General features: G+C 39.7%; 3 protein-coding genes across 3 annotated transcripts in view; 2 read left to right on the top strand and 1 right to left on the bottom strand.

Moving 5' to 3' along the window:
• The window catches only part of plxna3 (plexin A3), a 120,679-nt gene extending 87,601 nt beyond the window's left edge, over positions 1 to 33,078 (top strand). The window contains exons 14-38 of the mRNA XM_056384183.1: positions 6,568 to 6,664; positions 7,651 to 7,841; positions 8,006 to 8,154; positions 8,234 to 8,354; positions 9,382 to 9,518; positions 9,622 to 9,792; positions 9,928 to 10,021; positions 10,149 to 10,268; positions 10,425 to 10,544; positions 10,706 to 10,849; positions 12,787 to 13,021; positions 13,934 to 14,076; positions 16,003 to 16,158; positions 16,699 to 16,799; positions 17,177 to 17,243; positions 17,575 to 17,721; positions 18,208 to 18,367; positions 19,507 to 19,610; positions 20,504 to 20,600; positions 20,721 to 20,798; positions 21,953 to 22,065; positions 22,204 to 22,373; positions 22,508 to 22,720; positions 23,207 to 23,357; positions 24,220 to 33,078. Coding sequence (XP_056240158.1) covers positions 6,568 to 6,664; positions 7,651 to 7,841; positions 8,006 to 8,154; positions 8,234 to 8,354; positions 9,382 to 9,518; positions 9,622 to 9,792; positions 9,928 to 10,021; positions 10,149 to 10,268; positions 10,425 to 10,544; positions 10,706 to 10,849; positions 12,787 to 13,021; positions 13,934 to 14,076; positions 16,003 to 16,158; positions 16,699 to 16,799; positions 17,177 to 17,243; positions 17,575 to 17,721; positions 18,208 to 18,367; positions 19,507 to 19,610; positions 20,504 to 20,600; positions 20,721 to 20,798; positions 21,953 to 22,065; positions 22,204 to 22,373; positions 22,508 to 22,720; positions 23,207 to 23,357; positions 24,220 to 24,315 — 3,375 coding nt within the window. The 3' untranslated portion in view covers positions 24,316 to 33,078. The remainder of the gene's footprint in view (positions 1 to 6,567; positions 6,665 to 7,650; positions 7,842 to 8,005; positions 8,155 to 8,233; positions 8,355 to 9,381; positions 9,519 to 9,621; positions 9,793 to 9,927; positions 10,022 to 10,148; positions 10,269 to 10,424; positions 10,545 to 10,705; positions 10,850 to 12,786; positions 13,022 to 13,933; positions 14,077 to 16,002; positions 16,159 to 16,698; positions 16,800 to 17,176; positions 17,244 to 17,574; positions 17,722 to 18,207; positions 18,368 to 19,506; positions 19,611 to 20,503; positions 20,601 to 20,720; positions 20,799 to 21,952; positions 22,066 to 22,203; positions 22,374 to 22,507; positions 22,721 to 23,206; positions 23,358 to 24,219) is intronic.
• Positions 33,079 to 50,443: 17,365 nt separating this feature from the next.
• On the top strand, positions 50,444 to 72,408 carry bcap31 (B cell receptor associated protein 31). The gene is made up of 8 exons (XM_056384327.1): positions 50,444 to 50,581; positions 52,985 to 53,084; positions 55,081 to 55,181; positions 56,768 to 56,912; positions 60,725 to 60,860; positions 67,220 to 67,346; positions 67,554 to 67,654; positions 68,909 to 72,408. Exons 2-8 carry the CDS (start codon positions 52,993 to 52,995, stop codon positions 68,933 to 68,935), a joined length of 729 nt encoding a protein of 242 aa, XP_056240302.1. The 5' UTR covers positions 50,444 to 50,581; positions 52,985 to 52,992; the 3' UTR covers positions 68,936 to 72,408.
• Positions 72,409 to 75,058: 2,650 nt separating this feature from the next.
• On the bottom strand, positions 75,059 to 139,854 carry slc6a8 (solute carrier family 6 member 8). The gene is made up of 13 exons (XM_056384326.1): positions 138,172 to 139,854; positions 125,221 to 125,352; positions 122,286 to 122,553; positions 118,731 to 118,863; positions 110,243 to 110,377; positions 109,470 to 109,573; positions 109,107 to 109,231; positions 105,921 to 106,033; positions 105,180 to 105,317; positions 104,885 to 104,987; positions 85,357 to 85,457; positions 84,779 to 84,949; positions 75,059 to 83,648 (listed from the first exon to the last, which is right to left on the bottom strand). The coding sequence occupies exons 1-13, from the start codon at positions 138,518 to 138,520 to the stop codon at positions 83,514 to 83,516; spliced, it is 2,007 nt and encodes a 668-aa protein (XP_056240301.1). The 5' UTR covers positions 138,521 to 139,854; the 3' UTR covers positions 75,059 to 83,513.
• Between the last annotated feature and the right edge of the window lie 4,325 nt (positions 139,855 to 144,179).

Below are 144,179 nucleotides of genomic sequence, written 5' to 3'. Positions count from 1 at the left end.
GTTAGGAGGAGTTGGTTAGCTTAGCTTAGCTTAGCTTAGTTAAGCATAACGACCGGAAGCAGGGGCACACAGTATGTAGTTTTCAGTTGTGTTACAGTTGTCTTACGCTGGTGTGGATGTCACACGTTGTTCCTCTGCGTGGTAGCCTCAGCCTGATGGATGATGGTGTGATGAAGTGATGATGTGTGGAAGCAAAGAGCTGAAAGATGAAAGCTGGATGTGAACAGACAGAGGGTGGTAAATGACCACGTTTTCTCTCTCGTCCTCCTCTTTTCATTTACCTCCTCATCTATCTCTCCATCTTTCCTTCCACTCATTCTAAAGGTGTTTTTTACTCTTTTCTTTCTCCTTTCCTTTCTCATCCTTCCTTCATCAATTTTCTCTCCTCTTCTTCTTCCTCCTGTCTCTCTTCCTCTTCCTCTCCCTTCATATCTTTCTCGTCTGCCTTCTTTCCTGTTTTCTGTACTCATTTAAAATGTGCAGAATTGAAGCTTATCTTTCATTTTACAGATGTAGATTCATCTTCCTCCATATTTCCAATGAGTTTGTGTATAAATGACAGTGGTGTCATGTGATGTGTTCATGATCCAAACGCTAAAACAGAGGTGAAAGGAAAACGGGTTCAGCCTCAGTAACAGTGAGTTACCATGAATCTACATCAGATGTTTTCTTGGTTTAAAGAGGGAGTGTTGATGTTGTTACTATGATGAGTCTAGTATCTCCTTCAGTATCAGTGTTAAACCTCCCACCCTGAAACTTCCTCTCTCAGACTCTGTCTCACTCTGACCAAACACATGTGACTTTATTAAATGTGTGTGGTGTTCACTGAGTCTCCACACTGAGGGAGGGGCTGTGGTCACACAGCAGCAGCGTCATTACTGCAGGCGTCATTTAAGGAAATAAGGCATAAGATTGTTGGACTAATAATGAAAACGCTGTTTATTGTATGTAGTTACTGTAGATACTGAGGCTGCTTCAATGCAGTGATATGTCTGATTTTACACATGAACAGGAAGTTCTGTTTCATGAACCATAAATTAGTTTGGATGGAGACCTCCATGTTTGTATTTACAGTCACAGAGGTGAACTTGTTTCCTACAAGTTAATTTAAAGGGTCGTTTCACACAAATCAATTAATAAAATTAAAATGTTTCTCATTATTGTTTCTGGTTGCTTAAATAGTTTGATTCAGTCCGAGACACACATCTCTGAAATGTCACTAACACAATGGAGGGTCTTTAGTTTGTGACACAAAATTTTAAAAGATTGTTACTCTGTACAATCCGCTGAACTACTTCTTTTGGAACTACTTTCTGCCAAAGAAATAGTCCCTCTGTCTATTGTCCACTGTGTGGTCTGAGGAAACCACCCCACCCATAACCAACCCCTCATCCTCATTAGACCAGGGCTCCGCCTCCTCACGATCCAGATTTAACCTCAGACTACAACAGGCTGCAGATTGCAACAAAGAGGTGGGGGCGTGTGTGGAGCCGAGAACTCGGTGCATACCACTTTGCCGCAAGCATACGCTCACCCACCTGTCACTCGAAGCGGCCACGCCCACAATTCTCCATAACTTTAAGCCTTAATTAAATCTAAACAGGTCAGTTATATAAAAATTCACCTCCTGCACAGTTGTCATCAAGGAGGAAATTAGCTAAAGTGACAAAACTGTTTTTTTTTGTACCAGGCTGTAAACATGTTTATTTCTGCTGTAAAGTTGGACATTTTAACATGGGAGTCTATGGGGATTGACTCACATTTGAAGCCAGACTCCAGTGGTCATTAGAGGCACTGCAGTTTTTGGTGCTTCATTGTTGGCTTCATTTCTCAGCCTGAGAGGTTGATGCTTGAGAATGAGCCTCATTGACTGAGAGGATCAACATGAGAAGTTTTAATTAATGAGTGGATGTTGGTTATCTAGAGGAAGGACCTGTCTGTTGTCTGAATCAGCTCTGGATTTCATGAAGCTGTGGAAGTTTGTTTTTTTTTAATTACACTGTCACTGTGTGTTCATGGTTTGACTGAGTTTAGTTTCAGTTTGACTGACAGCTGATGGAGGAGCAGACTGATGCTGATACTGGAAAATGTGTCTCGTTGTTCTGCTCATAATTTTACAGAGGAATCAAATAAACAGACACAGAGTCTCTTTTCGTGTTGCTTGTGCCTGATCAATAACACTGATTAAATCCTGCATTGACACAGTTTGCTGTGAAAGGAGCTCTGCCTGTTCACATTACAGTCTCAGTTTTATATTAATGTAGTTTATGTGTCACACACTGTGTCTGGTTCATGCTGAGGGAAGAGCAGTGAGTCTGAACCTGAGCAGCAGCAAACACCGGTGACTGTGTGATGAGGCCTCTATGTGTTTTACCTGCTGCCGTCAGTTAATGTTGTTGGACACACACACTCATTTCTCACCACCTGTGCAGCTACTTTGTGTGTAACCTTGTTTAGCATTATCACTGCTGCTAGCTGCTGCTCCTCACTGGAGAATGTGTGGTGTTAATAAACCAGGTGCGCAATGCAAGGATGTGTGTTGCGTAGAAGTTCTCCTCTGAATGAGTTGCTAAATTTCAGAGTGGAGCTGTTGAAATGTGCTGCTGCACACAAATCTCCTTTGCTTGTACACAGGAAACACCTATCTGCAGATGTGACCAGTGTTGTGACTTGGGTGGTTTATATGTTGACTTCAGTTTCATCACACCAGAACCCGGTGGACATGACAGGAACTGCAGCTGATCACACTTCAGCTCTGACTGAAACTCACAGAAAAGAAGAAAATACACACACACACACCACACACACACAAACGCGTGCACGCACACACACACACACACACACACACACACACACAGACACACACACACACTCTCTCCTGCTGCTGTTGCCAGGCACCTCTGACTCCATAGCGACAGGCCTAGCGACCGGGCAGGGGTTACCATGGGGATGACAGATCCACACACACTCTCCTACAGTGTCCACCAGCACTGTGACATTAAGACCCAGCAGGAGAGAGAGAGAGAGAGACTTTAAAGATAAACAGACAGAGAGGAGAAGAAATATGGACGAGTAAAAACAACTGGGAAACGGGGATTAAGATCGACGTGAGTTTATTGTCCCGGTGGGAAAAATATTTCCCAGTGAATTACACAGAATAACAAACCAAGTAACACACAACATAGATCACACAGTTACCTCACAGCTACACACACGCACACACACGTACACACACACACACACACACACACACGCACGCACGCATGCGCACACACACACACACACAATCGCACACACACACACAAACACAAAGGAGGGAAACTTGATGAAGACAGAGTGAGGCAGATTTTCTGCTGCTCACAGCTACAGACACATGAAACTCCGTGTAGAGTCACAACTGAACTGTGTGTGCGCACAATGACACAGTGTTTAAATCAGAGTGTGCTCCTGCTTCTGTTTTATAAATCCAGTCACTATGAAGCTGGACACATTGTCTCATCTCCATCGTCTCACCTCCCACAGTGAGACAGGAGAAACACTCTTAAACAACTGTTTATGTATCAGTACTCATGCCCACTCCAACTCTCATTGGACTGACTGGTTTTGTATCTGTAAACCATCAATGTAGGAGCTGTGTATTTGATTTGTGTGGTATTCCTCCGAGTACGAGGGGGTGATGTAAGGTCGAAGCAGTAATCACGGGTGTTGCTCATTGTAAAGAAGCAAAAGGTTTTTGACTGTTCCCGGACAACTTCGTGTTTAATTATGCATACAAGTCCTATGACGTAATGGGCATGCACCGTGATACGAAGCAGTGGTACGGACCGGATATCATTATTCCAGGGACACGTCTACACAATCAGAGTTGCAGTGAGCAGCCAGAAAACAGTCCTGTCACTGTCAGAAATTCACCACATCTCTGCTGACATGAACAGTTTTTAACACTTAGCTGCTCAAAGTTGCAACTCAAACAGTTTGACTCAACCGAACTCAACCATTATCCCTGTGATGCGTAACCATAACCTAACCGTAACCTAACCCAGGACCAAACCTGAACCACAGGGAGCAGCTGAGGACACATCCATTCTGCTGTGACTCAGCTTAGAAACAGCCTGTGGAGACTCTGGTACTAAACCCTGTAACTCTGGAGGACGAGGATCAGACTTTGGTGGTTCGGTTGTGTGGTGTGAGTGTGTGATCAGTCACAGCGTCGGACGTCAGGTTTGAACTGCACTGAGCTGCGTTCAAGAGACTTCTGCCACTGTAAGAGCTACAGATAAGAGCTGCGTTCACCAGCATCACCTCTGATCCTCATCTGTGCTGTCGGGTTGTTCAACAGTGTGTGTGTGTGTGTGTGTGTGTGTGTGTGTGTGTGTGTGTGTGTGCGCGTGTGCGCGTGTGTGTTCGCGCGCGCTGTGTTCAGTAGCCTAAGTTATGATGCTGCTCTCTTGGGCTCAGCTGGCTGCTTTTAATGGAAATTCAGGGCATTAGACACACACACATCTCTCTCCTTGGTTGTCCACATATTTCAGCTGTGTGGTCATCACTCTGACACACACATACAGAGAGAGAGAGAGAGTTATGAATAATGTGGTCGTTCTTGCGGCTCTGCAGAAAAGATCATTTTAATATCAACGCTTTATTAATTGCAGCTGTGTGTGTGTGTGTGTGTGTGTGTGTGTGTGTGTGTGTGTGTGTGTGTGTGTGTGTGTGTGTGTGTTTGAGAGGTAAAATGCAGTAAAACTCTGGTCAGATGGTGAAGTAGTTTTTGCTGAGGAGGGAATATTGAACTGAAATTGCAGTGACTTAATGAAATTTTTTAATTTTGTGTGTGTGTGTGTGTGTGTGTGTGTGTGTGTGTGTGTATACAGCAGTGTCAGTCCTGTAGTGTGGTACAGTATTTTTTTTCTACAGTAGCTATTTTTGCTGAAGTAAGGTTATACAGCTGCCACTTCTTAATTAATCTATCTGTGTGTGTGTGTGTGTGTGTGTGTGTGTGTGTGTGTGTGTGTGTGTGTGTGTGTGTGTATGTGTGTATGTGTGTTAATGAAATGAGCAGGAGACCAGAGTCGGTGAGACTCATTGATTTTCAATCTTTCAGAAAACACAACTCCTCTCTACTTTCACTGATTCAATGTGCACGCACACACATGGATGTGTGTGTGTGTGTGTGTGTGTGTGTCAGATTATCTGGTGCCATTCGAGTTGAGCTGACATATTCAGGACACAGCCTCTCTGCCTTTTCGTCAGTAGTGGGGAGGATGAGTTGTGTTGTTCATTTTGCAAAGACTACACACACACACACACACTAACACACTCACACAGTTATATTTTTTGTTCCATTAACACCCCACTGTTTATCTAAGATGAGACACACAGAGACCTGCTGGTAGATCAGGTTCCTATCAGCTCTAAATCCATTATGTTGTTTCTCTGACTGCTTTTTGTTGGTTACCATGGAGACCTGCAGCCGCCATGACAACACTGCTATTCCCTGTGTGTGTGAGGTTTTTCCATCCCTTCTGTCCTCAGAGCAGAGTCTGTGGTAATAGCACTGTTACATCTGTTTGCTGCACGAGGATTTGGTTTTTCCATTGTTTTTGCTTAAAGGTCCCATTTAGTATCAAGGTAGATGTCATGTGTTCTTTAATTATAAAGCAAGTCTAGGTTCTATATTAATACTGTGAAAGTACCAAAGTGCTTAATCCTTAAAACAAGCCGTCAGGACTTCTGTAACTTTGTGATGTCACAACAAAGCAGTCACTGCCCCCAGCCACACCCTAAGCCCGCCCACCTGCCCCCACCATCCAAACTTGCAGGATTTGGTGTTTACCTGAAATCTCAGAAAACAGCCAGCCAATCAGAAGAGAGGCTCAGAGCCTCTCAGAAATTATTTTTACATACAATTAAACTGCAACTAATAATTTCTGTCGGAAACAAAATTGCAGCCAGATTCTGCAGTATGAACTCTATTAGCATGTAGCCTGTTAGCTTCACTACCTTAGATCACCATTGTAACAGTGGCTCCTCTTCCTGGGGTCCGCATACATTTCTAGATAATACTTCAGTGACAGCAGGTACATCACATTCATATCATTCATACTCACAATAAATACACAACACAACCCTCACAATGCACAACAGCCAACACCAGCTCAAAACTTCTAACACATACACATTTCTTTAATAACTGAGAAAAGAAAACGCTTCACAATTCAATCTGCTGAGTCACAAATAAAATAAAATAAAATCAAAGTGGGATGGATTAGCTCCCTGTCTTCAGAAAAAACATAAACATAAAATTCTGATGCATTGTCAACACAGTTGTACCATGTGTTGCTGCTGTTATTAAACATATTGACAGTGGATCTTGATGTTAATTTATTCTTGCAGTGTTTTTAAAATAAGTTGCCTTCATCTGCCAGTTTACTTTGTCTCCTCTGTTTCTTCCTCTTTAATTAAATTTCTTCCTTCTGCCTGATGATAATTAACACAGAATTGAATTTTCTGTTTCCCAATTAAAAAGTGTCAGACTCTTTAACATACTCCGTCTCTGTGTCTCTGTAGTACTGGTATGAGGGCGACGAGACCGGAGACCTCCCCGTGGATTTCTCCATTGTCTGGGATGGAGATTTCTTCATCGACAAGCCTGCGTCTATGAAAGGTAAAAATTTGCTCTTCCTCCTCCTCAACATCATCATCATCCTCATCAGCCAACACAAACTTCACGTCTCTGAAAACGTTCAAACCTCCTGAGTCTGTGAGGAAGACGAGGGTTCAGGCTCATTCAGCTGCACAGGAAAATAATCATCATCACTGATTTAATGAGGATGTCAACAGAAACATAAACTGACTCTTAATGCATGAAGCACGTTTTCTTTGATTTAATCATGATGTGAATATGTTTGGGATTGTTATTTAATTTAAGATTAAACAGATGAAATTATGGAAATAATTGTTAAAAAAAACACACCTTTGGATACTTTACTTTGAAAATGTGAATATTTTTGTGTATTTAGTGATAATATTTTTGTTTATATCACTTATGAAACTACCCATATGCAAATGTCTATACATATTAGTTTTCAATAAATGAAATAAAGTATATGTACACATAAAATAAAAACATATATGTAAAAATTATAATAAAAAACCTATTAGAAATTTGAACAACTTGATATATTGACATGTATGTCTAGTGGGTTCCAAGAGTCTAAGACCACTTTCCAATAATGTGAAGATAGACATGTTTAGAATTAATAAGAAAAACATATGTAAACGTATAGAATTTTTATACATATATTGTTGCATATAGAAATGAAATACTTTATATATTGTTAACATATATGGGCACAACATGTTATACCATATAGAAATTTATCATAGTTATTTATGATATGTGTACATATACAAATTTTACTATGAGTATTTCATATATGTTATAAACTTATACTCTTACTCTTCATATATCCATGTATATGTATATACGTATGTGATAATAATATATCCCATAACAGGTGACATGTATGGCAACATCACTCTTACATATATGTCATACATTGCCTTTTTGTATGGGTACAAGGGCAGCTTCCAGCAGAATCTATAATCAATAGATCAATAAAGCTGATTGTGTGTCATTGTGTTTGTCAGCGTTGCTGTATAAGTGCGAGGCTCAGCGCTCCAGCTGCGGTCAGTGTCTCAAAGCTCCCGCCACCTTCGAGTGTGGGTGGTGCACAGAAACCAGGAAGTGTCTCCTGCATCAGCACTGCCCCTCCCCTGAGCAGAACTGGATGCACCACGGTCGACACAATCTGCGCTGCAGCCACCCGCGCATCTCCAAGGTAGGGAGTCACACCTGGGACCTGCAGGGGTCAAAGTAGAGAGTGGGTGAAGGTTTCTGTGTGTCTGATCCTACTTCTCTCTGCAGGAAGATAAAACCAGTCTGCCCTGTCCTGTGTGTTATCAAAGATCAATAACTGACAGCTGATTTGCCCCTACCACACAGATTGACCCTCTGACAGGGCCTCGGGAGGGGGGTACGCGGGTCACGATCGAGGGGGAGAACCTGGGTCTGCAGGTGAAAGAGATCGCTCATGTCCAGGTGGCTGGGGTCCGCTGTAACCCCGTCCCCTTGCAGTACATCAGCGCTGAGAGGTCAGTGTGTGTCAGCATGTGTGTGTGTACATGTTAATGAGTGTGTCAGAGGTTTCTGACTCCTCCTGTGTGTGTGCAGGATCGTGTGCGACATGGCCGAGGCTCTGCTCCCTCACTCTCCAGGCGGTCCTGTAGAGCTCTGCATCGGCGTCTGCAGCGCAGAGTATCGGACCCTCTCCACCCAGACCTACTCCTTCGTGGTGAGTGTCAGAGAAACAGAATCAGCTGCTTTGTTTAGTTGGACTCAGTAACCAGGTTACTGTCAGCGTTCCTGTGAACTGATTCCTTAAATATCATGTCTCTGTAATCGGGGGGGTGAGACCTGATCTCCCAGCGGCTGTAACGTCGTGTCCCTGTATCCACCCAGCTGCGTTTGTAATTGTTTTTTTTTTACATGTGAGCAGGACAAAGACAGAGAGAGTATCAGTGTGACAGCAGAGTGGAGAGATGAGAGGACAGATTATTACAGACTGATTAGACTCTGGGTCGTAGGAGGAAGTAAACAAAATGTTATTACTGCAGCCGCTTCATTTTGATGTCTACTGTCTGTGTTGCACAGGATTTCACTTCTTTACCTCTTTTACTTCCTGTAGAATCTGTCAGTGTAGAAATCATGATGAAATTTACATTAGAATATAAAAAACTTTTGATCCAAACACAAGCTGGTTTTAATGATGATGATGCTAGTCCACAGTTAGATTACACACCTCACTTTCACATTCAAACCATAGACTGTAAATAAAGATGGAGGTTGCCTCTGTAATGTCACCGACAGATTTCTGAAGAGCAGTTTTGAAAATCAGAGTGAAGCTGCTCACCGTTGCCATCTTGGCAGTGCCTGACTCCGCCCCTAACTCCCAGGTCATCCAAAAATAGGCGAAGAGGTGGGGTGTGTGTGGAACTGAGACTTTGGTGCATTTCGGTTTGTGGCAAGCATATGCTCACCCACCTGTCACTCAAAGCCTTAATAAAATGTAAACAGGTCATGAAAAAAGTAATGAAAGAGGAAATTAGCTGTAGTGACCAAAACTGCTTTTTTTTTACCAGGCTGTAGACGGGGATTGACTCACATTTCGAGCCAGTCTAGTGGCCATTAGAGGAACTGCAGTTTTTTCCTTCAAATTTCCTTTTTGCCTCCACTGTCACTATAAATGTGTGAAGTCAGTCAGAGACATGACAGATTTCCTTTTGTTCTTCCTCCTCCTTTTCCTTCTCTTCCTCCTCCAGAGCCCCAGTTTCAGTCGTGTCCGTCCAGAGAAGGGTCCCGTCTCCGGGGGAACCAGACTGACAGTGACTGGTCGACATCTGGACGCCGGCAGCACCGTCACCGTTTATATTGACAAGGAGGAGTGCCTGTTCGTCAAGTCAGTTTGGATCCACTCACTCTGATCAATCAATTTAATGTAATGTAATGTTAAAGAATGAAGATGTGTAATGTATCCTTCCCCACCTCCTTCCTTCTCCCAGACGTACCAATCGGGAAATAATCTGCATAACTCCCGCCTCCCTCTCGGGCTCTGGCCCCGCCCCCATCCGTCTGATGATTGACAAGGCCGAGGTGACGAGCTCAGAGACCAAATACATCTACACCGAGGACCCGACTATCACCAGCATCGAGCCAAACTGGACCATCCTCAAGTAAATACTCTCACATCCAGACCCTCCCCAGGTCTAATTAATCACAGTATTGATCTGTAACCTGTGTGTGTGTGTGTGTGTGTGTGTGTGTGTGTGTGTGTGTGTGTGTGTGTGTGTGTGTGTGTGTGTGTACAGTGGCAGTACAGTGATAACAGTGACAGGAACTAACCTGCTGACCATCCAGGAGCCAAAAGTCAGAGCCAAGTACGGAGGAGTGGAAACTAATAATGTAAGAACCTGAACACCTGAACCTGATCACACCTGAACCCCAAAACAGCTGCTTTAGATATTTTCTGCGTTGCATGAACTAAATATGTTTTATGACAAGTTTAAGAAGCGTTGTCTCTTCCCTCCAGTTCTGCACCGTGGTCAACGACAGCACCATGACGTGTCTGGCTCCTGGTCTGGTTTACAGTAAACCCAACCCACCAGAGGGGGCACTGCGGCCCGATGAGTTCGGCTTCATCTTTGACCAGGTAACACACACACACACACACACACACACACACACACACACACACACACACACACAGTTTAACTATCAGCAGCTACAGTTTGGAGGATTTACATGAAGTCACATGACCGACAGCTTACTGTGACACAGGTTATGTGAATATTCTGGTCCCATCCAGGTGTCCTCTCTGCTGGTCCTGAACTCAACCCCCTTCACACACTACCCCAACCCAACCTTTGACCCCCTGGGGAACTCTGGGATCCTGGAGGTCAAACCGGGGTCGCCCATCATCCTGAAGGTGAGAGAAAAGGAAGTTCTAAAGGAAGTTTAGAAGAAGAAGAAGAAGAAGAGACTCAGTCTGACTGAGACACAGCATTTATACATTGTGTGTGTGTGTGTGTGTGTGTGTGTGTGTGTGTGTGTGTGTGTGTGTGTGTGTGTGTCTCTGTGTGTGTTCAGGGTAAGAATCTGATCCCTCCTGCCCCCGGTAACAACCGTCTGAACTACACGGTGCTGATTGGAGAGTCTCCCTGCCTGTTGACCGTGTCAGAGAACCAGCTGCTCTGCGATTCGCCAGATCTCACCGGAGAACAGCGAGTCATGGTGAGTGACAGGAGCCTTAGCCCGCCTCTTCTTTTTTACCTGAACGTGATTGGTTCACACAAAGCAACATGCAACACTGAAAGAAACACACTCAGAAGAGGAGGGATTTTCTTCATCAATGATTAATCTGTCGATCATTTTACAGCTGATTAATTAATGTTTGGATGAGAAAAGGGGGAGGAGGACAAAAAGGAGAGCAGGAGAAAAAAGAGGAAGAAGAAAGGGAGGAGAGGAAGGAGAGTAAAAGAAGAGGAAGAAAGAAGGAAATTAAGGAGAAAAGAACAGGAAAGGAGAACAGAGGAGAAAGGACTAGACAGGAAGAGGAGCGCAAGAAATGAAAGGAGGAAGAAAAAGGAGAAAAAAGAGGAGAAATGAGTGAAAAAGTAAGAAAGAAAAAAAGAATAAAAGGACAAAAGGACAAAGTGGAGAGAAGGAGGAGGACAAAGGAAAGGAGAGGAGGAAAGAGAAGCAAAAAAAGCAAGGAGGTGAAAGGAGTTCCGACAGGAGAGGAATAAAATGAAGGAAAGAAGAAGAAATGAGAAAGGAGGAGAGGAAAGGAAGAGGAGGAAGAAGGTGAGAGACAGAATTGGGGGGGCAAGAGGCTAATAGGACGAGGAAGGAATGAGGAGGAGTAGAAGAAAAGAGAGCGAGGGCAAGAAGAGAGGAGAGGAGGAAATGAAGGAAAAAACTGAGAGAAGGAGGAGGAGAGGAAAGAAAAATGAGGAGGGGAAAAAGAGGGAGGAGGAGGAGGAGGTCTTTATAAAGGTGAAAGTCATTAAGTGCAGCCGCAGGGAGTCATGGGTAATTGGTCTGATATCACACATCAGAGAGAGACACACACACACACACACACACACACACACACACACACACACACATTGGTGTTCAAAGTAAAGTCGGTATCAATGAACAGATTTTCCTACAAGACAAACTATTGATACATTATTAACACTAATGATTATTAATCGATACAGAATGATGTAAGAGCTTCCTCTGTTTCATCAACTTGTCTTTTATTCATATGAACTGTTTTATAATCGATACTCAGAACCTGCAGACAGGAAACGCTTTAATAAAACATTCATACAACAAAGTCAATTAATAATATAATATGAATGTAGGTGTGTGTGTCTCTGTTAGTGTGTAGATTCATGTGTGTGTGTGTATCCTCATTGTGTGTATGTGTCTAGATTTGGAAATTTCTTGAAAATATTTTCAAAATAAAACTAATTTTGAGGGAAAATATCAGTACTATTATGTGGAAAATACACATTTTCTATATGGCCAAAAGTATATCGACACGTCTCTTTAAATACTTTGGTGTATCAATGTTATATATATTATTTTAGACCAATATTTCTGGTGTTTTTGACTCGTGGACCCTGTAAAATGTTGAAATGTCCACTCGTTATTCCTCACAAGTGATAAGTGCTTTTTTATTCTGATAATTTATTCTTAGTCCAGTCCTTGCTCCTCCGTGACCACTTATTTGACCCCCACTTTCATCGAGGCTGCTCCAGTCTCTTAAATGTGTCTCAGAGGATTTTGTCAACCTTACGATTTTGAGTGGGTTGCACTGAGTTTTTCTTCAATCTGAGCCTCGTTGGACCCTGTTTATGTTTCAAGATTCACTTTGATGTGGAAGAAAAATTTCAGTTGTTGTTCAAATGGATAAAACACTGTCTTTGTCAGCATTATCTTATGCAACACTGATTAAAAAAACTTGAGTTACAGTATTATATTATAGAATAAGCTGATGCTAATGAACAATTAGTATTATTTCTCAGCTCAGTGTTTCTCAGATCTGATTATATGCCCTTTTCTTACTTCTTTCAGGGTGATGACAGTTAAGAATGTTCAGTGTGCTGTTGCTACTGTAAAAAAAAAAAAAAAAAGTAAAAAAAAAAAAGTGTGACACTGTTGTCTCTCTCCTCTAGATCCTGGTTGGTGGTCTGGAGTACTCCCCGGGTATGCTCCATATCTACTCTGACAGCGCCCTGACGCTTCCTGCCATCATCGGTATCGGAGCAGGTGGAGGTGTCCTGCTCATAGCGATCATCGCGGTGCTGATCGCCTACAAGAGGAAGACTCGTGATGCAGACCGGACTCTGAAACGGCTCCAGTTGCAGATGGACAACTTGGAAAGCCGGGTGGCACTAGAGTGCAAGGAGGGTATGTTCTGTAGTAGGAGGATGTTGTGGTTGTACAGTATGCATCTTGGAGCGCTACAGCATCAGACCAACTAGGAAGCAGTAGTGAGCTGCAACTGAAAATAAGCAGAAAAACATCTAAAGGTTTTGGTTCAGTTTTGATCCTCTGGTTTGTTCAGTTTGCCTGATTTTTAAGTGCCAATATCTAAGCCAAGCTAAGCTAAACTCAGTTTAGCATCCATGAATATGGCTGTGTAAGTAGGAAAATTATTAATATTCAAAAAACATAAACGTTTGAAAACGCTCTACAGTTCTAGGCACTACAGGTTAAAATACAATTGAAATGTCACTGATAAAGCAAAGATAAGAGATAGAGGTAGCAGACCAGCTCTTAATTAATCTCATCACCTGGCTTCAAACATGTTCAAACTGTCATCTCCACATTGGTGGACATTAAAAAAAAAAAGGATTTCTGAGTTGTTTTGCTTTTTTCCATGAGGTGTTCCTGTTGGATGGCCGAGTTGTTCAAATGTTGGGTTTTTGTGGAGATAAATCAGTGAATCATCAGCGTAACAAGATAAATACAAGACATGGTGCTAATAGATGATTTGGCAGAAACAACATGGGCCTAAAACTGAACCTTGAGGAACTCCTGAAACAATTTGTTGGTTTAAAAGTAACTTGACAAAAGAAATTGTAATTTTTCATTTTCATTTAAATTGTTTAAGTAATTTAATTAGAAGAAACTCTGAATCTTTTGCTTGGTATAGTTTAAATATTTGTACAACCAAATCAAAGAAGTGCTGATATTCAGTACATCATTACTCCCTCTTGTGTGGTATTGCTTAAGTATATTCACCTCACAAAAAAGTACTGCTGGTGTTTAACACAACAAACTCCTCCTAACTGTGTTTTTGATTCCCCCTCCCTGCAGCCTTTGCAGAGCTGCAGACAGACATCCAGGAACTGACCAACGACATGGATGGAGTGAAGATCCCCTTCCTAGAGTATCGGACTTACACCATGAGAGTCATGTTCCCAGGAATAGAGGAACACCCAGTCCTCAAGGAGCTTGACGTAAGTACAACACAACACAAACATCTCCTCATTACATCCATCTGCTGAACAAATACCAGGAACGTTACAGACGCTCATCAGAAATATTCAGAAATGCTTTAAAAATCAGTAACTTTCAGTGTGAAACAGAACAACTCTCCACAGTGTCTGCTGCGTCCCTGCCTCCATGCAGCTTTAATTAAGTGAACCCAGCAGGAAGCTCTGAGCCACTGAACCTCTGTTCTCAGCATCCACAGCCATGAATTAGATTTTCTCAGATCCTAATGACTAGGTGTGGAAGTAGATTAGTCCCTGGGTGGAGGGATTTCCATGAATTTGATGAGAAATGGCAGAAAAAGTTTCTTTGTGTGAAGCTCAGTTCTCAGTGGACTGATGGGAGCTCCAGAGGTTTCTCTTGTTAATCCACTGAATCTTTTTTTATTATTATTTCCAAAAAATGTTTGATCCTTGTCCTCGTTTAGGTTTATTGAAGTCTGAATGAAAGTGAGAGCTGGGCAACATGACAATATCTGCAGTGAGATGGTTTAAATGTGATTGGGACATTTATAAATATAATATTTCTAATGCAACATGAAAAAATGTTTGTTATTATTTCAGTCTCCAATGGCATTTCTTTGGCAGAGTGATCGATTATCTCCTCTAACATTTGAATTTAGCGACTTTTGGGGGTGTAGCTATGGATACAACTCCCCATTCTTTTTAGCCAATATTTGTTCACATTTGAGCAAAATGACACAATTAAATTATGCAGAATTCTTCATATATCATCAGAGATAATAATCTCCCCTGAAAGTGTAAATTAAATCTAAAAATATGTGTATCACCTCTGAGTGTTCAGATTTGATTCAGTTAAGATTTTACTGGTTTAACCTCAAACAGACATTTCTGACAGGTTATTTCATTTCTGAACAATTTTTCTGATAATTTTCCATTAGATGGAATATATCTGTAATATTGAGTAATAATGAGGATTTTATGAGCAACTGAAGTCATTATTGTAAAATGTAACTACTGAACGTTGAAATTAAACTAAACTTCCTTCAGTTTTCTGTTTTAATTTGAGAGGCCTAAACATACTTAGTTTTTCCAGACTTTCAATCTTCATTTAGATGTTTTTAAAAGAAAATATTTAATAAAAAATATCTAGATTTTTCTAATTATTTATGTACTTTAACCCCCACATCTATTTAGCTTTTATAAGCACCATAATAACATGTAATAACTGGTTTATAACAGACTGTAATGTAGTTGTAAACAGTGTTTATTAATTTTCATTATTTGTTTTACATATTTTGTATAATTCCAGCTGTTTTACTATATTTTCTTTGTTCATTATCTGTTTCTACAGCAGCCTCCACAGGAGGAGTTAGAGCCGTTAACAAACACAAACAACAAAATTTATAACTGCATTATAACTACATCATCGTCTGTTATAACTGCTGATAAATATGAAACTGGCAGCAGTGAAGTGTCACGTTTTATTCATTTATTTAAACATTATGTTTTCAGTAGTGCTTAAATTTTATTATTAGATGTTCAGGAACATAAACTATGTGTATATACAGTATATCAAAATATAGATTTGTGGAATCTACATATATTAGAATGATTTAAGAAATATACCATGAAAAATAATTCTAAGTGGAAATTTCTCATGATTGTGTTTTCATCTGTTAGTTTCCAGTGTTAATTGAATGAATCTGAGTCAAAGGCAAACTGATGTTGCACTAACCGGCTTCGTTAAAAATATGTGAGTTTCTCAGTTAAAATTCGTCCATAGGAGAAAGTTCCTGATGCTGCTGGTTTATTATTGTTCACAGGACCAGAACCTGAATCTCCTTCAATCTGGTTCCCTTGTACACAGTCAGGTTCCATCAGGTCTTCGGTACTATAAGTAAAATATATGTGTGTGTGTGTGTGTTTCAGTCTCCAGCTAACGTGGAGAAAGCTCTGCGTCTCTTCAGTCAGCTGCTGAACAACAAGATGTTCCTTCTGACCTTCATCCACACTCTGGAGGCTCAGAGGTCGTTCTCCATGAGGGACAGAGGGAACGTTGCCTCGCTGCTGATGGCCGCTCTGCAGGTACCTGAGGCTGCTAGCCATGGCTGCAAGGCCCATTAATACTTGGATAATCATTCATCTAATTACAAACAGATGTTATTCGATGATCTGTGGCTGTTGACAGTCGGTATTAGCTGGATTAGTAGATGATGTATCTGTTAATATTATACATTTCTCTGAGGCATCGAATTGTTAATTTGTGCTAATATCTGTCAATAATGATGTTTTTATAACTGTTAAAAATTGTCAATAACTCTTTATTAGATGTTAGTAAATGTGTTATATTCATAAATCTCTTAACTTTTAATGGACATTTTGTAAGAGTTATTATACATTTATAACTAGTTAATAGAAGTTTAGTAGCCACTGATATATCAATATATGTACTTATAACCTTTTTAACAGATGTTGTTTTTCTGTTAAAACTTGTCAATAATTGGTTAGTAGATATTTTGTAGCTGTTAATAACAGAATAATAGTTTGATTTATGTTTTCTAGCTGTTGATACCTGTTGATAACTGGTTACCAGCAGATAAACAGGTCCTGACTGTGTCTCTTCAGGGTCGTATGGAATATGCTACAGTGGTGTTGAAACAGCTGCTCGCCGACCTGATCGAGAAGAACCTGGAGAACAGGAACCATCCCAAACTGCTGCTGAGGAGGTCAGTGCTCCAGCTCCAGTCTGTAAACATCAACTCAAACCAGCAGCTCAGTTAATAACAGACAAACTGCTGCAGCAACTGATGCTTTATGGCATTATAATCCAATAATATAATCTACATTTTTCTAATGTGGGCCCTTCTGCATAATGAGAACTTTATCTGTTGGTACTTTCAGTGTATCTTGTTGCCAATACATTTACTTCACTAAGATTCTGAATGCAGCACTTGAACTTGTAGTGACGGTACTTTTACTTGAGATCTCTGTACTTCTCCCTCTGCTGCTGTTGTATCAATGGAAACATATTGACCTTTGTGAATAAAATATCTTGGATTGTGGTTCAAACAGCTGAGCTGACCTTTGACCTCTGTGTGTTCAGGACGGAGTCTGTGGCTGAGAAGATGCTGACGAACTGGTTCACCTTCCTGCTGCATCGATTCCTCAAGGTGACCTATCACATCCGTCCTCATTCCTTCAACTCTTCCCTCCCCTCCTTTCCTTCTCCTCTTGCTCTTACTCACTCCTTGTTCTCTTCCCTCCTCTTTTCCTTGCTCCCTTCCCTTCTTCCTTCTTCCTGTCCCTAATGGACCTCGTTAAGCTCTGCCTCTCCAGTCTGACCGTGACCAATCAGATCAGAGCTGCAGTTGATTTATTCATAGAAATGATGGGGATTGATGAAATCCTGCTGCTGATGAGTTTTCAGGATTAAAGTGTGTTAATGAAGGTCTGTCTGTCTGTCTGTCTGTCTGTCTGTCTGTCTGTCTGTCTGTCTGTCAGGAGTGTGCCGGTGAGCCCCTCTTTATGCTCTACTGCGCCATCAAGCAGCAGATGGAGAAAGGACCCATCGACGCCATCACAGGAGAAGCTCGCTACTCTCTGAGCGAAGACAAGCTCATCAGACAGCAGATCGACTACAAGCAGCTGGTAACACACACACACACACACACACTGTGACACTAATAGTACACTGATAGTTTCAGCTCTTAATGATGGCAGAAAACAGATCTCAGATTTTAGTGTGTGGCTCCACAGTTAAAAGGTTATTTCTGATGGCGAAGCACAATCAAGATCCAGGGGCCCTTCAGGGGCCCCCAGACAGACAACGTGTAGGAACACGATGATATTAAATCATGATATTATTAAGTCATTATATCATAATATATTTTCTGCCTTACATAAGATGCTACAGCAGAGTAAAAAACAGAAAGTAGGATGTGCTCTGTGTGTGTGTGCGTGTGTGCGTGCGCGTGGTGGTTAAAAATATCCAATTTAACAGCCGGTTGATAACGATATCTTCCTCTCTGTGGCGACAATGTGGCAAAAACACACACACACAAACACACATATAATAAAGTTTGGCTCAAACAGATGACTCTATCCTCCCACTCTCTCCCCCTCCCTCTCTCTCAGACTCTGATGTGTATTCCTCCGGAGGGCGAGGCGGGAACAGAGGTGCCGGTGAAGGTGTTGAACTGTGACACGGTGACTCAGGTCAAAGACAAATTGCTGGACGCCGTCTACAAAGGAATCCCGTTCTCACAGAGACCGCAGGCCGACGACATGGACCTCGGTAACTGGTCACATCACAGACACATCACTTAATCTTAAACACTATTATGTAATATATAATTATATTACTGATGCTAATCATTGGCATATCCCACACTCTGATAATCAAAAAGAAATTCCACTTGTCATTCACTAAATGGAAGATGATTCATAAAAACTAACAGTGACATTATGTAAATAACTTTAAAGGGGATTTAAAGGGTTAAAATCCTGAAAATGAAAATCGTTCTGATCAGGACTGATGTTGGTTAAAAAAAATTAACTCTGTGAAAGTGGAAAATAATTTTTGTCCTCTAAGGACCTCAGAGTCATTTTGCATTAACTGCAACTTGAATTTAGATTAATGTAAATTTAATTTAACCTCAACAATAAGAAAGGAGAAGAAGCGTAGTTTACCTGGACAAACCATTTCACAGCTCATTCATGCTTCTTTCTGGCAGGTTATTGTAAACTGCCTGGTGCTCTGACCGAGTTTATACATGGACCTTAAAATATTTATTTTTTAATAAGTTAATCCATCCATTTATTCATCCGTCCATTTCTGGATGCTTATCGAGGTCATGTTTAATGATTACTTAGATTACAAGGGATTATGGGTATATACAGTTTGGACATAATAACAAAATGTGATACAAATATATATGTAAACAAATTAGTGAACTTGGTAAATAATTTTAGTCCCAACCAACACAAATGGTTTTTACTGGGATCTTTCTGTGATCATCACACTGGTGCATTTCACTCTATGTGAGAGGATAAGTGTTATAATGAAGTGATAGTGTCTTAACCTGGTCAGTACTGCAGAAACCCTCTATAGACTGTTGAATCTCAGCAGACCTGTGCTTCCATGATCATTAACTGTAAAATATCCACTCATCAGCAAATGAATCTGTTCAGTCCACACTGACCTTTGACCTCCAGTGTGGTGTCTTTGTTCTCAGCAACTGTCTCATGTCAGAAAAATCTGAAACACTGTCAAACACCCAGAGTTTCTCTTCTGTGATGGTGTAAAACTGAGGAGTGACAACAAATCACTGTGTGTTTGCGTATTTATGTGTAACTGTGTGTGTGTGTGTGTGTGTGTGTGTGTGTGTGTGTGTGTGTGTGTGTGTGTGTGTGTGTGTGTGTGTGTGTTGTCAGAGTGGCGTCAGGGTCGACTGACCAGGATCATCCTGCAGGACGAAGATGTGACAACAAAGATAGAGAGTGACTGGAAGAGACTGAACACACTGGCACACTACCAGGTACACACACACACACACACACACACACACACACACACACACACACACACACACACACACCCTGTATTTGTTACTTTCACCATGGCAAGTCTGATTTTGGTTTCGCTGTGAGCTAAGAAAGAGAATAAAGTGAACACGTCCACAAAAAGGTTGAAAGTTTAGAAAATATAAATGATGGTTTTAGGATTTTGAACATTAGAGAATAAATGTCTGAAATAATCGCTTCACATTTATAAATAAATGTTTTTAATTTTTCCTGTTATTTAACTTCATGGGATAAAAAAATAACAGAACATGAATGTTTGAAGAAAGACTCATTTCAATGTGTTTGCTGCAGAGACTGGATTCAATTCTTTTATCAGAGGCGTCCAGATGTTCACACACACAGCTGTATACACCACTTGACTTTGCTACTTCCTGAACCTCCTGAACTGAAAAGAGCAGAATCTGAATCTTTCACTCCAGGACTCATTGGTCCAGTTTTTATCATACATAAACATCAGGACAGTTTTTGTTTCTGAAATACTATTGATTTTTATTTTGTGTAAAAGTTTAAATCTTAGAAGGGAAAATCAACTTTATCCCAAATTACATCAAAAGTCAACCAAGTGCTGTGTCAGTGTGTCTTAACTCCTGTGAGTCAGTGTGTTTTACTGCAGCTCCAGACACAGACTGAAGAGCGTGGTCGCTCTCTGAATGCAGACCAGAGGAGGACTGCCCAGCCTCAGTCCCAAAGTTCTGCTCTTTTATCAGTTCCCACAGTGACACAGTGGAGTGCATCCAGATCGTGGCCAGGATAAGAATCGACCGAGTTTGCTGACTGAATGGATAATTAGTCAGCTGATTGATGGAGCGATTGGCTGATTGATTGATGTGTTTCTCTGTGTTGCTAGGTAACAGATGGCTCTCTGGTGGCGCTGGTCCAGAAGCAGGTTTCTGCCTACAACATCGCCAACTCCTTCACCTTCACCAGATCACTGAGCAGATACGGTACAACGCACACACATTCACTCACTCAACCACACACACACACACACACACACACACACACACACACATTACCTTATCACTAACCAGAGCAGGTAACTCATTTTTCTCTTGTGTCTTCAGAGTCGTTACTCCGAACATCCAGCAGTCCTGACAGTCTGAGATCCAGAGCTCCGATGATCACCCCGGACCAGGAGACAGGTACTGCAGCAGCAGCAGCAGCAGTAGCAGTAGTTGTAGTAGAGGTGTAGTGGTGTGTACACACAGACATTCAGTTTATATCTACCTCTGTGGACAGAGGGATTTTGTGTACACTGAACCCACCAAAAATGAACCACATATCTATGTCTATGTCTATGAAACTGTGGCCCTTCGTAGCCTCCGTAGCCAAAATGAGACAGTCTGGTCTATGGAGGATTTTTGCTGTGCATCACTAGCTGTGCCCACTCTTTCCATTGAATTGGGTCACAGCTATACAGTCCTTTGTAAAAGTGTTGGGCTTTAAAAGTAAAGCGAGGATATTTTAAAAATAAAACCCTGAATAGTTTTTATTTCTCAGTGAACTTCATCCAAAGAGCAGTAAAGAGTAAAAACCTGAATCAGATGAGTATTTGCTGTGACCCCCCCCCCCCCCCCCCCCTTGTGCCTGCACCAGTTCTCCTCTGTACCCGGGCTCACTGTTGGTGGGATTGTGCAGAAGCGGTGGACATTAACTACTTTTACTCGAGTAGTGCCACTTTCTACTTCTGTTCCATTTCATTTATCTCACAGCTTTTGTTACTAAGTTACTGAACATATGATTATTAAAACATATGAAGAGCTTATAAAATATGATGCTTTGTTATGAACTAAATGACCCAACAGTAAATACAACTGGAGCTGAAACCATGGATCGATTGGTTCACTGACAGTAAAACTAACTAGCAACTACTGTGATCATTTTTTTTTTATTTTTGTCATTTTAATGTAAAACATGAAAAACATTTCATCAAATGATTAGGAAAATATCAGCAGATTAATCCGAAATGAAAATTTTCATTAGCTGCAGCCTTTCATAAAAGAGTTAAAACTAACTCCACCTCAACCAACTCCAGCAGTAAAACGCTGCTCACATATTAATGCATCATGCATCCTTTTACTTTTTATACTTTAAGTTCATTATGTTGATTATATTTACACACTTTCACTTAAGTAACATTTTCAAAGCAGGACTTTAACTTTTTTTTTTTTTTTTAATGGCGTATTAATTCTATTACATTGGTAAAGGGTCTGGATACTTCCTCCACCTCTGTTCCTAGTCTGTGCTGGACTGTGTGGACTCAAGTGTTCATGTATGTGTGTTTTTGTGTTTTCAGGAACTAAACTGTGGCACCTGGTGAAGAATCATGAGCACAGCGACCAGAGAGAAGGAGACAGAGGCAGCAAGATGGTTTCTGAAATCTACCTGACCAGACTGCTGGCGACCAAGGTAACACACACAGACACACAAACTAACGCTGCAAAAATCTTTCACAAGCACAAATTTGACATTTATTTTGTAATTAGTGTATTTATTAAAATTTCCATTTAAATATTTAACACCATGTCTTGCTTCTCTCACCACCAGGGGACACTGCAGAAGTTTGTGGACGACCTGTTCGAGACGGTGTTTAGCACCGCCCACCGCGGCTCTGCGCTCCCATTGGCTATCAAGTACATGTTCGACTTCTTAGACGAGCAGGCCGACAAACGACAGATCAGCGACCCGGACGTCCGACACACCTGGAAGAGCAACTGGTGAGAGAAAAACCAAACGACAGCAATGACTTTAGTCAAAAGAGTGGCTCAGAGAGACGCTTTAATGTAATCTAATCTGATGTTTACTGTGTGTGTGTGTGTGTGTGTGTGTGTGTGTGTGTGTGTGTGTGCAGCCTTCCTCTTAGGTTCTGGGTCAACGTCATTAAAAATCCTCAGTTTGTGTTCGACATCCATAAGAGCAGCATCACTGACGCCTGTCTGTCGGTCGTCGCTCAGACCTTCATGGACTCTTGCTCGACGTCCGAACACCGACTCGGCAAAGACTCGCCATCCAACAAGCTGCTCTACGCTAAAGACATCCCAAACTACAAGAGCTGGGTGGAAAGGTAGCTAACATGCTAACCAGCTAATCCAACGCTAAATTGAGGAATCTGTCTGTATTAAGATTTTCTTGACAACCACTCGTCCAGATAAATGATCTAAAATCTGTTAAGATAAAAGTAAATCAAGTTATCAGAGAGGCTCTTTGGTGTTACAAATAACCCCCTAACAAAATCAGAGGAGGCAAGACAATTACTTTATTCAATGTTTGTATACCGCTATGTAATATGACATTTATCTTATTAATTAGTGTTGACGACTTATAAGGCAATTGCCTGTTAAAAAAATTACACAATTAGTATCAGAGACTTAGGTAATTATCTGGATAAATTAACCGTAAAACAACACATTAACTTGTTGATACAGTTATTAAAGTGTGAAGTTATACACAACTGTGTCTGTGTGTGTGTGTGTGTGTGTGTGTGTGTGTGTGTGTGTGTGTGTGTGTGTGTGTGTGTGTGTGTGTGTGTGTGTGTGTGTGTCTCCCGCAGGTATTACAGGGATATTGCGAAGATGCCCAGCATCAGCGATCAGGACATGGACGCTTATCTGGTCGAGCAGTCCCGTCTCCATGGCAATGAGTTCAACACACTGAGTGCGCTCAGTGAGCTCTACTTCTACATCAACAAGTACAAGGAAGAGGTGAGCAGGGCTGGGTGTCATCTTTGATTTTAGACAGTCGCTGTGTCTCAGGTATCCAGGTGTGTTTCACCTGTCGCACATAACTAAATGACCACAGCAAAATGCCTGCAGTCAGCACAGAGGGAAACCACAACATAGACGTTATTCAAATAAATGTGTATTGATAGCGATTACATCAGTTCATCTGAGATGATTAAAATAGATTTACTGCCAACAGTAGGTTGGAGCGAGATATTTCTTCCCCCTCATGTTCCTGAGGGGAACAGGAATGTTTGCACCAAACATCCTGGCAGTCCATCCGAAAGCCACGAAGATGTTCATTCAGCCATGCAGTTGTTGTTGCTTATCTGGGTCCAGATCATAGTGGCAGCAGGCTAAGCAAAATAGCCCATATGTTCCAGCTACGTCCTTCAGTTTTTCCTGGGGGATCCTAACGCATTCGTAGGCCAGATGAGATATAATCCTTCCAGTGTTTTCTGAGTCTGCCCCTGGGGCTCCTATCAGTTGGACAGGCAAGTCCAACTGATAGGAGACCCAGGGGCAGACTCAGACCTCTACAGGGAGACGTCCAGGAGTCATCCTGATCATCGGTTGTACTTCGAGTTCCTACTGGATGTCTGAGTTCCTTACCCTATTTTTAAGAGTCAGCCCAGACACCCTGGAAAAGGAAACTCATTTCAGATGCCTGTATAAGCAATCTCATTGTCACTACAGAGAGCTCATCACCATGGGTGAGGGTTGGAATATCCCAGTAAATTGAGAGTGTTGCCTTCAATCTGATGTTGAACTTACACCAAGGGTTCATCAACCTTGTTATTTTCTTTGTAGGTTCTGGTATAATTTCTTATGTCTTTCTCTGCAGATCCTGACAGCATTGGACCGGGATGGTTATTGTCGCAAACACAAACTGAGGCACAAACTGGAGCAAGCCATCAACCTGATGTCTGGGAGCAGCTGAGAGGAGGGGAAGGACGTATGGACTGATGGAACGATGGACTGATGGATCGTTGGGGGGATGGGGAGTAAGAATTGGGGAGGGGGAAGTGAGGGCATTTTGTTTTTCTGAACTGTTTGAACAGTCAGCTGATCTGCTCCGTGTTGGACCGAACTGACCGCCACAGCTCCGGCCCTTAAGCAATCAATCCATCAGTAATTTATTTGTCATTTGATCGATTGATTGATTTGAAGACTGACTAACTGGCTGGCTGGGACCCCAACTACCTCCGTTCGGTGGGTTTTGGGGCAGAAAATCAGTTTCCAAACCGATTTGGATACATTTACAACATGACTTCAATGTGGAATGAAGTCATTTTGGGTCAAAAAACAAACCTAGATGCATCTGACGGTTTGGATTTGGATTTAAATTTACTGCAGGTGTAAGCAGGGATCAAAGTGAGGGGGCGCTGCTGTGGAAAAAACCTGGACACTAGGCTGAAGACTGAGTCAGGTTTCACCAAACAAGGGATACGATGTTAGGACTAATAGACCTGACTTCAGGATACCCGGCCTGGTTTTGGAGCTGTCTGGATGCAAGGTTGAACAGCAAAAGGTCAAGTCAAGTTTTCATCAAAACTACGAACTTCAACCTTAAAATACTTGGTCTGGTCTGCAAAAGTAAGAAACTAAGCTAATGATCAGAAAGTCACAACAGACTTGACCTTACTTTAAAGACCTCATCGTAGGCCTGACGAATGTAAAGGCTTACTGCAGAAGTTTGAGGCCTCTTACTGATGTCGTTACCTTGGACTCTTTGTCCTCACCTTGAAATCTGTAGCCTTGTCTGGAACAATCCGGATTCACTGTAAGGGGATCAAGTCAAGCTTTAAGGAAGAAACCGTCAAAGTCAAGTTGTCATTTGGAAAATCTGACCCAACCTTGAACTTGTTTGCGAAGGATTCGTAAGGTTGTCTCAAGCTTTAATGAAGGAGAAGGAAGCAAATAGACTGATGTTCCAAAAACTGATGACCTTTAAATCACTGCTTAGTCTCAAAAAAATGTGGAATCCCGGTGGAAAACAACAGGAATTCATCTTTGGAGATAAGGAAATAAGGACTCTATGAGCCGAGACAATTTGACTTGACCTTGGACTGTTCTGCCAAGTCCGTCAGGATCTAAAAGTTTCTAAGTTGCTGTTTTAAATAACCACTCAATGTTTTTTCTCTGGACAATCACTCTGTACCACAGCACACTGAGCCCAATGCCTACCGACCGACCAGTACCTGTGTCCATTAACCCGTCCTTTCCTCCCACCATCTTGTTTTCTTTTCCTTCCATCCTCAAAACTCGAGAATTTCACCTTCTACTCTTCCTTGACCTGTTTCTTCATTTCCTCTCCTTCTCTATTCTCCCTTTTTTTCCTCGTTTACTTTTCACCCCACTTTTTATTTCTCCCCCCCTCAACCCTGCCCCTTCATTGGTCAGTCATGCTGGCCTCTGGTCATTCTATTGGCCAGGAAGACTCTTTAGTAATGTACTGCCCGACCAATCAAGACTGTGGATTTCACCAGAATTATGAAGAATTAAGTAGAATTGAATAGAAACAAATACAGAGTTACGTTTTGAATACATTCCAGCACAGACACACAGGCAAGGTCTGTAAATAAGCAGGTTGATTTCGAAAGCAAAGAACCGATCTGCATTTTTCAGGACCAGAACAACCTGGAAAACGGGGTTCTGGATTCAGCACCAGTCGGTGAACTTTGACACGGGTTGGTTGCAGATCGCATTATCGTCGGACCTTGCACATACACCCACATACAGCCATGCTTTACAGCGCCATGCTAACCGTGCCCAGGGGGAAATACTGTGCAGAGCTACAAGCCCAGTGCCATGTAAAGACCGGACCGGATCATGTCAGAACTGGACCGGACTTGGACCAAACCGGATAAAAAACAACCCAAGATGGAGTTTTAACCGGACCGGACTTAAGAACTCTTAAGACTTGTGGCCATAATTGTAAACAACAAAAAAAGAAAGATAATAATAATAATGATGATAAAGTATAAAAGCTAAAAAAGAATACAAAAAGAAAGGAAAAAAAGAAATATTGAAATGTTAACATGTAATAAGAACTTTGTGGATGTGACAGTATGGATTTTACGGAGCGGAACTTGTATAAAGCTGAACGTTATGCTACATCAGAGTCTGGAGAAAGAGAGAGAGCCAGGAGACGGAGCGATGGATCAGGCCGAGACCAAATCAAACCCATCCTCACACCGTCACACCAGACTGGACTAAACCAGATCCAACTGGATTTATCCGGACTGAACAAGTGTGTTCTGTTTGAAAACTGAAGGAACTGAACCTAAATCTCGGCTCTGTATGTCGAAGGAAGAAAAACTAACTGGACGTTTTTGGTACTTTTTTTCGCCAAAGTGAGTGTTTGAACAGAACAGTTTTCTTGTGCGACGGAGGGTCGGCCTGGAGGTTTGGGCGGTGCTTAGAGGGGTTAAATTGTTGCATGTTTGCTTCGGATGGCATCTTTGTTTTGATGAGCTCTTGATGCGCTCTTGTACATCCTAAAGATGAATGAGGGCGCTTTCACACTGCCGGCTCTGTCTCAGTTATACAACTTCAAAATGTGAGAATATGATCAGGTGCAGACAGTGGACTCATACCTCCACCTGCACTTGCACAGTCCAACACACCTGACAGCACCAACCTTCTCGATTCTGGTAAACAAATGCACAGACTGACTTACGACCAACTGTAACTCAAAAAAAAAAAAAGAACGCAGCGTGTAACGCTCTAAATTCTCTGTATGAATGATGGTTAAATGTCAGGTTGAGGACGTTTCTGAAATGGCAATGCTGCACCCCTCATCCCCCCGTACACCTCTTCTTTCTGTGGCAGAACATTTACACTTTGCACAACTGGATCATATCCTGTATATTGTTCATAGGTCCATTCTTGTTCTAACATTTGACAAACTATCTGACCTTTTGAAAAAACACACTAAAACTGCTTTATGCTCATTAAGGCAGTTTTGAGTCCTCATAGGCTTTTTGAATTCCACTGACAGCTTTTAGTGGGATTTAAAAGAGCTGTCGACACTCATTCCTCCGTTTTTCTGTTTCCCTGCCAAGAACAAACTACAGAAGCTTTGTCCTCTGTTTGGCTTTTCACCGACAGCTCCTACATTTAGAGCTTTGTGGCAGCTCAAAACTGATTGCCATAAGTGAGACTGACCTCACTGGGATTTTGATATAAAAAGGGAAACAGATTCATAGATATCTTTCAAACCTGTACACATGGTTTCTTAAACAGTTGTAAACCGCACACCTGGGTGGGCTTCAAGATTTCCATTTGTTCAGGTTAATGGCAATAACTGAAAACAAAAACATCCCCAAACTGAAGACTGAGTCTCATGTACATTATATTAAAAAAAAATAATACACAACTGGTTGAAATCGGAATTTCACACACTCTAAAACATTGACTAGTTTACCAGCTTGTATGCACGGTTTGCATTTCCACATAAACAAAACCATAAGGTCTGTAAGACTCTGGAGAAAAGCCGGTGTGTCGTCTGAAAATGTTCTACCACAGTTGAAGCGTCTCTCTGCTGGCTCTGTGCAACGCCATAAAGCTCTCAAGCACCTTTTTTTCTTTCCAGATGTTGTTTCACTGTTGTTTGAATCTTTGGGGCCAAAAGGACCAAAGTGAGGAAGACGAGGAGGAGGAGGAGGGGGAGGGAGGGAGGAAGAGGAGGAAGGGTCCTGATAAAAGACTGCCTTTTAGATGATTAATTATAGAACAGGGAGGGAAGCCACTACCATACCAATACCACTGTTGATCCAACCTGTGTGTGTGTGTGTGTGTGTGTGTGTGTGTGTGTGTGTGTGTGTGTGTGTGTGTGTGTGTGTGATGCTCTTACTGCTGCTGCAGTGGAAACTCAACCGTTAAACCTTGGATCGTATCTGCAGCTCAATTAAAAATCTTTTTCTTTACAGTCGCACCGTTTAAATCTTCCGATCAGAATCATTATCACTTCTGAAATCTTGGATGCATCTCCGGTCTCCTTTTAGAGAAAAAAAAAAAACATTGATTGCTCTGTAAACTCAAAGTCGTCAAAAGCAATAAACTGAGCATCTCATTGTCATTTTGGTCAGAATTTACCTTTTGGCCGGTGTGATGAGATGGTGGTTCAGAGGAGGAGAGGTTTCTGTCAACATGCTGAAGGGTGAAGAGGAGAATGTAAAGGGAGGGAAAGGGATAATGCATAGACAATGTTAAGGAAACCCCCACTGCATGCTGAAAAGTGAGGAAGAGGAGAGGAAAAGGAGGAGGAAGAGGAGAAATTACATTTCCACAGTTCAAAGAGGAGGAGGAGGAAGAAGGAAGAGGAGGAAGAGGTTCCATCATACCAAAGGGTGAAAAAGACGAGGAAAACCTTATGTTCTTCAAACACAGAAAAGAGAAACGTTATAGTAGAACACAAGAGGATCATTTTGTAAAGAGGAAGGTCAGGTTCCCTTTTTGTATGCTAAAGTGAGAGGAAGCAGGAGGAAGAGGAGGAGGAGGGGGAGGGATGGATGGACACGCCACTGGAATACTGAAAGCAGGAGAGAGGGAGGAGAGAGGGAGAATACTGATCAGGGAGAAAAAGAGGGAGACAACGTCATCCATCAAACCAGCCGAGGAAGGAAAGATCTCAGAGGAGGAGGAGGTGGAATCGCTCCCCGTGCAGAGAGAGGAGGAGAGGAGCGGCTCCAGATCCAGGTCTGTTGGACTTCAGATCACGGTGGATGACTGTCGAAATAAAACTGAATATATCAGTCAGGCGAGCATAAAATTAACCACAGAAAGAACTAAAAGAATACAAACAGTGTTAAGTAATAAATCATCAGGTTCACTTGAGCAAATTAAAGGCACATAAAGACAAAAAAATACCAGCAGTCAGTTTTTTTCAGTCAAATATATTTTTGGGAACAAAAATCAGTAAATAATTTTTTTCTCTGTATGGCTGCTGTAGTTTAGACAACATTGAGCATTTGAGAGCATGTTTGCTTTGGTATCTGAATCGATAATCTCACAGTATCAAAAAAATTGCAAAAAATAACCGGCCCTAATCTGTAATGTTACATCTTCCAGCCGCCAGTGGTCACTTCCTTTCTGTAACTAATTTTGTGATACCTGAGTGACTAAAATGTTTTGCTACCTCTGATATCTGCCGTGGACGGTCCTGGATCTGGACTAATAGAGAGCTTGAGGAAAATGAAAGAGGAGAGCAGAAAACAATGGAAGATGAGGAGGATGGATTAGGACAGGGGGAAAATGGAAACCTTAGTAATAGAGTTTAAATTTGTCCCGAACAAATCGATTCTCGGTTGTGTTCACACCGTGGTAGCAAGTAGCGTGTGTGTGTGTGTGTGTGTGTGTGTGTGTGTGTGTGTGTGTGTGTGTGTGTGTGTGTGTGTGTGAGTGCTTGTTTGTCTTGTTTACACACACACACACATTTTAACATCATATCCATCTTTCGAACACACACACAGTTGGGAGGATGTAACAGGAACTGAAGAGGCCGGTGGGAGGGCCTGGTCTAATTCCTGGAACACTGGAACAGCAAACAAAAAAAAAAAAAAACAGGGATTGGATTGTTACCTTGTTTTTAGCTGCAGTGTCCATCCATCTGCCCACACACACACACACAAACACACACACACACACACACACACACACACACACACAGATGGCTCAGAGTTTTTAACGTTCTCCAGCAGTGAGATATTTATTGATAATTTTTTACTTTATTTTTACTTTTAATTTATTTTTTATGATGAGTTATATTTATTGTGGGAGGATGTACGTGATTTTATTATCTTGTACAGCATTAAAGAGAGAGAGGAGCTCAACATTAGACTGTCACTGCACACAGACACACACACATATACACACACACATTTTCATACATAATATATCCAATGTGCAGGCTTGGAAACGACCATTTACCATCAAAGACCGAAAAATTATTAGTTGCATTTATCTCAGTTCTCTTGAAAACATTTAATTTGGTTGTGTTAAGATTTGTTTTCCTGTTATACCAAAGTGTACAGGTACGTTTCCTTTTTTATTGATCAATTCTTGCTCGTAATACTGAAATATTTCAGCTGAATCCACATGAGTCTGTGTCTCTTTAGTGGAGCTGGGTTGGTCGTTTCCGTCCTGCCCATGTTCGAATCCATTGATTTGTCTGATAACTGAGGAGTCAGTGGACAGGTCGATCGATTTAATTGATTAGAATCATCCATCAGACTCAATTCACTCACTCAACAAACAGTCGGAGAAGTCGTACGAATCTTTCGACTCTTCTGACTCTTAATCCAGACGATGTTTTCCAGGAGTTGGATGGGAGCAGGGAGAGAAACAGCAGGGAAACAGGACTCTCCTGTTGAAAACCAATGGGTCTAATATCTAATCTCCGATTGGTATAAAATGGATTTTCTCCTCATTGGAAATAAACCAAAGTTTATTTAATGTGATCATAGCAACCAAAATACTCTCACAATGGATTTTATTTTGGATTTGTATCCCATTTCAAACCAATGGTTCTATTGGTGTCATCACCACAATCACCCATTGGTGTAAATTGAAACCAATGGTAGCTCCTTGTCTCCAAAAGGAGATTCTTACAACTTCCATTTATAATCAATGGGAGGTTGCCCACAGGATATCGATCAATTCCCCATTGATTTCCAGTGGGATATTTGAAAAATTCAGTTTTATACCAATGGGAGCTGATTATAAATCAAATGTCCCTATGTGACTGTAGTGATACATTTTCAGCTACCATTAATAATCAATGGGAGCCTCAGTAATCATAATTAAAAGTGACACTACTCCACCATTCAAATCAGAGTTGCACTGATCTCCCATCTGAAATCAATGGGAGTTGAATGACCACCCCCTCGTTAAACCCCTCCCACCCCTGCAGACTCCTGACTGATGATTGGTTGACTGACAGACGAGTCGAGCCGACAGCGAATCCCAGCGGGCTTCATTGTACCATAGCAACAGCGAATCACTGGACTCCCCACTGAGCTTGAACGGGGAGTCAGATGTCTTTATTGTACCATAATATGATTATTATTACTATGATTATAATTATTATTACTCTGAGCAGGTGCTTCTCAGCTGCTGCGGGATCAGGATCCACCATGTTCAAATGAACTGTATCTGTAAGCACTTTTCTGAACCAAGTCCTGGATTTTAAACACAACGCCAAACTCGGAGATCTTACCAAGTTGTTCCCAGTTTGGGTCCCCGAGCCACCGGTTGAGAAGCACCGCTCACACTGGATCTTGTGTCTTAGTTCAGGATGGGATTGTTCATTCAGGCGGCGTTTTAGGTTCTCCAGGTGTCAGATCGTGTCGCTTCGTGATGGATCGTAAACACAGATGAGTCCGCTGTGATGCCACAAACAGATGTCACGGAGTTCAGTAAAGGAACTGTGAGGGTCAGGATTTAATGAATCGTTCCATTGAGTCTCCTATGAAACAAAAAGGGTCAACAAAATCCTTCGGGGTCCAGAGAGGTCCAGAATTTTGGACCTGATCAGAAACTGACCTGTGGAAAACCAACCTGAACCAAACAGGCATGAATTAATTTTCAAATAAGTAGAGACCCTGATCTGACAGGGACCTGGGGACAGTCAGTACCAATCCAAGGATAATTAGACTCAATCATTGTGATGACTCAGGAATCAGACAGAGATCTGCAGCAAAACCAGACCTGATTAGTCTGGATATATGTAATTTGGAGCCAGCCCGCCTTGGGTCCTGGGTTGGGTATAGAGTCCTTAAAGACCTCTTTACCTTTTTCAACAGAGAAATGTTTGACTGTTCCTGTTGTTTACAAGATTCACCACGGAAATCCTGCATCCAGTGGAGCTACATTGAGGAAGCATTTTAAATATGGAAAATCTAAATAAACTAATCAATTAAGCCAGACAAACATCCAGATCTGTAAAATCAGAATCTGGCTGCAGCAGTTGGGAACAAAACACTGAACCACAACTGCTTAACTAATACAAGATTCGTCCAGAATGTATTTATTTATCCAAAAATCATGTATGATAAATGGTAGAGATGAATATAGTTGAAAAAGAAACCCAAAGGTTCCTGGATACTGTCTATCACCTGAACTCTTTATTAACCCAGTGTTTCAGTCCTCAGACCTTCGTCAGGTCCTTTTTGCATCAGCTTGTCTCTAAACTCTTATCTAAACTTTTTAAATTCCCAGCAGCTCATGAAAATTTCAACAGTTCACTCAAATCCAAACACCTGACACACACCTCGAAAATGATCATCTATTGCTGATTTACCGTTGTTTGTCAATCAGTGACGTCACTATGGTTACATCACAGCGCTCATATCCTCCCATTCCACCAACAGAGCCTCATGATCTGCCGCCTGCTGCTCCGCAGCGCCGCTGTTCATTCACTCTGCCTGGAAAAAACTGTTTGTTTCACTGAAAACACAGAAAACACACGTCGCCTTGATGCAGCGCTTTCCAGGATGTAGTCAGGGCCCATTTTTTGATACCATTTGCCATTGCCTTGTTTTTATTTTTTATTTTTGCTGAGTTAAAATGTAATGATGATGATGATGATGAATCTTCTTCATGTAATAGCCTGTGTCAGTTTTTATACCATTGCCATTGCCTTCTGCTGAGTTTGTATATTTGTGTGATTTCACTAAAGTGTAATGGAAAAGTTGGAAAAGTATTGCTGTGTTTTTATTTGATAATCTGCTCACTTCAGTTGCGTGAGAACATATCTTTAGATATCAAATATCAGTCTTAAAAACAGGGCTAGAGCTAACTATTAGTTTGATTATCGATTAATTTGCCAATTGTTTAGTATATAAAATGTAAAAAAAAAAGGATAAAATATTGCATTAACAGTTTCTTAGAGTCTGAGGTGTGATGTCTTCATCATGTTGGTTTAACAATCCTAAACTAAAATACTGAACTTCCTAAAAGTAGTAAATCGTCGAGCTGCTCATGTCTGAATTTGAGCCTCCTGACACCTCATACACCAGAAGATTTTCTGTAAGGTGACTTTAAGTTTGGTCTCCCGCCGCACTGCCATCAGCTGTGCTGGCAAGGGTACAGACTAATTACTGGAGAACAATGATCCAGGCTTTGCTGAGCTTATCAGCAGTAGCAACAAAAGAGCCGTTATCACAGGTTTTCATTATCAGGAAATACACTTGATTAAAATACACCAGAGACACTGAGAGATCAACGTGAGCAACTGAGTGCAAGACTGCAAAACTGTTTTTTAAAGATCAGCTTCAAGAAACAAACTCAGAATCAGTCCAAAGGTTCAGATTGTACTGACTTGATGGAGATGTTGACTTTAAGTTGAAGGTCTGAGGCCGTTTGAACCTGTATCAGGAACAAAATCACATGGTGTCTTAGTCCCCGTTGTTTAAACTGCAGTCATCCCAGGAGGACCAGAACAAATTCCAGGTCAGCTGAGGACCGACCATGTAAGGGTATTGGGATGTACTCACAGTCTTTGTTGCCATGATGTGGATCATTTCAATCCCAGTACCTGTCAGTCATTGTGACATCACAGCCAATCAGTCCAGCGTTTTGGTGAGATTTGGGCGGGGCTAAACGCTGGTTCCTGTCTGGATTGGCAGCTCCTAACGTGACAAGCTGTAGCAGGGAGACAAACGAGCTTTGTTAAAGATTAAAACTTTGATTTGATTACAGCCTAGTCTGTGTGTATAAAGCCCTGAGTCAGACTGTGTTGCCTGTTAACCAGCTGCACAGTCAGCATCTACAGGTGTCACGCACACACACACACACACACACACAGCCACTCTCCCAAATTAACCGTTAATCATAAACGGTAAAAAAAACGATGAGTCATGAGTTTCCTCATCTCTGCTGCTGCTCGAAGCTTTACTCTCACACACACACACACACACACACACACTGTTGGTGGTCTCAGTAATAATTTCTTCAGTCAGCGTGTTTGATTTTTTCTGCTGATGTTTGTGGAGTCCAGACTCTCAGATTTCGTCCTGACACATCATGTGATTAAATGGACTTTTTAACGTTGGCTTGTCAAGTTTAATAATGAAGCATCGTTCATCACTGCAGAACAGGACGTGTTCGCAGTGACAGTCTGAAGGACTAAACACCTGTTTGATTCAGCAGATCACACTGTGGAGGAAGTCCTAAAACCATTTTAATACTTAAACCTTCATTATTCAGTGTCTGTTAGTGCTGCTGCTGACATAGATCTCATACATATGATATTTTATTTATCATTCTATAGTTTTTTTGTTACTGCTGTTTATGAGAGAGTCTTAGAACATTTAGTTCTATGCAAGTATAATGACAATAAAGATGGACGTAGCCTCTGTGACGTCACCCACAGGTTTCTGAAGAGCAGTTTTGAAGCTCAGAGTGCGCTGCTCCACCGTCGCCATCTTGGCAGTGCCTGTCTCCACCTCTAACTTCTAGTTACCCCAAAACAAAGATGTTTTGGGGTAGCTGGAGACTTGTGGCTAGCAGCTGGGCGTGTTGTTCGAAAGGCTAACCCAAGGCTAATTCATTTTTTGGCTAATTAGCTAGTTAACAAACTAAGCTCACAAGCCAGGTATGGTGATGGCAGACTCGTTCATAAGTTATCAGAGAAACAAGCTTCCAACCCTCCCCTGGCGTCTGAAACACTGACTTTTAATGGTTAATCACCGTGTCTGTTTGATTTCCTGAACCACTGACACTGAAGGAATCCAAACTGGGAGAAGCTAATGGTAATGGTGGAAACTTCTATGATTCCACGCTCTTTTGTTATTGCTTTGACTAAGACACCCCATAGTGGCAGAAGTGTGTGTTTAAACTGAAATTGGATGAACACTATCTTCTTAGTGTAGGTTAATTGGGGCGAGTCTTCTGCAGACTTGTTTGAAAATGGTGTTGTCACAGTGATGAGTTTATCCGTCCGGGTGGAAACCTCTTGGACTCATTAACTGTGAGGTTTTCTGTCGGAGCTTAAAAACGGAGGCGCCGCTGGTCGGTACGACAAAGCCGCCCAGAGCAGGATGGAGCTGGCGTCTCGTCCCGTCTGTTTTACTCATTGATCATATTAACGCTAATGATGAAACTGGTTCATTAACTCTTAATAAGTGAGATCAGAGCTCTTCTGGTTGAATGAGGAGCTGTGTCCGCTGTTTAACAGCTTTATGACATTATTGTTGGATTATGAGTGTGTCTGATGTCAGTGTGTTAGTCAGCAGGTCAGACCTGTTTCTTTTAATTACACTGACGACGACGAACGTTTCCTCCCTTAGCAGCTTTAATGAGCTCTAACATTTAGAAATAGATTTGACTGTATCAGCAGTAAATGTCGCTCGTGGCTCGATTCTTATTTTCCGACCTGATTATGAACTTTATGAGCTGCAGCTCTGCAGGCTGTTTGTCTCCTCTTCATCACAGCAGCCTCTTCTTCCTCTTCCTCTCAGTGGAGACGAGGTGTTTTTATTTCTTATAAGATGATCTGTTTGTTATTTGGAGGATTGAGCAACAGTGTTAATTCCAGTCTACAGAGTGAAGAGTGTAATGAAAACAGGTGAGGAGACATTTTTAAATGTGGTCACATTTCATTTGCTTTATAGAGCGAGTCAGTAAAATCTAAAATCAATCATAAAACTAATGCATGAAGAATATGGAGACTTTAGTTAAAGGTCCTGAGCCTGTCAATGGCTTTTCTCTGTTGTCTGATCATTTCAGCTTCTTTAACTCTCAGAACTGGTCAAATTCTGGACACGTTTAAAATGAAAAACAGGACTGGAGGTTGGTGATACTGGAATTTTAGGCCACGAAAAAAAAGCACACTCTTGAACCACAGGCTGGAGGCTGTTGGCCGTGCGTGCAGGTTTTCTGGGTGAACAGGGTCGGACATTAACGAAGTACATTTAGTTGAGTACTGTACTGAAGTACATTTTCCAACTATCTGTACTTAACTTGAGTTTTTTTAAATTTTTTTGAAACTTCTGACTTTTACTCCTCTACATTTAAAGAACCCAGAGACAATATTTATGTGTGTGTTATATTTTCTCTCTCTTTGACAAACCAGCAGCTGTTTCATTCAGATGAGGCTCAGATGTGATTCATCCTGGACTGAACCAAAAAACCAGTCAACCTCAGAGACAGGACCCCTGTTGGGGTTTAGGGAGTGGTCTCTGTGTGAGTGTGTGTCATTAATAAATGATGGTTGTTATGGGAGCGGCCCATTAGCAGTACATTTTAGAGGGAGACAGAGAAAACACCAAACACTCACAGATACAAGCTGTGTGTGTGTGTGTTAGAGAGAGTCAGACTGATAAAACAGCTCTGTCTCTCAGGAGTAATCTTATCTGTGTGTGTGTGTGTGTGTGTGTGTGTGTGTGTGTGTGTTTGTGTGTGTGTGTTTCTGATAAACCTTCAGACTGTGTGTCTGATTAACAAACAGCTTCTGTCTCTGCTGAGACTTCAGCTGTGACGTCACTGAACCTGAACTTCACTCTGAAAACACACTGATCCACACACACATGCTGTTGAAGTGTGTGTGTGTGTGTGTGTGTGTATGGGTGTTCGATCCACGATGACTCTGTCCTGTCAGCAGCAGAGACGACAACCTGTCTTCACCAGGCTCAGAAACAGTTTAAAGGCCTGATGACACCAGGAATGGTTACGGCAAAATAACCTGAGCTGGTTTGCAAAATATTTGGTTCAGAGTCTTGGGGACGCAGTGACTAATCAAAACCACAACTTCACTAACTCTGCCAGCCAATGTTCACCACAGTACACCAGCTGCTCAATAAAAAGTTATTAAAGAGGGAAAATAAAGCACATGAACACATGAATTTTGAACAAAAGAATCAATGCGCTTGCATGAGGTGGTTTTTCAGACGTTTTTCAGACTATTCAACAGAAGTATTTCACTGAATTGACATGGAAACACTTTTTTCATATTCAAGTTGTGGCTTCTGCCGTATCAGGCCCCAGTTCCAACCCAGAGGAAGGCTAATGGAAATCCGTCATCATGTTAACTTGGAATAATATGATGAATATATATATAATGAGAAAATCCAGCTTTATTCTCATAACATCACCCAGTGGAAACACAGAACATTCACAATGTGTTTTGCGGACTTTTCCAAAAAACACAAACCAGAAACCTGCGATGGAAACCTGACGACAGGATAATAAACTCACAGGTTATTAAAAGTATCAGTCAGGAACAACAGCTTGTCTTTCAACAGGGGTGAACAGGAAACCCACACACACACACACACCAGTACCTACTCTGTGACTCTCACCACCCACTGGAACATTATCAGGACCCTGCAACACTGAGCTGACGATGAGCCAATAAGTGTCCAGGCCCCAGAGAGGAGCACAAACAGCTGAAGGATGCTCCTAAAGCTGCGGATACACAACTGGACCTTTGTGAAATCAGCCACGAGCTCCAGGAAGAACACGACACTGTTGGTGGAGAAGACACAGAATAAACGCAACAATATCATCATCAGTGAACTCAAGAGGACTCAGGAGACAATAATTGGTCCAACCAAAAGACCACACAACCAAACACAAGAAAGCAATCTAGTGTATAAAGTCCAATACAGTGAGGAATCCACAGACCTGTTTATCAGTGAAACCAAACCACCACTAAAAAAAACACACAGCTCAAACACAGACTGTAAATAAAGATGGACCTCTGTGACGTCACCCACAGGTTTCTGAAGAGCGGTTTTGAAGCACCATCGCCTTCCTGGCAGTATCTAACTCCGCCCCTAACTCCCAGCTAGAGACTTTGGTTCATGCTGGTTTGTGGCAAGCATACGCTCACCCACCTGTCACTCAAAGTGGCCACGCCCTTAATTATACATAACTTCAAGTTAAAATGTAAACAGGTGAGTTATGTAAAAAATCACCCCAATACAGTTGTCATGAAGGAGGAAATTAGCTCTACAGACCGGCCAGGCTGTAAACATGTTTATTTCTGCGGCAAAGTTGGACATTTTAACATGGGAGTCTACGTGGATTGACTCACTGTTGGAGCCAGTCTGTCACCACAACAACCAGGAGCACTAACGAACCAAGTGACATCAATGGGCTCATTAACCCACAGCCTGGAATGGAAGAAGCCTCCTGGATCCTAGATGAAATATCCTCAAGTATCTAAAACTAAGTGCAGTCGGCTTTGATTCAACTCTTCTTGGATCATAATGTTGTCCGGTCTCCTGACAGTGTGTAAACCTTCTCTCTGTACCACTCTATACTGGATGGTCACACGGATAATCAGCTGATCAGCCGTCAGGTCAAAGTTGAAGTTGAGGAGGAAAATGTGCAGATTTAGTTCAGCTTTATAAAACTGAAAACTTCGGCTAAGTTTTGCCACTCTAAATGTCAGCTCCACGAGGAGGAAGGAAACTTCATCGTTATCATTGATTCATTCATTGATTTAACTTTCCCACCCTCTGTAGCGGCTGGTGAAATCTGCCTGTGTGTGATTTTAATGTTTGCCTGTAGAAATTCCACTTAAGTCAGAGAAACAGAAAAAAAAAAAAAACTGTTAGTCCAATAAACCTCTGGAGTGTAAGTCAGTGAGGATCCATTTCAGACTGAGCATGAAACAGCTGATAGGTATGTGCGAGAATATTCCTACGAGTTCACAGTTTCAACCTGGTACCTCTGTGATATGTCTGAGAGTTTTTATTCAGCACTCAGTCAGATCAGAGAGTCACTGAACTGCAGGAATTCACACGAAGTGGATTCTTCCACCGTTTTTCTCAATTGTAAAAGTGTCACCGTCTTAACAAACACCTCCTGTCAGAGCCAGAAACCCGGTGGACGTGTGTGTGGAGGTCAGCACTTTTTCACAGTTTGGTTTTATTTAACTTTGACTGAATAATCAGGGAAGTGTGAGCTGCCACTGCCTCCATTGGAAACACTGTCTCTGCTCTGTTCAGTGTGGAGCTGCTCAGGGTGTGAAAGTCCTGTATCTGTTCTGTGAGACGAGAAGTGTTATAAGAAAACACAGGAGCGCCCTTACTCCCACTATTGCAGCTTTACTATATCGAGAAAAAATATACTTAAAACCTATATCAGGGTTTCCAACCTTTTCCAACTCATGGTCCACTTGAAAATCTCAATGTTGGTGGCCCACATCCAACCCCGAAAACCATACGGAGGCCCAATAATGCTACAGAGCACTTTTTATTTTAGTGATAACAATTCGAAGATTCAGGACTGAACTGAAAGCAGAGGAAACTCAGTCTGTGCAGCTCAGAGGCTACTGGCAGCTATAGACACTTTTCACAGGCGTCGTTTGGCGAAATGAATCAGTACACAAATGTCGATATGACCATTACATTGCTTTTTATTAGCTCTCTACATGACACGAATTAGTGAAGATCGGATCTTCAATTGCTTAAAAATGTATATACATTTCAACTGGATTATGCGAACTGCGGATATTTTATTTCATCACTTGGAGAAAAAAAGAAGCGGATCGTCGTTCTGGTGCGCTCTGGCAGCTCAACACCTATGGTCTTGACTGAAACTGAGCTGTGATGGACTGTATCACATGGTGTGAGCAGAGATTAAAATCCGTAGTACGATTTAACAAAGTGTACATCAGATGAATTAAAACTGAACAGCCTCTGTCCGTCTTTACAGGTGGTGAAAATTCAGTTGTTGTGAAACTGGCTTTGGAAACACATCAGGACTTGGATCAGGTTGATGGACTGAACACTCAGAGGCTCTCATGTCCACACAGAAGCAAAGAGAGAACAGTTATCCAGGGATTAGACCGTACCGAACCATCTCTCCCTCTGAGCTGCAGTTAATGAGGCTCAGTGTTTGTTGGTGAGATGAAAATATCGACAATCCCACAGGAGAAAATTAACCATCACTCTCCAGAGATTAGACCAAACACAGAGCTGTGGGAAGCTATTTACAGAAAAAAATGTCAGTCTTAATTATTATTATCATCATTTAATGACTTTTAAATTCTTATTTACATTTTTTTATTCTTATTGAGGTGAAACAGATGCTGGCACCTCCCAGTGGATCAGGCTATTCTCTGAGCTTCACTGTAGGTAATAACATGCACCCTCCAGAGATTAGACTAGGCCAAGATGTGCTGTTCATTGCTGATATTTAGGTCAAAATACACACACTCTCTAATTATAAAAAATAAGGGACATTAGCTATAGAGAGATTAGACCAAGCACAGGACTGGCTATTCCTGTGAGACGTCCTTGGAGTGTATACACAACTGAGTCTGTTTTCAGGAGATAGACTCGTCCCATTGGACTAGTCTATTCTCAGTTGGCGTCTGTAAAGGGAACTGGCGACAGTAGCTATGGAACAATGGATCAAAATCATGGCTGCTGTCCAGAGAGTAAACCCTACCAGAACTCACACACACGTCCCTGTGGAAGCTTCAAGCCACCACTGAACTAAGTTTAGGTAGAGACTAATCCCTGGACACTGTGTTTGATCCGTGATGTTCTTCACACTGTAACATATACGACAAACAAGACTAAAAGTCACTAAAAACAGGGACTGCAGGAACTGAACTCAAATATTCTATAAATACTCTAATTCTATTTTACTGTAATCCAGGAATTAAATACTTTATTTCAGGATTTCAATACTTTAATTTAGGATTTATTTACAATGTACAATGTGATACCAAGGTTACAAGGTTCTACAAAATCTTTCTCTAATCCAGGACTCATAATCAAGCTAATCCTAAATACTGCAATCCAGTATGAACACAAGCTGTCCTGGACCGATGTTAAAACCAGATGATCTGGTAATGTGAGGGGTTCTCAGATTCAGTCTTAAACCTCCTGAACTCCTCAGACTCTGAGGGCCCTGATAATATCAGACACGTTTGATATTTAGAAGTTCAAATCTGGATGATTATGATCATGACCTCATTAGTCCCAGAGCAGCTGGCAGCATTGCTGGGCAACATTAAACATTTTAGCCCTTGAGGCTAACGTTAGCTAGTATACTGCAAACATCAGTAAAAGTCTGAAGTTTCTCCTTATGTGTGTGATGCAACCTGAGAGTTGGGCCGGCTTTAGTTAGACCACATCTGAAGAACTGGGTCCTGGGCTAAGAAAAGACAAAGAAAACTTGAATATGACGAGAAGATGTCTGAAGTAAAGTTTGGGACAGAGACAGCCCCCCCCCCCCCCATTCCTCCTCCTCTCTTTTCATTTCCTAATTTCTCCTCCCGTTCATTGATTGGCTGAATATTTATGTCATCTGTATCAATGGGAGCAGAGGAAACACAGTCTCATGTCATCTCAGTCAAACACACACACACACACACACACACAAACTCTCTGTCCTATCAGTGGAGCTGCAGCCAATTAGCTAATGGCTCATTAAGGATGGTGTCCATTAGAACTTCTAATCAATCAATTAAGCATAACAGATGAGGATTTAATTGATCTGTGTCAGTCTTCCCATTGATCACATGATGCAGTCACCACGGCAACCACATGGGACCGGAATGATGACAAGGCTGAGTCAACAGGACTTCTCCGTTCGTGTGTGTGTGTGTGTGTGTGTGTGTGTGTGATATGTGTAATGTTGTAAAGTTATAATCTGACATCTAGACATAAAATCATAAAAACAACTAGACCAATGTTTGTGTTGTTGAGTTGTGTTCTTACATTATTCCAAATGGTTCCATCAATTCTCAAACCTGAGAAATCTGATTGTAATCATCGTAACGTTTCATTGGTTGCCTTTCAATGACATCATAGGCTCTATGTGCATGAGTTAGTGTTGTGGTTGTTGTAAGTCACATTTTTGAGAGACACTTTTTACACCTTGTTCATTTTCAACTATAGATTTTAACCAGATGTTGGATTTTAGTCATCAGACGTCTGGATCTTAAGTTATTAGAGAAACAAGCTGAGTTAATGTTAGACAACTCAGCTCCCAGCTGCCAGATCAAGATCGCATTTACAAGTGAGACCGATATCATATCAATAAAAAACAATTTCAACCTGCTGATGACCGATGAAAATTAACAATATAATCATCTCTCCTTCATCAGAAACTTTGACCTTCTTCAAACTCTATGTTTTATAAATCGGAACCAGCCAGAATGTCCTCATAATGTTGGTCTAGAACCGGTCCTCACAAAGACACAAACACAAGAACACACAAACACAAACAAAGTTACGTGAGCCAACTCCTGAGAAACACACTGGAACAGTTTTTTTCTGCGGGTGTTTGAACGCAGCATCATCAGCAGAAGGTTTAACTCTCTGTCTGTGGTCCAGTGGGCCTGCTGCCACCAAATTAATGAGACTTTATGGGCAGCAGTCCCAGAGTTAAACACACACACACACACATGCACGCGCACAAACACACACACACACACACACACACACACACACACACACACACTTTCTTCACATTGTTGCTCTCATTGTGTGTCTCTGTTATCTTGTTGTATTGTTGCTGTCTGAGCTCTACTGTAAAACTACAGCTCACTGAGGCTGAAAAACAATGTGACGTCATGTGATCGACAGACGTGTCCTTGTACTACAGATGTCCATTTAAGAATTATCTGGACCTGGATCAATCTGGACCGAGTTTTCAAAATAACAAAATGTAAAAACACATGCATCATTTACAGTGAGCTCTTTTTGTAGTGTATGTTTGCATGATGATTTTTCATTTATTCATTCTGAATAAACATCTTTTCTATAATATGACACTGAGTGTTACCTCTCAACATTAACAACTTTATTATCTATGTTAATATTTGTTATTATGTCATCTCTATATCTATACATCTATAATGTTGTGTATGGAGAAGTGCTAGTTTTTGTTCCCTCAAGCTACTCCCCAAAATAAGAATTATATTCAGTAAATGAGTGAATAAATAAGATGTCATTAAATCAAAACCATTTTTATGGTTTTTCATTTGTTATACAACCCTATTCCATTGATTTGCTGATCCAGTCAGAGACTGAGAGGAAATGACACCAAGCTGAACTTCATACTTCATATAAGATTTGGGGCTTTTGGAAAAATATCAAAATCCCCCATGAAGGTGATTAAATTGTCTAAACTAAAGTGTCCATGTTGTTTGTGTGAAGATTCAGACTCATGACTGAGATCATATTATATCTGACAGAGGAGGTGACATCACTGCAGCGGTGAGGTCATAGATGTTACTGATGGAGGCAGCCACTGTACAACATAGAATATTCTATTACAGTGTGTGTGTGTGTGTGTGTGTGTGTGTGTGTGTGTGTGTGTGTGTGTGTGTCCACTCAGCTCTCATCATTAATACATGTCATCATTTCCACTCAGAGTGTTTCTGACCTCGTCTCCTTTATAAACACCTCAAGTCTCTTTAACAGGTTTTCATGTTTCTTCTGCTCTTATCAGTCAGTCCTGAACCTGGAGACCTGAAGAGCTGAAAATCTCTCTGCCACTAAAACGTTTGAGACTGGGCTGATATTGAACCTTGCTGTTTTCAGATTCTTGATTTTTTTATACCGAGATTAGAAAAAAAAAGAAGAAAAAAACTCATGACACAATATTAGTCAACCAGTGATCCAGATCTGTAGTGTAGTAGCAACCTGCCAGTGATCCTCTACTTCTGTTCAACCTCTGCTTGAAATTACTGTTAACTGTTAATTACTGTTACTGTTAACTCACCACAAAAAGAATCAAAACAACCACAAAGAGATACAAGCCAACCATAAAGAGATGCAAAACAATTACAAAAAGATGAAAACAACCACAGAGAGACACAAAACAACTATAAAAAGATGCAAAAATGACCACAAAGAGTCACAGGAGCGGGACCAAGACATCAGGGGGGGCAGGAGACTATGGACCAAACTTGTGATAGATGACCAGATGAATCTGCTGCTGTGGATCAGAAACAGACTTGAGTCTAATCCAGTTTACAGTAAACTGCTGAACAGAAAGTCAGTTAACAATGACCCTGCCTCAAGCTGATTACATTATAGAAGATAATGATGTAATTGAAGTCATCCATATCTGCCAACAGTCATCATGGGGGGGTCTTTCTCTGCACTGTTGAGGTCAGTGGTTGATTTTAGTTTGTGGACGGACATTTATCAGAAAAACAAAACATGTTTTTATGTTTATATTTCAAAAATATATTTTTATAATTTTTTACCGTAAGTGAAAATTTTTCTCTCCTGATTTCCGCCCTGGACCCCCGTAGAGACTGAGGAAGCACTTGGGGTTAAACCGCCTAGCAACAGCCGAGCAGCTTTTGCATCATTTATGATTGGGTGTCAGCCGGTCACATGACGCTATGTATCATGTTTAATGAATGAAGTCTGGTCATGTCTTTAAATCATCAACTTAGACACAAAATTCATCTTTATTTTACACAACAGCAGAGAGGAGTCAGTTTAAATGATTTTATATGTCTGACGTACACACCCCTCGTCTGCACCATGAAGAGAAACGCCTTTAGAGACGAGTTGCAACACCCTTAACAAGACAAGATAAAGTGATAGCTTTATAAATGTATCTATGTTAGGTTAAATGTAATATATAGATGATTTATTAAAAGTAGCTGAACCAAAAAAACTAGGAAAATAATCAGACAAAACTTCTGGTTCGGTAAAATCTGAACTTTTACAAAATGATACAAACTGTTTAACTGTTGACATTTTAAAAACCATATGATTATGATCTACAGTTTATTCTCTTCACTTTCTAAACATTGGAAAAAGCAGTGGAGAAATGATGTTCACGGACGACATGCATGACGACATGTTAGCATGTTTACCACCAGCTGAACAGCTGGAGTCTTGTTAAGGGTGTTGTAAAATTATGGGGTACCAGGGCGGTTAATACAAACCATGAAGTTTCCAGTTGGTCTCTGTCAGGGATGTCACCAAGTCTGTTGTGATTCTCAAGCACAGGATCTCAAGGTTCAGCGTAGGCTAGAGAGTGTCCTGTTTTGGGACCTCAGACCTGTCAGAATGTGGTTCTCTGATGAGATGATGAGACTCAGCACTTCCAAGTCTGAGGTCATGGTTCCCTGCCAGAAAACAGTGGGCCGAGGGTGACTGAGGGTGAAATGGAGCGTGAGACTGACAGGTGGGTTGATGTGGCGTCAGCAGTAATGCAGGTGTGGCATTGGACCGATGGGGTGAAGAGGGAGCTGAGACTGAAGACGAAGCTTTCAATTTACCAGTCGATCTCTGTACCAGTCCTCACCTGCCTCACATCGCCCTGACACAATCACTCTTCACATGCAGCCTCTGAAGGATTAGACCTCTGAACTGGGACACAGCTATTGTGTTCCTGCAAAGTGAATTTCCTACAGGATTATAATGAGGTTGAAGCTGCTCAGATGGTGATTCCCTGTCAGATCATTATCAGCCAATCAGAAGTTTCTGCACCTGTCACATCAGTATTATCTTCTTCTTCTCGTGTTAAATTGGAGCATAAAGAGTTAATCTCTCTCTCTCTCTCTCTCTCTCTCTCTCTCTCTCTCTCTCTCTCTTCTCTCTCTCTCTCTCTCTCTCTCACTCACACACACACACACACACACACACACACACACACACCAGCATCTCATTCATAACTGAGACCATCAAAGACTCCTCCTCATCCTGTAATCCTCACTGCTGCTAATCCCTCTGTCTTCTCTCCTCTTCTCTTCTCTCTTCTTTCATTTCCATTCAGGAGGATCCTCTCTCTGTCTCTATGGTCTCTCAGTCTCTGTCTCCCCTTTCTCTGCTTTGTCTTTTTTCTTCACCTGTCCCACTCTTCATGTCTCTGCAGCGTTGTGGTTTTGATATTTTGTGATATGTGTCATTCCACTTGTGGTCTGAATAAATCTCACTAACATTATTTTTGATATCCTCCAAGCATCAGAGCAACAGCCAGTCTGACAGTGCTTGAATATAAGAGTATGTGCAGTGGCTGCTGGTAGTTTTCCTCTCCACTGTCACAGAGTGCTGCTCCTGGTGGGGCTGCTGGTTTATCATTGTAATACTCTGAGATCCTGACCTGACTCTGGTGCCTTGATTTGTAAATGTATAAATAAGATTGAAATGAGTTTGATAAATTGAGACCAAATCCCAGAAATATTTTCCCAAATCTGCAGGGAACCTCCACCAGGTTCACTGTTGCCTGCAGACAGTGGTTCTCGTAAAGATCACCTCTGATTCGTCCTCTCAGACTGTAGATGGTGGACCAGGGTCCTGCTGCTCAGTTCTGAGCTGATGGTTCAGCTGGACATCTCGTTTCAGAGAGAGGTTAGAGTGATTCTCTCAGTCTCCTTGTCTAGCTGCTGTGTTCTGGTCCTCTACCTCACTTGGTTCTGGATCTTGGACAGCACATCTGGAAACAGCTGTCTGCTGAGAACCTCCAGCCTGCGAGAGATGCTGCTGATGCAGGACGACCACTTTGTGTCTTGTTGCCATGGCGTCAGGTGTTTAGATGAAACTGTCTTTTCTTCTGCAGCCTCACCCTCTCAGTCCTCACTCAGGTTTATTCCTCTCCAGCTGCTCGTTTCTCTTCAGTGTTTAGTTCGACCTGATGTTACTGTTCATGAGTTTGGTTTAATTGTTTAATTGTGTCCCAGGTTCTTTATTTGCAAAGTGTCTGTTTGTTTCTTTAACAGCAGAAAGATATCTGACTGGAATATTTGTTTAATTTCCTTCTGACCCACAAAAGCATCAGATATAAAACCTCTCAGTTATGTTTCTGTCTCTGGACCAGTTGAGATTTTGATGTGGTCCACGTCACTTATTCTCCTCCATGTTAATTTAACTCCTCTGCTCTGTCTCTGTGTCCTCAGACAGTGTGAAGCAGGTCAACGGCTGCGTTCAGGAGCAATGTGTAACTGATTTGTTGCTGTCAGACGTCCACAGGAAGTCTTTTAATTGGAAAGCCTGTTTCCATATCCCTTTTATTGTCTCCTTTCCTTACCTTTCCTTTCCTTTCCTTTCCTTTCGTTTCGTTTCCTTTCCTTTCCTTTCCTTTCCTTTCCTTTCCTTTCCTTTCCTTTCCTTTCCTTTCCTTTCCTTTCATCTTAACTCCCCTCTGCTGTTCCATCTTTCTCTCCTGTCCAAAGTCCATTCTTTCTTTCTTTCTTTCTTTCTTTCTTTCTTTTTCCTCATGGCTTTATTTCCCTAATCGTTTTATCCATGCACCATGACTCAAACGCAGACACGCACACACACACACGTGCGCGCGCACTCCAGCAGAAGGACACATTACCCCCTGCATGAACCGACTCAGCTCTGCCAGGATCAGGGGGGCTGCACAGCACTGATAACAACACACACACACACACACACACACACACACACACACACACACACTCACACAGGAGGGTTTCGTCGTCTGGTTTAATGTTGCAGCTGATCGATGAGTCTGAAATATAATTCTGTTGAATAAACGACAGTTAAAAGACAGAATCCAACAATAAGAGGGAGAGGAGCGTGAAACATGGCCGACTGCTGCAGCCGAACATCCATTTGTCCAAAAAAATGACAAGTGAAATAAAGAAGGTGAAACCTGAAAGACTTGAGAGGACTGAAGTCTCGTGGCTCTTCAGCATGTGTGCAGATGTCAGTGCATCAAACACACTTCAGCAACACTAAGAGTGTAAAGTGCGTTTAGCATCCTCAGGCTGCAGAGTTCATTATGATGGTTTAACTGTTGTGAGAGTCTTATTAGTGATGGAACTAAAAACGTTAGGTTTGTCCAGAGGGTGGCACTAAAGAAAAGATCATCATGATGTCTGATGCATCAAAAAACTGGGCCCAACGACCCAAACGTAAAAATGATGACACACAGAGCATTCACAGGCCAAGGCTGCTTCACATTAAATCATGTCAAGCTCTTTATTCAGCCACCAGGGATAGCTTTTAATGCTAACAATGTAAAATGCTAATAATAGAGTGAGAGAAGAAGAAAGAAGAAATTAAGACAACATAAAAACTGAGACACAGGGAGATAAAAAAAAGAAGTTCACAAGTCTTTCATTGTCTTCAAAAGTGAAGTTCTGAAATGAAGGAGGGAGGGGTTGTTTTTCTGTCTTTATGGGGTCTGATGGTGTCTAGTGTGTATTGACTTCTCTCTCTGCTGCCTCCAGCAGGTCTTCACTGATACTGCACCGTGCAGAAAGTGTCTAGCAGAAATCAAAATTTTGGACCTGATCCAAAAGAGATTTGTTGAAAATACACCTTCAGAACAGAACCTGCAATAATTAATACTCAAAAAACAGAAACCTGATCTGAGGGAGACCAAGAGCAGCCAGACCAAACCTGAATAGACCTAAGGGTAATTAGACCCGTTTCAAAATGCAGTTGACCTGAACAGACCTGAACAATGAAAGAACACAGCAGCATGATGCTCCATAAATTGATTCAATCAATTAACAAGCAGCCGCAGTGGAAAAGAGCAGCTCAATTTCTGTTGCTTATGCTGCTTAACAGTGAGGAAGAAAAGACTGTTGAAGCAAATTTCTACCAACCGTCATAGATCCGAGGATTATCCACAATGTGCAAATGTCCAAAAAATGCTACTCCGCCCTCTTTGTCAACGGGACACGCCCACAAAAATGACAACTATAGATCCAACAGCTGGCAGTCAAGTAATAACCTGCTGTAGCCACAAGAGGGCAGTAAATTACATGATGAATGCAACCAGGCCTCAGGTCCTCAATAGGACAGAAGGCTGTTCTGAGATCAGATGTGAGGAGAGGTATCACTTCCAGGCTGTTTTTTTTAGGTTTAACTGGTCAAACACTGCTTGTCTTGGTTGTCTTGACAGCACACCACTCTTTCAAAGACAAATTAATGTGAACCATGTAAAGTCCTGTTTCCACCTATTGCACCAACAGTAAAACATCCTGCAGCCAACTGAATGATTGATTGACAAGAGACCATGTTCTAACCTGTTAAATATCTGTCAGTCAAATTCCAGTTTAACAGCAGAAATCCTGAAGGCGTCTGATTTTCCTAAAATAAGCTCAATGTCAGTTCCTTCATCAGAACAAAGATCACTGAGGTGTGAGTTCACAGTTCTCATTCTTCTTCTCACCCAGAACTGACACCACGTGTGTTCAGGTCCATTCAGATCCACTCCGGTACTGGATATATTGACACATGACAGTTAAACCAGAACCTACCTGACATGACCCCATCACATCAGTGAGTCTCACTGTGTCACACAGGCACAAAGTATCTGTTGCTTTACGGTGTACCTGTTTGTTCTCTCTGTTCTTCAACAACACTGATATTAAAATCAGTAAATTTACATATTTACTGACGATGACTCTGTATTTATATTTCACCTCTTGCTCTACTTTCTTTTATCTTTTAACTTGATGTGTTGATGTGTTGTGTTCAGTTTCCCTCAGAGATCAATAAAGTTCTATCTACTCTCTAATCTGCCTCTACATGCTTAATAATTTACTGTGGAAGCACAACAGAGAGAGAGAGGGAGAGAGAGCAGACTGTGGTTTTGGTTTGTGGAAAAACAGTCAGAGTGAGACGTCCTTCTTCTCTTCTATGTCTCCACTCACAGTTCAGTTGAAAGCACAGAGAAAGTTTTTTTGCGGACAGTGTTTCCCCCTGCTGGTCAACTGAGGGGAACTGTGAAGATAGATAGATAGATAGATAGATAGATAGATAGATAGATAGATAGATAGATAGATAGATAGATAGATAGATAGATAGATAGATAGATAGATAGATATTTATAAATTATATCGAAGACTTACTATTTAAGTATTTGATGTTATATTGATGTTATTATTTAATTTTAACTCACACATACACACCCAAAATAAACCTTTTGGATTGAATTATTTTATCTATTTATTTGCTTCTTGCTTGCTACATGAAGTTATATACACTTTTTTTACTATTTGCATTTACTCTGAATTTATTGTAAATTGTGAGTGTTCGTATTCGTGTCAATAAAGCTATTTGAATTCGCATGTATGTGATTTTGTGACGTAATGAGTTGTACGTCAGGGACTCCCCCCTCTTTATCGGTATATCCAATCACGTGTTGGGATCGGGATGAGGTGGCATTAAACGCCGGAAGACGAAAGTGTTTATAACACGAAGCTAAGCTAACAGGCTAGCTGACTTGACAGAGTAGCGTCTGTTTCCTTCGCCACCGTATTTCTCTGATTTTGTGGAGTTTCTCAGGTGAGTCCCAACCTGCCAAATGAGTAGTGTTTTATTTTTATAATAGCCTGCTGAAGGAAACGCCTGCTAACCGCTGTTAGCATGCTAACAACAATTAGTTCGTAAGTCTGGAAACTTAAAACTCGGCGACACAAACTCAAATAGTTTGTACAACTGTAGGACTCAGACTCGGGGATACAAACAATGTTAAACAAGGATATCTGAATAAAAACAATACACGTTTCCAGCACGTAGATGTATCTAACAACACATTAGCATGTTAGCTTAGATTGTTGTCACATTCAAGCTAATAGACAGGACCTTAACCCGACGTTATGAGGCACACCCTGTTCTCAATAAAACTCCTGCTTCTAAGTTTTAAGTTGGCTAATTAACAGCGGTTCATCAGCCCACCTTTCAGCAGATACACTCAACTTTAATAGGGACAGTTCGGCCTACTTTTTAATCATCTCACCGTGTCACTAAATGGTTCAGATTTTAAATGAAGTCTAGTTGTCTTATCAGAAAACGGTGTTTTCAGGTTGAGCGTGAAGCTTTCATTAGCCTGTTGGCTGTACCTGGACTGTTCATTTAAATCTCTGAGGTAGTAAACAGCAAATCTCTAACCTCTTCTAGCGAAAATATAATTTTCTTTAACTACAGAGTTTAAAAAATTGTGACGGACTAAGTCCTTTAACTGTCACAATCAAAATATTAGCATGCTGCCTCACTCTTTTTATGTTTGAAAAGAAACAGTGATAATAAACTGTAGTGTGCTTCTGTGCTGTGTGTTAGCAGGAGTTACAGCCTTGTTGCAGCACTGCGTGACACAGCTGCTCTGAGCTGCCACACCCCCAAAACACAGACACAGTTCACACTGACCAGCACATCCTCAGGCAGAAATCAGCTTCCGATTCAGCAGTTAAGAGAATCATCAGACAGTTGATGAACAGAAAAATAGTCAACAACTATAGTGCTGATCGATTTATCATTTTAAGGCAAAATAAGAGAAAAAGTTCTTCATATTTTCTGGTTTCACCCTCTCAAATAAGATGATTTCTCTGCTTTTCCCCTTATGTATAATAGCAATAATAATAATGATGTAAAAATAATAATTTCAACATCTTTGGGTTTTGGGCTTTCGGTCAGACAAAACAATACATTTGAAGACATCACCTTGGATCCTGCAAAGTTGTGATGGGCATTTTTTTCTTACACCAAAATGATTTGTTGCACACTGAGTGACTGATTCTCTTATCCTATTATTGTTGTGAAAGGCATCAGAAATCCTAATTAAAGCCAACACAGTGCCCATCCCTGTCCAGATGACAATAGACCAGGTCTACTGTAAAAACCCACATTTATACTTTTCAAACCTGGGCTTGATTATTAGGTAGACTTCAGTAACTGTTTCCTTTATTCTGTGAGTGAAAACACAAAAATGACCTGCTTTTCTGATATTTTATAGACCAAGTAATTAATCATTTAATTAAAGATTTCATTGGTAGAGTTGCCGAAAATGAAATGAAATAATCATTATTTACAGCACTAATCATATTGAGACTATTTACTACTTTGCCTGTGTTGGACTGAACCAGTGGTTGTACGTAAAGCATTAGAAACTAAGTGGAGTTTGTAGATAAACTAATCAGCTTCAGGCAGATCAAATGTCCAGACTGAGTGGAAACTCAGCCGCTCTGTATTTTAATTGGTTTTATTCTCAGCAGTGTGTCCTGCCGTATCAGGTCTGGTTCTCAGAAACCTCAAGACATAAGCACATCACACTTAGCGTCTCATTTTCTTTTTGATTTAAATTCACTTTTATATTCTGCATGAGGTTGTGGTGAGGTTAGAAATGTAACAGCTCAGACTGTTTCTTAAAACACCACTAATCTGCACATTTAATGTAGAAAAAGGAATAAAAGTACTGTTAGTTTCTTTTCTTTTACTTTGAGTGGAAGTAGTGGGATTTATAGAAAATGGAGGTGCATACTTTTCCTGCTCAAAGGACTGAGTTCTCCTTCTACATCCTATTCACCAAAGGTTTGATCACTTATTTTGGTATTTACAATGAGACAAGTAGACACTCCATTGTCATACACTGTATTAGTTCTTCTAAAGATATTGTGAGTGCATTAAACCTGAACAAAGAGCTAACACTATTGTTTCACCCCGACCAATTATGTGTCCTCTTTTTTTTCTTTTTAATTGAACAAATAAGCAAAAACTTAAATGAGTGAAAATACTTGTTGGTTGCATGATGATGTTATTTGACTACAGTAGTGTTGTTAAATGAAGATGTTTTGGTTCCTAAAAGTGCTGAAAACTGCTGCTTGTTCCTCTGTATCTCAGCCTCTGTGGGACCTCTCAGCTAGTTTTAGCTGTGTGTGACACCTGAACCTGTTCTTTGTGTTTTCTGTTCAGGAGTCACAATGAGTCTGCAGTGGACGGCCGTGGCCACCTTCCTCTACGCCGAGGTCTTTTTTGTTCTGCTGCTTTGCATCCCCTTCATCTCACCCAAGAGGTCAGTGCTCACCTGCCCTGCATCTCATCTCTGCTGTAGTTTAATGAGCAGCAGGTGACACTGAGGACGAGAGCAGACTGGCAGAAAACATTTATCAGAATAACAGAAAATGTAATCTAGTCATTTGACATCACTCATGAAGCTGCTGGGAGATTATTTCAAATGTCAGAGCAGATTTTTTTGACTGGACCACAACAGTGGGGCCAGTCCTACAAACCTGAATGGCTGAGTGATGACGTTACATCATAGTGTCGGCTGGCCAAGAGTTTGAGTTTCCCAATTGGTTGTTGGTTTTTCAAAACGATTTGGTGCAAACAAGCAGTGCCGACAATTGGGCGAATTCGTCGCTAGATTAACCAACTCTTCCAGACCCTTTAGTGACCCTTTAGCAACAAATCTACAGAAACAAACAGATAAAGAGCTGAAACCAGCTGACAGTAGGCTGGATGTCGACAGGATGTGGTCCCGCCAAATACTAGGTTGTGAGCTAGTCTTGATATTTTATTTTATATATTTCTCTTCATCAAACATGTGAAAAACTTGTCTAAATTTTACCATCATACCAATGAATCTTGTGCCCTCAGATAAACATGGAAAACCACAGGCATGAACATTTAAAGCATCTTGTACAGTCAGACAGTTCCAGCTGAAGAAGCTCATTGATTTAAAGAGCAAACACAGAGCAGCTGTGTGTGAATGTGATCACATTAAAACCATCAGACCTCCTGACTGCAAACTGATGAGCTCTGATTAACTCGGCACAGAACAGAAACATCACTGAGATCTGAGTACATGTCTGTTTGTCTGAAACACTCTGTAACAGTATTTACATCGTCACTAACACTCTCAACTGACACCGAGAGGGACATTCCTGAGTCTAAATGAAGAAATGATTAAAAACGTGCCTGAACAGTTGCGTAAACTCACTGCAGTCGATAATTATTTTCATCATCATTTATTATTCTACAGATTCATTTCCGGATTTATCAATTAATCATTTTATTTATAAAATCTCAGAAAATGGTGAAAGATGTTTGCTATGATTTCCAGAGGCATTCGTTTTAATTGTTTGGTTTACTGAACCATCAGTCCAAAACCCCAGGATATTGAGTTTATTCAGATATGACACAGAGAAGCAGTAAATCATCTCAGAGGCTTTTACCAGTGAATGTTTGGAGGTTTTGCTCTATAAAGGACTAAAAAGATTGATCAGGTATCAGGATAGTTGCATTTTACAACTGGGAAAGACATAGAAAGAGAAACAAGTTGTTCCAGCATCAACATGGACTCAAATCAAATCAGCAGCTAGAAATGAAATGGAAACTATGCTGTTCACTTCCATTTGAAAATGTTTTAGTTTTAAGAGATTTATGCTTTCAGTACACTGTATCAAATCAGAATGAGATTTATTTGTCAAAACCATAATACTTTTTGCATACATGTGAGCGAGATATCGTTCTCCACAGGTCAGGAAGGGCATGACAGAAACACATTAAAAACACACAATACTTTAAAATTTGGTACAAGTTAAAAAGTGTCATCTACATTTTGAGAAAACAAAACATGTTTTAAACATCCTGAACAGTGCGCTACATGTTAGGAGCTTTCCCCAGAGTAAATGATGAATATTTTGTTCTTTAAAATGTTGTATATGTTATGAAACTGAATGTGTCTGATTAGTGTTTGGACAAAAGAAAGTTAGATCGTGTTTGAATCTGTGTTGTGATGCAGTTTTCCTGTTGGTCTTCTCTTATGTTTTACGCAGTGCAGCCTGAAGTCTCTAAACTTTACCTGAAGAATCTGATTTATGTGAATTTCTTGTTTCCAGTTTTTTGTTGGTTAGTTTTTGTCAGGTGCGTGTGGTGTGTGTTCCTCTGGGCCACTAGATGGAGCTAGAGCTCCAGGTTTACTAACATGCCTCAGGTGTGCGTGTGTGTCATTGTGCTCCTTGTATCTATTTTCCTCTGTGTCCTGATGGTTCTGTTTGATCCTGCAGGTGGAACAAGATCTTCAAGTCTCGCATCATCCAAACCATTGCTCTGTATGGAAACACTTCATTCATGGTGGCCATCGCCATCCTCGTCTTCCTGCTCATCGGTACTGTGTGTGTGTGTGTGTTCGTGCGTGCGTGTGTTCGTGCGTGCGTGCGTGTGTGTGTGTGTGTGTTCGTTCTCTCTCTCTCTCTCTCTCTTTACCTTGGTAATATTTGAAACCTCCTGCGCTTGGCCACCTGGGAGTAGATCTATCAATGCAGTTTAGGTTAAGAGTAAAGTAGATCCTTATGGTCTTGTCACATCCACCTTTTGAGTGACCAACTCACATCCTTGAACGATTTGATCACACATAAGGTTTCACTCAGAAACACGCCACCGTAAGGAAGATGAAGAGGCTCTAACTGCTGTTTCACTGAGACATTAAGTAAAGTGTACAAACAGAACTGATGCTGCTGAACATAATTAATAAGAGCTCACATACTGTCTGTTTGATTAGTGAATAGATGATTTCTTTGCTTCCACTTGTGGAGGATGTGAGCTGCCACCTCCAGGTGCCTTTCACTTTTTACATTAGAGGCTAATGCTAAAGCTAATCAACAAACTCACGTTTTTCTAAAAGCTCTAATGTATCTGACCAGGAGGTAAATATGGAAGTGCTTGAAGAGTAAACAGGTAGATTTTTTGCGTGGTGCGGTGTGTGTACAGAGACTCATGCAGTTTAGTGAGAAGTCTGTAATCCACGTTATTTTATGTAGCTACAGTTTACAGATGCCCCATAAACGCCTCACATGCAGACTGTCAGTAGATGCTAGCTGGTGGATGCACATACAGAAGCCTCTAGTCTCTACTCAGTGCAGCAGCTCAGACAGGTGTGTGAGGCCAAACGTGAGTTTGAAGAGGGAAATGTAAGATTTACCTAAGTAGAACATATGTATGGAAATCACTGTATAGTGTTATATTATATTATCATCATGGAGAATTTGAACACATCACTCACATGGTCAACTCTGTAGTAATTCAACCGTGGATGCTCTTAAGATGTGAACAAGAGAATCTATAGTGCTGCTTTCACATCGTATTATTTAAACTGTAATTAGGACCAGAGGGTACAGACGTGAAGAATGGCTGCAGATGCTCCACAGCTGTTACATCCAGATAAAATCCAGTGTTAACACTAATACAAAACATTTTATTGGAGCTGTTTGTTTGGATCTGTTTTGACTTTTGCTACAAACATAACACAACTAAAGAAGCGGATGTGGGCTGTTTATCTGCTGTGACTACAAGGTCAGCACCAGGATAAACCACCTCAGAGTAAAGTGTGAACACTTCCAAGTATGAATAACAGTTCTCCTGGTCTTCAGTCTGCTGACACTGTGACTGCAGCATGACTCCATGTCTGCTGTGATTTGTGTTTCTAGTGTAAGAGCTGAAACCACTCCCTCTTTCATTCACTTACTATTAAGATTTTAGCCACTTTCTGATCATCATTCTGCGTCATCTCTGACAGCTAAAGTAAAACCTGTGAAATGTGACGCATATTGTTGGATTGTGTATAGAAAGTATGTAACAGGTAAATCAAACCTGGAGATTAGCAACAGTGTCCAGCCCTAATTTGTAACAGTACGATTTGTTGGATATGGAATGATGGTGTTCTTCATGTCTTTAATCTGTTGTGTGCGTCTGTAGATGCGTTTCGTGAAGTGAGGAAGTACAGTGTGACGGAGAAGGTGGACCTGACCAACAACCCGACGGCCATCGAACACATTCACATGAAACTGTTCAGAGCTCAGAGAAACGAGTACATCGCCGGCTTCGCCCTGCTGCTCTGCCTGTAAGACACACACACACACACACACACACACACACACACACACACACACACACACACACACACACACACACAGTGACAGGCTGATATAAATACAAGGGAATTTTACAGTAGGATGGAAAGAATGAGCAGCTGTGTGTGTGTGTGTGTGTGTCCATTAACAGTCACTATAAATTCCCCAGCCTCATCCTGATTGGACAGAGCTCTGAAGTATGAATCTCTTTCTGTCCCTTATTGGCTGGCTGCCCAGACAGGGTCAAACATGCATTAAATCTGATTGGCTGCTGAGTTCTGTGACATGGTGCGTTCTCATTAGTGGACAGCATGTTGTTGGGCTGGAGGTCCAAAAAGTTACTGTCTGATTATCAAACACATTCAAACCGGTTAACTGGACCTCTCTGTGCGTGTCATGTGTGTATCTGTCACACGCTACCTCAGGTATGAATGGTCACGATTGGTGGGCATCACTTCCTTCTTAAAACACCTGCAAAACCTCAATAAAAGATTTTAATTTAAAAAGAAAAAAAAGCTGCTCACTGCAGGTTACTACACTTAACAAAACACAGCTGTCTGCATTTGGCTATAATTACGACATATTAAATAAAAATAATGACATGATTTGGTGACTGTGAATTCCATATTAATCAATAAAGGCAACAGTCGATCATTAATTTTTATTTGTAAACTATGGGAATCAATAAATTGGCTACTTGACAGTCATGTGAAATTGATGAGGTGTGGGTGTGTTTGTGATTAGTTGGTTTGAATCAAAATGAGTCAAACTCAAAAATGTAACTTAAAGGTTTTGTGGTGAACTGATTGAGAGCAGAGAAACTTTGCCAAAGTTAGTCCCCTCTCAATGGCTGCTTGCTACCTGTAGGGGGCAGCAGCAACACTGGAGCACTTCCTCCTGAACTCTGACTCACCACAGCAGCAGTACAGCATGTGCAGAGACCTGCAGCTGCTGCAGCTGCTGCATCACATGCTGTACTGCTGCTGTGGTGAGTCACAGTCCAGGAGCAAGTCATCTAGCGTTTGGACCGAGCCCTCGGACAGACGGTCTGCTGTGATCTGGGACTGTGACTTAGGAATTTCCAGGCTCAGCCAAGAAGGAAATATGTAGCACGAGTTTATGGAAAGGCTGAAGAGCTGGCAGCTGATGGGATTATTTCAGGCCTATGAAGTGACTGACAGCCATATTTGGAACTGAGAGCATCTTTTCCTGCCGACGTCTCTCACATGGAAAAACCTCTGGTTTTGTCGTAATAAACTGCTCAACTTTAGGCTTCTTCTGGAAACTGTTTATATTTCCTTCTGACACTCTGATGTTTGTAGAGGAACAAACCAACAGTGTTACAGCCAGATATCTCAGATTCCTCTGAGCCACACTGTTTCCAAAAACTATTAAAACACATCAGTGAGTCTCAGAGTGTCACTGGGTCACATGTTCCTTTATCACCATTAACTCTGAGCTCTTCTCACACTGAACATTCACTTTTGCAGTAATGGTTCACTGCTCACCACACCTGCCTCACCTGACACACAGTCGCTCTGTCTCACACACACACACACACACACACACACACACACACACACACACACACACACACACCACTGAACACTTCCAGTGATGCTGCACTACTGCACTCCGTTCACTGACAGTGTTTTCATTCAGCCTTGTTTTGTATCATGTAGACTGAAACCAGCTTTGTTCACACAACCAACATCTGCACTAGCTTGTCTGAGTCATACTGGACACTCAGGGTTATTATGGATTATGGACAGCTGGTCTTTATTCAGCTCTGCATAGTTTATATGTGATTATCCTTGATTAACAAAGCAAACAACAAAAGGAAGTTTTTTGATGGAGTGAGGCTGAGGCTCTTTCAGTGTATAAATCACTACTTGTTAATTTCTCTCATGAATCTCTTTTGATGATTTTAATCTTCTGTAGCTCAATCAGCCTGTACCCAGTCAGTAATAAAGGCGACTGTGGTTATATCTGTGATTATATCTACGTCAGATCAGATTCTCAGAACGATCAATTCAAGAAACTTTATTTGTCCGGGGGGGGGGGGGGGCACAGGGGGCACAGAGACATTAAAAAAACACAAATACACAAAGAAGAACACACAACCAGTGCAAGACAAACTGTACCCATTAAGAAAAATGACAATGACATGAAGAAACAACATCAGCACAAAAAAAAAAAATCAACAACAGTGCAAAACATCTGAACTGCGTGTCAGGATGTCACTGAGGAGATATTCACCTACAGCTTCGATATCACATGACTGTTAACTGTGGTTACACTTCACTGTGATGGATTATCTCAAAAATATTCAAGTCTCTGCAGGTAGTTTGTACTGAAATGAACTGAAGTCTCTCAGGGTGTCTTTGTTTTTAAAAAGTCTTAAATTTCATTCACAAAGGTCTTGGATATGTTTTCCTGTCCGCTGTGGACAGTAACATTAGTTATAACTCGTGGCTGTCAGGAGACAGTTGTTAGGAAATCATCTGCTCATAATGTACTAAAAAAACATAAATGTTCTGCTCTCTAGGCCTGTTCACTAATCATAGGTCCAGGTCATGTTCTTCATGCTTTTAGGTGGTATTGTTCTGTACAGCTGGGAAGTCCAGACCAGAATCTCAGGAGCTTCAAATACTTGACAAATATTGGCCTTATTATTTGTTTTCTGTCACTCTGTTAAAAAGGTCTTGAATTCACATTGTATTAAAACCTGGTCTCTGCCTGGATGAAGAGAGGTCAGAGTTCAGTGTCGTGTGGTCAAATTAAACATCTAAAAATAGCAGAGTGCTCCTTTTTTAATCAGATTCAGCAGCTCAGTGACAAACGCAGACCGGTGACTGACATGAATGGGGGCAGTTATTCTGTTCATTTGCCCCCTTGCTCCCTTCAGTTCCCCCTACAGCCATGCCCACCCCTGCTGCGAGCCACCATTACATCACTGCTTGTCAATGCAGCGCACTGCACATATAACACGCACAACACGCACACCGCAGCATGGAAATGTCAGGGGTAACTCTGTCTGTGTGTACGTACGTACGTGTTGTTACTATATGTGTGTGAAGTGGTGAATGGCTATATTAGGTTGCGAGTGATGTGTTGAAGCCTGAATGACAGATAGTCTGATTTACTGTTGTCTACATACGTGTGTGTGTGTGTGTGTGTGTGTGTGTGTGTGGCTGTCTAACAGCTGATGCAGCAGTTTGTCTCAGGTGTTGTGTTTTGTTTTGTAGTTGTTGCTCTTTGTTATGATCACAGCAGCTAATCATCATCATTATCAGCTGGTAGAGCAGAGAGTCTTCGTTCAAATCCTGATATGTTGTTGTCATGTGTGTGAGAAAGTGTCTTTGACTAAGACAATGAACCTTAAATCTACTTAAATGTGCTGAAGATAGCAGCAACAATTAACTAGTAAATCAGGTGGTTGACTGAGAGTAAACTCATCAAAATCTCAAATGTATTTCTTTTTGATATTTATTATAGTAATTATCTTAGGGTTTCAGACTGTTCGTCAGAGAAAACGAAAATTCTGTTAATTTGCTAATTGACCAATAAAGATACATGACTGAAAATATCTGATATCCTCCATCAACTTCTGATCAGTCATCAATATAAAAGTTTAAAGTTAAATAGTGAAGGCTAGTTTTTGGTGTTATATAGCAGGAGCAGCTTTATTTCAGTGATTACAGCTCTGCTTTTACTGTTGTTACGCCGTCCTGTTTTTAAACTGTGCTTTATAGCTCACAAATGACATTTAATAAAGTCATTGTGTGTTTTGTTTCTGCAGGTTACTGCGTCGTCTGGCCACTCTACTCTCCCAGCAGGCCTCACTCATGGCCTCCAACGAAGCCTTCAAGAAGCAGGCGGAGGGTGCCAGCACCGCCGCCAAGAAATACATGGAGGACAACGAGGCGCTGCAAGAGGTGAGAAACAAACACACACACACACACACACACACACACACACACACATTACCTCACTTGAAGACTGATTTGTCAAAGACTGAAAAGCTGTATTTTGTTGGCATCTTAGAAAGAATGAAAACAAAACAGAAGAATACAACACATTAGTGTAAACATGCCTGTGTGTATGGATCCTGGTCCTGGACCAGGGCCCAGGGAGTCAGGAGTCCACTGGACCAGAGCCACTGTATGAAGTGACAACACTTGTTCTTGGAAAGTCAAAGCTATAAAGGGACACAAACCTGACTTCAAGGAGACTCGAACCCAACCACAAAGAGACTCAACAACCATGGACAACTAGACTTTTGTCTGTTTCGGTCTGAGACTTGCTCCTGTGTATCAGGAGTTGGGGGGGCCTGTTGTGTATCTGTGTCCAGGGGCCTGTTGTCTCATAACCATTGATGCCTCTGTGTCTTTTAATGTGACTGTCAGTGTGTGACACTCACCAGTAGGAGGCAGCCCTGATCTGCAGCTGCTGAGGTGAAGCAAGTAAACACTGGAAATATTCAAAGAGGAACACTCAACATTCAATCTGTGTGGCTCATTCACAATGTCTCTCTCACACACACACATGCCCAAACACATGCACGTACACATGCACGTGCACACACACGCATACACACACACACACACACACACACACACACACACACACACACACACACACACACACACACACTCTGTGGTAATCCGACCGGGGTTTGTCCAGGGTGAAGAGATCACCAAGTTCTCCAATGCTAAAAGAAGAAATTGCTTCATCTGCATGTGACAAGCATACACACACACACATCTACACATGCCCATACCCATACCCATACACACACTGTTGATTCATGATAGTTCAGTTCAGTTTGGTTTCTAGGAAATTGTTGTTGTCACTGGTGAGGAGGAGCTCTTCACCCACGTTACCACTGATAAAGCCACGTTAGCTCCTTCCTGATTGAATTATTTAATCAGGATGAAAAGAGAAAACTGCATCTTCTATCTAAAATCTAATATTTTTGATGACCAGTGAACGTCTCATCCAGGTGTTACAGTCACAGTCAGCACTGATGCATTTAAAACGGGCTGTAATATTGTAGACCAGGACGTCTGGGTTACCTGCTTCACTAGGATGATGTTATATAACCAGTGCTGTGAAGCTGGTTAGCTGCTGCCTCGGTTAACTCTGGGATTTCCTTCGGCTACAGGCGCATTCATGTGACATCATCAGAGCCATGAATGAAGTGATTAATATCATATTAGATGAAACTGTGATAACACTGCAGGGGAATTCGGTTATGGCAACAAACTCTTCTGAACATGTGACGCAGATAAAAAGAATTAAAGTAGGTCAGACTGTTTCTGCTGCCAAAACAGAGAGGAGAGGAATGGTTCACGTCAGATGTTTTCTGACTCAAATGGTGAATTTACAATCAGCTGCTTTAGAAAGTCTCTGCTGGTCGGGACGTCTGGAGGCTAGTCTCTCTCTGGGTGTATCCACTGCTGCCCTGACTAAGGAACTGTAGAGACTCAATTCTCGGACAGTTTTTCAGACTACAGTCTTTCTGATCTTGATCAGGTGTGAGGGGCTGCTCAGTCTGGAAGTGTTTCCCTCTTTTCTGTATTATCATTTAAGAGTAAATGTAATTTGTTCCTCCAGCTTGTTGATTATTGTTGGCTTTGATGAGCAGTTTGCCCAGTTGTAGCTAATTAACATTGATTCTGTGTAAACAAATGTCTTGTTTAACTACTTGTAGGGCAGTTGGTTTGTTTAGATCTCAGCCCAGAGCTAAATTCAGTGTGAAAACAGTTTAATTGACATAACATTAATGTGCAACTAATTAAAATGTATAAAAGTTGAATAATTGTTTTAGTTGTTGCAAAAATAAGATTTTGATTGTTCCATCTTTTCTTTAATGAGGATTCGATACTTCTGAAATGAATACCTCTGGATTAGTGGACTGATAGTTGCATAAAACAAGACATGAAGACATCAAGTACGGAAATGGGAAATTATAATTGTAACTATTCTAATTAATATAATCGTTATTTGCAGCCCTTATTCAATTTGTGTTAATTATTGTGATCGTAAATTCCTGCAGCGAGTGTGCAGAGAAACACCATGTCCTCATACAGTGTGTGTGTGTGAGAGAGTGAGAGAGAGAGAGAGAGAGAGAGATATGAATCTGTGTGGAGCCTCGAAGGTCAGTTACGTGCATGTGGAGCTGCAGAAGAGCTGCAGGAACACGTGCGACTTTGATAACCGTCACTATTTTTGACGGGATGGTGTAATTTCACTGCAGACACTGTTACTCAAGGTGACACAACTGCTGCTGGTGTGTGAGTTTGTGCGTTCACATGTTGTCAGAAAGTGTTAAATGTTACTTTCAGACCAGGGCACCTGCTCCCTCTGACACCTTTCTCATAATTTACAACATCACGTTGTCAGGCAGTAAAACTGATAAAAACAAACAGACTGATTGCAGTTCTCACTCAGCTGCTGAATTTATTCAAAGATGTGGAACCACATGAGATAAAACAAACATTGAGATAAGTGTGCTCTTTAAATTATTTTATACTTCATAAGAACAATGCCATGATAAATAGAACATAAAACAAATAAACATAACACCGCTCAGTCTTGGCTCTGTCTTGCCTGCAGCCGGGTCTCTGGTCCTGCGTTTTGACCCACCAACTGGAGGATGTTGTGGTTCAGAGTGGTTGTTTTGACTCTGAACCACAACATCCTCCAGTTGGTGGGTCATGAATGAAGCCCTTGGAAGATCTTCCTTGGTCGCCCTCTTGTGAGTGCTGAGACTGAAATTACTGGCTTCATTCACCCACACCAGTCTTTCCTGAAGTCCATCTGTCTTTCCAGAGGCACCAATCTTCCTTGGTTGTTGTCCAGTCTTTCCTGAAAGTCACTGGTGTCCCAGGGGATTTACTATTAGACACATCTAGATGCTGACACCCTTAGTTACTGAAGTTTTCAGTCAATAGAAGATGTCTGACAGTTTTTGAAATGATTTGTAAAAATGTTTCTTGGCCTCTAAACACTGCCTGTGATTTGTTCTCAGTTGTCTTTTTTTTTTTAATCCTCAGGTGTTGATAGCGTTCTGTGATTATTTGTGATGCTGTAGTTCAGTGTACTTGTACGGGTTGGATGAGGATCCTTGAGATCCTGTGGCCTTTCTGAACCTGAGACCTTGTGCTGCTGGAATTGGTTCAGTAAAATTAGGTTTTATGGCCAAGCCCTCCTCGGTTAAAGGTCTGAAGCTCAGCAGCTGTTTCACTCTGTCACACTGAGTGACGGCACTTTACCAGCTGAGCTCAGTTTGAAGCTTCAGTCTCATCAAATCTTACATTTTCCAAGGCTTTTACTTTGACAAGAGAGTTTTCACTGATGTCTGAGCCTCACTCTCACTTCAGTGGTGGAAAGTGACACAATTATACTCTTAACTTTTTACTTACTCACTTGAGTGTTTCCATTTCCTACTTTGTACTTCTACTCCACCACATTTTAAAACCCAGTTTTGGGCACTACATTTATTTTAACAGCTGTAGTTAAATTTTTACATATTTCATCAGTAGGGGCGGGTGGGCAGTCAGGCTAAAAGATCATGTTACAATCTTTGAGTAGTGTATCGCAATCTATGATCGGAATTACAATCTACATCCTATTTCCGGTCTGGTTCTATTGTGAAAGTCCTGACAGGAAGTTGTGATTTGTATCTCTCCACTGCTGTGACACTTCCTTCATAAGAACCCACCCACAAAGCTGTCTTCTGTTTAGAAATGTAGCTCCACCATCTTGGACTGCACCTGGTGACAGTGGTTGTTGTTCTGCTCAGGTGAGAACTGGTTCATGTGGAGCTACACCAAAGTCACAGAGGCTGCAGAGCAGAACAAGGACTGCTGTCTCCAGCTGCAGTTAGCGGGCTAGCTGTTTAACAGTTAACACGGTCTGGTTAGCAGATATCTAAATATAGAAACTTTGAATGAGGTGATCTGTACGATTGATCTGAAGAGTAGGTCATAGGCCAATGTAAGATCATCAGTGTGTGGTTGTGTCCTCGTCATGTTTCAGTCTCTGAGTTATCAGATTGACCAAAAAGACATTTCTCCCCTAAACTAAGAGCTAAAACTCAGATAAAAATAGAGTCCAAAAACTGAAACCAGATCAGGGAATCAGAACTTTATTCTCCCAAGAATTATCTCAGGACCCTTCAGATTTATTGGGTGACCCTTTGCAGGGACCGGCCCCCTAGGTTTGAGCCACTGGACTAAAGTATTCGAGTGTATATGACGAAGTTAGAGCAGGTCCACCTTGAGCAGCTACAACAGTGAACTGTGCAGAATTTTTAATTGTTAGTCAGTTTTGAACTATGTAAAAATACTTTGCTGTCATTTAATATTTTTTAAACATGTTTAACAAGTTTAAAAAAAAAAAAAAAAAAAAAAAAAACTCTGAAAAGTGGCAGGTAGCTCATCTACGCTCACTTCCCCATTGTGAAATTCTAAATCAACAAACTTAGAATTTATTCACTTTTATCCAGGTGAATGTTAAAAATGGTTGTTTTCTGTTTCGCTGCATTTTACATGAGAATATGCAAAATATTGAGAACACTGGAACATATTTTGATTCATCATTTAAATGTGTAGCTGCTTCATTGACACAAATGGTAGAAAAAACACACAACAAATGTTTCTCTCTCTGTAGTCGTAGTGACATTGACACAGACAGGTGTGAATACCAAACGCTCCTCCTTCACCCCCACAGCTACCGACACACATACACACAATCATGATTATAAGTCAGCGATTATACAAGATGAACGAAACTGTACCAAGCCAGTGAAATCTGAACTAATAAAACTCTGGAAGTTCCAACATGAAGAGACAGAAAGTTTCTCTCACTGTACTTTAAATAGTCACTAATAAAGAGAAGCAGAAGAAATATCAGACTCGCTCAGCGTGACTGTAGTTAACACAAACACTGATTCATAACATCATTTACAGCTGCTGAACAGACGTTTGTCTCAGGTGTCCATATATGAGTTAAACGGTCACCTGACAGCCAATCAGAAAGCAGGATTTTTCTGTTGCCACAGTATGAAACACACACTCTCACTCACACAGCAGCTGGTGCGTCGCTCTGAGGTCAGGACTGAGAGGTCAGGAGGTGTTTGGTATGAACACCTGTTGGTCTCTGAGTGGGCTGAGTCAAACTGAGTCCAAACTGATCACCGACCAGAAACGAGTCCAGCAGCCTCATGAGTTTAAACTGTTAGTTTCCGATCAAATTTACTTTCATATGTTTCTTTTATTTCAATGTTGGTTTTACTGTAGCTTATGTCTCAGTGCAGACCACAGACCGGATCACACTAGACCAGACCAGGGAATAGTTGGTCTCAGGCTGAAAGGAGAGGAAGAGAAGCTGAATACTAATAATCTGACTAAACTGATGAATCAGCTGGGGTCAATATATCATCTTACTGCAGATGTTTCTCATCTGTATCTGTCAAACAGGATTAGAGTCTGTTCATCCGAGCACTGATAACATAATTGTTACACTGTAAAATGTCGCACTCACTTTGTAACTCTTACCAAGAAAAAAATAACTATTTTCATTATTGAATAATCTGCAGATTTTTTTTTTTTTTTTCCACTTAATTAAACATTTAGTCTAATAAACATTAGAAAATTATAGCTGAGCTTGAGGAAACGTCTCCAACCTTTAAATCCTCACATATTCAGTTCAAAATGATCTGTGACAAAGAGAAGCTGCGAATCTGCAAGTACTTGGAGTGAAATGATAAATCAATTTTCAAAATAGTTTCTTCTGTCAATCAACTGATCAATTAATTGACTAATCATTTCAGCTTTAATCAAGATTGTTTGTTTCATGATAGTTTAGACTGTCTGACATATTATATTGTTTTTAAACCCCCAAATCACAGGAGTGGGTCGGGCTCTAATTATATATAAATATAACATTTAAAAATTAAATGAATTAAAAATGCAGTAAATAGAATAAACCTAAAGCTGATGTGTTGAACTGTAGTCTCCTGTCACGGCGAACACATCACACAGACAGTGGTAGTCAAGGTAAAGCTGCTGATCCAGGGAAGAACTTGTAATGTTTCTTTTGGACGCTCCGTTACATCAGACCCAGATTTTCTACATCTGCTGCATCATTTCACACATTTCTCCAAAGTTTAACCTGAGAGTCAGATCTGACATCTTTGGAAACTTTGAGATAGAAATGAAAACAAATGTCTGTGAATCTGAATAAAGTTTAGACAAACATCAAACTGAAACTTTTTTTTTCTGGATAGAAACTGCGTGACGCTGGTATCGAGGTGCCAGAGGCCGGGAAGAAGGGAGCAGGACCGCAGGAGGAGAACAAGACTCTGAAAGAGGAGGTGAAGACCCTGAAGGAGGAGCTGGACACCACCAAGAAAGGTGAGAAGGAGAACATGAGAGATGGAGGGAGGAGGAGGAGAAGGTGAAGGACATGGAGGAGCTGGACGTCCAGGAAGGAGAGGATGAGAAAGAAAAGGACCACTCTGTTCATATCACCATGGTGATGAAGGTGTAGCTACAGCTACAGCTGCAGGTGAGGAGACAAAAGTGGAGATCTCTGAACCTCGGTGTCGTCTGTTCTTTCAGCTCTGCAGAAATCAGACAGCGATGTTCGAGCCATGAAGAAACAGGCGGAGAACCTGACGGTGGAGTACGACAGACTGCTGGATGAGCACAGCAAGCTGCTGGTAACACACACACACACACACACACACACACACACACACAGACACACACACACACACACACACACACACACACAAACTCCTGTATCTGTTGAAGGCAGACTGGAAGCTCCACGTTGCAGCCAGTTAGGTAGAAAACAGATGTTACAGTTCGAATGCTGTTGCTGGTTTATAAATGTATTATCAGCCAAAACACTTGAGGTTTGTTTTCAAGAAAACAAACAGTAAACAGTCAGCCCGTCATCTGGAGTCAGAACCAAAGGATGAAGCTGCTGATCACTAATGTATCCAACTTCAGTTTAACATCTTCACACAGAAAAAAGTGACATGATTCAAACTGGTCACAACATAAATCTGTGTATGGTTCTGAGGAGACGTCTCACTTTGATAATCTGTGGGATTTAATGAAGAATGAAGAACTCTGATCCTGATCCTGAGGCTGTTTGCAGACTGGAGACCAGTTTGACCCCGGGATGAACCACCCCCTGGGTGGAGAAGGTCAAAGAGGAGGGGATTTGGTGTCAGAAAACTGGCAAACCACGTTATGTTACATAACGGTGTGTATGTAACACACACACACTTGTCTGTACAGTTTTGTACACGTAGAGGATTTGGACTCGGGATTCGGATCTGATCCCTGCTTCAGTTCTGGATCTGGTTCAGGATGGGGGAAAAAAAAAACTGGATTCCTGAAGCTCAATGACGACCAACCTGTCAGATCTAATATTTTTTGTAGACCTGCAACAGAAGAGTAATTAATTGATAAGTTGCAGCTTTAATTTCTCATCTCTCTTTTTGTAATTATCCAGACTCAGTCATCAGTGAACCAGGAGCAGCAACGACTATCACTTTTAGAACTGACATTGATTCTGAGTAACTTACATCATCTGATCATGAGAAAATAATTTCAGAATTTGCTGGTACAAATTACAGAGACAATATTGCCTCTACAGAGCCCTGAAACTGACAAAATGTAAAAATCAATACCGTCAGTTAAATGATTAAATATTAATTTAATAATCAAAAGTAAATGTAAAGCTTTATACTTTTCCTTTAATCTTCAGCCAGTTGTTTAACTAAATAAAATCCTTTTTATTTATTCATTTACCAATCTGTTGATAAAATATATTAAAACTTAACTTAATTCATTACATTTTCTTTTACTGCCCTTTTCTCTGTCTGCAGGAACAGTGTTTTTACCGACCTGTTCTCTGTCTGCAGGAACAGTGTTTTTACTGCCCTGTTCTTTGTCTGCAGGCGAGCAGCGACAAGAAATCAGACTGAGAAAGAGACGGTTTCAAGCTTCTGTCATCTTCATTTTCATCATCTTCACCGTCCTCGACAAACGGTCTGCAGCTTCTATATCCACCTCAACATCCTGTTCAGTGATGTCACTTCCTTTTACGTCAACTGACATTGCTGGGCTGTGATTGGTTCATTAGACTGACTGCTTTATCAGAAAACTAAGAATGTCAGTTTTTTTTTTCTTTTGTACTGAAGTTTTAGTTTCTTTTCACTTAAAGTTTGAGCTTTTTTTTCCACATTGCTGTTGCAACAGTCAATTTTCTTTTTGTACAATGTTTAAACAGCAGAATTACAGTTAAACAATGTTGGCTTCATAAAATTTGATCTGATCATTCCTGTTCCCTAAAACAACCTGAACTTTCCTGAAATTCCTGAAATCATGTTTTATACAGAAAGAGTTTCATTTCAGAATAAGATGTCCAGTCTTTAAAAAACACCTGTTCTCCTGAACTGACGGCTGCGATGAATGTTCAGACGGTCTTCAAACAGAGCTCTCTCTCTCTCTCTCTCTCTCTCTCTCTCTCTCTCTCTCTCTCTCTCTCTCTCTCTCTCTCTCTCTCCTCTCTCTCTCTCGCTCTCTCTCTCTCTCTCGCGCTCTCTCTTGCTCTCTCGCTCTCTTTGAGAATAAAATAATTCCTCAGAAATCAATTCGGTGATTTTCAGGGTGTAAATTTATCTGTTCCAGTTTTTTAATTAAGTAAATTCCCCTAAATTGTTTTTTTTTTGTTTTGTTTTTTTTTTGTTTTTTTTTTTTTGTTTGTTGGTTTTTTGGGGGTTTTTTTTGTTTGTTGGTTTTTTTTTTGTTGTAAAGGTTGATCTAGAATCATGTCTCATGCTTTATGAATGTTTGGATCTGCAGTCGATCCTGGTTTCAATCTGTGAGTCACTTTGAACAAGAAAAAACAAAACATCTGCATCTTTCTGTCACATTTTCTGCTCGGAGTATGATCAATAATTGATTTGAAACAGTCTGAACGGTGAAATACCAGAAGAGATTAGAGTTACAGTCCCTGGTTTATGTCTCAGCACCAGTTAACTTTAAGATCCTGAAGTTATGTTACAGTCATGTGACATCTGCAGATCATTATTCACCACATGACAAGAGCAGAAACGGCAACCAGAAGAAACTCCAGGCTTTGTTGTTCTGACTTTGTTGCCTGGTGATAAACATGGTGGATTTAATTAGCTCCACGTCCTCATTAGGTCGATCTTTTCTCCTCTTTCCTGTGCTCTCACCTCAGCTGGCGGTTCGGTGGTGATTTGTTCCTGTTCATAAGTGAACAGTAGAGTTTTGGGTTTAACAGTTAATATGTGGGTTGTTTTGTGGCTTTCAGGCTGAGTTTCGCTCTGTAACTGCATCTGCATCTGTTTCTGGGCCTCGTCAATCTGAAACCATCCTCGCCGGTTTCCAGCTGCATATTTCCCCAGTGTCAGCAACATTTGGCAGAAGTTTGAGAATCTGCTGCTACTCAGTTTCTCCAGTTAACTCATCCTGTTAAAGACATTTCAGTCTCTGTTGTTTTCTGGAGAGTAAAGTGTTGTTGGTTGAGGAAGAAGCACATGTGATATTTGTATGTAAACAGGATGATTTAATGTGTTGTATCAGGAGTTTAATTCCATCAGGTGTCGAAAACCCCCCATTCTCCCTCTGTCTGCAGCTGTAATTTAATTCAGCCCAGGGTTATCTGAGCTGCTGTTTATGTTCATCAAATCTGCTGAAGAGAAAACAAATGTGTAAATCTTAAAGTCAAAATTAGGGGACAAATTTTGGGACAGATTTGTTGACAGTGAACATGAGAGGGTGAAAAAGTGCTGGTCCTCCTGATAGTTTTTCCTGAAAGAAAAGTAAAACATCACTCTATTATCCACATGATGGTTGAATTATTTACGCATCATGTGTCATACTGTGAAATAAATGAAAAAATGTTACATTTGATTACATGATCTCCCTGTTCTCACACTTCCAGAGTCACTGAAAGGCCTTGGTGGGTATTGAGTTTTTCTAAGTTATGTCTGCATTAAAAGCTGGGGCAAAGAGCACAGCTGTGCCAAAGCCCCAGGTTCAGTCTGTTTGTGAATGTACAGCACGGAAACACATTAGAATTGTAAGGGCCTTACATAGTCCATATTCCCTTGTATGTTAATAGGGGCCCTTTGCACAAGAAACACTGATTCATGACTGGAGGAAAGACGAGCTGACAGAAACTCAAACCTAGAGTTTCTTCACAGGAAACGGGTCAGAAACAAGAATTCCCACCGAGGTCTTTCTGTTGTTTCATTCACACCAACTTCCTTTTATCTTGAAAATATTCTGGGCTGAAGACGCTTGTGTTACCTGATGAGTTTTGTGGTTGTAATTGGTTGATTAACTTTCAACAGGGAATCTGCAGGTGTTGATAATTATTTAAAAAGTAATGCATTTATTTTACTAAAAAAGTTTTTAAAAAGTTTTAAATTTCACGGGAGGATTGTTGGTGATTCGGGTCTAGATTTCAGCAAAAACCTGAATTAAATGAATTCATTTTTAATTGATTAATCTTTCTATTTTCTGCTACTTATCATAGTCAAAGTCACATTAATAAAATGGTTTCATTAGAAATTATTGTTGTAAACAGCTGGCAGGTGCTGAAAAATGTGATATAAGATTTCTTGGTCATATCATCCCTGCTGTTTTAAAATCCAACTGAAGGTCTGAGAATCTTCTACGTATCTGTGAACCTGCAGAAACCCTGTTTAGATCCTGACCAGTTTAAAGCAGCGTAACATTAAGATATAAATTCTTTAGTCAACATGGTACACATCATTAGCTCACATAGATTCTCCACAATGCGACTGTTCAGTTCATCTTAGAGAAACCACGAGTACAACAGTTTGATTAATTCAGATTTACTGACATTGTAAACCAGCAACAGAGACAGTGGTGACTCCCTACCTTTTGAAGAGATGTGCTTGTTTTCATTCCCAGCAATGTGTTGAGTTTTCACCCCGGCAGGGTCGAGTGAAGACATCAAGCGCACCTGTTTTACATAACGACACTTTCTTTTTCGTCACATTTGGGTGATTTTGTTGGTTTCAAGAAATCTTCTTGTGACTCAGAAATGAACATCACTGGGACTTTAAACTCACTGAGAGCATTCCTCTTACTCTTATCTGACTTTATTACGTTTGTTGATGCTGAATGTGCGGCCATTGTAAGGTTTTTGTATTTAGGTTTTATCATTGGATATCTGCCTTGTTTTCTGCTTTATTCAGTTACAGCTTTAAGAAATGTTGAGTGGGACCATCGCTGTTTAAAGGTGATGATGCACAAAAAGATTAGCCATAAAAACATGTCTCATCTTTGATTTGTTCAGATTAGCATGTGTGTGTGTGTCCGCTGACAACTGCATGTGTTAAAAATGTTTTCAAGGTTTAATCTTAGTTGTGACCTTCAATAAAAAGACAAAATCAGACGTCTTCTTCGTCTGATTTAATGAAGCTTCTGCGGCAAAACATTCAGAACAAACCTCATACAAGTATTTCTGTATTTAAACACTTTTCTTCCTCTGTAACAGGAGCTGTTTTCTTCTGTATTTTATTTTCACATATGCTGAAGAAAATCCTCTGACAGTGAACTGGTGGCGGCAGTTATGTTAAACTGTAGAGAGCGCTGTTCGCAGGTGGGCTGAATCCTGACTCTTCACAGTCGAGACACAAAGTGCTGAAATAAACCACCAGAGGAGCATCGACACAGTCCACAGGTATCATCTTCTTTGTTTCCCAGTTAATTGTCACCGGGTTTTATGATGCAAGTTTTAACTAAAGTCTGAAATGTGGAAAACACAACTTCAAGAAAAAAAAAAGTGTTCTGTTGTCCCAAACTAATGAGACATTTCAGTCGTTATCTGAGAAAGCAAACTGATCTGGATCTAGAGATAATGTTATAAATAACATTTGGAAAGGAGGAAAACTCTAAACAAAGCAGCAATCTCAGCTTCCACACCTTCCCTGTCGCTCACGTTGGCCGTACAGCGCCGGTGAAACACTGACTTCAAATGTGAAACTGCTTTATTGACAGTTTTCAATGGTTATAATCACAGCGTCTGTTTGATTTCCTCATCAGTCTGTTTAGAAATGTTTGTACCAGCTTTGTGGACCTAAATGTGGAATATTTGCTCAGTGTTTCTCTCAGATTTGTTGTGGTTCAGTTGAACTTTGTGGTGAGCAGTGATGGACCAGTTTCTTCAAGTCCACCCACAGAGATCAGGGATTCAGTCACAGCTCTAGGATATTTAACTTCCTGTCCTTAAGCTTCCTGCTGTTCTCCAGCAGACGGCCTCCCTTTGTGGACCAGCTGACTGATTCCACCGAGCCTCGTGTCTCCGTGTCACTGAATTAAGACTGAAGCTAAAATGAAAAAAGATTGTTTTACTGAGACAAAGACGGAGGAGTTACAGACCGACTGTCTCCCAGGTGTCTTCCCTCTGCCTTAGAGTTAGTTTATAACACCAGAGCAGCTCAAAGTGAATTATTGTTCATTAAAAACTATTTAGGAATCTGTCATAAGTACATCATAAGCGTCCGCTTCATGTCGTCCTTCATGAAGACCCTAAAACGGCTGAGGTGGCGGTTTTGGAGCCTAAATTTGACTTTATGTTGGAGACTAAATCTCCTATTTTGTAACTTGAACATGTGAAGAGAAACACTGACATAATTCAGTGTCAGTTGTGTCTAAACATAGCGTCCCGTCTTCACCTCCTACTCCTCTCGGTCTTAATAAGGCAGCTGTTGGTCTAAACGTCCGTTTGGCTCTGGAAACCGGTTTGAGCTGCACTGCGGAGCCCCCGCACCGTCTCACCAGATCAGCTTTCATAGCCGACCCGAGCGCCTTGTGTCTAAAACCGCTGACAGGAGAAGGTCTTTTTTTAAGCCTCCAGTATTTCTGTCTTCTGCTTCGTGGAAGTTCAGACTGTGTTAAAGGTGTTCAGGCTGCAGGGAGATGTCAGACTCTGTCAGTCAGAAAATAATCTACACACAAACACCATCAAGTCAGGAGTCCTCAGACTGTTGAGAGACTTCAGCAGAAACAGGAGAACACATAGGTCAGTGTCTGGACTCCACTCATCAGGATGAACCGCTGTCGTGTTTCACAGAGTCCGTGTCAAACTGTTTTTCAGAGAAGCAGCAGTTTTATGAGGCTGAGTCCTGAGTGGTTCAAGACGAGCACCACGTGACCACAACGGTTCCGGTTCGATTTCAGCTGCGAACCTTTGTGGCATGATAGGCCAGCATGTTCTCTCTCCCTGAGCACTTCATACAGTCAGGCAGCAAAACCAAAAACAGCAGTTAAACTAGAAATACCGCCTCACGGTTTTGCATACAGTATGTCTCCGCCAAAACACTTTTTGTGTTCTCAAAATATAGTGTTTGACCTTGACCTCCAACTACCAAAATCTGATCAGTGTGTCCTTGAGTCCAACTGTACATTTGTACCAAATTTGAAGAAGTTACATCAAGGTATTTTTGAGATATGGTGCTCACGAGAATGGGATCTACATATCCACAGACCACCCGAAAACAATATGCCTCTGGCTCTGCCTGGAGTCTGTTGAACTCTGTGTTCATCGTTGGGTTTGTTTGTTCAATCAGTTTGTAGAAGTCTCAAGTGTGACACACACCAGACACACCGTACTGATGGAGTAGATAAGGTCAAGGGGTCGGCCAATATCAGTCATTTTTGCAATTATCAGTATCGTTAATTGTCTGATCTGATCACTGGTAAACATGCGCTCTGATGCAGCCGCCTCCTCCTGAAGGATAACGGCTCCTGGTCTGGTTCAGTATCAGTCCCACACCTGCACCGTTATTTGCTATACTGCTGTGAAGAAGACGTCTCGTTAACCCGGCTTTGCTTGTTCACACTGAACATTTGAGGCAAAACACTATAAACAAAGTTAAAGATGCATTTGACTGACAGCATTATTTATTTATTTATTTATTTATCAAATTTTCTATATATATGGTGATAATATGGTTATTGTGAATTCTTTTGGCCCCAATAACAGATAACAGATTCTCCCCACTGCATCCCAAACAACCCAGTAACCATGGAGACAGATCAGCTGTTTGTCATGACGCTGGTTTTATTGCCATTGGTTTAGTCGTTGGTGAACGAGCACAGTGATCACAGTGGTTTACAGCATGGAGACCCTCGCAGGGGTCAAAGGTCAATGAAACACAGGCGACATCATCGGGGCCCAGAGTTAACTCTTTCATCATCAACTCCGCAGAGTCTTTGGCCGGTGGCTCGTTAACGTCGAGCCCCGAGGGTCGTTACTATCGTTAACACAGCTACTAGTTCATTAAGCTACTTATCACCTAATCGATTGTCTAATCTACAGTTATGGATGGAAGACTGCGGTTTACAGGAAGTCATAGAGACACAGTTACAATAAAATGACCGACACTGGGATGAATGAGGTTACCATGTGGCTCAGTTTGGGCGGGAAACACAGACACGGCTTCAGCTTCAACATTTTCAAACCAGCACAACTGAAGAATAACGATCACAAAAACCTTTTAGTCTCAGCGTCAAACTGAGAAGATTTCAAGATAAAATGTCAGATATTGTCCTGAACAGGAAATAAATAGATGAAATATCTGAAATAAAAATAAAAACTCTCAACAGAATTTCTTTATCAGATTTTAGGTCGTAAAGTTTGAAATACTTTTATCTTGTCTTTTATCTTCAGCTCTGTCAGATTTTTCTTTGTTTATCGGGATTTTTCCACGTCTGACACTGTTTACATTTAGTCTCATTGTCCAACTAACAACTGGTTAGTTACTGAAGAACGGTTACCTAACATGAAACTATTTTACCTACTAAAATAAACAATAACTAACCTAAGCTCTTTAACTGCCAACCTTAACCAGACTCTTTAATGTGATTTAATAGGAAAAGGGGCAGAAAGACACTGTTGAGGAGCTAAAAGAGGCTTAAAAAAAAAACACTTTACAGCTACGTTAGTGACAACTATTACTAATTCTTTTTGCTAATGTTTACGACTGTTTTTCCAACGTTGTCAACGATCACAACAATGAAACAATGAAAAAATCATTATTGCTAATTCAGATGTCAATTCTGATTCATTAAATTCCAGTTAAGCTTGTGAGAGTTTTTACTTTACCATGATTTCATTTTTCATCTACTTATTTTAACTCAGCAGGAACTCTTCCTATAACAGATGTAATTTCGTTCACATGTTCTAATTCTTTTGTTGCGGTAGTAGCGGTGACATTTTCCCGCTCATCATCCGCTCTGTACGGCAAGCCTGAGGCGGCTCGCTCTCTGTTTCCTGCCCAAACACGATGGGATTTCCCACCGGAGGAGAGCGCCTCCTGCTAGTTCCACTGCTACAACATCAGCGTCTCAAAAAAACATCAAGGTAAGAAAGTTATTTCATTTGATGTTCAAAGATTTTGGTTGTTTATGAGGAGCACCAGTGACATGTTGTACCCAGAAAACAACAGCGGTGACAAGAAATTAAAAGAAACAAATAAAAAAAAAAAAAAAAAATCATCTTTTTCTTCATTTCCTTTTTTATTGTTCTCTGTTTATTTGGAGGTTAAAAAACATTTTGGCAAATGTTTTTGGCTATGAAAATGAAATCATTTTCAAAAACAATCTAAAAAATAATCTACGTTAAAACGAAGCTGAATAAAAGAAAAATCTCTTAATAACTTTAAAAGCTCTGCTGTGAGTGAGTCCGTTCTGTGCTGGTCTGAGAGCAGCAGGAGGTTTTTGAGAAACAAAGTTGAGATGTTTTTTTAGGAAGCAGACGCTCTCCACTGAAGGAAACCCGCTGACAGTGAAGTTTGTTCGACAGTATCGATTATCAAAACCTGCAGAGGACGGTCAGAACAAACAGACGCCGTTTGTTTTTACAGTTTCAGGTTCGAAATGTTTTTCCCCTTCACCCACTTTTCCTTTTGGCAGCAAAACCCAGATCCGGTCTGATCTGAGGTTTCTCAGTCGGGGAAGCCAAATGGTGCATCGTCATCAGAGTTTGAATGTTTGACCGTTCATCTGAAAACACACAGACTGGAGCTCGACTCTTTGCATAGCATGTTCAGTTTACGCCATGGATGTATGAAGAACTGGTGGCCACTTGTGGTACTGCAACTAAAACAGTCCAAAAGTATTTTTTCCCGTAGACCACCATTTTAAAAGAGACGTCTGTAAAACTGTTGGCAGGACATCTCCAACTACAAATAAGCTTAATATTCTTATTGTTATGAAGTTTTAAAATATGAAGGTCTTTTGTTTGTTGAACTTTCCCAGATCATAGAAAAGTGATTTTTATGTGTATAAGGCCCCATCCAGTTCTTCTAATATAATAATCCATAATACACACAACCAGTCATCTGACATCACTCTGACATCACTCTGTGAACTGTCTGTTGGTCAGTGTTAGAGACAGACTGATGATGAGTTCACTCAGCATTAAACTCTGATGCTGATTTTTCCAGCAGTAACACAACATGATCATTTTAAATGTGTGTGGTTGAGGTTTAGGGACAATAGCAAAGTTAAAACATTTTGAGCCAAAAGCTGTAATGTTACAACAAAACGTGTTATATTTTAATATTAATAAAAAGAGAAGCTGCTTTATGAATAAAATGCATGATTGGATTGCATCAATTGTTTTATGGCATTTTAAAACATTACATTTTAATCGTAAAATATGACATCATATTTTAAAGTTAAGGATACATTGGAAAAGTAAAGTTGCAACATTTATTTTATTTTACTTTTTCTTTCTCTGGAGCAGCAGAAAAACATATATCTGATATATTATGTTTACATGGAGTGGAGCAGCTTTAAAAAATGAATTTGATTTTGATGGCCTTTTCACAACATCCAAATTAAAGAGAATTTTGAAGGAATGAGTGTTTGTATCTACATCTAGAGTATAAATGGGTGTTAATTACTTTATTAATTATGAAATACTTAATTTTAGTAATGAAATTCCCTCATCAGTCTGTCTCTAGTCTGAGTGAGAATAAAAATCAGTGTAAACAGTAGAGGGCGTGTGTGTGTGTGTGTGTGTGTGTGTGTGTGTGTGTGTGTGTGTGTGTGTGTGTGTGTGTGTGTGTGTGTGTGTGTGTGTGTGTGTGTGTGTGTGTGTGTGTGTGTGTGTGTGCGTGCGTGCGTGCGTGCGTGCGTGCGTGCGTGCGTGCGTGCGTGCGTGTAGTGTTGTCGACAGTTTCACAGCAGTGTGCCGTGTTTTTTTTTGTTTTTTTTTTAGACTGAATGTGATTTTCCGCTCAGTGTCTTTCAGATCTGCATGTCATAGTTTTGGATAAAAGATACTGTCTCAACATGTTTGTTGTATTTTTTTTGGCAGAAGAGCACAAAGACAAAATGACATGAAACAACATCAGTTTGGTAATGTACACGTTCATTTTTTCAAGTTGGTTTTTTTTTTCATATTTTCTTTTGTGTTAAATGGCTGCAGATTTTTTCATCTTTTCCACCCTCTGACCCTCCCAGGCTCCCGTCCAAAGACCAGACATGAACATTTAAAAAACAGTAATGTTACAACATCGCTTAAAAAACAAACAAAAAAAAGATTCTATGTTTAAAATGTCAGTTTTAAATGTTGTTTCTATAAAATACTGCCTCAGGTTAGTTTCATTAGTGAGATAAAAGGAAACATCAGTGGCACTTGAGTCACATGACTGTGACCTCTACAACATGTGATCTGCAGCCCCATCAGCCACATCAGCTCCAATGCAGAGCTACAACTAATGAGGATTTCATCCTTAATTAGTCTGATTTTTAGTTTAACACATTAATGGTTCAGTGAAAACTATAACAGCAAATTTAGAAGAGATTCTTCAACTGTTTTTTTTTTTCTGAACAAATGTTAATAAAAAAAATAATAAGTGATTCAATTTAAATTGTAAAAGTAGTGAAGAAATCAGCTGGAGAAATAATATTTCAGTTTTATTTGAGTTTATATTTTGGACAGCTGACAGAATCACTGACTGGCTCTGAAACATATGAAACCAGGGTCAGTTTAAATTAAATCAGAATTTGGTTTTAAACTTTAATCGTCTGTGTGATCATGACAGCGACTAGCAGACAGGGGGCCCATTGGTTCACTGGGTCTTATTTTGGAAACATGGACTCTACACCCCATGTAAATCAATTTACCACCATCATCAAGGTGTTTTTCAGTGTCTGGATGTGACTGCTGTCTCAAAGCTCCCACTGAATGCTTGGATATGTAGTAGTTTTTCTGCTGCATGTTGATCTGTCCAGGTGGACCAGCTCACCTTATTGAGGTAGCTGTAGCTGTAGTACTGTGTCTATGTTCAGATGGTGGTGAGTGGTTTGTTCTGCCTGGTTCAGCTTCACTTCTCAGACACAGAGACTGAAACAGCAGAGTCACAGTCTTCACTTTTAAACATCAATTTAACTTAATTGTGCAAATAATTCTGTCAAATCAGACAAGCAGATTAATTTTTCTTGGCAGAGATGATAATAAAGTAAGAATCTGAGCCGTGGGGGGTCTGAGGGAAAAACACTGATATTCATTAAAACACACAAAAGAAAAAAATTAAGCTAAAATCATCTAAAGCTAAAACTCTCAAACAGTTGAGCACTTTGAGAATAAGAAAAAAAAAAAAAAAAAAAGATTCCCTTTCGAAGTGTGTTCAGAGCCACACAAAGCCTCGACAGCCTTAACATCACTGCATCGCAGCAAACCCACCAAAATAAAAGCCACGCCCCTTTGCTGTTTGTTCACGTTAGCCGGTCAGACGCTGTTTAAAGGCCTCACTACACCAATACAGTTTAATTCATAATGAATACAGAGCCACAAAAAAGTGACACATTTTAGTTCCAGTTTTAAAGTTTTAGTTCATTTTTTAAACAGTTATTGCAGTTGGTGCCAGATTTTTTTATTGCTTCCTGCATGTCAGATTTTCAGTTTATCAAATTTTTACAGATGCTGGAGAACCTTTAAAGCTGCAACATGAAACGGGGACGAAGAGGGAAACGTTTCCAGAAACGCTTCCCACAATCCCCTCCTGCTAGCAGCCGCCAACGGCGCTGACAAAACATTTGCATAAAAAGCTAAAAGAAATTTTATTTTGAAAGTCTGAATGAGAAGTGAGGTAGCCTGAAGCTCGACTTGGTCGCAGCCGGTGTCGTTTGGTGCGGCTTGTTGCTCGTCATCACCGGCTACACGTGAACAATCATCAACATCATCATCATCATCACATTTACATACTGCATCAAATATAGATAACACACAAAGATATTCAATATATATATTTGTCATACTGTATGTATCAGCAAAATAAAAGCCTCCACAAAATAAATCTCTGATTCATTTTACAATATGTAAAACAAAACACGATCTCTAACACGACTCTTTTCAAAGTGCTAGCAACATTATTTGACAACAATGTGCAAATGTATGTAGTTTAATATATCTTACATTCGAATCATTATGTTTCCCCGTGACAGGTGGATGGTGAGTGGTTGCTAGGAGACAGAGTTGTAGACACGCCCCCACAGACTGCTGATTAGTGGGATGTAAACCAGAGCCATACACAGGACGTCCTGTAGGGCTCTGGGTTTGGCTAGTCAACCGTATGGGCTCTAGGGTTAAGACAACGACGTAAGGCAACGCTTGGCATCATGCTGAGTCCTCCAGCTCTCATCTCTCCACCAGCTGATCCGACTGCATGAAAACCTTCGTCTGTCAGTTGTCTGACAATAAACTGACAGTTAAGCAGCACATTACAATGAGTCATGTTCTGAGGCTGCTAACAAACATGGTGGTGGTCCGGTGAAGGTCCTGTTAGTAGATCTGGGAACTAGGGAGTAAAGAGGCTGATACAAGTGTCAGAAAATCTAATTACATTCAGCCAATTAAACTTAAGACTTAAACATTTTTGTAAAGAGTGAACCCTTTTATGTATCTGCTCAGTGGCGCTAATGGGGCTGAGTTTGGTAATGATGTCTGGACTGGATTTCCTTGGACAGAAAAGCTTAAGTTTTACAGCCGACATGAATTATCTGTCAGAATCATCGTACATGTATCAAACTGAATCAAGGACATGTTATTTTTGCTTTACTTTGTCATGATAAAGTGGACCAAATCTACTTGTAGGTCTTGGTTTCAGGGCCAGTTATTCAGTTAAAGCAAGTAACTGGTTTCATTAAGAAGGAAATCAGTTACTATAATAAAACTGAAAGTATCAGCTGTTCCTGAGGAGAGCGTGGTGTCTTGTGGGAGGAGCACAGCGTTAATGAGATTGACAAGACGAGGCAGAGAGGAGCGAATGGGTTGATATTGGCAGCCTTGAGCCCTGGTCTGGGATCAGCCCTGCAGGGTGCGTATCGTTCCGTTTGGCACTTCAGTCAACCCGGGGGACGCAGAACCAAGCCCGACCTCTGACCTGATTCTCACACAAGCCTGAACCTCCTCATGAGGAGGTCAGATCCAGAACATGAAGGGGTTAAAGGTCAGATCCAGTGAGATTTCAGACTCTGCTCAACAGTTTAACAGATTTTTATTTGATTTTTATCTGATTGCTTGTTTCGATTTTATTTTGAAGTGTTAGATCAGATTGGATTTACTGGGTGAGACTGTGGTTTTTCAGTGGGATGACTGGAATGTGTCAGGTTCTCTTCCTGAGCCTGATAACTAAGGTGATCCATCAGCTGAGGTAAACCATGCGATGTACCTTCAACCTCAGCCTGAATACAGCAATGGGAAGCGACTGAATCGATCAACCAACCACCACTTCTATGTAAAATATAAGAAGTTGAAACTACGTAATGTTTGGCCTTTTTATTCGATAAATAACGCATAACCAATTATTCAATTATCAAATTAGTTGCCAGTTCATTTGAAGCTCTGGCTCTTGAGTTGAGATTGTTTTGCTTCTGTTTGTTTGCATTCAGAGGAAACCACAAACTGGCAAACTTGAAGGGTGATAAAGTCCAAGAATTGTGGTTGAAAGCATCAGGAAGTTGGACTGGCTGAATTCTCACTGGAACCTTCCTCCTAACATCAGCTCTATTGTTGCCTGAGTGAATCAAGCCTCCGTGTGACTGTGGAAAACAGATCGGAGGTCAGCGGTCCGAGGACCACATGCTGCCCAGGAGTCAGGACTGTTCTGGGATCAGTAGTAGGAGCTGGTGATTCACAGTATTTATCTTGAGAACCGGATAGAAACGAGCTGCGCTGAAGACCAAAGCATTTCAGTCCGACAGAGACTTCAGTCCTGATTAGGGTTTAGGATCTAGATCAATAACAAGCTTCAACAATCAGAGTGTCACATAAAGTGCTCACAAAGGCTCGTTCAGAAGCAGGACAGTCTGATGATGCCTTCAGGGCTCACTGAGCTCAGTTCGGCTTCCTGGCAGCATAGTGCGTTCATGGACCACTGGTTGCCCCGAAACAGGAATTGTTTTGTGTTTTTAACACTTCAGTCCTGTTGCCAATTCTCTAATAAAATGCCACATTAAAGTAGCAGAGATCTGTCAAAGTGTATTTCACAGTTTTCAGGGGAAAAACTGAAATCCAGAAAATTTGCAATTTAGGTACTGATTACAGGAACTGAACCCATCTTTTCCTACCCCTTTCATTTGACCACAAGACTGAAGATCAGACCAGTCTGTCATTTTTAATTCCTGTTACGAAGCAATTGACCTCTTGGTAATTTCTGGGGGTCAGTCAGTCTGTCTGTCTAGAATTCTGTCTTAATGAACGGCCATTACACACACACACAGTGATTTAAAGTCTCCAAAATTTCACCAACAACTTTAGACTCTAATTTTGCAAAACTGCAGCTGAATGAAAAAAGGTTGCACACACCAGTCTCAGTGTTGATGTTTTATATTGTCAGTGTGATGAAATATTGACAGGAGGTGTGTTTGTGTGTTTGTGTGTGTGTGCGTGTATGTGTGTGTGTGTAATGGCTGTCTGTCAGGTTTGTGTGTGATCCAGCCCGCCCACCCCAAGACAAAATTGCACTGATACCTTTAATCTAAGATGGAGGAAGCCCAACAACCTCTGACTTGACGGGAGACGTTCAGCAGCTTTTTCAACACAGTGAGATTCCACCAGGAAGAAAATCTTACCAGTGTTCTTCTTCAGCCCCTCCAGGGTTTGACATGTTGTCAAAGATATTTTCTTTATAGAGAACCAGAGGAATCAGAGCCCTTCATCATCAATCAGAGGGATCTGCTGGTTTTAATGACACATTTTGTTGTTGGTGTAATGATAAAAACCTCCTGGAGGAGCTGCTTCCTTTATTCCTTTACAGGTATGAAGAAACCTTGCAGCTTTGGTGTACCTGGTGATATCTGGAGGAGCTGAGGAAACCAACCAATCGTCAATCAGTTCCTCCAAAGGAGACGCAATGATTGATCCTTTCAAGAGTCTATTCTGGGGCCTAGTACCTGGGGAGGTAAATCTGAAGGTGGAGGTCATGGAAGCGAGGTGTCAGCGATCTTGTCGTAGGTGGGATGGATGGAGATGAAGCTTACAGCCTACATGACGCTCTCAAAGATGATGACCTTGTTGTCGTCTGTGCCGGGGGACAGCGAGGTCAGGGACTTGATGTCTGGGGCCATGTACTCCAGGTGATGGGCCCCCCACACTGGACTGGTCAGGTGGGCCCAGCGCTGCGAGACACAGCAGGAAACATCAGTGGTCATGCAGACAGGTAGTCATGTGATTTCAGAGACTGATTGGTTACAGACTAACCCGAGATCAGTTAATCAGTGAGGGACTGACGTGGACTGGGTTGTACCAGATATTAATACATTCTTTAGATTAAATCTAATAGTTTACTACATCAAGTTTGTGATATAACAAATGTAACTATGTTATGACATACTTTTACTTCTATACTCAGGACTCTTTCCTATGTTTGGCCATACTATACTATGACAAATCTTTACTTCTGTACCTGGGATGTGTTCCTATGCTTGGACATTCTATGCTATGATGAACGTATCTATAACATAAATGTATGTTATGAAAAATAATGTACTATGTTTTTCTGCTACACTTGGGACACTTTAACATACTTTTCTATGACGTACTTAAAAATAACATAATATGCTATGGTATACCATAATATGACACAATATGCTTGACAAAGTTTTACTCCTATCTTTGGCCATACTATACTATGACACACTATGTCTTAAACTTGTGAACTTTTAATGCTATACTTGTCCTACTTTACTATATGATATGACATACTTTAATATGACATTATGACAAAAACTACTATACTTGGGACACTTAACTGTGTTTGGCCATATTACATACTAAGACAAGGTTAACTAATACATACTGTGCTATGATATATTCTAATATGGCATGCTAGATTATAAAAAAAATTTACTACCATACTTGGACATACCTTTATATGACATGCTATACTATGGTATATTTTACTGAAACAAAGTTTGAGTTCAGCCACATTTGGATTTGGTAACTCCTCAATCATTAGAGTTGCACTTTGGGCAGAGTCACAGGTTTAAGAGTAGCTTCCCTCCACTGTAAAATATAAATGTAAAGTTTCAGTGTTCTATAAAGACAACCTGCTGTTTCCTGGATGACTGGGCTGTGTTATGAGTTATGTTATCATTATCAGTCAGAAATGTTTAACCTCATCCTAAAAAATGTATGTTTGATGTGAAAAACAGCATGTGAATTCATACTATCCCTTTAAAAAGATTAAAAAAAATATTTGGTTTAGTTTTTATTTGATGACCTGTGTGTAGTGTGAAGGAGTGCTGACCTCTTTGAAGGTTCCCTTGGCTCTGAAGAGTTTGTAGAGAAGACTGACAGGGATGCAGAGCATGGAGGACATCGCCAGACACCAACCAATCACTTCGCCCCACCACGGGTACACATACACATTGTTGTAGGTCAGCGGCTTGTAGTTCACCAGGTGAAACATAAAGATGCCCTACAGAGGAGGCAACAAAAGCGGGCATGGTGGAAAATGTCTTCAAGCCTAACACAGGACTTTTTTTGGTAAAATACTATTACTAGTAGTAACTATAATAATACTAATATTAATAATAGCAATATCAATTTCTTGTGAATTTCTGTTGAAAAGTATATTTCTTGAATTTAGACAATTCATTTTGAAGCTGATGTTGTATCCCCGTGATTTAAATTGGTGAATATGGGAAATGTTGTGTTGAAAAATAACCATGAAATAATATAAATTGGTATGTATAAAATCCTGTCTGTTCATAATGTAAGTTTTACTTATAAATTTCCATCACAAATACAATAAAGAATTGTGAAACCTATGGTGTGGCTGTGGTTTTATATCCTCTCTTATGGACTACTGGTGTGCAGTCTTACCATACAGACACATGGAGTTATAAAAGACCAGCACCACTTCATCCAGGGGAAAGGCCTATAGCCAATCATACGAGCTACATCATCCATGAAGCGGTCAGCACCTGAAAAAGAATAATCGTCAATCAATGAGAATCACGAAAATGCATCACTGACACACTACACATTTACGTTTAATGTTGCGTGTAAGCTAATTATAGAACTCATTACATTTCAAACATTAGTATGATGTACTTTAGTATGAGTTATGTATGAATTAAAATAAGTATAACGTTTTTTAACTTACAATACTGTGACGTTTTTATGACATTTCATGCCTTCCTATAAAATGACGTTTTTATGACATGGTATACTATGACTTTTTTGACTTACTATGGTATATTTTTTGATGTTTTTATGTATTACTGTAATATTTTTTTTTTTTTTTTTTACATTTTATGACTTTTTATGCCTATGACGTAATATGCCTTACTATACTATGACTTTTTTCTGACTTTTTATGCCTTACTATACTATGACTTTTTTATGACTTTTTCTGCCTTACTATACTATGACTTTTTTGGGACTTTTTATGCCTGACTATACTATGACGTTTTTATGACTTTTTATGCCTTATTATACTATGACTTTTTATGCCTTACTATAATATGACGTTTTTATGACATTTCATGCCTTCCTATAAAATGACGTTTTTATGACTTTTTATGCCTTACTATACTATGACTTTTTATGCCTTACTATACTATGACATTTTTATGACTTTTTATGCCTTGCTATACTATGACCTTTTATGACTTACTATACTATGACGTTTTTATGACTTTTCATGCCTTACTATACCATGACGTTTTTATGACTTTTTATGCCTTACTATACTATGACTTTTTTATGACTTTTCATGTCTTACTAGACTGTCGCTTTTATGACTTTTTATGCCTTACTATACCATGACTTTTCATGCCTTACTAGACTATGATGTTTTTATGACTTTTTATGTCTTAGTATACTATGACTTTTTATGCCTTACTATACTATGGCGTTTTTATGACTTTTCATGCCTTACTGTACCATGACGTTTTTATGACTTTTTATGCCTTACTATAATATGACTTTTTATGCCTTACTATACTATGACTTATTTATGACTTTTTATGCCTTACTATACTTTGACTCTTTTATGACTTTTCATGCCTTACTATGCTATGACTTTTTTGGGACTTTTTATGCCTTACTATACTATGACATTTTTATGACTTTTTATTCCTTGCTATACTATGACCTTTTATGCCTTAGTATACTATGACGTTTTCATGACTTTTTATGCCTTACTATACTTTGACTCTTTTATGACTTTTCATGCCTTACTATACTATGACTTTTTTGGGACTTTTTAGGCCTTACTATACTATGACATTTTTATGACTTTTTATTCCTTGCTATACTATGACCTTTTATGCCTTACTATACTATGACGTTTTTATGACTTTTTATGCCTTACTATACTATGACTTTTTATGCCTATGACGTTTTTATGACCTTTTATGACTTACTATACTATGTTTTTTCATGCCTTACTATACTATGACGTTTTATGACTTTTCATGCCTTACTATACTATGACTTTTTATGACTTTTTATGCCTAACTATAATACTGAAGTTTTTCTGACTTTTTATGCCTTGCTATACTATGACTTTTTTATGACTTTTTCTGCCTTACTATACTATGAAGTTTTTGCGACTTTTTATGCCTGACTATACTATGACGTTTTTATAACTTTTTATGCCTTACTATATACTATGACTTTTTATGCCTTACTATAATATGACGTTTTTATACTTTTTATGCCTTACTGTACAATGTCGTTTTTATGACTTTTTATGCCTTACTATACTATGACTTTTTATGCCTTACTATACTATGACATTTTTATGAATTTTTATGCCTTGCTATACTATGACCTTTTATGCCTTACTATACTATGACTTTTTTGGACTTTTTATGCCTTACTATACTATGACATTTTTATGACTTTTTATTCCTTGCTATACTATGACCTTTTATGCCTTACTATACTATGACGTTTTTATGACTTTTTATGCCTTACTATACTATGTTTTTTCATGCCTTACTATACTATGACGTTTTATGACCTTTTATGCCTTACTATACTATGACGTTTTTATGACTTTTTATGCCTTACTATACTATGACGTTTTTATGACTTTTTATGCCTTACTATACTATGTTTTTTCATGCCTTACTATACTATGACGTTTTATGACTTTTCATGCCTTACTATACTATGACTTTTTATGACTTTTTATGCCTAACTATAATACTGAAGTTTTTCTGACTTTTTATGCCTTGCTATACTATGACTTTTTTATGACTTTTTCTGCCTTACTATATACTATGAAGTTTTTGCGACTTTTTATGCCTGACTATACTATGACGTTTTTATGACTTTTTATGCCTTATTATACTATGACTTTTTATGCCTTACTATAATATGACGTTTTTATAACTTTTTATGCCTTATTGTACAATGTCGTTTTTATGACTTTTTATGCCTTACTATACTATGACTTTTTATGCCTTACTATACTATGACATTTTTATGAATTTTTATGCCTTGCTATACTATGACCTTTTATGCCTTACTATACTATGACGTTTTTATGACTTTTCATGCCTTACTGTACCATGACGTTTTTATGACTTTTTATGCCTTACTATACTATGACTTTTTTATGACTTTTCATGTCTTACCAGACTGTCGCTTTTATGACTTTTTGTGCCTTACTATACCATGACTTTTCATGCCTTACTAGACTATGATGTTTTTATGACTTTTTATGTCTTACTATACTATGACTTTTTATGCCTTACTATACTAAGACGTTTTTCTGACTTTTTATGCCTTGCTATACTATGATTTATTTATGACTTTTTCTGCCTTACTATACTATGAAGTTTTTGCGACTTTTTATGCCTGACTATAATATGACGTTTTTATAACTTTTTATGCCTTATTATACTATGACTTTTTATGCCTTACTGTAATATGACGTTTTTATAACTTTTTATGCCTTACTGTACAATGTCGTTTTTATGACTTTTTATGCCTTACTATACTATGACTTTTTATGCCTTACTATACTATGACATTTTTATGACTTTTTATGCCTTGCTATACTATGACCTTTTATGCCTTACTATACTATGACGTTTTTATGACTTTTCATGCCTTACTATACCTATGACTTTTTTATGACTTTTTATGCCTTACTATACTATGACTTTTTATGACTTTTCATGTCTTACCAGACTGTCGCTTTTATGACTTTTTGTGCCTTACTATACCATGACTTTTCATGCCTTACTAGACTATGATGTTTTTATGACTTTTTATGTCTTACTATACTATGACTTTTTTATGACTTTTTTGCCTTACTATACTAAGACGTTTTTCTGACTTTTTATGCCTTGCTATACTATGATTTATTTATGACTTTTTCTGCCTTACTATACTATGAAGTTTTTGCGACTTTTTATGCCTGACTATAATATGACGTTTTTATAACTTTTTATGCCTTATTATACTATGACTTTTTATGCCTTACTGTAATATGACGTTTTTATAACTTTTTATGCCTTACTGTACAATGTCGTTTTTATGACTTTTTATGCCTTACTATACCTATGACTTTTTATGCCTTACTATACTATGACATTTTTATGATTTTTATGCCTTGCTATACTATGACCTTTTATGCCTTACTATACTATGACGTTTTTATGACTTTTCATGCCTTACTGTACCATGACGTTTTTATGACTTTTTATGCCTTACTATACTATGACTTTTTTATGACTTTTCATGTCTTACTAGACTGTCGCTTTTATGACTTTTTATGCCTTACTATACCATGACTTTTCATGCCTTACTAGACTATGATGTTTTTATGACTTTTTATGTCTTACTATACTATGACTTTTTATGCCTTACTATACTATGGCGTTTTTATGACTTTTCATGCCTTACTGTACCATGACGTTTTTATGACTTTTTATGCCTTACTATAATATGACTTTTTATGCCTTACTATACTATGACTTATTTATGACTTTTTATGCCTTACTATACTATGACGTTTTCATGACTTTTTATGCCTTACTATACTTTGACTCTTTTATGACTTTTCATGCCTTACTATACTATGACTTTTTTGGGACTTTTTATGCCTTACTATACTATGACATTTTTATGACTTTTTATTCCTTGCTATACTTTGACTCTTTTATGACTTTTCATGCCTTACTATACTATGACTTTTTTGGGACTTTTTAGGCCTTACTATACTATGACATTTTTATGACTTTTTATTCCTTGCTATACTATGACCTTTTATGCCTTACTATACTATGACGTTTTTATGACTTTTTATGCCTTACTATACTATGACGTTTTTATGACTTTTTATGCCTTACTATACTATGTTTTTTCATGCCTTACTATACTATGACGTTTTATGACTTTTCATGCCTTACTATACTATGACTTTTTATGACTTTTTATGCCTAACTATAATACTGAAGTTTTTCTGACTTTTTATGCCTTGCTATACTATGACTTTTTATGACTTTTTTATGACTTTTCATGCCTTACTAGACTATGATGTTTTTATGACTTTTTATTCCTTGCTATACTATGACCTTTTATGCCTTACTATACTATGACGTTTTTATAACTTTTTATGCCTTATTATACTATGACTTTTTATGCCTTACTATAATATGACGTTTTTATAACTTTTTATGCCTTACTGTACAATGTCGTTTTTATGACTTTTTATGCCTTACTATACTATGACTTTTTATGCCTTACTATACTATGACATTTTTATGAATTTTTATGCCTTGCTATACTATGACCTTTTATGCCTTACTATACTATGACGTTTTTATGACTTTTCATGCCTTACTGTACCATGACGTTTTTATGACCTTTTATGCCTTACTATACTATGACGTTTTTATGACTTTTTATGCCTTACTATACTATGACGTTTTTATGACTTTTTATGCCTTACTATACTATGTTTTTTCATGCCTTACTATACTATGACGTTTTATGACTTTTCATGCCTTACTATACTATGACTTTTTTATGACTTTTTATGCCTTACTATATACTATGAAGTTTTTATGACTTTTTTATGACTTTTTATGCTTACTATACTATGACTTTTTATGACTTTTTCTGCCTTACTATACTATGAAGTTTTTGCGACTTTTTATGCCTGACTATACTATGACGTTTTTATAACTTTTTATGCCTTACTATACTATGACTTTTTATGCCTTACTATACTATGACATTTTTATGAATTTTTATGCCTTGCTATACTATGACCTTTTATGCCTTACTATACTATGACGTTTTTATGACTTTTCATGCCTTACTGTACCATGACGTTTTTATGACTTTTTATGCCTTACTATACTATGACTTTTTTATGACTTTTCATGTCTTACCAGACTGTCGCTTTTATGACTTTTTGTGCCTTACTATACCATGACTTTTCATGCCTTACTAGACTATGATGTTTTTATGACTTTTTATGACTTTTTATGCCTTGCTATACTATGATTTATTTATGACTTTTTATGCCTTACTATACTATGACGTTTTCATGACTTTTTATGCCTTACTATACTTTGACTCTTTTATGACTTTTCATGCCTTACTATACTATGACTTTTTTGGGACTTTTTATGCCTTACTATACTATGACATTTTTATGTCTTTTTATTCCTTGCTATACTATGACCTTTTATGCCTTACTATACTATGACGTTTTTATGACTTTTTATGCCTTACTATACAACAACGTTTTTATGACTTTTTATCCCTTACTATACTATGGCGTTTTTATGACTTTTCATGCCTTACTGTACCATGACGTTTTTATGACTTTTTATGCCTTACTATAATATGACTTTTTATGCCTTACTATACTATGACTTATTTATGACTTTTTATGCCTTACTATACTATGCCGTTTTCATGACTTTTTATGCCTTACTATACTTTGACTCTTTTATGACTTTTCATGCCTTACTATACTATGACTTTTTTGGGACTTTTTATGCCTTACTATACTATGACATTTTTATGACTTTTTATTCCTTGCTATACTATGACCTTTTATGCCTTACTATACTATGACGTTTTTACGACTTTTTATGCCTTACTATACTATGACGTTTTTATGACTTTTTATGCCTTACTATACTATGTTTTTTCATGCCTTACTATACTATGACGTTTTATGACTTTTCATGCCTTACTATACTATGACTTTTTATGACTTTTTATGCCTAACTATAATACTGAAGTTTTTCTGACTTTTTATGCCTTGCTATACTATGACTTTTTTATGACTTTTTCTGCCTTACTATACTATGAAGTTTTTGCGACTTTTTATGCCTGACTATACTATGACGTTTTTATAACTTTTTATGCCTTATTATACTATGACTTTTTATGCCTTATTATAATATGACGTTTTTATAACTTTTTATGCCTTACTGTACAATGTCGTTTTTATGACTTTTTATGCCTTACTATACTATGACTTTTTATGCCTTACTATACCATGACATTTTTATGACTTTTTATGCCTTACTATACTATGACTTTTTCATGACTTTTCATGCTTTACTAGAATATGACGTTTTTCTGACTTTTCATGCCTTACTGTACCATGACGTTTTCATGACTTTTTATGCCTTACTATACTATGACTTTTTGGGGACTTTTTATGCCTTACTATACTATGACATTTTTATGACTTTTTATTCCTTGCTATACTATGACCTTTTATGCCTTACTATACTATGACGTTTTTATGACTTTTTATGTCTTACTATACTATGTTTTTTCATGCCTTACTATACTATGACGTTTTATGACTTTTCATGCCTTACTATACTATGACTTTTTATGCCTAACTATAATACTGAAGTTTTTCTGACTTTTTAAGCCTTGCTATACTATGACTTTTTATGACTTTTTCTGCCTTACTATACTATGAAGTTTTTGCGACTTTTTATGCCTGACTGTACTATGACGTTTTTATAACTTTTTATGCCTTACTATACTATGACTTTTTATGCCTTACTATACTATGACATTTTTATGAATTTTTATGCCTTGCTATACTATGACCTTTTATGCCTTACTATACTATGACGTTTTTATGACTTTTCATGCCTTACTGTACTATGACGTTTTTATGACTTTTTATGACTTTTTATGCCTTACTATACTATGACTTTTTATGACTTTTCATGTCTTACCAGACTGTCGCTTTTATGACTTTTTGTGCCTTACTATACCATGACTTTTCATGCCTTACTAGACTATGATGTTTTTATGACTTTTTATGCCTTGCTATACTATGATTTATTTATGACTTTTTATGCCTTACTATACTATGACGTTTTCATGACTTTTTATGCCTTACTATACTTTGACTCTTTTATGACTTTTCATGCCTTACTATACTATGACTTTTTTGGGACTTTTTATGCCTTACTATACTATGAAATTTTTATGTCTTTTTATTCCTTGCTATACTATGACCTTTTATGCCTTACTATACTATGACGTTTTTATGACTTTTTATGCCTTACTATACAACAACGTTTTTATGACTTTTTATCCCTTACTATACTATGGCGTTTTTATGACTTTTCATGCCTTACTGTACCATGACGTTTTTATGACTTTTTATGCCTTACTATAATATGACTTTTTATGCCTTACTATACTATGACTTATTTATGACTTTTTATGCCTTACTATACTATGCCGTTTTCATGACTTTTTATGCCTTACTATACTTTGACTCTTTTATGACTTTTCATGCCTTACTATACTATGACTTTTTTGGGACTTTTTATGCCTTACTATACTATGACATTTTTATGACTTTTTATTCCTTGCTATACTATGACCTTTTATGCCTTACTATACTATGACGTTTTTACGACTTTTTATGCCTTACTATACTATGACGTTTTTATGACTTTTTATGCCTTACTATACTATGTTTTTTCATGCCTTACTATACTATGACGTTTTATGACTTTTCATGCCTTACTATACTATGACTTTTTATGACTTTTTATGCCTAACTATAATACTGAAGTTTTTCTGACTTTTTATGCCTTGCTATACTATGACTTTTTTATGACTTTTTCTGCCTTACTATACTATGAAGTTTTTGCGACTTTTTATGCCTGACTATACTATGACGTTTTTATAACTTTTTATGCCTTATTATACTATGACTTTTTATGCCTTATTATAATATGACGTTTTTATAACTTTTTATGCCTTACTGTACAATGTCGTTTTTATGACTTTTTATGCCTTACTATACTATGACTTTTTATGCCTTACTATACCATGACATTTTTATGACTTTTTATGCCTTACTATACTATGACTTTTTCATGACTTTTCATGCTTTACTAGAATATGACGTTTTTCTGACTTTTCATGCCTTACTGTACCATGACGTTTTCATGACTTTTTATGCCTTACTATACTATGACTTTTTGGGGACTTTTTATGCCTTACTATACTATGACATTTTTATGACTTTTTATTCCTTGCTATACTATGACCTTTTATGCCTTACTATACTATGACGTTTTTATGACTTTTTATGTCTTACTATACTATGTTTTTTCATGCCTTACTATACTATGACGTTTTATGACTTTTCATGCCTTACTATACTATGACTTTTTATGCCTAACTATAATACTGAAGTTTTTCTGACTTTTTAAGCCTTGCTATACTATGACTTTTTTATGACTTTTTCTGCCTTACTATACTATGAAGTTTTTGCGACTTTTTATGCCTGACTGTACTATGACGTTTTTATAACTTTTTATGCCTTATTATACTATGACTTTTTATGCCTTACTATAATATGACGTTTTTATAACTTTTGATGCCTTACTGTACAATGTCATTTTTATGACTTTTTATGCCTTACTATACTATGACTTTTTATGCCTTACTATACCATGACATTTTTATGACTTTTTATGCCTTACTATACTATGACTTTTTCATGACTTTTTATGCCTTACTATACTATGACGTTTTTATGACTTACTATACTATGACACTTTTATGACTTTTTATGCCTTACTATACCATGACTTTTCATGCCTTACTATACTATGACGTTTTTATGACTTTTTATGCCTTACTATACTATGACATTTTTATGATTTTTATGCCTTACTATACTATGACTTTTTCATGACTTTTTATGCCTTACTATACTATGACATTTTTATGACTTTTTATGCCCTACTATACTATGAACTTTTATGCCTTACTATACTAACACGTTTTTATGACTTTTCATGCTTTACTAGAATATGACGTTTTTCTGACTTTTTATGCCTTACTATACTATGACTTTATTATGACTTTTTATGCCTTACTATACTATGACTTTTTATGCCTCACTATACTATGACATTTTTATGACTTTTTATGCCTTACTATACTATGCCTTTTTATGCCTTACTGTACTATGACTTTTTCATGACTTTTTATGACCTTAGTATACGATGACTTTTTATGCCTTACTATACTATGAGGTTTTTATGACTTTTCATGCCTTACTATACTATGGTGTTTTTATGACTTTTCATGCCTTACTGTACCATGACGTTTTTATGACTTTTTATGCCTTACTATAATATGACTTTTTATGCCTTACTATACTATGACTTATTTATGACTTTTTATGCCTTACTATACTATGACGTTTTCATGACTTTTTATGCCTTACTATACTATGACTTTTTGGGGACTTTTTATGCCTTACTATACTATGACATTTTTATGACTTTTTATTCCTTGCTATACTATGACCTTTTATGCCTTACTATACTATGACGTTTTTATGACTTTTTATGCCTTACTATACTATGACTTTTTTAGGACTTTTTATGCCTTGTTATACTATGACCTTTTATGCCTTACTATACTATGACGTTTTTATGACTTTTCATGCCTTACTGTACCATGACGTTTTTATGACTTTTTATGCCTTACTATACTATGACTTTTTTATGACTTTTCATGTCTTACTAGACTGTCGCTTTTATGACTTTTTATGCCTTACTATACCATGACTTTTCATGCTTTACTAGACTATGATGTTTTTATGACTTTTTATGTCTTACTATACTATGACTTTTTATGCCTTACTATACTATGACGTTTTTATGACTTTTTATGCCTTACTAACACGTTTTTATGACTTTTTATGCCTTACTATACTATGTTTTTTCATGCCTTACAATACTATGACGTTTTTATGCCTTACTATACAATGACTTTTTTATGACTTTTCATGCCTTACTATACTATGACTTTTTATGACTTTTTATGCCTTACTATAATACTAAAGTTTTTCTGACTTTTTATGCCTTGCTATACTATGACTTTTTTATGAATTTTTCTGCCTTACTATACTATGAAGTTTTTGCGACTTTTTATGCCTGACTATACTATGACATTTTTATAACTTTTTATGCCTTATTATACTGACTTTTTATGCCTTACTATAATATGACATTTTTATAACTTTTAATGCCTTACTATACAATGTCGTTTTTATGACTTTTTATGCCTTACTATACTATGACTTTTTATGCCTTACTATACCATGACATTTTTATGACTTTTTATGCCTTACTATACTATGACTTTTTCATGACTTTTTATACCTTAGTATACGATGACTTTTTATGCCTTACTATACTATGACATTTTTATGACTTTTTATGCCTTACTATACTATGACATTTTTATGACTTTTTATGCCTTACTATACCATGACTTTTCATGCCTTACTATACCATGACTTTTCATGCCTTACTATACTATGACATTTTTATGACTTTTTATGCCTTACTATACCATGACTTTTCATGCCTTACTATACCATGACTTTTCATGCCTTACTATACTATGATGTTTTTGTGACTTTTCATGCCTTAATAGACTATGGCGTTTTTATGACTTTTCATGCCTTATTGTACCATGACGTTTTTATGACTTTTTATGCCTTACTATAATATGACTTTTTATGCCTTACTATACTATGACTTATTTATGACTTTTTATGCCTTACTATACTATGACATTTTTATGACTTTTTATGCCTTACTATACCATGACTTTTCATGCCTTACTATACTATGATGTTTTTGTGACTTTTCATGCCTTAATAGACTATGACGTTTTTATGACTTTTTATGCCTTACTATACTATGACGTTTTTATGACTTTTTATCCCTTACTATACTATGGCGTTTTTATGACTTTTCATGCCTTACTGTACCATGACGTTTTTATGACTTTTTATGCCTTACTATAATATGACTTTTTATGCCTTGCTATACTATGACTTATTTATGACTTTTTATGCCTTACTATACTTTGACTCTTTTATGACTTTTCATGCCTTACTATACTATGACTTTTTTGGGACTTTTTATGCCTTACTATACTATGACATTTTTATGACTTTTTATTCCTTGCTATACTATGACCTTTTATGCCTTACTATACTATGACGTTTTTATGATTTTTTATACCTTACTATACTATGTTTTTTCATGCCTTACTATACTATGACGTTTTATGACTTTTCATGCCTTACTATACTATGACTTTTTATGACTTTTTATGCCTTACTATAATACTGAAGTTTTTCTGACTTTTTATGCCTTGCTATACTATGACTTTTTTCTGACTTTTTATGCCTTACTATACTATGACGTTTTTATAACTTTTTATGCCTTATTATACTATGACTTTTTATGCCTTACTATACTATGACGTTTTTATGACTTTTTATGCCTTACTATACTATGTCGTTTTTATGACTTTTTATGCCTTACTATACTATGACTTTTTATGCCTTACTATACCATGACATTTTTATGACTTTTTATGCCTTACTATACTATGACTTTTTCATGACTTTTTATGCCTTACTATACGATGAGGTTTTTATGACTTTTCATGCCTTACTATACTATGACCTTTTTATGACTTTTTATGCCTTACTATACTATGTCGTTTTTATGACTTTTCATGCCTTACTATACTATGACTTTTTATGCCTTACTATACCATGACATTTTTATGACTTTTTATGCCTTACTATACTATGACTTTTTCATGACTTTTTATACCTTAGTATACGATGACTTTTTATGCCTTACTATACTATGACACTTTTATGACTTTTTATGCCTTACTACACTATGACTTTATTATGACTTTTCATGCCTTACTATACTATGACTTTTTATGCCTTACTATACTATGACTTTTTTAGGACTTTTTATGCCTTGCTATACTATGACATTTTTATGACTTTTTATGCCCTACTATACTATGACTTTTTATGCCTTACTATACTATGACGTTTTTATGACTTTTTATGCCTTACTATACTATGACGTTTTTCTGACTTTTTATGCCTTAATATACTATGACTTTTTATGACTTTTTATCCCTTACTATACTATGGCGTTTTTATGACTTTTCATGCCTTATTGTACCATGACGTTTTTATGACTTTTTATGCCTTACTATAATATGACTTTTTATGCCTTACTATACTATGACTTATTTATGACTTTTTATGCCTTACTATACTATGACATTTTTATGACTTTTTATGCCTTACTATACCATGACTTTTCATGCCTTACTATACTATGATGTTTTTGTGACTTTTCATGCCTTAATAGACTATGACGTTTTTATGACTTTTTATGCCTTACTATACTATGACTTTTTATGACTTTTTATCCCTTACTATACTATGGCGTTTTTATGACTTTTCATGCCTTATTGTACCATGACGTTTTTATGACTTTTTATGCCTTACTATAATATGACTTTTTATGCCTTACTATACTATGACTTATTTATGACTTTTTATGCCTTACTATACTATGACATTTTTATGACTTTTTATGCCTTACTATACCATGACTTTTCATGCCTTACTATACTATGATGTTTTTGTGACTTTTCATGCCTTAATAGACTATGACGTTTTTATGACTTTTTATGCCTTACTATACTATGACGTTTTTATGACTTTTTATCCCTTACTATACTATGGCGTTTTGATGACTTTTCATGCCTTACTGTACCATGACGTTTTTATGACTTTTTATGCCTTACTATAATATGACTTTTTATGCCTTACTATACTATGACTTATTTATGACTTTTTATGCCTTACTATACTTTGACTCTTTTATGACTTTTCATGCCTTACTATACTATGACTTTTTTGGGACTTTTTATGCCTTACTATACTATGACATTTTTATGACTTTTTATTCCTTGCTATACTATGACCTTTTATGCCTTACTATACTATGACGTTTTTATGATTTTTTATACCTTACTATACTATGTTTTTTCATGCCTTACTATACTATGACGTTTTATGACTTTTCATGCCTTACTATACTATGACTTTTTATGACTTTTTATGCCTTACTATAATACTGAAGTTTTTCTGACTTTTTATGCCTTGCTATACTATGACTTTTTTCTGACTTTTTATGCCTTACTATACTATGACGTTTTTATAACTTTTTATGCCTTATTATACTATGACTTTTTATGCCTTACTATACTATGACGTTTTTATGACTTTTTATGCCTTACTATACTATGTCGTTTTTATGACTTTTTATGCCTTACTATACTATGACTTTTTATGCCTTACTATACCATGACATTTTTATGACTTTTTATGCCTTACTATACTATGACTTTTCATGACTTTTTATGCCTTACTATACGATGAGGTTTTTATGACTTTTCATGCCTTACTATACTATGACCTTTTTATGACTTTTTATGCCTTACTATACTATGTCGTTTTTATGACTTTTCATGCCTTACTATACTATGACTTTTTATGCCTTACTATACCATGACATTTTTATGACTTTTTATGCCTTACTATACTATGACTTTTTCATGACTTTTTATACCTTAGTATACGATGACTTTTTATGCCTTACTATACTATGACACTTTTATGACTTTTTATGCCTTACTACACTATGACTTTATTATGACTTTTCATGCCTTACTATACTATGACTTTTTATGCCTTACTATACTATGACTTTTTTAGGACTTTTTATGCCTTGCTATACTATGACATTTTTATGACTTTTTATGCCCTACTATACTATGACTTTTTATGCCTTACTATACTATGACGTTTTTATGACTTTTTATGCCTTACTATACTTGCACGTTTTTATGACTTTTTATGCCTTACTATACTATGTTTTTTCATGCCTTACTATACTATGACGTTTTTATGACTTTTTATACCTTACGATACTTGCACGTTTTTATGACTTTTTATGCCTTACTATACAATGACTTTTTTTATGACTTTTCATGCCTTACTATAATACTGAAGTTTTTCTGACTTTTTATGCCTTACTGTACTATGATGTTTTTATGACTTTTTATGCCTTACTATACTATGACGTTTTTATGACTTTTTATGCCTTACTATACTATGACATTTTTATGATTTTTATGCCTTACTATACTATGACCATTTCATGACTTTTTATGCCTTACTATACTATGACATTTTTATGACTTTTTATGCCCTACTATACTATGAACTTTTATGCCTTACTATACTAACACGTTTTTATGACTTTTTATGCCTTACTATACTATGTTGTTTTTATGACTTCTTATGCCTTACTATACTATGACTTTTTATGCCTTAATATACTATGACTTTTTATGCCTTACTATACTATGACGTTTTTATGACTTTTCATGCCTTACTGTACCATGACGTTTTTATGACTTTTTATGCCTTACTATACTATGACTTTTTATGCCTTACTATACTATGACTTTTTCATGACTTTTCATGCTTTACTAGAATATGACGTTTTTCTGACTTTTTATGCCTTACTATACTATGACTTTATTATGACTTTTCATGCCTTACTATACTATGACTTTTTATGCCTCACTATACTATGACATTTTTATGCCTTTTTATGCCTTACTATACTATGCCTTTTTATACCTTACTGTACTATGACTTTTTCATGACTTTTTATGACCTTAGTATACGATGACTTTTTATGCCTTACTATACTATGAGGTTTTTATGACTTTTCATGCCTTACTATACAACAACGTTTTTATGACTTTTTATCCCTTACTATACTATGGTGTTTTTATGACTTTTCATGCCTTACTGTACCATGACGTTTTTATGACTTTTTATGCCTTACTATAATATGACTTTTTATGCCTTACTATACTATGACTTATTTATGACTTTTTATGCCTTACTATACTATGACGTTTTCATGACTTTTTATGCCTTACTATACTATGACATTTTTATGACTTTTTATTCCTTGCTATACTATGACCTTTTATGCCTTACTATACTATGACGTTTTTATGACTTTTCATGCCTTACTGTACCATGACGTTTTTATGACTTTTTATGTCTTACTATACTATGACTTTTTTATGACTTTTCATGTCTTACTAGACTGTCGCTTTTATGACTTTTTATGCCTTACTATACCATGACTTTTCATGCCTTACTAGACTATGATGTTTTTATGACTTTTTATGTCTTACTATACTATGACTTTTTATGCCTTACCATACTATGACGTTTTTATGACTTTTTATGCCTTACTAACACGTTTTTATGACTTTTTATGCCTTACTATACTATGTTTTTTCATGCCTTACAATACTATAACGTTTTATGCCTTACTATACAATGACTTTTTTATGACTTTTTATGCCTTACTATACTATGACTTTTTATGACTTTTTATGCCTTACTATAATACTGAAGTTTTTATGACTTTTTATGCCTTGCTATACTATGACTTTTTTATGACTTTTTCTGCCTTACTATACTATGAAGTTTTTGCGACTTTTTATGCCTGACTATACTATGACGTTTTTATAACTTTTTATGCCTTATTATACTATGACTTTTTATGCCTTACTATAATATGACGTTTTTATAACTTTTAATGCCTTACTATACAATGTCGTTTTTATGACTTTTTATGCCTTACTATACTATGACTTTTTATGCCTTACTATACCATGACATTTTTATGACTTTTTATGCCTTACTATACTATGACTTTTTCATGACTTTTTATACCTTAGTATACGATGACTTTTTATGCCTTACTATACTATGACATTTTTATGACTTTTTATGCCTTACTATAATATGACTTTTTATGCCTTACTATACTATGACTTATTTATGACTTTTTATGCCTTACTATACTATGACATTTTTATGACTTTTTATGCCTTACTATACCATGACTTTTCATGCCTTACTATACTATGATGTTTTTGTGACTTTTCATGCCTTAAGAGACTATGACGTTTTTATGACTTTTTATGCCTTACTATACTATGACTTTTTCATGACTTTTTATGCCTTACTATACGATGAGGTTTTTATGACTTTTCATGCCTTACTATACTATGACCTTTTTATGACTTTTTATGCCTTACTATACTATGACGTTTTTATGACTTTTCATGCCTTACTGTACCATGACGTTTTTATGACTTTTTATGCCTTACTATACTATGACTTTTTTATGACTTTTCATGTCTTACTATACTATGACTTTTTATGCCTTACTATACTATGACTTTTTTAGGACTTTTTATGCCTTACTATACTATGACTTTTTTAGGACTTTTTATGCCCTACTATACTATGACTTTTTATGCCTTACTATACTTGCAAGTTTTTATGACTTTTTATGCCTTACTATACTATGACGTTTTTATGACTTTTTATGCCTTACTATACTATGACGTTTTTATGACTTTTTATGCCTTACTATACTATGTTTTTTCATGCCTTACTATACTATGATGTTTTTATGACTTTTTATACCTTACGATACTTGCACGTTTTTATGACTTTTTATGCCTTACTATACTATGACTTTTTCTGACTTTTTATGCCTTACTATACTAAGACGTTTTTCTGACTTTTTATGCCTTGCTATACTATGACTTTTTTCTGACTTTTTATGCCTTACTATACTATGACGTTTTTATAACTTTTTATGCCTTATTATACTATGACTTTTTATGCCTTACTATAATATGACGTTTTTATGACTTTTTATGCCTTACTATACTATGTCGTTTTTATGACTTTTTATGCCTTACTATACTATGACTTTTTATGCCTTACTATACCATGACATTTTTATGACTTTTTATGCCTTACTATACTATGACTTTTTCATGACTTTTTATGCCTTACTACACGATGAGGTTTTTATGACTTTTCATGCCTTACTATACTATGACGTTTTTATGACTTTTTATGCCTTACTATACTATGACGTTTTTATGACTTTTCATGCCTTACTGTACCATGACGTTTTTATGACTTTTTATGCCTTACTATACTATGACTTTTTTATGACTTTTCATGTCTTACTAGACTGTCGCTTTTATGACTTTTTATGCCTTACTATACCATGACTTTTCATGCCTTACTATACTATGACGTTTTATACCTTACTATACTATGACTTTTTATGACTTTTTATGCCTTACTATAATACTGAAGTTTTTCTGACTTTTTATGCCTTACTATACTAAGACGTTTTTCTGACTTTTTATGCCTTGCTATACTATGACTTTTTATGCCTTACTATACTATGACGTTTTTATAACTCTTTATGCCTTATTATACTATGACTTTTTATGCCTTACTATAATATGACGTTTTTATGACTTTTTATGCCTTACTATACTATGTCGTTTTTATGACTTTTTATGCCTTACTATACCATGACATTTTTATGACTTTTTATGCGTTACTATACTGACTTTTTCATGACTTTTTATGCCTTAGTATACGATGACTTTTTATGCCTTACTATACTGAGGTTTTTATGACTTTTCATGCCTTACTATACAATGACGTTTTTATGACTTTTCATGCCTTACTGTACCGTGACGTTTTTTATGACTTTTTATGCCTTACTATACTATGACTTTTTATGCCTTACTATACTATGACTTATTTATGACTTTTTATGCCTTACTATACTATGACGTTTTCATGACTTTTTATGCCTTACTATACTATGACTTTATTATGACTTTTCATGCCTTACTATACTATGACGTTTTTATGACTTTTTATACCTTACTATACTATGACGTTTTTATGACTTTTTATGCCTTACTATACTATGATTTATTTAGGACTTTTTATGCCTTACTATAATATGACATTTTTATGACTTTTTATGCCTTGCTATACTATGACCTTTTATGCCTTACTGTACCATGACGTTTTTATGACTTTTTATGACTTTTCATGCCTTACTAGACTGTCGTTTTTATGATTGCCATTTTTCATGACATTTTTTCATCTAGCTTTTTTAACCTTGTATGCATAATGCAAATGTTATGCCTTACTATACAATGATTTTTTTATTACATTTAATGCGTTAATATGCTATGACATTTTTTTACGTTTTTATGCCATACTATACTAAGACATTTTTGTGACATTTTACGCCTTGCTATACTATGACGTTTTTCGAAGTTTTGTGCCATACTGTGTCGTTTTTATGACTTTTTATGCCTCACTATACTATGACATTTTTATGCCTTACTGTACAATGACTTTTTCATGACTTTTTATGCTCTACTACACTATGACTTTTTCATGACTTTTTATGCCTTACTATACTATTACATTTTTATGACTTTTTATGCCTTACTATACTACCACTTTATTATGACTTTTCATGCCTTACTATACTATGATGTTTTTATGACTTTTTATGCCTTACTATACTATGACTTTTTATGCCTTACTATACTATGACTTTTTTATGACTTTTCATGCCTTACTGTACCATGACGTTTTTATGACTTTTTATGCCTTACTATACCATGACATTTTTATGCCTTACTATACTATGACTTTTTTATGACTTTTCATGCGTTACTATACTATGACTTATTTATGACTTTTTATGCCTTACTATACTATGATGTTTTTATGATAATTTATGCCTTACTATACTATGACATTTTTATGACATTTTGTATAGGAATGATAATGTCCCAGGCAGTTGATCACTATGAGCAGTTTCCACTGTGCTTTAAACAGACTGACAGACTGAACTGTGACCTTTACTGTCACATCATGTTACACAACAATTCATACACTTGTGAGATCAGATACTTTGCTGACATAGTATCCTATGGCACACCATGCCAGTATTTGGCTGTGGAACACTACACTATGTGTGTTTGTGCACAAATGTATGTGTATGTTGCATACCATAGACCCAGGCAACTACTATGCATTCCCAGAATGCTTGCCACAACAGAGTCATTCCACTGGCCGAATAGTAGTCAAACAACTGGAAGACATACATTCCTCCCTGCAAAGAGAGAGACCATTCAGTTAGTGTATACGTTTTTTTGATTTCCTGTTGCATAAACTGATTCATCTGGTGAAGTGTGACTGTCTTGTTCCACATCTTTATGCAGTTTAGTTGCTGCAAGTTGGAAGAAGAAAGTTTTTTTCTTTAGGTTTTATTATATTAACCAAAAACAGGCCGTCTGTAACTGACCTGCGTCACCATGGAGAGGTCGATAATGAAGCATAGTAAACAGCATATTGCCACAGCGATCTCCCTTTTGTAGCGATGGTAGTATTTTCCAGGAAACAGATCCAGAATTCCAGTAACAAAACCCTCCACCCCAACAAACTGGAGGGAAAGAGAGAGAGGTAGAAACACAGACAAACAGTGAGTGTGCATTCACCACACAAACTGAACTGAAGCTCACTGCAGATAATTATATGACTTTCTTGATCTGCTGGGGGAGATCAACATGTTATAGCAGCACACACACACACACACACACACAGACAGAATTATTTGAAATAAATAAATAAAATAATGAATTTACAGATCTAAATGAATGAGTCGTGCAAATATTTGTGTGAATATATACATGAAAAAATAATTAGTCCATTGTGCAACTATTAATAGATAGATGATCTATCATAGCATTAGTCACTTTGAGTTTTCTAGGTTTCATTATCATCATATGATAATGTAAATGAAAACAGTCTGCAGCTGCCGATGCATTCAAGGACACTTTAACTCATCACGTTAACATGATCATTTTAACACAGTCCATGTTGGTGACTGTTTGTTCTTTAGGTTTGATGTTCTGACAACAGATGTTGTCACTGTGAGGCTTTTAGCAGCTGAAGGTTTGAATATCCAGGCTTCAGTGAAGCCTGCAGCAAGTTTCAAGTCTCTGGAAGTTGAGTTTAATAGAAATGAACAAGTTGTGTTGGTCACCTGACTGTCCAGTCCCAGCAACAGCAGCATGAAGAAGAAGAGCGCCGCCCAGAGCGGAGCCACCGGCATCAGACTGACCGCTTTCGGATACGCGATGAAGGCCAGACCTGGACCTGAAACACACACAGAGATACACACAACACACATGTTATAATATACCACTACAACACTGAATGTTTAACTACTATGTTATACACTCCGCTGTATTAATTTTACTCCCAAATAAAGATTTGTAGAATCATCGTTTAGCAGCGTCTACATTTCTGTCCCATATCGTTTAGATTTTGTCATCTTCCTTTACTTGTAGTTTTGTAAGTTTTAATATTTATATAACTACTGAATGTTTTTATTGTCATATGTACACATGCAAAGGGGAGTGAACTGCTCTCACAGGACCAGTCTGTATAAATGTTTACCTCATGAATACATGATTTGAACCTTTTATTACAACACTTCAACCAAAGAGTGTGTCAGAACAAACATGATTTTGTAGGAAACATATCTGTTTTACTTACATATGTTTTTAATTATTTTGTGACCACACAGATTTATAGACTGTAAGAAACATGTTGTCATACTAAACAGGCCTGTTAGTTTTTTGTTTTTTTATCCATAAATCAAACCCTTCCATTATGTGTGTAAATATATTTGTTATTTAGCTGGTTAAACGTTTACAGACTGGCCCTTTAAGCCTCTAAAGAGGTTTTGACTGACAGGTGTCTCATCCAATCAGCCGTGGTCATCAAATTTACTGTGAATCCTGATGGACACGTACACTGTTGTGTAAACTGCCAGCAACAGTAGATTTGATTTTCTTCTTCTCTATCCTGTGCTTGTGGAGTCAACAGATTAAAGGTGCATTGCGTACTTTTACAGCAGGTCTGTCTTCACTGTACGTTTCTGTTTGTGTCTCACCTCAGTGTTTCAGAGCTAAGCCTCATGAACTAAAGATGAGTCACATGTTATGAGGTGAAAGGCCCTGGTTGAATAATCCTACAGTTAATACTGCACACACACACACACACACACACACACACACACACACAGTGATGCTAATACTTTAAATGTGTCAGATGGGATTCAGGGTAAATTGGACTTGCTTTTGTTGTTTTTACAGCGAGATTAAAATAAAAATATCCATGTCTTCACACTGAAGTAACTGCTGTCATTTTCATTTACACACACACACACACACACACACACACACACACACACACACATTTATTCTCAGTCATGCATACTGATGCTGTTTTTTGCTGTCTGAGCACTGCAGTGTGTCAACTCTTCAGGCCTCAGTCAACAGTCTGATGTTCTGGATCCTCTATTTCAGTCACAGCAAATAATAATAACCCCTCAGTCTCTGTGAATGAAGGTGTGGAGCCGCAGCTCAGGAAGCAGGAACAGAAATGGATTCATGAGAGAAATGTGAATCCACAGTGAGACACACCGCCTGCTGCAGCGCGCTACCTTCTGTGGAGAGACTAAATATAACCGTGTGTTTGTGATGTCATGTCATGTGCTTCAGGGCTATTAATAAATGTACAGTTGGCTGAAGAGTGTACACATTAAACTACAACACACACACACTGAAACCAGCCCTGAGCCAGTCCTTCACATGAAAACATCAGACAGCAGGTGAAACTGGTTTCACTAAACATACCTGGAACAAGTCCCCAGATCCTTTAATTAAAGTGATTACAAATGGACGTGTTCATAATCCAACTGTATGAAAACAGTGTTTTATGTGAAAGGTCTCTCTGGCAGTGATGCACCTACAGAGAATCATTAGCTGAACCTGCAGCTCCTCTTATCTTCACCGAGCTTTACAGTGACTCTCAGCTCAGTGTTTATCTGTTTTCTGATCTGGTTCAGTCACACAGTGTCGATTGCAGCAGCAGCTGAACTTGTTGCTTATTTCACATCCAGCAGCTACAGATCAACATGATGATTCATGGTGAGTGGTGTTTGTGTCACCTAATGAATAAATAGACCCTTTTGCACTGGTCAATAAAATCTGCAAAGACCTGAAAACATCAGGCTTTTGTCAGCAATGGAAAAGGGAGCAATTGGCATTCACACTCAGGTCACATGACTCTGCAGTAGATGCAAGTATTTATCGGCTTGGTTCCAATCAGTAGTGATGTAAACACAACACCTGGGTCTAATTTTTGTCTTTCAGAGCACAAACACTGTGAACATACCTGTCACCTGCCCTAACTACACTGAGCTGCAGCCCCAAAATAAGTTTCAAAAACACACAATCAGCGACCAAAGCGTCTCACATGGAGGCTCCGATACAAAACACCAACCCGCGGCCACACCCTCAATTATGTATAACTTTAAGCCTTAATAAAATGTAAACAGGTGAGTTATATAAAAATTCACCAAAATAATTTTTTGTACCAGGCTGTAAACATGTTTAGTTCTGCTGTAAAGTTGGACATTAACATTAACATGGGAGTCTCCGGGGATTTACTCACTTTTGGAGCCAGACTCTAGTTGTCATTAAAGGAACTGCAGTGTTTAGCACTTTAGCCTTGGCTTAATTGTTTAGCCTCTGAGGTTGATGCTTGGTCTGTGTGTATGCTCCATTAGTGCATGTGATGACATTTTTCCCTGTAGTTTTTTGTGTCTCAAGGCAAACTAGGCTGGCTGTGTAAAAGTAGTTAATTCCCTTTTTTTAAGTGGGTTTCCCTGTGTTTATACCCACTAATATTGATGTAAAAAGGGCTTAACTGCAGTGCTCCCTCTCTTTTAGCTCTGTGTTTGGTCTCCACCAGCTCCTCTTTGACTACTAAATGCTCCACTATGGTCACCAGCTGTTCTCTGACTGTGTCTGTAGGTAGAGGACAGAGGCTTCGACATCTGTTTGTCTGAGAGCAGCTGCTGCTGCGGCCGAAAAACACTGACACTGAAGCGTGCTAAAACTCAGAGCTCGTAGATGTTCGTCGAACCTAACTTAACCCCCCAGGTGAACGTGTGTTGGATCAGCCCTTTAACCACACTGTGGAGACAAAGATTTGAAGCTGGGACTCAGTCAGACTCTGTGGTCTGAAGACCTGAAGCTGCCAGTGTTATCTATCAATAATCATAACGTCTTTAAAACAGTGACTGTGTACACCAAACAGTTGGTGTGTGTGTGTGTGTGTGTGTGTGTATGTGTGTGTGTGTGTGTGTGTGTTTTACCTGATTCAGCGACCTGTGAGATGTCGACTCCCTGCTCAGCAGCCATGAAGCCCAGAATAGAAAACACCACGAAACCAGCAAAGAAACTGGTTCCACTATTGATCAGAGCCAAGACGAAGGCATCTCTGCAGGAGACGAGACAGAGGAAGAGAGTTCATCTGTAATGTTTGTAAATGAGCCTGAACATGAAGGAGCAGGTCAGATTTATCACTGTCATAAATACAAATGATGTTCTTGTTCGCACAATCAATTCACAGTCTAGAACTCGTTCCAAACATGCTGGATAAATGAACCCCCCAGTGTAGGTTAGGAGGGTCCTCACAAATACAGACAGACAGACAGACAGACGTGTGTGTGTCGTACTTGTAGCAGTCATTGTTGAAGCGGTTGTAGCTGCCCAGAGCGGTCAGAGCCCCCAGCCCGATGGCGTAGGAGAAGAAGATCTGTGTCCCGGCGTCTATCCACACCTGCATAAAGGTCAGAGGTCACAGGTCTGATGTGTTCACTGCTCAGCTCAGCGTCTGTCATTTCACTGCTGAACTTTTTATTTGTTATACTGAGATAACGGATTGTTTTTATCCCCTAAACCTGGTCTCCCAGGCTTATTAGCTTTTGGTTTTTAGTTTAAAGCTGTCTTTAGACAGTGCGACAACAACGATGGTGTAGGTTTACTACACTGTGAGAGATGGGTCTGAAAAAAGTCAGTTTGAGGCTGTCAGGTTGTTTGCTGAACGCTCAGTGAATCGTAATACTACAATAGAAAAACATAAGTCAGCAGAGACACATCAACAGCTCATGGCAGCGCTCTCATGTTTTGAAAATGCTGCTCTGTGAGGTTTGTCTTTGTTGCTACACAAACTTTTTTTTTTCTTTCACCTCCATTGCTTTGGTTTGTGTGTGTGCATGTGTGTGTGTGTGTGTGTGTGTTTGTGTGTGTGTGTGTGCATGTGTGTGTGTGCGTGTGTGTGTGTGTGCGTGTGTGTGTGTGTGTGTGTGGCTCCAGGACCTCCACAGATTTGATCATATTTCTCTCATGACTGTGAACTCAGCATCACACAGTGAGAAGGAGCCTGTGGTTAGAGTCCAACAGACCCACTTAGGGACAATGTGAAGCCTGATCAGTACAACTCACTGACCTGAGCCTCCCCCAGTTTGGACCAGTCTGGTTTGATATAGTACATGATGCCGTCGTAGGCTCCAGGAAGAGTGACTCCTCTGACCAGCAGGATGATGAGGACCACGTAGGGGAAGGTCGCCGTGAAGTACACAATCTGAAACACACACACAGAGGGACATCTTACTATGAAACACACATGAATGAGTTTTAATTATGAGGCTTGCACTGTTGGTTGGTTTCATTTTCAGCTCTGGGTCATTGTGACAAATCTGTCACTATTTTATACATTTCTAAAAGAGAAAATAATCAGCAGATTAATCAGTAATGAAAATAATCATTAGCTGCAGTTGTACACAAAATAGTGAAAAATCTATGCGTACTTGAATGCACCACTGAATATGTCTCTATATTCCCTTTTACCATTGTTTACACTGTCTGGTTAATGTTAAACTACATTTCATCGTACTGTTATGTTAATATATTAATATATTAATGTTGTAATATTATTATTATCAACAATAAGCTAATGGACACAGGAATTTCCCCTTGGGGATAAATAAAGTATCTATCTATCTACTATACTATACTAAATGTGTTAACTGAAAACAGAGCTGGACCTGAACATCAGTCAAACACAACAGAGACAGGTGATTTTCAGTATGGTTAGTGTATTAATAATGCAGCCTTTCAGCATTTCAAATTCTTTGGTTGGATTAATATAAGGATGGAAAATATAAGAACCAGCTTCCATCTTTCTATGACTAAACCAACAAGCTCCTCTCCCAAACAAAAGTACTTTGTTAAGATTAGATGACCTTTGTTGTCATGGTTACTATAATAACAACGTGTTGAAGTTTGTCTAGTCATGGATAAAAGACACAACATACACTACTGGTTTCACACAGTACTCAAACACCAGTCTCCTCTGTGAAAGTTCAGGCCTATGTCACCTGACTTCCTGTCAGCTGACTAGATGCTGCACAGCCTCAGCTCTGTCAGTGAGTAAGACATGAAGAAACTGTGGTATGGTCCTTTAACCGAGTTCAGTCTGTGAGAATCAGGTAAAGAAAACAAAACATGAACCTGCTCTGAGTCAACAAAAACAATATGGAGTTACAGCGCCAGGTCTGGTCTCATGTGGAGCTGAGCTCGAGGTGAATCACACACAAACACACACACACTTGCTGCTGCAGCATATTTCTCTGACTTTATCAGTATCAATAAACACAATCCTAGACTTCTTTTTGACTCTGTAGCCAAACTCACTGAGAAGCAGCTGAGTATTAGCTGCTCGCTCTTTACAGCTCAGGTTGTCCTTGGCTTGGTCTGTGGTAAAAAGATGAGATAGTTTCTGCCTTTTTTCTCTCACATTTTGAGACTTGACTCATTGTCTAAACTGGTGTTGGCTTCTAAACCCACCACCTGCCTCCTTGACCCTGCACCAGCTAAACTCTCCAAACACCAGTGGTCTGTTCTGGGCCTTCAGCGCTTAACACTGTTAATTTATCACTGTCCCCACTAGCTTTAAAGCTGCTGTGATTAAACCTTTACTTAAGAAACCACACCGACGATTCCCCTCAAATCATTAAATTTGAGGTCTGTGAAAAACTGGATGTCTTGAAATTTCCTGCTCCTAAATTTAGAAATCCACATTCACACCTCTGTTTCATTGTAACATCGTAGTACGGCATGCTCGTACAAGAATTCAACTGGTTCTATCTGGAGTCTGGATCTGTGACTCCAAAACAACTACTGCAACTATAATATTAATTACCACTTCGCATAATTATTACAATAGATCTCTATGCAGAATTTCCACTGTGCTATGATCTTTTTCCCCTGCTCTCTCCCTCTCTCTGTCCCTCTCCCTCTCTCTCCTACCTGCTAAGGGAGTTTCTCTTGCCCTTGCTGCCAAGTGTTTGCTCATGGGAAAGAGTGTTGTATCAGTGTAATAAATACTACACAGAGCAGAGCCTCAAGCTGCTCTACATGGAAAGTGACCAACAACTGTTGTAATCAAAATTAACTTGACTTGACTTGACACAATGACACACTCTCAAATTATTTCGTTAATGTATTCAAAACCTGCCTTAAATTATTGACAATTTATAGAAAAAACATTAACCAGCACATTTAATGATCTTTTAATAAGCTGTCCAATAACTTACTTAAACAATTAAAAAGTAGCATCTCTTTAACCGTATAGTATATTGTATATTATACTTCATACTGTATATAGGCCTAGTTAGTATGTTGTATAAAACTGGGCCTCAGTTTGTGAGTAAAACCTTGATTGTGATGTTTGTTTCTTTTTACAGAAAACCTTAAACAAGGAACTGTTAATCTGAAGTCTTTATGTGTGAGTGTGTACGTGTGTCAAGGGTGTGCCTGGGCAGGTGTCCATTTGTTTGTCAAGGTTTGTGAGTCAGAGGTTCATGTGATGTTATGATTAAAACATACATCATAAGATGTGCTGCGACACATCCTCAGTGAGGAATGACTGAATCACTGAGAAACAGTGTCAACACTCTGCTCTGCCAAAACCAGACGACCTCGCAGGACACAGGAGGCTGCAGCTCTAACATATGAGCTACTTGTTATTAATCTCATTCACAGATCAGCACATTAATTGTCCATTCTTACTGATATCAGCTGGTGTGAATGAGCGCACCTCCGAAAACAAACCTTTTTGTGATGCTATTGATGTAATAAATCCTGACTTTAATTAAGACCATGTTCTATCAATAGAAGCTGAGGCCTCCTATGTTGCCCTGCAGATCTGTAAAAGTCCACCGACAGAGTAAACAGTCCTATTTACCCTGACCACTTAAACTCAGTCCATACTCAGCTCTGTAGCTAAGCTAACTCTGCCACCGCCTCATTCCTGTGGTCTCTGGAAAAAGAAAAAAATCTGGCTAACCTCCAGCCATGGAGACCAAACCGCACCCACATGTCTCCTTCGACTAAAGCTCTCTCTTAGTCATCCCATTCAATAAGTCTCTTCATCAAGATATCAATCTCAAAATCACCTCTTCATCTCTCACCCCAACCAAAGTCGTGAGAAGCCTGCGTGTCATGTTTGAGGACCAGCTCTGCTTCTCTGACCATGTTGCATCCTGGTCGTGTATGTTACCCAGTACGCCACCCAGCTCTTGGTTCAGGTCATGGTTATCTCTCACCTCGACTACTGCAATGCTCTTCTGGTGGACCTCCCTTCACACACAGTGAAACCCTTGCAGATGGTCTTGAATGCAGCAGCCTGTCTGATGTTCGATCAGCACAAAAGGACACATATCACTCCGCTAGTCATCGACCTCCACTGTCTACCCATGAATCAATATCACTAATGCATGTCTTCAGAGTGACTTCTGGGTCTGCACCATCTACTTGAAATCAATCATTCAGCCGTATGCTCCTTCTCAGCCACTGCGTTCCTACAAGGAATGTAGTCTGTCATTACCATCTCTGCACACAAGACAGTCTCAGTCCAGACTGTTCTGGTTTGTGGTTCCCCGATGGTGGAACAAGCTATCAGAGCAGGGGCGTCTCTCTCTGTCTTCAAGAATCTGTTGAAGACTCATCTCTTCAGAGAGCACCTCCTCTAACAACCTAACATGTCTAACTAGCCCTTATTGTGCACTTCTTAAACTGATTTCCTTCACTTATCAAATAGATGTAGTACTTAGTACTTACACCAAGGTCTCCTACTGCACTGAAGCTTTAGTGATGTCCCTCATCACTTTGAATAAAAGCGCCTGTTACAATGTAAACATAATGTTTCCTGAGGTCAACAGGTGTTTTGGGTCTTTCAGCATCGTGCATTTTCACTCAGGCGACCCAGCCAGGGTTGATCAGACCCTGACTCATAGATCACTCACACTAGGCTTCCCCAGTGATGCCAACTTCACTTCAGGCCGAGTTGTATCAGCAAACACATATTCAGTTCATGTCAGGCTCTTTATGTGCAGATATGTGTGTGCTTATGAATGAGAGAAGAGAGACAGAGATCAGGTGTGTATATCATTTTGGTAATCTGCCGAAAAATGTTAAAACCACACCTATGACCTAGCGTGAGTAGAGTCTATGAGAATCAGGTAAAGGAAACCAATGAAAACAAAGACAAGATCAAAGCAAACATGAACCTGATCTGAGTAAATAAGGAGATATATAACCTGCTGAGTTTACACACACACACACACACACACACACACACACGGAGCAATGCCCCCAGGTCAAGTTGCGGCACATCTTTATATCAGTCAGTTAATCACAGTCTGTACTTTCCTTCCTGATTGTCTTTCATGATGCTGCTGAATTGATACAGTTTATATTTCTCAGCAAAGCAGCTTGTCACTTTGTATTGAAAGGTTCTGTATAAATGTCCATGCATCCATTTTCTTCTGCGTCTCCAGGGTCGGGTCACGGTGGCATCAGGCCAAGCAGGGCGTTCCAGACGTCCCCCTTGTTCCCAGGTCAGATGGGAAAAGAAATTCCTCCAGCGAGTTCTGGGTCTTACCCGCAGTCTTCTCCCAGTTGGACATATCCAGAAAACCTCGAAAGGAAGGCGCCAAGGATCCTGATCAGATTCTCAAAGCACCTCAACTGGCTCCTTTCGACATGAAGGAGCAGCGACTCTACTCTGAGCTGCCTCCAGACGTCCGAGCTCCTCACCCTCTCTCTAAGGCTGAGCCCAGACACCATTTCAGCCGCTTATATCTCTGATCTCATTGTTTCGGTCTCTACCCAGAGCTCGTGAACATAGGTGAGGTTTGGAACAAAGATCTACTGGTAAATTGAGAGCTTTGCCTTCTGGCTCAGCTCCCTCTTCACCACAATGGTCCGGTACAACGTCTGCAGCAACTGACCCCCAACCCGGAGGGGTCAGTCCACCGTTTTCCAGCTGAGGTCCATGGCCTCAGACTTGGAGGTGCTGACTTCCGGATGCTTCACACTCGGCTGCAAACCGTCCCAATGAGCACTGGAAGTCACCTTCACGCTGCGTAAATGTGGTTTAATATAATAATAAGTCAGAGACCCAGAGGGAAATTCAGGATTTTCTGTCACAGGACGGGCATCCTTTATACAGAACCTTCATGAAGATCAGGAGGAACCAGATCCTGAAAGGTTCAGACGTCTTTTGTTCCTCATGTCTTGTTTAATGACTAAATGTCTTTTAATTCATTGTATGCTGGAGCTACTTATGCTGCTGTTGTCTGCACACTATTGTTGCAGTCTGTCTTTATTATTTTTTATCTGAGTGGTGCCTTTATACTTGACTCTCATTGTTATTGCAGGGAACAGTGTTCGTCCCTCCACTGACCCGGCCTCCTGTCATTGATCCTGTGTTTAAGTCTCTGTAAACCAGTTTCCCTCTGGGGATTAAAAAAGTTCATTCAATCCTAATTATAGTTCATGATTTGAGCTGCTGTTCATGAAAATAAAGCAGTGTGGAGTTAGGAGGTTTTCAGCCAACAGTGATGTGGACTGACGCCGTCTCTCTCTCTTTTTCTCAGTGTGTCTCAGTCTCTCTCATCCTGCTCTGACCTGACACTCAGCTTTCAGCTTCCCACTGACGATCAACAATAAAACACACACACACACGTACGCACGCACACACACACAAGGGGTCAAGAGATTCCATAGAACTTGGGTGAAGTCTAAACTGTTCATGAAGCTGAGAGTCAGCACTTTAAAGGTACAGTTCATCCAATGAAAACATATAAATCTCTCTCGCCCCCGAACATTCCTCTGTGTGTGTGTGTGTGTGTGTGTGTGTGTGTTCATGTTTGCTTATCTTTGTTCAGCTTTACTGTATGTACTGTATCTTAGCATCTACCGAACATTCTTGGTCAGTAAAGCTTTGCTTATTTTACAGGTCTTAAAATTCCAGTTTATTTCCAGGTCATGGTATTTCTCAGTGCTGAAGGAGAGATGAGAAACCTCTTCAAAAACCTTCATCCAGCTCCAAGAAACCTCCTGAGAACAATGAACCATATAGTTTGGTTCTAATTGCAGCTGAAACATTGTGATCGGTCGATGTGCTAACAGTGATTTCTAAATGCTAAGCTAACACAACCCTGAGACTTTCATTCAGATGACAGCAGGTGAGCTACACACACATGGAGTCAATAATAAACTCAACATAACTAATTTAACCAACTAAAAAACTAGTCTCAGAGCTTTGTCTCTGTTTTTTCTGTCATGAAAACCAACAATGGTTCTGTGCAGGAAACTTTAAAGAAATTACTGGGAAATGAACAGACCTGTAAAATACAGTGTTGCCCTGCAACCAGTTTGCTTTAAAGACAGCCCCTTCTACTAAAGACACAGTTATGTTTTAGCTCGTCAGTTTGCAAGTAAAGGCTTGATCGCGATGTGTGTGTGTGTGTATGACAGCGGCAGGGCTGATCAGATCCTGGATTCTGCCCCTCCCCTACAGCACTGCTCCACCTGCTCCTGGTATTTGGACAGGTTCTTCTCATTTCTCTCTTCCATAAGATCCTCCCAGAGAATGGCCAGCTCTATGAGGAGCACCAGGTCTGACCTCAGTGAAGTTGCGATATCGTGAAGCAGGAACTTGAGCTTCCTCCCCAAATCGACTCGCAGCACCCACTCTGATGCAGAGGTGAGCAGACTGGCTATTGATCTGGGGCCTCATTTAAAACCGCTGCATACACACCAAGTGGCAACCTCTGAGGCTGAAAAATGAAGCCAACACTGAAGTACGAAAAACTGCAGTTCCTCTAATGACCACGTGAGGCTGGCTCCAAAAGCACATGCGTCCCCAAGGACTGGTACAAAAACAGCTTTGCTCTCTATAGCTAATCCTTCATGACAACTGTTCGGGGGATGAATCTTTATATATTCTTATATAATTGCCTTATGAATTCTTGAGTTATTGCCATGTGTTTCGTGAGGTCACAGTGACCTTGACCTTTGACCTCTGACCACATAAATCTAATCACTTCGTCCGCTGCTGTCGCCGGCTGTGAGGCATTAAAACTGAGTTATGAGGTTCAGAGCAGAGCAGTGCATGATGGGTATTTCTCTCTGTGTCTCAGTCATGTCCCACTGCAGTCGAGCTGCCCTCCTGCAGAACAGCCAATCACAATCTGCCACCTCACAGCCCCCTCCCCACTAAACTACATACACACAAACACACACACTGTCGTCATAGTAACGATTAGCCTGCCATGTGACAGTGGTGTGTGCGAGTCTCATCGTTACAAGCCAATGAGAGACACACACACACACACACACACACACACACACACACACACAGCTCTAAAGTCTCTTCTCTTTACATTCACTTGAATGTTGTGGTTTTAAAGGGACAGTACCACAGTTGTTCACACACAGTTGAGAGGAAGAAATCCAAACCTGTGTGATGAACATCAAACACAACAAAGAGGTGGAAAGTAACTAAGTACATTTACTCAAGTACAAATTAGGTAATTATATAATGTAACTGAATTTAATTTGATTTTTCCATTTGATGCCATTTTATATTTCTACATTTCAGAGGGAAGTAATTTACCGAACTACATTACTTTACTAAACCATATGAGGATCCTTTGTTATAAATTGAACAACCAACCAATAAATACAAGTAGAGCTGAAACTATTTGTTGATTAGCAACTAATTCCAGCTTCCGGCTTCTCAGGGTTTTCTGCTTTTCCTTTTAATGATGATAAATAAACTTTAATGATAAAAATAATAATTTTGAGGTCTGGAAATTTGATTGGCCAAAACAAAGATTGTGTAGGTTTTACTTTGGGTTCTGGGCTTTTGTTTCTCATTATTTAAAAAAATTTTAAAAATCCAAAAATCCACAGATTAATGAGAAAATAATCAGGATATTAAGCCATAATGAAAATAACTGTTGAAATTAATAATAACTGCAACTCTACATAAAATATTAACTCCATCTCAGACTGCTATAAAAATAAAATGCTGCTTACTCATTAATACATGAGTAATAATAATAATCTACTGATATACTGTATCACTGTATTGAAGCTGATCAATCAGCTGCCAGGTGGCCTCTGACATTCAGCAGTGTTATGTAATTGACTGAATGAACCCAGCTGTTAGTTCATTTCACAAACTGACGGTCAGCACCTTGCTGACTGCAGGAGGTGTGTGTGCTCACAGACCTGTTCACACAGGCAACAAGAATTTAACAAGATTTTTCCTTGGATTTTTTTTTTTTACTTTTGGAGTGAGTGCTTTGAACTAGATGCCATAACACTTCAGTTGTACTGTATACTGTATGACATGTGCTGCGGCTGGATTAGGATCAATTAGCACAACACTAGACCTGTTTGAATCAATGACAAAATCGAAGTTGTGTGCAGTGACTCTGGAACCAGGATACAAGTGCTCTGATAGATTTTCATGTTGTAGAGAAACCAGAAATCAATAGCTGCCTGGTACAGTGTAAAAATGTAAACAACTCTGATGAATCCAAACATGGTCAGCAAACAATTAAATGCTTGTGTGTTACCTTCCCGGTGGATTTGACTCCCTTCCAGACGCAGAAGTAAACCAGAACCCAGACCACCATCAGACAGAGCATGAGCTCCCAGTTCATGTGTCCAGGTTCATCCAGACCAGACGAGATGTTCAGCACCTTGTTCCTGCACAGAGAGAAGACGACCTTCACATCACACTCATCAACGCTAGCTGTTCCCAGTCTTTATGCTAAGCTAGGTTAACGACGTCCTGACTCCAGCTGTGCACTTAGCAGACATGAGAGTGATATTAATCTAAACAGCAAAGACAATAAGAGGATTCTCCCGAACCCCGACCTGCTCCTATAAGTTTATTATTTTTACACTCTTTGATGAAACCAAAACAAGTTTGACTCTCGGCAGAAAATTTTTACTTCTGCTAAAGTTTAAAGAAACTATATGGAGCCAATTTCATTTATTTTCTCTATTTTATTTATCTATCAGGATGTTCTTCTTTCTTCATAATCTTCTTGTAAGTTCATCAGAATGATCTTTGGGTCATTTTTGACAATTACACACTTTTCTTCCAGGTCCGTGGATCCTTCCACAGTAACTTTGTCCACCTCATTTATACATTCCTGAAGGACACGTGCAGTGGCTTCATTAACAACAATAACATCAACAATATTGTATTAATGCTATTATCTATTCATTAGGTCCAGAGGGGGAGCCCTTTAGCTGCTCTGTGCACATCCATGTTTCACAAACATAAAAGAATTATAAAGGTTAAAGTGACATTTAATAAGAAAGGAGAGATAAGGGGAAGATATTCTTTCATTCAGTCACCAACTCCTGTCTTCCCTCCTCTTCCTCACTCAGAGACAGACAGCTGCTGACCTGACTCTAGATTCAAACGCTAACGAGCTCAGTCACATAACGAACCATTACGCTTCGTTAGCTGCTCGTTGTGTTAATAACCTGCCATGACAACAGCTGCGTCGCTGCTGACTGTGATTGGCTGAGATACCTGCCAGTCAATAACATATCTCCAAACACACACCAGAAATATTTCTGCGTTTAAGATTTAATAGGATGTAGAAGAGGTTAAATTAGCTACTCGGGACTCTAGTGGACATTAGTGGAACTGCAGTGAAGACTGGAGGTAAGACTCAAACGTCTTATCACTTCCTTAAATCAGGTTGTTTTCCATCATTTGTTCCAAGAAAAAGTGAAACAAGCGGAACGACAGACTGAATAACAAACATTATTTTGGTGTTTAAAAATAAGACAAAATACAAGAACAGAAACCTTGAAGAGCGGCAGAGAAGTCATCCAGAGAAACTGTCTCTACTTTGGTAAAAGAAGTGATCTGTTATAATCCTCTGCATCTGTAGTAAAACCATCTGACTAATACGCATCTTTTATCCTAGAATTAAAGGATACATGTGTTAGTCCGTCTCTCAACACTTCCCTCCTCTGTCTGTTGTCTGAGCTCATTGGTCTCTACTGAAGACGCAAACATTTTAAACCAGCTCATAAAAATAAAAGTTTCATTTTAATTTTCTTTAGTTTCATTTTTTCCTGAAACAGCTGATCGCTGTAGTTTTGATCAGTGGTGAGTTTACTAAGTTAAAAGTAGTCTATTTGCTCTAACAGAATATTATTTATTTATGTGATAATGAATTTAATATCATCAAGGTACAATCCAACGTTCTGGTTTCACTTTAAGAAGTTTACCTTTTTCATGATGCACTTCAATTTTCATATTGTATCTAACAATTCATTTTCTGTTACCTATTTTTATCATTATCTTGTGATGCAGTTGTTTAAAAAGAAGAAATCTAGACATGTTGCTCTTTCTCTGATGGTAAGTAGTCCTGTAACCTTACACCTACTACTCTGACTAATGTGACTCTGGCTCTATATATATATATATATATATATAAAATGCAGTTGGCCTCATCAACAAGGCCAGAGAGCCCCACCCTTGGCCCCACTAAACTCTTGGGCCCCTGGGTCTTGGCCTCTGTTAACATTTCTTGTTTAAAAGTCAATCAAATGAGACACAAAACAACCACAAAGACGGGCAGGGGGCTTCTCCACACCAGGGTCCACTGTGTCATAATCTGTCCATGTGACCTTTACTGTAATAAATCCATGATTGTTCCTCGGCCTTGAACATCGTGTTGAGCTCTGATTGCAGCTCAGTTATCAGCGGATCTCAGCCCATATGTTATGTTTACTGCCACTGCAGAGAAATAAATCTTTTATGTGTGCGGTGCATGGTGGCATTTATCAAGCTTGCTAATGCTAACGCATCTAGCTGCACCAGTATGTGTGAGAAGCTCATACTGAGGCTACAGTTGGTGCAGCAGCTGCTGCCACAGTCAGTGGGTCAACATACGTAGCAGAGTTCGGAGTCTGTTTCGTCACGGTTATGGAGGGGCTGCACAAAATATTCAAATCCAAGCAAACCCACACAGAATAATACTGAGCAGGGAAACTGCTTTGTCTTTCCTGTGATGCTTCACTGCCACATGGACTGATGTTGATGTCAGGCTGAAAACACGCCTCCATGTTTCACACGGGATCAAAAGACTTAAACGAAACATCATCTACAACAACAACAATAAAACCTCAACTGTAAAATAATACCTGCAGAGATAGCGCAGCTATTGCGCAACGGAGTCAGACGAGTTCACATAGTGTTAGCTATCAACCATCAACAACTTCCCATCAGCATTCCTGGTACGAGACGTCACTTCTGGTTCATGTTGTCATCAGCACCTCACACACTCATTACACAGAAACTGAAGAAGGGGGAGACGGGATCTAGCTAGTGTGAGCTGTCGCTCTCAGGTCCAGATGTGATGGTAACAAATGACCAGACTGAGCAGCAGGTTCCACTGTAACCTCACCTGTTATCTCATAACTTCTGTTCTCTGATAACACTGTGAGGATGTTGCTGCACAGTCACTCACTGGGACTAAACTGATCCTACAGACTGTTCCTAGCGCTTGTCTGCAATTAAATTACAGCAGCAGCATCATCAGTCACTGAAATTTCACTGTGTGCGGTGGTATCAAAAGTTGTTTATGTTACATTTAAGATGTTCCAGCAACCAACCAGCACCTGATCACTAATACAGGTTGTGCAATGGGAGTTCTGCTCTTTGTGGTGTTACTAGCTTCACTACATTTCTCAGCAGCGTGGTGGTAACGTTGCTGTTTTCTGAAACAAATATCTTTTTTCAGTAGTGAAGCGCTAGTGTGCTCGCGTCCACACAAGCTTCATGTTCCCGAATATTTCCGAAGCAGGTCTCTCTGCTGTGCTCTGAAATAAAACTAAGGGTCCAGTCCACGACGCCACCACCACACACAGACGCATCTTTAGCCACAGAAACACTTCTGCTGGACGGAGACATCACATACAAATCCCTGGGCTGATGAGTAAAGGAGTACAGACACACGAGCTTGAGTTTCCCTGATGGAAAGATGGCGGAGGGAACCTGAGACACAAACGAACCCCACCTGACCCTGACTCAAAAACCACCCCATGTGCCAACCCAACTCTGACTGACCAGGACCCCACCAGAAATCAGAACTCACTCCCAGAACTCGATGATGGGTGATCGTGCGTCCGCCAGCTCGGCGCAGGTCATGTTGCCGGCGACGGTGACGTTGGCGAAGCTGCTGTTCTTGCAGTCCTGGTGATGGAAGATCTCGATGCAGCTGGGCGTGTTCCATGGGTTGTCGCAGCTGGACCAGGGGAGGTTGGAGGTAAAGGACTTGATCAGGTAGTAGAAGCCCCAGGCCAACACCATGATGTAGTAGGTGTTACAGAAAAACACGATCACCATGGAGGCATAACCCAGACCTGAGGAAGAGGATACAAGTCAGGTTTATTTGATGTATCAGGGTCCCAGGTCAGATCACAATGATCTCATGTACTGATGTGAATTACTCTTTACCAAAGCGTGACTTCTTTATGAACTCTAACAGTGTGAACTCTGCACAGTCCCGGCTGTCTTATTCTCAGGTGCAGACGGGATTAAATCTCACAAAGCTTTACTGAACTGACAAAATGTAACTACCATGTTTTTTTATTATACAAATAGTAACCAAACCAAGCACACTTCTGAACAAACAACAAAAGCATATCAGCAATTACAATATGAGCCTTCAGATTAAAAGATTCACTCATAAAATGTTTGTTTCCAAAGCAGAAAAATTCTTTCACAGGAAACTAAATGGTAAACTGATCAAGAAATAAATCAATTCTGTGATCATATTTCACATTATTAAAAAATGACTGATTCATTCAAGAGACAGAAAACATGAACTCAGGAGCAGTGAGGTCGAGCTGCTCCGCTTCCTGTTTGTAAATGAGGTCACAACTGTTAATCTACATTTTATAGTTTTATGAACTGCGGCAGCTCCTGATTACACCTGAACTGGTTCCTGTGAGGTGAAGGAACCCACGTGTCAGCACCACGCGTTCTCTGACTGCCGGTTCACACTGAAGTTTAAAACCCCTTCCACACTGAGTCGACTAAACCTGCAAACTATAACTGGTCCTCCACCCTCCACCTCCTGGTCCTGGTCTTGTAGAGGGATTCTGTGTAACCATTTAATTTTAAGACCTGAACAGCTTCAGTGTGTATTTGTTGCTCATTTGTTGTGAAGTTATTTTATCAAATCACTCAGCTCCTGTGAGGCTGCAACCAGCTATTATTTTCATCATCAATAAATCTGACAGTTACTGTCTTTAATAATCGATTGTTTGAAAGTTAACCAGTTCAAACTGTTGAACCAGTGAAATTTTGGCATTTAACTTAAAAAAAGGCCTTAATTTACTAACTGATTATCAAAATTGTGTAAAAATCATTTCCTATCATTTAAGTCATTGATCAGGTCAGATCCTGGCCTCTGTAGATGAACCAGACTCTGGTGATGGACCTTCTTCTTGTCCTGGTCTCAGTCCTGCTCCCCACAGGATGAACCCTTCAGATCTGAACGGGCCTGTGATCTCTGCTCTGTCGCCCCCCGCAGGACAAACTCTGCATGTGTAGCTCCACGACTGCTGAGATGAATCAGCGGTGCGTTGACTGTTGGTGTTTTTCACTGTAATTGTGTCAGATTGTGTGAATGTGAAGGTGGAGCTCTGACGTGTGGAGGTCAGAGGGAAGGCTGAGCAAAGAAAAAGAGTCATGTGCTCCCATGTTAAGATCAAACCTCTGATAAACTGTGTGTAAAGCTAACAAAGATACAAAGGAATTAGGCGGCAAAGAGAGAGGCGTGTGTGTCTGTGCGTGTGTGTGCGCATGTGTGTGTGTGTGTGTGGGTGTGTGTGTGTGCTGCTGGTAGTTTTCCAGCCGTGTCCGCAGGCACGTAGAGCAGGATCACAGATTATCACCTCCAGATAAACCTCCACACAGATCTGCTCCATGTGTGTTTGCAGACTGATGTGTCCACTCAAACTCACCTAAACTGCTTACTGCATGGATTTATGTCTGTCACCATGGCAACGTGACCTCAGCGGGGATGTCGAGGGTTTTGGTCGACAACGATTTGGACAAAAAAAAAAAAAATTCTGAGGGACAGATTTTAATCTTTTATCCCGTGAAGTGGCTTTAAAGATATAAATGAAAGATAGAAAGATAAAATGTGTCTGTTGCACTGATGTAGGAAACACAACACACTATTTTTTAATCACAATATCACAATATCTAAAGCACTTTGTAGCTCTGGTTTACATAAGTGAACTTTATTATAATAATTACTGTTTAGTATTTGTATATGAATTTAAATTATTTGAGTTTTAGAGTCTCAGATTGTAGAGTTCTCTGAAACTAATGTGGGATTTTGTAGAAACACAACTGACTTGATTTGTAATGTTCTCTCTCCTTCTGGTTTTTAAGGTTAAGAATGCGATCACTCATTAATTCACTGTTGTGCTGAGGTCACACCGTTTTAAAATAGATCAACTCATTGTTCATGGTAGAAATGCAGTTTTTCTAAATACACGTTTTCATAGAGACAAGTGGATCTCTCACTCCGTTAAACTTAGTCCCTATATTTAGCGTTTAGACATTTAACAGATTATAATACAGCTGTAATCAGATCTCAGTGTTTAATGATGTGTTTATTAAAGACTCTAACAGTTAATAAACAACATAGTAAAACAGTTGGAATAAATGTAACAAATACTGAACATTAATAAACACTTCAACATGTATCTGATTTCAGCTGCATTACAGTCTTCTATAAACATTATTTATATACTGCTAATGCTAAAAAGAAAACTTAAAGTCAAGTGTTTCCAGATGATTGGTTATGATGTGATCAGGTTATTATCTTGGTGTCACCCGAACATCAGCCTGTAATTCTTTGTTCTAGCATCAAGGAAAAATCAGAAACCCAAACACATTATGAAGCTGGAACTTAATGCTACACAGAGCAGGAGACATCTGCTCAGGTACAAGTCATTGAGCACAAAGAGACACAAAGAGACGAGCACGCATTTTTTTGTGGTGTACTGCACCTTTAAAGAGCGGAGCGATGTTCCAGACGTTGATGCTGCCGGCCTTCATGAACTGTCCCAGAGCGATCTCCAGGAAGAAGATGGGGATTCCTCCGACGAAGACGATGAGCAGGTAGGGGATCAGGAAGACGCCTGCAGGACCAGACAGAGACAGGGTCAGACTCAGACTCGCTGCGCTACATCATGAGAGGGATGACGTTAAACAGCTGAGTGGCCAACATTATGTCATATTCACCACTCTCTGTTTATTTTAAATCAAGATTTTTTTATTTGTCACACGCGCAACACCCACACACACCCACACACACCCACACACACCCACCCACACACACACACACACACACACACACACACACACACACACACACACACACACACACACACACACACACACACACACACACACACACGTTCAAAAACACAACGACCAGTATCAGGGACTGACAAAGTCCAACACCACAAAGGCTCATATGATGCAGAAGTGTGTGTTTCAGTCTATGCACAAGGTCAAGTGAACATCTCTATCAGGTCTGACGTCCTCTAACGTCATTTTCTTTCTTGTCACTTCTGCTCTCCTCGAATCTCTAATCTCAGACGTCCGAGCGTCCTTGAACGCACCAACAAGGAGACCAAAGTGAGATTGACTGTGGTGGATTATCTCTGAGCAGGTTTGATAGAAATGAAGTAATTCAGTCTAAAAACTAAATAAACCAGGACGTGCAGTTAATGAACTAAAGCATTAAACTACGGTTTGGTTCTTTAACGCTGCCTGTGTTTAGTCAGTCAGAGCGACGTTGGTTGTAATTTGGGTCTCATGTTTATTTCAGCAGCATCGTGACGAGAGCTTTATGTAACTGAACAGGAAGGAGGGAAGGAAGTGAATCTTCATCCCTCCATCATCCTCTCCTCCATCCTCTCTCCGTTTCAGGGGTGAATGAGGACAAGCAAAGTGTAATTTCTCTTCATCCTTCTCTCTGCCCTCTGCTCTGTCTTCATATTTACTCCTGTCTGACTGAACAAAGTCGAGGCCGTGAATGATTGAAAGAGAAGAAAGAAGAGAGATGTTCTCCTTCTTTGTCTTAGTGTTCAGCTTCACAGCTTCGCCGCTGCTCCACAGACAATAAAAATGTTCTGTGGTTCTTTCATTTGATTTGCAGATGTTTTTTCTTTGACCTCCTGTGTTTGTTCTTATGTTTTATTTAAAAAGAATATAAAATAAAGTTAAGTTGCTGTCTGTACTTTATTCTTGCACATATATACAGACTTTTGTCATATTTTGTATTATATTTATTCAGACTCGTTTAGCTGCTGCAACGCTTGAATGCCACGGCTGAGATGTTTGACATGATGTAGACAAAAAGCTAACTACAGGATTATAAAAACAGAAGATGATGATCATTGATCCGAGTCATCTCAGAGCTAATGAAGCTACATTTAATCAGTGAGGAAGACTGAATAAAGTCCTCATCGTTCCTCCGTAGTTCGTTTGGTTTGTTGCCTGTTGAGTTTGTCTCCAGTGTTTGTTAATGTGTCTGAGGGGAAATATGTGATCAATGACAGTGACACTGGCATCAACACATCTATCAACACAGTGATGAACACGCTGTCGCTCATTTGTTGAATCTGTTCAAAAGCAGAACAATTTGTGGTTTTTGGCAGGAGTTTATGTGCTGGAGCTATTTCCAGACAAACAGCAACAAAAAAAACTTTATTTGCTGCCTCAGACACCCCCAGACACGTGGCTCTCACCACACCACATCCTTCCTGGTCTGTCATATGCGTGAAACTGAGATCCATATCTATTGAATAGCTGGATCAAGAAGCTGTTATACGGTTGTTCCTAATATAGTGACCGGTGATTGGATGTAGATATAGATAGATATATGTTTCTTTCATTCCGACACGCTAATCAGCCTATCAAGGGACAGGGATATCCACTGCTCCGTTAATGGTTTCTATATTAAGTCAATTATAAGTAAATTAAAGGTCTATTTCTGTTATGAACATAATGGACGTCCCCTCTCTCTCCTTGTATAACAGCTCAGTGTGTAATGGCAGCTGCTGTTATATAACTCCTGGCACACAGCACACCCCCCCCCCCCCTCCTCCCTCCTCTCTCCCAGTATCATTCCAGTTTGATTCCATTCATACCAGTTCCTGGTGGCACTGTGACCCAGTTACCCCCTGTTGTGTGTGTGTGGACCCTCCATCACACCAATTAAAATACCAGAGAGATTGTTCATTCATGTCTCTTGCCCCAGTTCAGAGTAAAAGAAGAGGAAGTATTCATTCATTAATTCATTCATTAATTCATTACAATGGTGTATCATGAACAACTGTCATATGATCCAACATTCATGATTTCTAAAGCAGCTGTAATTGATGTATTCAGGTTTAATTTGTTTATTCAGGTTTAATTTCATATAGTCAGGTTTAATTCTGAAGATTCAGGTTTAATTTGTTTATTCAGGTTTAATTTGGTTTACTTTAAATTTGTTGTATTCATGAAATGTGTTTGTGTAAATTATACTGATATCAACACTTAACAAATACAACAACACAAATTCTGTTTCTGTACTTTGGAGGCCAATCACTGTCCAAAAGAAAAAGAAAAAAAATAACACGTGAAATTTTATCATTAGCAAAATCAAAAAAATATTACTGAGTCAGAATTATGAGTGTACATTGATCCTTTCTGTACAAGCAAGCCAACCAGCACCTGAAGGCCGAAATGATTCGTTGATAACCGATTGGTAATTAAAGTTATTTATTAAGCCAAAATAACAGTAAACACAGTAATTTGAACATGTGAACATGGACTTCAGGGAATAATGAGGCATTTTTTATTACATTTTATTTATTAACCATCAATCAGGTGTTAAAGATAGTCGTTATCAGATGTATTGATACTGAAAACAGTGATTGGCTGCAGCATTACATAATGACAATGAAGATAATGAGTCACTGTCCTTTAAAGTCCAAAATGTTACACTATTCTCATAAAATCATACACGTGTTCACCTTAAACACAGCTGAGGTCAACACTCAAACCACCTTCCATCAACCTGCAGGTAACCACGGCAACGTGACTGGTGCTTCAGCTTCCTTCAGTATTTAAGTGACCAGATAAACTAACCTGACAAACATGAAAGAACTGATTGATGATGATGATTATATCAATATGTGGAGGATCACTCAAGGTGAGTCATGTCTTTTTTACACAATGACCATGTTTCAGCCAATTAGAGTCCGGTACTCTTTGTGTCTTAGATAATAATAATGGTGCCTGCGGGCTGCACACACACACACACACACACACACACACACACACACAGAGCTCGCAGAGCCAAGTGAGGGAGGCCACTTTAGAAGCAGCTCATGTAGCGGCTGCTGATGTATGAGGCGCACAGACACGACTGCCGGCTGACTGACAGCTGAATGATGGCACAGTCAGCAATGACGTAAGCTCAAGTAAAGGTACGCAGGTTAGCCTGCTGCTGCTGCTGCTCTGTTTCTCTCTCTCTCACACACACTCACACACACTCACACACACACACACACACTCACACACACACACAGTATTCCAGTGTGTTCGTCTAGCATGAAAACACATGAGCTGCTGGTGAGTCACGACTGCAGAGAGAGAGAGAAAAGACATGGGGGGAGGGGGCAGCCATGTCAGCAGCTCAATAAAAATCCACTTTTCTCTCTCTCTCTCTCTCACAGACACACACACACACACACACACACACACACACACACACACACACACACACACACACACTCACTGTTAATGCTGTTAGCTTGTCACTAACTCAGTGTTGATGGGATTACTGAGTACTATGGCCTCATCACAGTCAGCTGCACACACATTGAAACACACATCAACTGTTGACTCCTCAAACAGCAGAGGCTCCGTCCTCACTTCTGTGACATTCAAATCCACACAACTTTATTCGACATTCCACTTAACGCAACGTTTCTAGAGGTCTCAGATATATTTCCTCATGTACAGATTATGAACTTCAATATTCAAGTCTGTGGCTCCAATGTTTCAGTCTGGAAACATCAAGGAGCTGCAACAACAGGATACACAAGGGAGTAGTTAACACTGGGGATGGGGGTGGGTCGGTTGGGGGACATGCCCTTTTATTAAAATCAGGTTGTCTTTGCTTTAGTGTTTGGGAATCAAATGGAAAAAGAAGCGTTGAATCACAGAAATGAGGACGGGACTGACACCGACAAAGACTCCGGGTGAAACTGTGAAGAATCAAAAGGGCATCATCCTTTCCTGAGTGGTGTCAGCTAACACGCCCAACACGTGGTTTGCTCGGAGCTGAAAGTGAGACAGAAACAGAAATAGAGCCGCGGCTGCAGTTAGCCCACTAAGCTGCAGCGCTGCAGTTAGCTAGCTAAGCTGGCTAATCCGGGGTAAGTCACTGGGCTAAGTACCGACAGGCTGAGAGCCTGACAGACTGATAACAGGGCTAATGACAGAGCACCATCATCATCATCATCATCATCATCATCATCATCATCAACAATTGAATTTCATCTCTCTTCACTTTTCTCTGAGGGGAAGGGAGGATTCAGGATGAAACCTTATAACTGCAGTGATCTTCTGATCTAGCGCCACCATCAGGTCAAAAGTTTCACTCGGCCAGCTGTTTGGTTTTTGACCAACACCTGCAGAACTAATGATGCTCCCATCAGCCTCAGCTGGACGCTGTTTATTGGTGGTGAAGGTTACAGCTGCTGATGCAGATGTTTTGCAGCTGTAATGTCTGAGGTTGTGACAGGTCCTGATCTGTAGGTAACATATTTGGCTCGTCGTGACCCGCTCAGGTCTGCTGCCAGCTGACCCAGGATCAGTAGGGACACCTTCCACCACATTGGATCCAACCAGCTTTAATTAGAATTCAAAGATTTATTTGTCACAGACACAACTGTAAACAGAGTGATGACAGCTGATGTTAAAGGACCCAGTGTCGGCTCCTATGATAAAGTCTGTTGGAACATATAGTATAAAGTGAGGGGTCCATGTCTTCTTTGATTAATAAAGCAGGACTAGGTTCAATATTAATACTGTGAAAGTATCAAAGCGCTCAGTCCACATAGAAATGCACAGAGCCTGTATTCAGAAACTGAGTCGTAAAAACGAGCTGTCAGGACTTCTGTAACTTTGTGATGTCACAACAAAGCAGGCGCTGCTCTCAGCCAAGCTACAAGCCCCGCCCACCTGGACCCACCATCCAACCTTGCAGGATTTCGTTTCTCTGAGTGTTTACCTGAAATCTGCTATATTTTTATTGGATCACTCATAAAACAGTTGGCCAATCAGAGGAGAGGCTCAGAGCCTCTTCTCTTCTGATTGGCTCACTGACCTGTTGTTACAGAGCTCCAGAGAGAAACCTCAGAGAGGAGAAGTAAAACTACATTGAGATGGTTTTTGTTTTTTAAAACCACAACTATATCTTCTTATGGACCAACACTTCTAATGAAACACAAGGAAAGTGTAAAATATGGATCTTTAACGATGCAACAAATGATAATTTTCATTATTGATAAGTCAATCTGATTAGTTTCTCGATTAATTTATAAATAGGTCTGTCTATAAAATGACTGCAAAAAGTGAGACATGTTCCCAGGCCCCACATGACATCTTTAAATGTCTAAAGGTTCAGAAAATGAGAAAATCCTACATTTGAGATGCTGGAACCAGTGAATTTTAGTCACTTCAGTCAAATTCAGTCAAATAATCAATTAACAGACCAACTTTTTCATGTCTAGAATCAGGGTATGCAGTTTGTATAGTCATAATCAAATCAAATCATAAATCATTAACCCAATGTCTTATGGAACACTTCCAATAAAACACAGGAAAGTGTCAAATATGGACCTTTAAACTTTTAAAGTGTGAACTATAAATCATAAGAAACTATAGAAAGTTCACAAGATCTCAAAGTCTCTTTAAATGTCTTGTTGTTCAAAAGCCAAAGATATTAAGAGAAAAGTAGTAAAACCCGGAGAGTTAAATGTCATCCTGTTTCATCACAGATGAAACCAATAAACTTTCAATCATTCAATAAAACAATGGAATATTATGTCTAATACAAACACAGGGAAACAAAAGAAAGCAGAAGAGAACTAACCCTTTATCCATCTGCCAAAAGCCTCAGTGAACTCAACCAAACTCTTTCTGCCAAATTGCTAACTTAGCTTAGCTGAGTTTAGCTCATCCTGGCAGTCTGCGGATCGACTGGCCCACATACCTGAATAGAGAGCCTGATTAGCTCACCTGTGCTAAACATGACTGTGCAGCTCACTGTCGGGGTCAATGAACTCCAGCTTAAGGCTTGCACAAACCCTGAACCTCTGCCTGCTTGATAATCATTATTTTTTATCAGACATTAAATGTTTATGTAATCTGAATCAGGATATTTATAACCTCATTAATGAACTTTAACCTAATGTTATTCAATCTGCCAGGTCACCTGGATCCGTTTTATTACCACGTGAACACAGATATTATTATTATATTATTATAGATAGTTTGTTTACCGTCCACATCGGGTTCAGTGCAGAGGATAATAAGTCATTACAAAATTTAAGACGTATATTGAATTGTGTACAACTTCACATTGAGCAGACTAATTATGTGAATACAGAGTAATAACTGAGATACAATAGCTGTATCTTTAGACCTGAAATGACTGAACCAGACTTGTTCCTGACAAATTTAAAATCCAGAATTATACAGTATATAGTTCTGTTTGTGTCAGGATTAAACAGTGAGACAAAACATGTTAAATACAACATTTCTACATGTTTATATATTATCATCACTCCCCATTCACAAACTGGCGAACTGTTCCTTTAATGCAGTGATTTAATGCAACAAGATTATTCAATGAGACCCCATACAGGACTGACTTTACATTTTATATTCAGCCTGTGTTTGACTCGGGGTTGTGTGTAGCAGCAGTTACATAACATGACGGTGACTGTGGCTGAGATGAAACGATGGTCAGGATGACATGAGTGACATGAGTCGATAAAAGAGAGAGAGGCAGTACAAAGATGAGGACAGAGAGACAGGTTGATGTGATCAGTTTAACTCTCAGTGATCTGAGAACAGGAAATACTCATAGACAAAGCGTCCCGTTTGACCACAGTGAGAACTACGACTCCACCACATCCGAACCTTGCTGCTGTCACCAGACTGAAGCTTATCTGAGCTGAATCAGAGAGTTTCATTCTGACACACAAACCCATGATGCAGAAGTTACTGAGACTGATCTGCAGACTGAGCTGAACTTACACACACGTCAGTCAAATACACACTAGTTACCTTTTCTCAAGGACCAGTGTAACCTCTTCCCTCCCCCTGGAACATTTCAAAAGACCCCTAATACAAATAACACTGTAACCTCCTCCAGGACTCCCCTGGAATATTTTCAAGGTCTAATAGAAACCCCTCTTGAACTTTTGATGGCTCTTTAAGGACCAAGTCATCCTATTCAAGGACCACTGTATTCCCTTCTATCCTGTGGAAGTTTAATACATCTTCCAGGTCCCCTGGAACCCTTCAAAAGATGCCTGGAATATCTTCCAGGGCTTTGGGAACCATCTCATGGACCACAGAACCTCTTTGGAGAAGAGAAGATAGGAAAGGAGAGGAGAGGAGAGGAGAGGAGAGGAGAGGAGAGGAGGAGAGGAGAGGAGAGGAGAGGAGAGGAGGAGAGGAGAGGAGAGGAGAGGAGAGGAGAGGAGAGGAGCAGTGAGGTCTGTCAATAGGATTAAAAGATTACAGGCCACTCCTGTTAATCTCTGGTCCACGTGGCGAGAGGGATGATGATGTCACAATTGGCAGCCGATCAAATCACACACACACACACACACACACTGTAACTGTCATGAAACTGTATATTTCCCTTAACCTTTGACCCTGACTCTAACAGCCTGAAGCATGAACGCCTGAACTGACCGATCAGAGTGTCAGACTGAAAGCTGTCAATCACCTGATCAGCTCTGACCAGATCAATCAGCTGTTCAAACAAAAAACACAACAAACAATTGAGAAGGCCCCGGACCTTTCTCAAGGAAACTCTTCAAGAACGATCGTGATGACGTCCATCAGTGTGAGGGGTGTTGATGTTCACACACTAACACACACGTGAAGACACACTGTTACATACATAAAGAATATTTTTTGATATCTGTGTCACAATTTAGCAAATGTGTGAAAAAATCCAATACTGTGACCACACTGTTTGTTAGTGTTAAATAAACACCACCCAGCTCTTCTTCTACACTTAATGAGGATTCTCACTGAGTCCAGTTTCTGACCGTGGACGACAAAATCCAAAGGACCAAGAAATAATAAGACTCAAAATAAAAAAGGAAAATACACAAAATTAAGTCTATTTTCAACTCTTCTCTTAAACTCTGTTTGCTCTTAATTTGTCACAAAGAACCAGATTTCCAGCCTCGCGGTTGTTTCCTCTACCAACCAATCACATTACAGGAAACCCGGTCTCAGTCTTTCCTTCTGCTCCTGAGTTTCAGCATTGAATAATGACCAGGAGTGTTTCTACAGAACATTATGATGTCACAGTGAATTTAACCTCTGACCTTTTGGATATGAAATGTCATCACATCATCATTTTAGAGCCAAGAGCGTGTTTAGTGAACATGAACCTGAGTCTGACCTTCACTGTTAAAGACGAGGGAACGATGTGTCCTCACAAGACACAAGAACAAACACAGAGTAACTGCACAAGGACACAGCTGATCTCTGAAAGATGAAGACTGAGCCGCAGGTCAGTTTATAATCAGTGAGGCAGAGAGTCACTCACAGTGTGTGTGTGTGTGTGTGTGTGTGTGTGTGTGTGTGTGTGTGTGTGTGTGTGTGTGTGTGTGTGTGTGTGTGTGTGTGTGTGTTACTACTGCAGTCACCCTGCCAAGGACAGGCCAATCACACACACACATACACACACAGACACACTCTGCAGGATAATAAATCTGAGTGACTCTTTGGAGAGGAGGGAGGAAGAGGACAAGGATGGAGGAAAAAGGAAGGAAGGGAGGAAGGAAAGGAAGGACAACGGGTGAACAGGTATGATATCAGATGATATAAGATAAGCAGCTGCTTCATAAATCTCTCGATAAAAGGAAATTATTCACAGTCACACACGTGGACTGTCAGATCACGAGTCATGGCTCTGCAACCTGGAGCTGAGGTCAAAGGTCACGAGACTGACTGAAACTCAGTGTTACTGTTGTAGTGAAGCAGCTGAGAGCAGGGACTGCCGATGCGTTCAAGGACACCGACATGTACATGAACACTGTGGAGAGAGTCGTCCACAGACACTGAACATGTGACCTGCCTCAAGGACTGTCACCCACCGCAGAGCCCCAGGAACCTTCTCAAGGATGCATGAAAACTGTGACCCTTCAAGGACGCTCATAACTTCCTCAAGGACAATGCTAACAGTTCTAAGACCGCAGGAACATCCTCCAGGAACCATGACTCCTCCTCCAGGACCCCCTGGAACCTCACACTGAGCTGACGGAGATCAGTTACTGTGTCTGTTGTGTTAAAGCTGGTATGTTTATACCACACACACACACACACACACACACACACACACACACACACACAGACACACACATTATATAATGCTCCACACCTCCTCCTCCTGCTGATTTCCATCCTAATGTAAATACTGGAGTGGTGTGAACGGTGCATGTCTGTGTCTCTGTATGAACCGTGTCACTGTCACAGTCTGAGTTATGAGGCTGATGAAGAGAGACTGAACAGCAGGGCACAAATTATAGAAAAAAATACTTCTATTCTACTTTGATCTTTGATCACAGGTATTCTTCCTCAGGTAAAAGTGAAGGGGTCTACTTAAATTTCATGAATGACCTGATTGTGCAGATGCCAGTGATTGGACAGGGGCTGGTGATACCACAACCACCCCATGGTAAGTTGTAACTTGTTCTGCAGCTGGGGGATCGTGGTTATGAACAAGGAAAGAAAATATATATAATACTTGTGTATATATGTATGTGCGCATGTATGTATATATATATATATATATATATACACACACACACACACACACACACACATATATACAGGTATATTGGCTTGTATGTAATTTATTTATTTATAGTTATTTACTTATTTTTTTGTTATTTTGTTTTTATTGTTTATTTTTATTTGTGTATATTACTCAACTTATTCTAATTCTTGTCTATAATCAGTTCAATTTATAAGCACAACTCAATATTTAAAGTTATGCTTAATACGTTTTATTTTTAATTTTACCAAGACTGTTGTGTTATTAGTGTTCATTACTATTAACACTAATTATTATTATTGTGTTATTATTATAAACCAAAGCAGTGTACACTTTAAAATGTGACCTGATGGTGGCGCTAGAGGAAACGTCGGAGGATCATCAGAGTTACTGCAGTTCATCCCCAGGGGAACATGAAGGTCTGAACAGAAGTGTTGGACCGACTGACTGTCAGAGCCACAGGAGAAGAAGAAACAGCAGAATGCTCCTTTAAACTCAGAGTTTGGCTTCAGTCCCTGTTTGATAAATCAGGTGTGAAGCAGCAGAGTCGGAGTGAAGGAGGTAACCTTTACACAGGACATCACTGTCTGTGAGAACTCAACCTTTTCTCTTGATTCTCAGTGATTTAACACAAGTCGCCCTCTTCTTCCTCCTCCTCCTCCTCCTCCTCCTCTCTGTGTGAACATCCAGACCTTTCTCTCCCCTCCTCGCCTCCCTCCTCTCCCCTCCTCTGTCCAGCTCAAACTGGCTGACTGTGTGAACGAGACCTTTTCAGGTGAGAAGAAGAAACATCTCTCTCTCCCTCGCTTTGTCTCTCTCAGCAGTTTGTCTCCGTTGGTGAAGTTCAGTTTGAAAAGAGACGGTGAAGTGATGAAACCTCCTGCAGTGACTCCGCCTCCTCCTCTTCCTCCTCACTGCTGCTCCACAAAACATTTCTACTTTTTACAACATTAACCGTCTGTTTCTTCAGTCAGTGAGAGAAAACAGACAAATCACAGGTCGTCTCCAAATGTCTTGTTTTCTCTGGACAACTGTCCAACACCCAAAGACGTAGACACGAGAAAATATTTAGTACTTCTGCTTGAAAATGTCTTTGTTGATTAATCTATTCAATTAATCACAGAATTCAGAGTTGAAACAATTAATGGATCAACAGAAAGTAAGCAGCAGATATTATTAGTGATTATTGATTAATCTTCCCAAACATTTTGTGTTTCAGTTTCTACATTGAGGAGAATTTTCTGCTCTTTCTTCTCTCTGTTTGCGGTGAGTGAATGAGTGACATGTGTGAGTCAATGATACACTTCAGACTGAGAACAGGTTCAGTGATAAAACTGCACTTAAAAACACACGTTTCGTCTTGTTCTCTCGGCTGTTAAATACTTTGATGTCACAAAGTCCTCCATCATCAGTCCTGTCCTGTCTCTTCTTATTGTGCTTCTAAGAAAATCACGAGTAAAGAAATGTTTTCAGCTATGAGAGAAAATATTCCTACAATGAATGTAAAACAGGAGAGAAATTAGAAACAAGATTTAAAAAAAAAAAATGTTTTAGTCTAAATTAAGTATAACCTGTAAAAAAATAAAAAGTAGGAGTTTAAATTGTAAAGGCAGCGTGTAGGACGGGGCTGGAATTAGTAAAGAAACTTATGAGATAAAAATATTCCTACAAATATTGTAAGATAAGGGATTAGGTGAGATTAGGTTCAGCTGAGCCACTGGGTACAGTTGTGTAGACGGGTGGATACAGGAGGAGCAAGACTGGTAAAAGCAAAGGATGAAGAACAGTGAAGTAAAGATGGATGAAGAATAAACACTGATAGAGGACAGGTCTGAACAGAAGAACGGAGCTGGTTAGGGTTACACAGAGATACAGGGTCAAAGATAAAGGAGAAACAGGAGCAGGTGAGAAAAGCTGAATGAAGATGTGTGATGGGAAATGAAAAGGTTAATGATGTAGGACAGGTTGGTCCCACATATCATACTGTACATGATATGTTAGGATGGATATATGATGTATAATAAATGATGTGTCTGACGGTTAAAAACGCTGATAAAGAATGAGGCTGGTGCATTAAAACAAGTCGTCCTTATGAAGTGAGTCTCTGACACAGAGGTGTCACAGTGTGAGTACAACACTGATAAGACACACAGAGTTGACTGTGTGTCTCAGTCTTGTACTCACAACTCATTCAGAGGCTGCTGTCACACTCACACACACACACACACACACACACACAACACACACACACACACACACACACACACACACACACACACACACACACACACACACACACACAGTAATGAAAACTGATGAGTTGAAACCACTGCTGTCACTGATCAATAGCACAATCATCAATAATACAAAACTATCATTTCATCATTATGCTGTCCACACTAATTCACATATTAATATTCCACTGCAAATAGAAACCACGCCCCTTCAGGACTCAAGCCCCACCCCCTCTCCAGTCTACCAGGCTGGTCTGGGGCTTATAGGAAATGGTTCTTCTAAGATAAGTAGAACGTGGAAAGCTTTTCAGTTAAATTAAATGTGAATGTGTTTTACTGGTTTCACTGAATCAATTAATTGATTATCAGAATAGTTGCAGATTAATTTCTTAATCGATAAAGATTGTTGCAGCTCAGCATACAACAACCTCTCCTGATAGCTCACAGTAAGAAACTGTGTTAGCTACACTTAACAACTTACACTGAGGAACAGAAACAAACCACAAACAGGCTGATAGGAGAGGGGCGGGGCTTCAGCTAGGAAAGGGGCGGGGCCTGAGCTCTCTGCACCTGCTCCCTGCAGGTGTAGGCCTATATATTTGTATAGGTGTGAGTGTGTCTTGCCTCACCTCCTCCGTTTTTGTAGCACAGGTAGGGGAACCTCCATACGTTGCCGAGTCCCACAGCGAAGCCGACGCAGGACATGATGAAGTCCATCTGTCGCGTCCATGTCTCCCTCTCCTGGTACCCTGGTCCCGCCCCCGAGACCACGACTCCTTTCTTGTCCGGGCCGGCACAAGCACCACCGACCACGCCGCCACTGCCGGACCCCGCCACTGCCGTCGACAGTGGGAGGTTGCCGTTAGCGGCCGCGGGAGGGTAACCGCCGCCGCCATTAGACAGGATGAGGGGGTTCTTCTTGGTCTCCTCCAGGAGGACCAGAGAGCATGAGGAGGCTGGCAGGGCCTGCTCCTCCATCAGTCCACAAACTAGTCAGGAACCAGTCAGTCAGGGGTTCTAGTCTCTCTTGGATTCCCTTTAAATCCTGCAAGTTTTTGTTCTGTTTATGTCCTACAGAATCTGGTCTGGTCCTGCACCTAGACTAACCCCAGAAACCAGTCCACCAGTTAAAAACCAGTAACAAACTAGTCAGTAAAGGTGCAGTCTGCACTGGCTGTTTGAGTCTTGCAGGTTAGGATGAATTCTTTCCTTCTTTTAGTCCTAAAAAAGTTTGAGTGAAAACCAGTCAGTAAAGGAGCAGAAACAGTCAGCACTGTTTCACCTCAGTCTCTTCTCCCTTTGATTCACTGCTTTCTGTCTCTATGAGCTTCTCTCAGTCCCAGGATCTGTACTCACCTCAGCTCCTGCTCTCAGAGTCCCAATACCCAGTCAGATACCAGTCAGATAAACCTACCAGTCAGAAACCAGTCAGAGGAGGAGCAGTCAGCTTCAGTCCAGATCCACTTCCCTTTTCCCTCAGTTTTCCCTTTAATTTCGCTCCTTTTTTCCTCTTTAAAGACTCAGTTCTCTTCTTGTTCTAGTCCAAGAATCAGGTCCGTCCTCACCTTGAGTCCAGCAGTCAGGAACAGATGAGTCAGTCCGCAGCAGGTCCCGTCCCAGTCACACCGCTTCAAGATCTCTGCTGCTCCCACCGTTATCCTGTCTTTCTGTCTCTGTCTGTCTCTGTCCTCCTGCTCAGTAATAATTACAATGAATATAATTCTTCTTCTTCTTCAGCAGCGGTGGATCCAGAATCTGTTCTTTTATTTACTGATCCAGATCAATGAACTCAGATTGAATGAAGGACACAAATTGAATAATCTAATAATAATCGGGAGACATTTCTTTCTCGAATCCAAAATAAGAGGAAATGATAAGATAGAAAAGGTGAAAATAAAAATAAAGGAAGTTAAACCGACACTGGGACAGCGACCTTCAAAAACAATCCACGAAACACTTGAATGTGAGTCTGAAGAATCGCATGGGAACAGAGAGTCACGGAGGAGACGGCGGCCTGCTGGAAGACAGAGAGGACGGAGAGGACGACAACCCCGCGATGATCACTCTGTCAGGGGGGAGGACACCGAGCGGCGGGCAGCTTCAGTCCCGGAGACGGGCGGCGGGCGGGCGGTGCAGTCTGTGGAGGAATTGCTGCAGCTCCATCCGAGGAGGAGAACAGAGGAGAAAAAAAATGGACCTGAACGCGTCCCGGTCCTTGCTGCTGTCAAATGTCCCGTTAGAGGTGCTCCGAGGTTTTTAAAGTCCTGCTGCGGTCCGTCTGTCCGTCCGACCGGCGGCTTTAAAAGGAGAAGCGGCTGCTCACTGTTACGTCACAGTCCCCGCCCTCTCTCCCTCCCTCTCTCCAACTCCTCCTCCCCCATCTCTCTCTCGCTCCCCCTCTCTCTCTCTCTCTCTCTCTCTCTCTCTCTCTGCAGTCAGTCCACAGCATCTCTACTGGATTCAGGTCTGGGCTCTGACTGGACCACTCCAGAAAGTGGATTTTTGTTGTGAAGCCTGGTTCACATCAGCTGATGTTTCTCTAAATGGCTGAGTCTAAGTGTCTCTAAGCCACGCCTCCAGTCTGGTTTCACTGACTGGCGTCCAGGTCTGATAAGGACAGGTAGCTCCAGGTAGCTCCAGAGATTAGACTGTTGTCATGTTGTCCAGGTGTTTCACTGTGGACAGAAACCACCTGCCGACCCTGATGGGGACGCAGAATTAGACCATGTAGATTTTGACCATCGATCCATCCACTCTAAATAACTCAGCTGACTTGGACTGAATGCAGTGGGGCGGGGGGGCAGAGGTTAGAGCTGTGGACTGAGTCCTGTCCTCAGAGTTGATCAGGACTGAAGAATGGAGAGAGGAACTTGGAGGAGGTTGTTTTTAAACATGTGCATTTGCTGTTCATTCACTTATCCCAGGCAGGATCATGGGGGGTGCTGGAGCCTGTCCCAGCATGCATTAGGCAAGAGGCCAGTCTGCCAGCCTGTGCTGTGCCAGTCTATCACAGGGCTGACACTGAGCTCCACCATGTTTCTGGTTTATATTGAAACGTCAGCAGCTCAGGTCCGGTGAAAGAAAACTTAAATGGTTTTCTAAATTAAAAGGTCAGCAGTAAAAAAAATCAAAGCTTGTGAAGTAGAACTGTGTTTGATTTCACTCAGGTTACAGTGAAACACCTGAACAGTACAAAACAGTTAAAGCTCTTCTTCTTCTTCTTCCTCTTTTCAGTAACAAACTGCATCACAGCAACACCTGGTGAGACTGACAGCAACGGGTTGTATTGATACATAAAAAATGTGAGCGACGACAGAAAGTTCTTCTTCACTGTCACACAGTCGAGCGTCAGTGAGACGACGTTGAGTAAAGTCTCAGTTTTCCTTGTACAGACTGAAACTCTTCAACATCTGCACCCTCTGGAGGGAGTCTTGGAAAAGCTCAGTTTTAATCCGAAGAGAGAGGGAAAGCAGAGTCTGATGTGAAGTCTCTGCTCTGCTGCATTAACACTGAGGACATGTGTGACCTCCTCTGGTCCCCCTTCAGAGGGCGGAGTCTCTGACCTCTCTGTGACCTCACCCTCACCCAGACTGATGACACACGGGAGGAAGAACCTGAACTACTCTGACCCCGACACTCCCTGGGAGGAAGGCTTTCAGAGGAATCCACCTCACGACTCAGCCTTACGCTATCCCAACATCATCATCATATTCTACAAATCAGTTTGCAGACTCATCAATTTTTATCAATCTCAGTAGAAATTGTTAATATAAAGACATTTTCTACATATTCATCCTGTTTTTATCATTAATAGTCACATATTCTCCGTCTCTGTGTCCTGTCATTATATATTATTGCAGATTTTTTAGTTTTTTGGTTTTTATTTCATTTTTAAACTTTATTTTTCTGTCTGACTCTTTATTGACGACAGCAGCAACACAGCAGCAGAGAATAGGTCTAAACCTGAAAACAAGCCAACGGGGACTCCGCAGCACAGAACTCCACCGCTAGCGTTAGCAGCGATGCTACCATAACAGGGATATACATCTTCGACCTGCTTGGACTAGATCCAGGTTGTAGTCTCAGGCCAGGGACAGTGTGTAGCTCCAGTCTAATGTGGAGGAGGTTCGGTCAGCACCTGGAGCATCTTGAGGCTTCATATCCTCACTGAGGGAAGACAACAACTGGAATCTAAACTCTCCCATGTCAGACGGACGGATCAGGAGAGTGAACATTCACACTTTGTCCTCTGGAGCTGCTGGACAGAGCTCACCACAGTCTTGCAGCCAGACCTGGACCTCAGGACAGACCACATCCTGTCATTGTTCACTTTCATCAATCACCAGATCAAGGACTTGGTAATGAGGCAGACATGTAACCAAGGTGATTTGGAATAACACGACCTCAAGGTCTGGTTTTATGAGGACTACAGAGCAGATGAGAAGAAGAGGACGACGACCGTCTTTCTTTATCTGGTCGAGTCTGTGATGATGATGATGATAATGATGTTCAAAAGCTTCTTTTCAGCGTCATGAGTCACTAGAATCAGTTCATTAAAAGATTCATTCAAAAGATTTGTGTATCTGAGAATTGATGCTGACCATGTTCATCCCTTCATGGCCACAGTTTACCATCTTCTAAAGGGATAAGGATAATGCTTCATGTCACAAACTTGTTTCATCAACATGACAGTGAGTTCAGTGAACTCCCGTCACACACACACAAACACACCCACACTCACACACACACAAAATACAAAATGTCTATATGTAAACAACATAAGCCACGAAACACCTGCACCAAGTTCAGACCGTAACCTGTGTTTATGTCTTGTGTTACTGTGCGTAGACTTTGCTACCGCTGTCTGTCTAACCTGTCACCTCTGCCCCACTGTAGTTAACTGACTGGTGAAACTGTCCATGAGGTTGAACTGACCACAGACACACAGGATGATTTAACTCACACACATCTGCTGTGTTGTTCAGTGGCGTGTTATAAAACTGTGTACATGCCGTACATGATGGATGGGAGCAAATGAAACATGCTGAGCACTGACAGTATGTGATATTTACCTGTCCAATTATAATTTGATTTCTAAACCATGTTCCAGGTCACTTCACCTTTGCCCGTCCTGGTTTCATTGCTGCACTTCGCGCCTTGCACTCTGACCACACACTGCACCTCTATGACTGTGGGCAGGAAATAGTTTTCAATGGACAGAGTTCAGACCACTTCATATTACTGTGGTGTTGATTTTATTGTAAATGGATCAAATTACTCTTCTTCTGATTAATCTTTGCTCAGTAATCCATAAAGTAAAAACATGTTTTTAGATTTGCAAAATTTTTAAATCAAAAACTTAAATCTCTCATTTACTCTGAATCGTCAGATTTCAGTCCCTTTCTGTCCAACTGTGGTGAACTGATCTGAGTGAACAGAATTTATAAAGACTCTGTGTAGACCTCTGTGATCAAACTGTGGTGAGACAGAGATCAGGACAAAAAGCCCCGAGTGTTCCCAGGAGAACAGTGAGAACAAGAACTGAACACATCTGGAACCAGGACTGTCTCCTCTCTGACCTGGGTCAGGGAGGAGCTTCAGAAGTCCTCTGCAGAGATGGAGAAGCTGCTGGAAGGACAAGCGTCTCAGCAGCTCTACACCAATCAGGTCTTTATGGTCGAGAGACGAGACAGAGACACTGAGAGTAAAAGACATGAAACAGCCTGCGGGAGTCTGACTGACAGCAGCACAGGTGAGACGTCCCACACAGGTGCCTTTGAAGCTGACGACACAGATCTACCTTTTGTGAAGAGCTTGAATCAGTTTGTTTGTTTTACATTAAAACCTGTTTGAGATCAGAGTTCAAAGACTGATCTAGACCAGAACAGAGCCAACATTAGACATACTGACACACAGACCTTAGACCTGCAGAAGTAGGACCCTGCCAGACCTGGTCAGTCTGAAAAGCATGATGACCTGACCAGACTCTGATCCAGGATCAGATCTCAAATACCAGGAACTGAGACCTACGAAGACCTCCAGTGAGGCGTCAAAGTGAGTGGAGTAACAGAGTGGACTACAGGTGTCCGCCTGGAGACAGTACTGGACCCAGGGTCCCCTCCTCCCCCTCCCCCATGTCCTTTATTTCCTGTTGTCACTGTTATATCTTGATATATGTATATCTTGAACTTGAGTCACACTGTGTGCACACACACACACACACACACATACACACACACACACACACACACACACTCCTCAATACAGTTTGTAGTCCAGGAAGTTAAAACTCACCTCTCAGTAAATCCCCAGTCAGTCAGGAGGAAGGCAGAGGAAAAAGGGATCTGTCTAATACCTGGAAGTGACTGGACATCCTATAAAAACCTGACAAAATGACGTGAGGCCATGACTAACACCTGGAAAGGTCTGGAGGCCTTTCACACATGGCATTGTGTGGAGTACTCAGACTAAAATCTGACAGGGAATGAAGGGCCCTGAATAATACCTGGCGGGGAGTGAAAGGTCCTGGCTAATACCTTGTCTATGAGAGTCCTGACTCCTGACCACCAACTAGAAGGCTGTAACTAATGCCACGGTCCTGACTACTTCTTGGGATTGAACAGGAGTTTTGACTTCC

Source organism: Seriola aureovittata, chromosome 9 (genome assembly GCF_021018895.1).
Source record: "Seriola aureovittata isolate HTS-2021-v1 ecotype China chromosome 9, ASM2101889v1, whole genome shotgun sequence".
In the NCBI taxonomy this organism is placed as follows: domain Eukaryota; kingdom Metazoa; phylum Chordata; class Actinopteri; order Carangiformes; family Carangidae; genus Seriola; species Seriola aureovittata.
This window is presented reverse-complemented; position numbering and strand designations above follow the sequence as displayed.

Excerpts from the sequence above, each read along its gene's own strand:
- bcap31 (XM_056384327.1), top strand. The coding sequence starts at position 52,993 with ATGAGTCTGCAGTGGACGGCCGTGGCCACCTTCCTCTACGCCGAGGTC. Across the intron at positions 56,913-60,724 it reads TTCGCCCTGCTGCTCTGCCT|GTTACTGCGTCGTCTGGCCA; the intron begins GTAAGACACACA and ends TTGTTTCTGCAG. Across the intron at positions 60,861-67,219 it reads ACAACGAGGCGCTGCAAGAG|AAACTGCGTGACGCTGGTAT; the intron begins GTGAGAAACAAA and ends TTTTCTGGATAG.
- slc6a8 (XM_056384326.1), bottom strand. The coding sequence starts at position 138,520 with ATGGAGGAGCAGGCCCTGCCAGCCTCCTCATGCTCTCTGGTCCTCCTG. Across the intron at positions 122,554-125,220 it reads CATCGCTCCGCTCTTTAAAG|GTCTGGGTTATGCCTCCATG; the intron begins GTGCAGTACACC and ends CCTCTTCCTCAG. Across the intron at positions 85,458-104,884 it reads AGTAGTTGCCTGGGTCTATG|GTGCTGACCGCTTCATGGAT; the intron begins GTATGCAACATA and ends ATTCTTTTTCAG.